The 144,179-nt window shown below is 41.9% G+C and overlaps 1 protein-coding gene across 8 annotated transcripts; it reads right to left on the reverse strand.

The window, feature by feature from the left end:
* Positions 1-29,242: 29,242 nt before the first annotated feature.
* Positions 29,243-114,571, reverse strand: KIT (KIT proto-oncogene, receptor tyrosine kinase). Of its 8 annotated transcripts, none has more exons than XM_060091013.1 (21): positions 114,505-114,571; positions 76,292-76,561; positions 72,558-72,839; positions 71,118-71,254; positions 64,738-64,906; positions 60,213-60,402; positions 57,701-57,816; positions 44,803-44,917; positions 42,982-43,163; positions 41,682-41,788; positions 41,461-41,587; positions 41,079-41,183; positions 40,684-40,794; positions 39,102-39,252; positions 36,623-36,711; positions 35,968-36,095; positions 34,772-34,894; positions 31,163-31,274; positions 30,948-31,047; positions 30,493-30,598; positions 29,243-29,371 (listed from the first exon to the last, which is right to left on the reverse strand). In XM_060091013.1, the coding sequence occupies exons 1-21, from the start codon at positions 114,569-114,571 to the stop codon at positions 29,243-29,245; spliced, it is 2,916 nt and encodes a 971-aa protein (XP_059946996.1). The 8 variants fall into 8 exon arrangements, with proteins under 8 accessions (XP_059946996.1, XP_059946987.1, XP_059946967.1 ...); XM_060091004.1 differs by having other exon boundaries at positions 36,623-36,714; XM_060090984.1 differs by having other exon boundaries at positions 42,970-43,163.
* Between the last annotated feature and the right edge of the window lie 29,608 nt (positions 114,572-144,179).

Here is a 144,179-nt window from a genome sequence, read left to right on the forward strand (position 1 = left end):
CAAACGGTCTCTTTCATGTATCAGGTTTATGGCCTTTGGAGAGTTATTTAATGCCCAAAGCATTCTATCATCTTGAAGATGAAGATGATAATTTTAAAATAAATCAGTGTTGCTTGTGTGTATTAAGACAGAAGAATACATGTAAATAGCATGGTGTCTGGCACTAAGCGAGGGTCCATTAAAAGTTGGCTACTACTAATATCCTTCTTCTTGGTTTACAGAGAGTTTAAGTAATTTCCCAAGGTCACACAGCTAGTAAACACCGGAGCCAGGGTAAAAACCCAGAATCGTCAGACTCCAGAGTCCAGGCTCTAATCCAGGATGTTTCTCGTGAGCCTGAACAATGAGTAGAACTTTGGGATGAGTATATGAAAGTACTTCTCAAACTAGGAGTCAGAAAGAAAAAAGAAAAGGTGGTGTTGACATGGCACCAGCTTGGGAACAAATACTTGGAACTGAAATCTGCAAAACGGTGTGTCCTGCTTAGAGAAGAATGTGCTGAGGCTGATCCAGCTCAGGTGGGCCCACACCTGCTGGGCAAGCAGTCCGAAGTTTACACTGGGCCCAAGGCCAGCTGTGCGGGGCTTGGGCGGCCTCCAGGAACGCAGGACCAACTCTCTCTCTCCCTCCCTCCCTCCCTCCCTTTACCCAGGCTGCTGCTGCTAGGATCTACCTTAGTTCAAAACAGCTCCCTTCTTAAATACCAGGCTGGGCCTTTCCCTGCTACTCTGGCTGTAAAAAGAGCTGGAGGGATGCACCAGTGAAACAGCAGAGCCAGGCATCCATTCCGCAAACTTTAATTGCTCCAAAGGAGCGGTTATGGTGTGTCTGTGTGAAAGACCCTAATTATCTGTTAACCCAATAAAACAAATTTCAGAGGGCCCACAAAGACCTATTACCCAAATGTGTAATCTGTGATTACAAATCATCCACTGGGCAATCAATAGACATTTTAAGCCACTGTTTGAAAGTTATGCCCTTCCGTGGGAGAGGGTTTTCCTGAGGACTTTTATATTTGTTTTTAAACTGAAATATACATAAAAATTGATCATGGGTATAAGTTACCCATGGAACTCGCACATCAAGATGGAATATCTGAGCTCTGATGAGTTTATTGAAATAGATTATGACGTTGAGAACAGTCCCTGAATCATACTGAAAGCAATGGATTTGGGGCCTTGAAAGTTGAAACTGAGTCTGCACTAATAAAATTCTGGTTGTAATCCAAGAACTAGCTGCTTTCAGTGTGTCCCAGCCATGAAGCCAGAGCATGCAGTCCAGGCAAAATGATCCTGGCTCTTGGGCTAGTAATACCCCTGTGAGGTGGTTTCATTCACATATTCATTCATTAGCCCAACAAATTGCTCCCGCTGTATTGTGTATTGTGGTCCCACTCCATGCCAGACCCTACACCAGGTGAGGAGGGTTAGATGGACGAGGTCCTGCTCCCATGGAGCTTATATTTGGAAGTCGGAAAGAAATAAGTAAATGGATAAGATAATTTCAGAGAATGGTGGTGGCTATTAAGAAACTAAAAAGTTGATGGGACAGTGACTACCCAGTAGGAGGCTGGAGAGGGCCTAATTTAGATCGAATAGAAGACCTCTTTGAGAATGTGATTTTTTTTTTTTTTTTTTTTTTTTTTTTTGTGGTACGCGGGCCTCTCACTGTTGTGGCCTCTCCCGTTGCGGAGCCCAGGCTCCGGACTCACAGGCTCAGCAGCCATGGCCCACGGGCCCAGCCGCTCCACGACACGTGGGATCCTCCCGGACCGGGGCACGAACCCGTGTCCCCTGCATCGGCAGGCGGACTCTCAACCACTGCACCACCAGGGAAGCCCTGAGAATGTGATTTTTTTAGCTGAAGACTAAGTGATGAGAAGGACCCAGTAACATGAAGATCAGCTGCGAGCTTGCCATGTGTGAGGAACAGAGGCCAATGTGGCTGGAGCATAGTGAGCAAAGTGGTACCAGACAGTAGTGGAGGGGCAGGCAGGGACTAGCTCATCTGGGGATTTGTCATGGTAGGGAGTTTGTATTTCGTTCTTAATGCAGTGGGAAACTGTAGGAGTGTTCAGGTAAAGGGATGACATGAAAATATACATTTAAAAAGAACATTCTGGCTGCTGAGTGGATAATGGATTCTAGGAGAGCAAGAGTAGACAGGGAGACGGCTGAGACACGATTGCAATCAATCATTGTTTTGGCATCAGAGCCAACAAGACTTATTTTATATGGAAAATGAGGAAGGTGACAAATGGAGGCTAACTCCTGAGATTTTGATGTGAGCAATTGGGTGGGTGATGGAGGGAGTCACTGAAATAGGGGAAGATAGAGGAGGAGGAAGTTTCGGGGATGCAGCTTCAGGAATCAACAGTTCTGTTTTGGAAATGCATTGCAGTGTTGGTTGGACTTCTAAATGAACATGGCAAATTGCACTAAAGGACTTAGAGCCCAGACGAGAGGTCAAGGCTGGAGCTTTAGCATATTGAAAATTACTTAAGAAAACTGAGACTTAGGAAGGTTAAGGGACTTACCTAAGGCCATGTGGCTCATAAGTGTCACCTGTAAAGGCCCCTAGAATGTGGTCTCCTTCTGCCCCATCAGCCACATCCACGACTCCCTGGCCTGTGCTGTCAAACCTCTGGCCACACGGACTTTCACTCCATTTCTCAGAGGTATACAGCTCTTTCCTGCCTTGGAGCCTTATACACAATCTATCTTCTGCCTGGATGTTCTTCTAGTTTTCCATCTACATTTACCACAATGTCACTTCTCAGGAAAGCTTTTTCTGACCCCCTGAGATAGATCATGTATTCCTAAAACATGCATGCATGGTTCCTTTTATGTGTTACATGTCATAATCAAATTTGAATATATATAATTATTTGATTAATTTCTGCTCATGTACTACAATACAGGCTTCATGAATGGTCTCTTACTACTGTATACCTAGAAACCTGGGTAATCAAGAAATATAAGTTGAAATTGATCATTGATAAATAATGGTAATCAATAAATATGTGTGAAAAAATAAATAATTTAAAAAGTTAATTGATGACTAGATAGATGGATGGTTTTATTATCTGGATAATGTTGGAGGAGTTACTTAGCTTATCTTCATCTTCTACCAGATGTATAAAATTAAAATGAGAAGCAACAAGGAGCTACTGTATAGCACAGGGAACTATACTCAATATCTGGTAATAACCTATAATAGAAAAGAATCTGAAGAAGAATATATATATATATATATATATACACATATACATACATATACATATATATGTATATATATGTGTATATATATATATAACTGAATCATTTTGCTGTACACCTGAAACTAGAAAACATGGTAAAAAAAAATTAAGATGAAAACATCTTCTTTAACCTTTTGGGGATATTAAAAGGCTAAAGATAAAGTGCTTTGGTAGTTTAAAAATAAGAGCTATATAAATACAGGGTATTTTTAAATCCAGAGGAAATACCAAGACATCAATTACTTAATAGCCACTCTACATTACCAAACATTTTCTCAGAGTTGCAAACAAATCCATTTCTACAGATTCCCATTTCCCTTGCCTCTACTCCTTTGTTCATTCACTTAGGAAGGAGAAATACTTTTAGAAAATGTACCAACTAAGAGTGGCCAGGAACGTCCCAAGTAATCCTCTAATAACTGCAGAATTAATCTCCAGCCAGAGGTTAGAAAAGCTGACTGCATTTTTCTCTCCTGTTACTTTTTTCATTGATGTCCAAATGACCTGGGACCCAATAAAGTTTTCATAGGGTATCCGTAGGCCATGAGAAATAAAGTGCCATTTATTTAGTAAATGAAATGAATAGAAATAAAGAGCCAGTTGGAACCAGTCCAGCTACCCTGCCGGAAAGACCATGTGTAGCGGGAGAGGTCCTGAGAGTATGTGGAGAGTGAGAGAACGGCCCGGCCATCCCAGCATCTCATCAGAACCCAACCTTCCTGCTGTCCCTACCAAGTTACCAGAAATGTGAGAGAACAAAGTCTGGTGATTTCAGTCATCAACACCCCAGGACTACGGGCACAACTGACACTATATGTGAAACAAAAAGACTGCCAAGTCAGCCCCCAGAATCATGAGAAGTTAAAAATTATTGTTGCTTTTACCCTCCAATTTGTGTAGTGATTTGTTAAGCATCAATAAATAGCAGAAATAGACATTGCTACTGGCAATGCATGCTCCATAACAAAAGCCTGAAATATGCGGCTTTGAAACCAAATGGCAGGTAGGTACCAGAAGAGCCTTGAGAATACTTTTAGAAAAGGCTGGATGGACACTAAGAACAATTTTTACTGGAGCATAGAGAAAAGGTGACCTGTGTTAAGCAGTTGCAGAAAGTTTGGCAAAACTCTCACCCCCGTCACAGGGAAGACAGAAAGGGTATGTAATTAGTTAGTAGTTGGTCAAGGAAATTTCCAGGCAGAATGTTAAAAAAAGTGTCAACTTGTTTTCATCAAGCTGCTAATGGTAACATAAGAAGAGAGGGTTTGGGGCTTCCCTGGTGGCGCAGTGGTTGAGAATCTGCCTGCTAATGCAGGGGACACGGGTTCAAGCCTTGGTATGGAAAGATCCCACATGCCACGGAGCAACTAGGCCCGTGAGCCACAACTACTGAGCCTGCGCATCTGGAGCCTGTGCTCTGCAACAAGAGGTCGCCATAGTGAGAGGCGCCTGCACACCGCAATGAAGAGTGGCCCCCGCTTGCCACAACTAGAGAAAGCCCTCGCACAGAAACGAAGACGCAACACAGCAAAAATAAATAAATTAAATTAATAAACTCCTACCCCGAACATCTTCTTAAAAAAAAAAAAAAGGAAAAAAAAAGAAGAGAGGGTTTAAAGAAGGAACTGTGCAGTTTTCAAGCAGAATTTAGAGGAAATACAGAGATCCAAAAATAGTTTTTCCAATCTGAAAAAGGTTCTGAGAAATTAAGAAATGTTCTCAAGGAAAGATCAAATCCAAGGCACTGACTCAGATCAAACGTGGGGTAAGACTTTTTTGTTAAGACTCTGAGGAAGATATAAGGTGGTCCCTCATAGATCCTCCCAGCTGGGGAAAAAAAGACCTATTCTTCAAGCACTGGGAAACAAAGGCAGGTTTTTGAGTGTGTAAATGGTGAGAAGAAAGAGATGTTTCATAGCAATTCCTCTGGCAGTGGAATGTAGGATGGAAAATCCTGAGAAATGAGGAGACCAAATAAGAAATAACCACCTTGGTGCTGGAGGTTCCTTCTCAAAAACAGTTGCATGCTGTTTATAACTATAAAAGAACATAGAAGATTCAGCACCTATTGTAGTGTCTAACACATAGTAGACATGCAAGAGATATTTATCAAATTGATGAATATATGAATTATTCAAAAATATTACACAATATTAACTGTGAAGGATAAATGGGGCTAGATTAACGCTCACAAAGACCCAGCTTCAAATCAGCTCATTGGATTAAGGTGATCCAACCCTAATCTAACTGCCTGCAGGAGCAAAAACAAACCTTCAAAATTTATAAAGCAAAATCTGACACAACTAAAAGAGGAAACGGAAAGATTCACAAAGACAGTGGGAGACTTTAACACATCTTCCTAGTTATTGATAAAATAAGCAGACAGAAATATTAATACAGATATAAAAGATTTGAACAACACTAATAAAATTGACCTAATTTATAAATATAACAGATATAAATATATAAGTGGATAATGCATCTAAGTTGACCCTTTGTATATATATACATACTCATATAAGCATACATATATGTACACTATACCCAATCATAGAATAAATGTATTTTTTAAATGCACATGGAATATTTATTTAATGTATCCAAATATTGAGCGACAAAACAAAGTTCAAAAATTTCAAAGGATTGAAATCATATAAAGTATGCTCTCTGACGACAGAAGAATTAAGCTAGAGATCAATAACAAAAATATCCCCAAATGTTTGGAAATTAAGTGACTTGATTAGAAAAAGAAGAGCAAATTAAAACTCAAGAAAGTAGAAGAAAGGTAATAATAAAGACAAGAGCAGAAATTAATGAAAGAAAAACAATATATAATATGAAAGATTAAAAGTTGAATCTTCAAAAAGACTAAAAACTTTATAAACTTCTTGATAACTGATTAAGAAAACAAGAGATGATGCTCAAACAACCAATATCAAGAATGAAAAAGTGATTGTCACTTACATCTTACAGACACTGAAAATATAATAAAAGGATATTATGATCAATTTTTTGCCAATAAATTAAAAAATTTAGATAAATGACAAATAACTAGAAAAACAAAACCTACCCAAACTGATTCTGGAATAAATAGAAAAATCTAAACAATCCTGTGTCTGTTAAAGTCATTGACTCTGAAGTAAAAATCTTCCAGATGGCTTCACCAGTGAATACTTCCAAATATTTAAGATATTTAAGTAAGAAACAACATCAATCTTATATAAAATCTTCCTGAGAATAGAAAAAAAAGGGAGCATTTCCCAACTTGTTTTATTAGACCAACAAAACTTTGATAGTAAATCCTAATAAGCACATTGCAATGCAGGTCAGAGTGTTTCATAAACATAGATACAAAATCCCAAGACGATTATTAGCAAATTGAATATAAGAAAGAAAATACATCAGGACAAAGCTAGGTTCATTCCAAGAATGCAAAGTTGATTTAATATTTGATAATCAATAGATGCAATTTACTACATTAATAGAACAAAGGAGGAAATAATATAAATTATCTGAATAGAAGCAGAAAAAGCATTTCACGAAATTGAACACTAATACAAAATAAAAACCTCTTGCAAACTACAAATAGAAGTACACTTCCTTAATTCAGTGAAGGGTAGCTACAAAAATCCTACAGAAACTGTACCTTGAAATCAAGAGCAAGATAAGAATGCCCGCTTTATTACTTCAATTCAACATTATATTGAAGGTCCTAGCCAATATCATATAATAAATGCAATAATGTAATAAAAAGGAATAAAAGGTAAAAGAATTGAAAGACAAGAAATAAAACTGTCAGTTTTTACAGATGATGTGATTTGTATCCGTACCCAAGAAATCTTCATATAAATTATAAATCAGTTAGTTTAGTAAGATTGCTAAATATAATTATTTATATTCTTATATACCAGTCATAGTTAGCAAATAAATTTTTTTTCAAATATCATTTACAAAAGCATCAAAACAATCAAATACCTAGGACTAAATATAATAAAACTGTTGAAGATCTACATTCTAAAAATTATAAAATGTTCCTGAGAGAACTTTAAGAAATCCTAAATAAATTGAAGCATATGCCAACTTTCATGAACCAGAAGATCAATTTTATAAAGATGTAAATCTCCTCCAACTGATCTACAAGTTTAATGCAAGGCCAATCTAAATTCCCATAGGTCATTTCCTTAAAAATTGATAAGCCAATTCTAAATTTTATATGAAAATACAAAAGGTCAAGAATAGCCCCTTGGGGCTTCCCTGGTGGTGCAGTGGTTGAGAGTCCGCCTGCCGATGCAGGGGACGTGGGTTCGTGCCCCGGTCCAGGATGATCCCACATGCCACGGAGCGGTTGGGCCCGTGAGCCACGGCTGCTGAGCCTGCGTGTCCGGAGCCTGTGCTCCGCAACGGGAGAGGCCACAACGGTGAGAAGCCCGCCTACCGAAAAAAAAAAAAAAAAAAAAAAGAATAGCCCCTTGAAAAATTGGGAAGAAGATCAAATTTAGAAAACTTAGATTATCAGACATCCAGACTTACTCTGGTAATAGACTATGTAATGTTTGCACAAGGATATACAAATAAACTGAAGGAACATAATTGAGAGCACAGAAGTAGATCTATACATATATGGATAATTTATTGACAATAAAAGTGGCAAAGTAGAGCAGAGGGGAAGGCATTCTCTTTTCAGTAAAAGGAGGCAAGTCGATGAAATATCCATACAGAAGAAAATCCTGCTTGACTCTTACACCACATACAAAAATCAATTCCAGGTGGATTCTAGTTTTAATGTAAAAGGTAAAGCTTCCAGAAGATAAAATATGAAAATATTGTCATGGTCTTGAAAGAAGAAACTATTTCTTAAACAGAACACCAAGAGTAATAACCATAAAGGAAAAAATGACTATATTAGACTACATTGAATCTCTGATTCATCAAAAGATATCATTAAGGGAGTGAGTGAAGAGGCCAGCCACCGAATAGAAGAAATTTGCAATATAGAAAACCAACAAACAACTTAGTCCAGACTATGCATAGACCTCCTACCAATCAATAAGAAAATCTCAGAATAAACGGTAGAACAATACACAAAAGACTTAGGAACCTTACAAAAGTCGATGACCAAATGGCCAACAGGCCTAAGGAAAGGTCCTCAGTAGGGAAGATGTATATTGAATCCACAACGAGATTGTTTTTTTTTGTTTGTTTTTTTTTTTGCGGTATGTGGGCCTCTCACTGTTGTGGCCTCCCCCGTTGCGGAGCACAGGCTCCGGACGCGCAGGCTCAGCGGCCATGGCTCACGGGCCCAGCCGCTCCGCGGCATATGGGATCCTCCCAGACCGGGGCACGAACCCGTATCCCCTGCATCGGCAGGCGGACTCTCAACCACTTGCGCCACCAGGGAGGCCCGAGATTGTGTTATTAATGCACCAGATTGGCCAAGTCTTTAAACTATAGTCAGTAAATTCTAAGTGTTAGGTGAGGTGTGGGGCAATGGGAACTCTCACACACTGCTGGTGTGAGTGAAAATTAATATAACCTCTTTGCAAAAATGTTTGGCAATGTCTACTAAAGCTGAATGTATTCAAAGACTATGATGCAGAAATTGCACTCCTGGGAATGTGCCCAACAGAGGTACATGCTTAGTTTCAACAAACTATATGTTCAAACCTGTTCATGGCAGTACTATTCTTAATAGCCCCAAACCACCAACTCAATTTGTCAATCAATTGTAAAATAGATGTACTGTGTTGTATTTTAAAATGGAATATTATACAGCAATGTGGATGGACTTAAGAGAATATCATACTAAGTGAAGTAAGCCTGACAGAGAAAGACAAATATCATATGATATCCCTTATATGTGGAATCTAAAATAATGATACAAATGAACTTATTTACAAAGCAGAAATAGAGTCATAGATGTAGAAAACAAATTTGTGGTTACCAGGGGGGAAAGGGAGGGAAGAGGGATAAATTGGGAGATTGGGATTGTATATGTCAATATATACTACTATATATAAAATAGATAACTAATAAGGACCTACTGTATAGCACAGGGAACTCTTCTCTGTAATGTCCTATATGGGAAAAGAATCTAAAAAAGAGTGGATATATGTATATGTATAACTGACTCACTTTGCTGTATAGGAGAAACTAACACAACATCATAAATCAGTTCTACTTCAATAAAAATTAAACAAAAAGTAAAATGGAATATTTTACAGCAGTGAAAATGAATGAACTACAACTATATCAATAATGTGGATGAATCTTACAAACATAATGTTGAGCCAAACAAGACAAATGGATCAAAACATATATATGACTCCCTTTGTAAACATACAAAAATAGGCAAAACTAATCTATGATATGTGAAGTCAGGTTAGCAATTACCTTTTGGGAAGGGGGAGAGAGGAAGGAGTGACTGAAAGGAGACCCAGGATGGGGTTTGGGATGCTGCTAATGTTCTACTGTGATCTAGGTGGTGACTATACGGGTGCAATCACTTTGTGATCTCCAACTGAGCAGTCCATCGATTATTTGTGCACTTTTGTGTATGTATATTATGCTTCAACAAAAATGTTGCTTAAAAAGTTGCTTTGCCAGCACGGGACAGATGGCTCTCCTCTGCCTTCAGATGTGCGTCTTGAGACAAGCATGACATCACTCAGTAGCAATCCAGCCTGGAATGCGACCACGAATCTAAACTTGGGGAAATGTCACTCAGACCCCAAATGAGGAACAACCTACTAAAAAGGGGGAGGGGCTTCCCTGGTGGCGCGGTGGTTGAGCGTCTGCCTGCAGATGCAGGGGATGCGGGTTCGTGTCCCGGTCTGGGAGGATCCCACATGCCGCGGAGCGGATGGGCCCTTGAACCATGGACGCTGGGCCTGTGTGTCCGGAGCCTGTGCTCCGCAACGGGAGAGGCCACAGCAGTGAGAGGCCCGCGTACCACAAAGAAAGAAAAAAAAAAAAGGTGGTGGGGGGGAGGAAGGATCATATTATTAAAAAATATCAGTGTCATGCAAGACAAAGAAGGCTGTGGAAATGTTCCAGATCAAAGGAGACCAAGGAGACACAATGGCTAAATGCAACCCCTGATCCTACACAAAAGGAGTCCAATTATGAAAGGTATGAGGTCAACTGAGAGAGAGAGAGAAAGAGAGAGAGAAGAGCCAACAGATGGCAAATGGGGCAAATATTAACAACAGGTAAATCCAGGTCAAGGATATTAATTGTGTTTTATATACCATTCTTTTTTACTATATACTATTCTCTCTCTTTTTTTTTTTTTTGGCTGCACCACGTGGCATGCGGGATCTTAGTTCCCCGAACAGGGATCAAAACCATGACCCCTACAGTGGAAGTGCCGGGTCCTAACCACTGGACTGCCAGGGAATTCCCTATATGCTATTCTTATTCTTGCATATTTTCTCCAAATTCAAAGTCGTTTGCAAATAAAAAGCTTTCAAAATACATTGGCTTATTGGACAACTTCACTGAACTGATGCTAGTTGACGTGGTTTCTGAGTTTACAAGTATTATGAATAAATCAACGACTGAACATCCTGCACAGCCCATTCTATTCCATTCTATGTTACTGAGAAGTACGCCAATCCCAGCCATACAGCTAAAGTTAATGAAAAAATTGTCCCCAGTAACCCTGTCAGACTCCTGCCAGGAGAATTAGCAACAATTTGCGAGTCATTTTTAATATCCCTTAAGTCTGAGAAAATGTAATGTCTGGGACACTTGAGGAGCTTTTCACACCATTTATTGATTCAATTATTGAGCAGCTGCTATGTATGTGCCAAGACCAGTTTTAGGCACCAAGTGTAGTGCTGAAAAGTAGAGAGAATATATGCTACCTGAAGTCCAAAGGGGAACCTAAGAAGGTAACAATATAAGAACAATAAACTGCAACCAGTATTTAATTTACAAATGCTTATTGACTGAATTCCAGCACAATGCAAAAGGTTCCAAATGACAATTAAATACAAAGACAGTAGTGTTCTAAAAGTTTTGTTTCCCTGACTCTTATGGGTCCAGAATTACCGTGCTAAGGAAGCATGTGTGTTGTCATTGTTGCTTTCCACCAGTATGTTCAGAACTATCCCATCACCATAGCTTCCCATACCAAAGAGAACAGAAAGAAAAGGAGCAAGCATTTATTGAGCAACTATTACGGACCAGGTAGTTAAAACAGTATCCCGTGTTGTGAGATAAATGGTGTTCCCACCAAAAGATATGTTGAATTACTAACCCCTGAACTGTGGATGTGATTTTATTTGGAAAATAGGATCGTTGCAGACATAATCAAGCTAAGGTAAAGTCATACTGGATTAGGGTGGCCTCAACCCAGTGACTGGTGTTTTTTTTTTTTTTTTTTTTTTTCCTGGATCTATACCCAGGAGTGGAATTGCTGGGTTATATGGTAGTTCAATTATTTATTTATTTATTTATTTATTTATTATTTTTTCTATTTTATTATTATTATTTTTTACTAAACATCTTTATTGGAGTATAATTGCTTTACAATGGTGTGTTCGTTTCTGCTTTATAACAAAGTGAATCAGTTATACATATACATATGTTCCCATATCTCTTCCCTCTTGCATCTCCCTCCCTCCCACTTTCCTTTTCCCACCCCTCTAGGTGGTCACCAAGCACCGAGCTGATCTCCCTGTGCTATGCGGCTGCTTCCCACTAGCTATCTATTTTACGTTTGGTAGCGTATATATGTCCATGTCACTCTCTCACTTTGTCCTAGCTTACCCTTCCCCCTCTCCATATCCTCAAGTCCATTCTCTAGTAGGTCTGTGTGACTGGTGTTTTTATAGGAGAAAAGAGGGGGAGATTGAACAGAGACACAGAGACATACAGAAAGGGGAGAAGAGAATGCCATTTGATGTCAGAGGCAGAGATCAGAGTGACGCAGCTGCAGGCCAAAGAATGCCAAGGCTTGCTGGCAACCACTAGAAGCTAGGAAGAGGCAAGGGAGAATTCTTCCTTAACGCCTTCAGAGGGAGCCTGGCCTTGCCTACACCTTAATTTTTACCTTCAAACCTCTAGAACTGTGAGAGGATAATTTCTGTTATTTTAAGCCACCCGTTTGGTGGTACTTTGCTAATGCAGCCCTAGGAAACGAATACAACCCTGCTTTATAATTGAGGACACTGGAGCTCAAACATCTTATGCAAGTTGCTCAGGATCATACAACTAGTAATTAGAAGAAACAAAAGTCCAAGCAAGGCTGTCTGGCTCCCAAGTCCATCCTGTCAATTGCTATCTCCAACCTTTCCTACTCTCCTGAATCATACGTGTAATATAATCATACCTGTAATGTCTACTTTATATTGTCATTTGCATGATGATAGGCATCTCTTCCATGCCGTGCTCTGGGACAATGTCTTGGAGAAGACTAGTCTTTTCCTGCCTTCAGACTTGGACTGAAACTTATGCCACAGGCCCTCTTGGTTCTCCAGCCAGCCAAGTGTAGATCTTGGCACTTCTCAGCCTCCATAATCATGTGACTCAATTCTAGAATAGAATAGAATAGATAGACATCCTACATCCTATTGGTTCTGTTTCTCTGGAGAACCCTAACATACCCACATACCCACCATTTGAATCAAGCTTCGGTGACCTCAGGGACTCTCTCTGGAAGGCAGCCAAAGCGGCGTTTGCTGCTGTCCAGTGGAAGTGTCCAGTGAAAGGGATGGTAGCACAAACACTAGCAACGTCAGTGTCCAGCTGCTGTCCCTTGCTCTTGTCACTTTTCCACACATGTCCCTGACAATCCTGTGGGCTACCTAAGTTCCTTTCCATAAATTCCTTTTCTGATAAAATCGTCCAATCCGTCTCTGTTACTTACTGTTACGTACAAAGGGACTTGTAAATGTGTCTGATAAAACCCGGTCGTTTCCTGCTTATCCAGTTTCATCACATATCACCTCTCCACTAGGCCCCTCCACGCCATCCCTCTGGGTCTTTTTCTCCAAACTCTTCCCACCTTGAGTCTTTGGTGCTCGCCTTTCCCCGGGTGTACGTGGAGGCTCCTTCGTGTTATTAAAGATTCAGCTCAATGGATCCCTTTCAAGGAGAACTTTCCTGATTGTACGAGTTAAAGCGAACACGTCCCCACCAAGATGCGTTTACTAATTACTCTATTTTAGTTTCTATGTTGCACTTGTCACGACCTACAGGTTTGTTAGTCCTGCTTTTACTTGTTCATGTCTGCCTCACCCATTCGAGTTTATCCCAGCAGAGCAGGGACCCCCTCTCCCTTCTGTCCTGTCAGTGCTGCTTCCTTAGAGCCTGGAACGGTGTTTGGCTCACGATCAACGTGCAGAAATCATTTGCAGAATAGAGTAAAGGGGGGCCCCTCAAGGGAGGTGCCCAGGCCAGACTTCTCGGAGGGAAGGGGTCACTCTTCGTGCTTGAGCATTAATTTCTGAGTGCAGTAAACTCGTGAATTTTGTCTTTCTGTGGAGCCAGGCTTTGTCCCCCTCAGGGTGTCAGCAGGGGTGGTTCTGTCCATGTCGATTGCTGCCGTTTCAACCCTGAAAACTGCTAGAGTGTTTGACAGTAAAACGTTAGCAGGCCAAAAGCTGTGATCACCCCAAGCTACAAATGTCATCAAGAGAGCCCTGGCTGTGTTGGCCAGAAAGGGCACCCAGGGGTACTTTTCCCTGAGAAGCAACAATGACAACAGCAAAAAAGATTTATTTCTTTGCTCTGGTCTCTCTTCATTCTATTCTGATGCCGCTTGCTAGAGGAAGAGGGATGGACGAAGAGCAGAGGAGGGTCTGGTTTTCCATGCTTTGGAGAATGTTTATAGGGCCAGCTGGGCTGGGATGGGTAGGGGCAGGAAGACCAGGGATACAGGGAGAGGGGTGGTGGGGAGAAAGGGAGGATGAAAAGAGCAGATATCAGAGGGCTGAAGGGAGTTGAAGAGAAGGAGAGGAGGCAGCAGAGAGAAAAATAAGACAGAGGGAAAGAAAAGAGGATGGAGCAAGGGAAAAAGAGAAGGAAGGGAGGTGAAGGAGGAAAGAAAAGGAAAGGGAGGGCTGGGGAAGGGAAGGCAAATTCAGGGAACTGTGGATCCTGGGCCAGGTATTTTTGTGTTTTTTTTGTTTTGTTTTGTTTTGTTTGCAGTATGCGGGCCCCTCATTGCTGTGGCCTCTCCCGTTGCGGAGCACAGGCTCCAGGCGTGCAGGCTCAGTGGCCATGGCTCACGGGCCCAGCCGCTCCGCAGTATGTGGGATCTTCCTGGACCTGGGCACGAACCCGCGTCCCCTGCATCGGCAGGTGGACTCTCAACCACTGAGCCACCAGGGAAGCCCATGTTTGTTTGTTTGTTTTTGAATGCTGCTAAGAGCAAGTTCCCTCTGGGAGTTACTGAAAGGAACTCCTGTGTTTTTAATCTGGATCCCATCTTCCCCTCCTTTCTCTAATCTACCAACTCCTGTTCAGTACCCACGGTCATTGGCACTGACCCACTGACTGCGTGCCAAACATTGATTTGAGGACCTCGTGTTGACATTTAATCCTCATAGCAACTCTGTGAGGTGAAGTCAGTACTATGAGCCCCATTTTTTTTTCAGATGAGAAAACTGAGACACAGGGGGGTTATGTAACTTGCCAAAAGTCTCATGTCTGATGAACTGAAGGAGCTGGGATTCAATTCTAAGCAAATCCACCCTCTCAAACACCCCCTCATTCAGTACATATTTACTGAGGAGCTACTATATTCCACGCACCATAATTCCCCTTCCAATTCCCCAGGCAAAGCTAACTGAGCCCTTCTCTGTGCTCCCAAGGCACTGTGTGTACCCTGATCCCTGGTAATGGGTTGCACACGTGTGATCCATCTCCTCCAGGAGCCCAGACGTTTCTTGAAGGCACCATCCATGCTTTGTTTATCTCTGTATGCCTGGCACCCAGTCCTGAGCCTCCTACGGGGGAGGTCCTCAGAAAATGTTTGTTGGATAATTGGGATTCCATGATTGATTAATTAATATCACCTACTGTGACTTTGAAGCTAGTGACCCGGTTCTAGAATGGCAGGCTTCACTTGGCTAGTAGGGAAACGCCAAAGCAGCAGCTAAGGCAGCCAAGAGAGAAAGTGGACAGTTGCCTGTCTGAGTCCGGATTCATCTACTTCAAACCTGCGCAGCCCAAGGCAAGACTGGGGATGAGGGTGAGGCAAGCAAGGGAGAGTGATCAGATTGCCAAAGCCAGGCTAGGAGGCACTTTGCCAAAACTTATGTTTCCCAGGAAGCTGTGCACATCCCAGAGGGTTCAGTCCTGACATTGTGTGTCTGGGTTCTGAAGCCATGGCTGGGGCTGCACCTGTTATTTGCTCACATCTAAGAGAGGGCCTGGGTGGGACAATGCACAAGAGAAAAGTCATGGCCTGTTCTTAGCAGATTCTGCTGCATTCACAGAATCACAGACCCCAGAGATCAACCAAGCCAGTGGTTTTTACTTTTTTCTTGCTTTGGGTAGCAGACATCTTTCTTCTAACCAGATACACGGACCAGATAAACGTCAGGTAGTTCTGGTTAAACCAAGGGTGGGAACTCAAAGTCCCACCCACTCCCATCCTCCTGTTTACTGAGTATTTTGGAAATCGCTGATACATTGTGACCATCTCATTTCAAAGATGGTGAGTCCAAACCCCCCCGCCCCACCCCCCCAGAGTTTAAATGATCCAGCAGAAGGCACCTGGGCGCCGAGCAGCCTTTGGTGGGTTTGGGATTCAACAGATCTGAAGAAGTTTCCTCCATTATGTCCTGCTTCTTTTGTAATCAATACAAGTCCACTAAAAACAATGATGGGGATGGTGCCGTGTACTAGCAAGCACGTTGTTGGCAGGGCATGCTCTGGAGCCCACAGCTGATGTGCTGCTGCTTGTTGGGACCAGCCGACAGATGGGTTAGACAAATAGTGAAGCCCTGAGTTATATTCTGTGCACTTGCAAAACACTTGAAAGGTCAAAAAACTCTTTTTCAGATGTGGCAGTATAATTCGTTAGAAGGTTAGTTTGTGTGACAGGCAGAAGCTGCTGGAAGAAAATATCCCCTCCATTTTGGAGCCTTCATTTTTTAAAGCCTAGGTTCATAGAAGGCATTATGCTAGGTTTTCCCTGAAAAGGTGGGGAGGCAAGCGGGGACCTGCCAGGGAGGCTGGGGACGTATGTGGGGACACTGTCGACGTACGTGGGGAGACTGTCTGAGACCCACAGGGTGGAGGAAATAGAAAGCCAGGCCCTCCAGGTGTCTAGACCCTCAGCCAAGGCTGCTCCAGGAAGACCATGAATTGAGTACTGTCCTGCCGACACTTAACCTGGATTATCTCATTTAATTCTACAAACAGCCAGTGAGCTAGGAGCTGTTCCTATTTCTATTTAATAACTGAGGCAACCAAGGCTCAGAGAAATTACATGACTCACCTGAAGTCTTAAAGCTAATAAATGGCAGAGCTGGGATTAACATTCAGATCTTCTCAACTCCAAACGCCAAACATTAATCACAATAATGTTCTTTTTACAATTTCCTTAATCTAAGGTGGAAGCTGATGGAATATCCCAAAGTATAATTCAGCAATGGTACAATATAGTCTCGTCCATGCACATAACATTCTTATGTTCATGGATAGAACTTGCATTTCGTAGGGGAGGAGAGATGAACTGATTATTCTTTAGACAATTGTGCATAAGCATTGTTTCCATCAACTAGGATTTTGATGGATTCAGAATGTCGGGGAGTTGGAGGTTATATGGCCTGAAAGTACCTGGCATGCAGTTGTTTGCATTGTCGGTTAAGAGCGGGCTAAAGCTTTACTAATCAGCCCAAACGGGTAAGGATTGACATTCTTGGGGGTAGAGGACTTGCAATCATGGGAGAACAGTTCAGAGAGAAAGTGATAGCCCATTGTTGTCTGAGCAGTGAATATCTAATGTAACCCTGGTGTGGTCTGGCTTTATTTTAATCATAGGCAAATGAACTGTAGATGCATATGTGTAATTGGAAAATAACTCCTTCTCTTCCAATTTCCTTTAGACATCTGAGAAAAGCTAATAATCTTCCTTTTAAAATTCACTGAATAAAAATCAATCCAGACACACTAATATACCTTCTACTTTCTCAGCCTTTTTGACTTACTAAAGGATATTATACTTTCAGATTTAATTAACCTTTAATGAGCACATGCACCTTACCTGGCACTGCTCTAGGCTTTCACATGTGGATCATCTTTATCTAATAAACGGACTAAAATCTATTATCACATACTTCCCCCGACTCTGCTTTTAACCCAAACAAACAAATGCATTCCAACCTCTACATTTGTTAGAAGTGGGCCCCAAATATAAGGTCTTAAACTTCCAGTAGCTAGTGTGATGTTTCTTACCTGAAAGTGCCAGGCTTTTGGTATGTCCATGCAATGCGAAATTATAAGTTTCATTTACATGTAGTGATCTGGAGTGATAATCACGGTACAGTGGAAATTAAAAATGTAAGTTGCAGAATATATAAAAATCCCATTACTTTAAAGAACAAGAGATGTATATATACAGAGAGAGAGAGATGATAGAGGTAGAGATATATTTGTATGAAATAGAAAGTTATGAAGGAACCATATCAAAGTTTACATTGATTACCTAAGAGAGAGTAACAGTTAATTTGAAAACAACAGCCTTTGTGCTACAGAAGACTGGAAAACTTGCAGACAAGGAAGGTGTACTTCCTCCAGTATCTTTCTGTTGAGTCAAAAAAGGAGTCTCTGTTTAATGGCTGGGAAATGCTCCCCAAGTGCCCTTGGACAGGAAATCTTCCAGCAAGAGGAGACATCATCGGCCAGTCAACCACACAGAGTTTGGACGGGATTTTTAAGCTGCTAAACTGCAGGAAACTTTCAGAGGATTCCCAAATGTGGTCTGTGATGGACTAGAGAGTCTGGGGGGTTGCTGTGGGAAAGGGAGGGTAAGAGCCTGCCAAGCGGGCCCCTGGGACCCCATTGCCACTGAACGTTTTGCTTACTGGAATTTCCATTTAACTGGTGATTCAGCAGCGACCCCAGCGAAAGAAATTGTAAATTTCTGATTCCATTGAGAAGGACTTTGGAGTCAAACAAAATTTGCTTACACTCCCTGAGTCTTAGTTTCCTCACTTGTGTAATGCAGATGAAGTCCTACCTCCTAGGGCTGTTGTGAGGGTGAAATAATGCAAGTTAAGTGCTTAGTGCTTCATAAATGGTTATGTGAAAGGAAAAAGGCTCACCTGAGTGGTAAATAGAGGCATGAGCAGGGCAAGTGACGGGCTTGGAATACCTTCCATGGTACGATTATCTTCAACTTTTCCTGTCACCTTTAGGCACTATTCATTTCAGAGACCTGGGTTATCCTGGACCTGTGGTTGTCACACACACATGCTGTGTGCACCTGGGGACTTCCGCCTTCACTGTCTGTTTAAAAAAGCCATCTCGTTTTGCAAGGTCAGATATCTAAGTCCTGGTCATCCTGGGAGGAGGGAAGGGCAATAGAGACCTACAAAGTCCAGTAAGTAAGGATCATGGTGGAGAAGACCCCTTCTTGTATGTGATGCCAGGAAAAAATGTGAAGCTTTTACTGAATGAGGCTAACCCAGGTAGTCTGACTTGATTATAATAGGACAATAGATGCAGTGTGACACAGTGTTTCAGAACCTAAACTCTGAAGCTAGACTCCCTGGATTCAAATCCTGCTTTGGCAATTTACTAGCTAATGACCTTGGTCAAGCTACTTGATCTCTCTATGCCTTCGTTTCGTTTCCCCATCTATAAAATATTACACATGGTCGTTGAGAGGATCAGATTAGTTAATGTACGTAAAGCACTTAGAACATAACTAGAGCTATATAAGGGTGCTGTATGGGTTAGCACATATACTGCATTCCCCATACCAATGTCTAGGCAGACATAACTAATCAACAGCAGCATTCTTTTTCACTCAACCTGTTTGAGGTCCCTGTATCCTTCTCAACCGTTGCTCCAAGTAGTTGTTGATTGATAAGCTCACCAAATGAAAACTGTTTTCACATCCTAGTCAACTGGAATATTTGGATGTAAGCAGTGGAGAAAGTCAGTTTACCCATACCAGTTTTCTAGACCACACACTCCCCAAGGATAAAGCATACCCTGATTAGTGGTAAATGATGCCGTTTAAGGGCTGTTTGGCCCTTAGGCCCAGCAGCCTGTTGTGTCAACACAAGTGTTTTCAGCTGCCCTAGAATACATTCTGAGACAAGCAACCACGACAAGAGTGCTTGCCTGTCCTCATTCTTCATTACCTATAGAACAAGAGCAGCTGCTAAGCCACAGACCACAAAGAAAAAGGTCAGTCTCATAAAATACACCAGGGTCCTGCTGATGTGCCTGAAAAAGTGTGCACACTTCAAAGCCAACCACGGATGGACAGAGACATCTAGGCGAGCCACTTGAGAACATTTATTTCAATTAGGAGCCTTTACCTTGAGGACCCAGCCTTTGTGAGGTTAAACCCCTCCTTGAACCCACATCATAAAAGCTGCATTTAACCAACAAAAGTGGAATCAACAGTGAAGGAGACATATGGGCGACAGCTTGTTAATTTATAAGCAACAATAACAACTGTTGAAGCAAAGGCAAGGTGGTATTTTCACCTACACTCTCACTGATCTGCAATTCTTGACTTGCCCTCTTTCTCTAATGCCTCTCTCTGCACTTCAGACCCCAGCCCCTTCTGCAAACACAACATTTTGTTTTTCTCACAAGGCTCGAATGAACAAGACTGTTCTTTGAAATATAAAGGCAAAAATGTTCTTGAAGGATATGAGGAAGGTCCCATGGTACAAAAGGGAGGGGGCAGATCATGAACCTGGGAAATCAACAGATGATTCTGGAGCCTCACATTAACTTTGACTTCAACCACCATTCTCACCAACATTTAGAGGAGTTGGTAATAGGAAGCAAAATTGTTGATTTGTTTTCTCTACATTTTCTTGTATTTTTGAAGGTGAACTGAAATGGCTAAGACATCATCCAAAGCCCAGAGAAGGACAATAAGGAGCTTGCCTATATACCAACTAGTTTATAGTGATTAGAATTCAGAGATCAAACAAACTAGAGTTTGCCTCTCAACTCCACTGCTCATGGCTGTGAGGTTTAGGGTGAGACAGTGAGCCTCTCAGAGGCAGTTTTCTCACCTTGAGACAGAGATAAATCATACCTACCTCCTAGTGTTATTCTGAAGCTTAAATAAGATAAAATATGTAAAACATCTGTTGGAGGACAGGGAGAACAAAAAATGCCCATCGAACTGAGAAATTACCTTGAGATCAAAAAGTGAGGCAGGCAGCTCCATTTAATCAACAGATCAGTTTATCATAGGGTAACTTACGGGGTGGATTGGGCGGACAATGATCTAGAAGTATGTACAGCTGCACTCCACACTGCCGAGGGGCCACTGGGATACTTTTATAGATAACCTAGGGTATGGGGGTACGTGCTTGGAAACAGAGAGTGCATTCCTAAGTCGAGATTTATGAGTGGGTAACTAGTCTCATGGGCGCCGGAATACATCAACAAAGGATTTCATCATGGTTTAGAGACTACCAGAGCATACAGGCCACCTGGTTGTAATGATTATTAAATGATATCTATTAACTACAAAGCCCTTAACAATGAAGAAGTGACTTACCACACTGCATAGTCCTGGGTAGCGACAGTGGAAGAACAGGAGGAACTGTGTAGGCCCAAGATGGCATCAGTAATGCTAACAGTCATACAACATCCCATGTAGGTCCAGGTAAAGAGTAGGCGTTCAACAATTGGTAGCCATCATCATTATCTTCATCACCATTGTCATCATCATCACTGATAATATCCAAACAAGGCAACCTATCAACTGTCACTGTTATTTATATGACCAAAACATCTAATCTAGAAAGATCCCAGAGACATAAATGACTGCGTGCATGTGCTGTGCCAAAAATGTGCTGTCATCTTACAAGGCAAGAGTTATTGAAAATTAATTCATTTAAATTATTTGAATACTCATTAACTGCAAACAAGCATGAGGTAAATTTTTGGGATAATGTTCTAAAACTGTATCATGGGGATGGTTGCACAGCTCTATAAATTTAATAAAATCACTGAATCATACACTTACAATGAGTGGATTTCATGGTATGTTAATTATACCTCAATAAAGGTGCTAAAAAATTGTCTCCCTAGGCAGGCGCTGAAGGGGGATTCAGATAACAGGAAGAACAGAAATTACCTTGCATGCAGCATAGAAAGACAAAAAGGAGGAAAATATGAAAGATTAAGAGACATGGAGGACAGAGTGAGGGGCTCTAAGATGCAATGAATTGGAATCCTAGACGGAGAACTGAAACAGGATGGGCAGAGGCAATTTTAAAAGGGCTAAGGATTTCCCAGCATCAGTGAAAAACACCAATCCATAGATTCAGAGTCCAAAGAATCTTGAATAAGATAAATAGAAAGAAATTCGAGCTTAGACATATAATAGTGAAACCAAAGACAGAATGTTAGAAGCAATAAAGAAAAAAAGATAACTATTTTCAAAAGAACAATATACTGATCTCTGGCTTCTCAACAACAACAATGGAAACCAGAAGAAAGCATGGAAATAAGCATGCTGAAAAGTTGCCAATCTTGAGTTTTATATCCAGTGAATATATCTTTCAAGAATGACGGTGAAGTAATTTAGACAGCAAAAACAAGATTTCCCACCTACAGACCTTCACTAAAATAAAGTTCCTCCTCTGTTTTTTACAATCACTGAAACTCTTCATTTCTTCCACATGCTGGACCTTGAATATTCCCAAAATCTAGACAAGGGTTATTAGATTTAGCAAACAAAATACAGGACACCCAGTTAAATTTGAATTTCAGATAAACAACAAATACATCTTTAGCATCTATGTGTCGCCAATATTGTATGGGACATTTAACTGGGTGTCCTCTCTTTTATCTGGCAACCCTAGTCTATTCAAGGGGAGAAATGTTAGAGACAGAATTGGAATCGTCTGTTTGTAGGTGATGGCCACATCCCAGGGATGAGATGAAACAGACTACGGCTTGATGGCAGATGTCAGATGAAAAGACATGAAGGGCCAGACTCTGTGCAACTCTGACCTTTGAAGGGGTGATGGAGGAAAACAGAGAGGAGGAGAACCAGTGAGGGCAGGCCAGGGGGCAAGTTCCAAGGAGAAGCATAAAACTTCATTCACTCAACAAGTATTGAGTGTCTGCTACAGACCAGGTACTGTTCTAGGCACTGTTCTAAATAATCAAATAATTGAAAAGAGTGCTCTGAAATCGGCACAATGAAACGTAGTGTGATCATTTAAGGGTTACGGGTAAGTCTCTCCTTAGGCTAACTCCAATTGACAAGTACAGGCTTCCTGGAGAAAACTCATTTCCTTAGCTTTCAGAGAGCCAGTTTCAGTGCTCTAGTGAGGATCAGGTCACCTGCCACAGTACAGAGAATTTTTGAGACACTTCTTTTATGGATTGAATAGTGTCCCACCAATTCATACTGAAGTCATAACGGTAACCTCCAGTACCTCAGAATTGACCTTATTGGAAGTAAGACCTTTGCAGACATAATTAGTTAAGATGAGGTCATACTAGAGTAGGGTGGGCCCTTAATCCAACATGACCGCTGTCCTCATAAAAAGAGGGAATTTGGACACAGACACACACACAGTGGGAGAACACCATGTAAAGAAGGCAGAAATCTACAAGCCAAGGAACACCAAAGATTGCCAGCAAACCACTAGAAGCTAGGAGAGAGGCAAGGAACAGATTCTCTCACAACCCTCAGAGGGAACCAAACCTGCCAACACCCTGACCTTGGACTTCTAGCCTCTAGAACCGTGAGACAACAAAGGTCTGTTGTTTCAGCCTCCCAGTTTGTGGTACCTCATTACGGCAGCTCTAGCAGACTAATGCACTTCCCTTTACAAATGTTCACTTGAAGGCTGCCCAGCTGGTACTAGCCAGGCTGGTCCCAAGACCCCCTCCTGGGAGCAGGGAGGGGTTTCCTCATGGAGAGAGGTTGGCCCGGCCGATCACTCCCAAGGTCAAGCCTGCAGTGGAGGTCTCCTGTCTTTTTCTTTTTTTTTTTTGTATTGCTGACCTTCATTTTTTACCTATAGTGATCTTTTAAGAGAATAAATCAAAAAAAAACTTTACAGCAAATACTTTACATAAATATAAACATGCATGTCTACTTCATAATTAAGCAAAATAAACTTTCAGGCACAAGATTTGAATAATCATAAAGAATGAGACAATGAACCCAAGACAAAAATAACAGGAGCAAGAAAAAGACATTTCATAAGGCTTCCGTTGGTCTTGTCATCCAACCTACTGGTTAAGGCCTGAGCTTCATGAATCCTACCTTCCTCGCCAAATGGAAATATTCAATTTGGCTGTACCTAATGTACATCCACATAACAGACGGTTACTCTCTCAAAATAATGTAATAAATACATCACACGTACACACATCCTACTTCACCAGCCTCTCAAATAGGGAACTAATAAGGATTTTGGAATTTTCAAGTTTTCCTACCACTGAAGCACATACATGTTAATACCACACATAGAAAAAAAAAAGGTTCTGCTACAGAAATGAGTGGCATCATGAGAAATCTCTAGTTTGTTAAGTTTCCCCAAATCACGTCTTTACTGTGGCTTGCTTGCCACGGCTCCTCAGGTGCTTCGAACTTAAGTCCTCACACCTCACCGGACGAACCACAGTGTGGCAGACGTTACACAGAACAAAGAAAAGGCCATTTTAACCATTTGGTTAGACTTCAAAACCACGAAAATCAGCATGGACAGCTTCCAGCTGTCTCCAAACACCTGGAATGTTTCCTCTACGTCTGCCCTCTGTGCTCCACTGGCTGTTTCTCTCTGCCCCCAGGGGCCTCCTGGCAGCCCCCACACCTCTCTCCACGCTGCATGAAGAAGAGAACAGAACTTCTGCCACTTTCCCTTCTCTAGCCTTCCCCGGCCACCCAAACCCTCCTTTTCTCTACTTCTCTTCTCCTTGTTCCCACAAAGCAGCTCTGCATGCCTCAGTGAGGCTGCCCAAAAGAACTTTCCTAGTTCCCTTCTCTCTCCTCCCCCAAGCCTCACCCCTAGTGTGAAATGAAACTGCATTCCAAGGTCCCACCCACTCTGGGTAAATGTTGTATGTTTCCTGTCTTTTCTGAACCCATTTCCTCCCAGATGGCTCTCCCTTACTCCACGCTGATGGAATGTTTAATTATTCATTCAATAAGTATTAATTAATCACTCATGAACCACTGTGCTAGAAGCCTCAGCAGCATCTGAGAGGTAACACCTGTGCCTCAAGAAATCCAAAACGTAGTGATCATTTAAGGGTGACGGGTAAGTCTCTCCTTAGGCTAACTCCAATTGACAAGTACAGGCTTCCTGGAGAAAGGTGAGACTTCTAAGGCATCTCCATGGGAAAGACTGCTGTGTTACATGAGTGATGTCTGCACGGACATGGATAGGGAGATGCCAGCCTGGGAAGACCAGGTGCTTGCCACCACGGAGGTGCAGACTTCACATACCACTAAGCGAACTTGGGCAAGTCTTTACCTCCTGCAAACTCTTGAGCAATTTAACCTCTGGAGTGTCTAATTTTAACAAGTGAATGATAACCAGAGAAACTAGTGACCCACCACATATAGGTATTTTATGCTAATTAATTTTAACACTGACTATAGTACCGGCGGGGAGGAGATAACACAAACACCAAAATAATTACAGTACCAGGCAGAATAGATTGTTAAGAGCAATAAAAATGATGGGTACCAAATGTCATGGGGATTCAAAGGCAACTTCCAATTGAGTTTATTTCCCTGGTCTTGAAGGGTGGGGGGGCTTGTTGGGAGAGAAGAGACAACATAAAGTCAGAATGGATGGAAGCAGAAGAGTGGGGCCTATTTATGAGTCGAGGGTAACATGAGAGAAGCGTGGAGAGAAGGTTGGAGCAAGAATAGAGAGCCTTGAATTCCTGGCTAAAAAGTTGGGATTTTAATAAAACACAGAAATCTCTGTAGCAAAGTCAATTTTCACCAGCCAACTGGTATGGTACTGTTTGCATTTTAGAGAAAGACAACAGCTAGAAGCACTTTTTTTCTTTCTTTTTTTTTTTTTTTTTTTTTTTTTTTTTGCGGTACGCGGGCCTCTCACTGTTGTGGCCTCTCCCGTTGCGGAGCACAGGCTACGGACGCGCAGGCTCAGCGGCCATGGCTCACGGGCCCAGCCGCTCCGCGGCATGTGGGATCTTCCCGGACCGGGGCACGAACCCGTGTCCCCTGCATCGGCAGGTGGACTCTCAACCACTGAGCCACCAGGGAAGCCCTAGAAGCACATTTTTGACCGTAGAGTTCTATGCGGGGTAGCCACTGGGTTACGTTGGTACGGGAGCATCTTCTTCCTTCCCAACGGCCTAATCAGCCATGACAAAGGTCACCATTTTTTAATGCTATTTATGTAATAGGCATATGAACAAGGTGGTCTGACAGCTTCATTTTAGTACATTGAGGCAGTTACCACGGTTTTGGAAAATGAGATTTCAGGAGTTCATCTGCCCAATGTCACAGAGCAGGTAAGGGGTCGAGACAAGGCTGGCACCTTTGAACCCAGTGACAGACTGGAGACCAAGCATCTACTTTGTGATTAAAAGCTGGGCCATTGAAGGTAACAGCTACACTAATAATATAAGGGCCAGGGACTGCTTCTAACTCTTGATTGCACACACATGAAAAAGTCTAAATGACAGTGAAACCATTCATAAAGGATTTCTTTGTTTTGTGGTCAGTTAGCATTCATTCCTGTCTGTAATAATATAATGGAAAATGCTTGACTGAAATGTGGGTGTTTTTCATTGGTTGTTGATGTTTCTGGCCACATCATTCCCTCCTGATTTTAAAAGGCTTCCTCTTCATTACAGTTCACCTTTCACCCCTTTTCCCTCTCCTTCCAGGAGTTACTTCTGCAGGTGTAGATGCCATGTCAAAAAAGAAAATAAAACTGATGGTGTTTTGTGCGCTTAACTCATTTTTAATAGGATTTTGTGGTTTGGGGTGATTCTTTGTTTTAAGCTGGAATAACACTCAGGCTCTATGCAGGTTCCAATGGTCTGGACAGTCCCTGCTGATCACAAAGGTTGCTCCAGCCACAGGACATTACCGAATTCAAAGGCACAAGTCACCTCCCTCCAAGCAAGTGACAGAACTTCACTTTTTTCCAGAAGCAAGTGAGAATAAAGATTAAAGGGTGGAGCATGAACATCTCAGAAGGGATATTAAAAATCCAAGCCAACAAGAATACAAACCACGTTCTTGGGATTCCTCATGTCAACCTTGTGAATTACTTTACTGTTCATATTAATTTTTAGACAACCTCTTTTAGGAAGAAACATGCCAGTTATATTAGACTGAACCACATAAAATTGCTGCTAACCAGGATGGTCATTTCACATGAATAAACCTAATAATCATCATAGCAATGTGCAGTAATCTCAATGTGTTCTATATTTATTTCTCAACTTAAATGGAGACCTTGGGTTGTAGAGATAAAATGAGAAAATACAGCACATACAAATTCTTAACAGATGTCTGTTGAATCTTTAAGTATATAAATCCTAGCAATCTGGTAGCCTCGCATGTATCTTATGCATACTAGGTACAAACCATTCTAATGTCAGGGTGAATGCACTTTAACACTTTCAAGTTTAATTTCCCTGAGTCTGAAATAATTAAAAATTCCACTTGATTTATATATTTACACTTTTATTAGAATTCTTCAGAACTGTGAATAATTGGACAACATATCAGAGAAAAAACATATAGAACATCAACATCCTTTAAACTTGCACCGCTTACATATTTACACATAAAGTTACTTACTGTATATATAAAAAATATTTTCAAGGACTCATGGGCTTGGGAATATTCAAAAGACATTATTGCTACATTTCAATATTTACCAAAAAAAGCCACAAAATAATTTCAAACATTAAGCCACTGCCAAAGAAACATGGGATGTAAAAAAAAAAAAAAAATTATAAAAATATAAACTTTCAAGAATATCCAAGACAAAACTCTCAGTGAAGTGCCCCTGAAGTACCTAGACATCTACAATTAACAACTATTTTTCTTACTATAACCAAAGTCAATAGAAACACAAAGGAAATTTTCAAAGTATGGCAAACAGTGACAACTTCTTACGTGACAACAAAACGCCCCAACATGTTACCTTTGGAAAGGTGCGAGAGCATAGAACTCCAGTGCAAATGGTTACTTCCAGATAAATGGCCACAGTTCTCTAAATGAAAGCTAAGGGACCTAGGAGGAGAAAACCGTGAGGGCAGCATACCTGAATCTCATGAGACAACACACAAACCTTGCCATGTACCCATGGATCTCTTATAGTTGGGCAGGGAACAAAAAAGGTAAACTCTAACAGTAATACCCAGGCTACAGCCTAAAGTGTAAAATTTAAATATGTTTCAGTGGGAAAGTAGCATTAATAAGGTCTAAGGAACAGGCAGGGTATCTTGAGTATAAATAACAGAGTGCCTTAAGTGCAGGTGGATTGCAAATAAACAGGGACTTAAGCACTCCACTTCCTATATGCCTCTACCTAAGCTTTTGGTAAGCTTCTCTACACAGCTGGGTGGAGTGAAATAAGAGCTGTGCTGAAGAAAGTCAAGTGACTTCTTGGGTACTGAAGGACCCTCTTGGGCTCAGGGCAAGACTACTCCCAAAATATCTGTCTACAAGCATACACACGTGTGCACACATACACACTTATATAGATACTGGCCCAGTGTCTAGGACATGTCTGCGGTGGATGCTGAATCTACAGTTTATTTCCGGCTACAGAAGACTCCAACTGAGACAGTACTCTTTTGTCACTTCTGCCGGAGTCATGCAGTAAATCGGTCACTTTTTCAAATGGCATCGAATCCACTGAACACAACGCCATTCTGAAGCTGGTCAGCTTGTTCTGGACTATCTCTAGAGCAAGTTCATCGGCTACAAAGGAGATCTCTGTTAAGATTGTGCTTGGCAATTATGTATTTTCTTTAAAAAAGAAAAAAAAAAAAAAGCACTGTTTCCTTCAAACTTGTCTGGCTCTTCAGCTATTCCTACACACAGCAGACTCAAGCCAGAATCGTATCCAGAAACTACACCTTGTGGGTTTCCCCCATCAAATATGTGAATCTGTACAATTTACAGATGAGTATATACAAAATGCAGGCTGGGGAGGCCTTCTCTCCAATTCAGCTCCCTAATTGTGAACTCTATTTAGAAAACAGGTCAGGAGCACAAAGGCTCACACCCAGCTGTCTTTATTCATGCCTGGAAAGCATTTTTCCACGGCCTACGTCTCACTCCCAGCATGAAATACTAGATTTCTTGAGCCCAGATACTCATAGGCTTCTGCCCTTTGAATAACATTCTATTTTCCACATCAAGGGATGAGCTTTCGGCTTCTAATCTTGCTGTATCATCATAGCATTACGGATGATTATGAGGAATGAAGGTGACTACTGCCATGTATTCTAATAAACTATCAACTATACTTTTCAGGCAGAAATTGGAGAAGCCCTGGGAAGGACTCAGGGTGTCTATAGCCCATCCCACCCACCCTTTCTCCAAGTCTGAAGTTATTCCGTTAATGGGGGCTAGTTTGCAATTGGGAACATATGCAGCTCAATGGTAGCTGATGACAGAAATCATCGGCCACTAAAGTGTGCTCATAAAGACAGGAGTACAGTGGGGTGTCCATTACCCTGGAGTAGGATTCGAGTCGAAGGAAAACAAAATAACCATTATGAAAACCAAAAGAATGGGGGCCGTTCTTGTCGGGGAGTCCCCCCCCACCCCCAGATGCGCATTCTGCTTCAGACGTCTTCGTGGACAAGCAGAGGCTGCGTGGAGGATGTGCTGCTGCCCACCGAGTTGATCCGCACGGAACGGTCCACCGAGGGGGTCTCCCGATGGGGGCTGCAGTTCGCTAAGTTGGAATAAATCTGAGGAAAACAAGTCCGCAGTTAATACGCCAGTCCCCATAATGAGCACAGCAACAAAGGGGCACATCTGCAGCCTCAGAATCACAACTTACAAAGACTCCTAAAGCCAGGAGGTTTACAAGACCTTACAGCCAAGAACCAAATCATACTGACCAAAGACAAGCTTTGTTCTATCCCTCATTTTCCCCAAGGTCTGATTACCTAAGAAGGGATGGTGCGAAATGTGCTTTTCTGCTGGGACACATCTGGGAAAGAGAATGATGTAACTTTTATAAAAGGTGTATAAATCTCTACAGCCAACTCCAATCCAAAGGCTGGTGTCAGTCACTAAGAAATCGGTGGTCCTTCCAGGGGTTTTCCATTGAGAACCAGGCTCTTGGGTGTGAAACGCTGTTTAATTCAAAATGTGCTTTGACACCCGGAAGAGCAAGCTTCAACCCAAAAGTATCAGTGATATATGCTGAAGAAAAGACAGTTCCAAACTCACAAACCAGAAAAAAAGCAGGTTAAAAAAAATCTGAGTCAAAGTAAGGATCACTCATTCTTCCTTAAGAGCCAAAGAAATGATGGATTTGAGTTTTGACTTCCCCCCTCCTCAAATCACTGGAAGGGATCTCCCAACTTCAAACAACTTTTCATTCTCTATGGCTTGTGGCCATACAGCTATCTGCCACATTCTGGTTATGCTTTCTTGAGCAGAGGGTTTATTTTACTGCAGCAACAAGCTGTCTTTTCTCTGATTTTATTCTAGTGCACATCACCCCAACCCTCCAAAGTCTGAATAGCCTGACACGTGAGGCAGACCGCATGCCGACCCCATGACCAGCACTTGGGGTGGAAGAGGAAATGTGGCAAATCCTTATGGAAACATCCACGTCCACACTTCTGAGTGCCAAGCCCTCTACTCTTTCATCTCCTCGTCTCATAGCCCTTGGCCCAGAATGGGGATTTGGGCAAAAAGAAACTGTTTCCACTGCTTTACTTTCCTACCCAAAGCCCAGTTTACAGACTAAGCCAAGGAGAGAAGGGGTGGGTAGCTTAGTCCTTACCCCCAGAGCCTGAGAAGGACACGCTTGGAACCAAGAGAACGGAGGTCCTTTGCCTGGCTAGAGTGTACTCACGTGATTGGTGCTCTCTGAAATCTGCTTCTCAATCAGCTGCACAATCTGCTTAAATGTTGGCCTTTTCAGGGGATCAGCATCCCAGCAAGTCTTCATGATGTCATACCTGCAAAATGAGGGCCACTTATCACTCCTCAATGCCCTTAACTGGTCCTCAGGTGCAGGCCATGCAGCAATTTCAAAAATAATTCCAGGGCTACGCAACTGGACATAGTGAATGACATGGGCATAAAATAAAACTGTGTCTATGAGATGCTGCCAAAACTTTCTGTATATTTGGTGACAAGAATTATGAAAATCAGCTACAGAAATGCCATTTGACCAGGATGTCATAAAAAAGGAACCAAGCGACATTTCAAACTGTGCTAGTGAAAACCCTCAACATCTGAGCTTGTCTTTAAAAAGGAAAATAAAAGGGGAAACATTATCTGAAGGAAGAATGCCCGGGCCCTTACATTTCTGCAGGTGCGTGCTCAGGGCTGAGCATTCGGAAACCTTCCTTGATCATCTTGTAGAATTTAGAATCGACTGGCATTCCAGGGTAGGGGCTGCTTCCTGAGGCACAAACAGTTTGCAAATCAGTGTAACAATAAGCAAGCAGGACGCTGACAACACCTTAAAGAAGATGCTCTGAGTCTGATCAAGGAGGCTTTGGCAAGGCTCGTTTTACCTAAAGAGAACAGCTCCCACAGAAAAATCCCATAGGACCAGACATCACTTTCAAACGTGTACACACAGTTGAAAATGCTCTCTGGTGCCATCCACTTCACAGGTAGCCGAGCCTGCAATGGAAGCATAACAGAGTCAACAATGGTAATTATGAAGCTCAAAAAAAAAAAAAAAAAAAAACGGAACAGAACATATTCCTATAAATGTTGCTTCTGCTGAGAGGTGGAGGTGAGAACTTGACGGGCATCTCACGAAGGCCTTCCACCCACATAACCTCAGATGACCCCGACTGCCTCTGAAATAGGTGGATCACAAGTACAGCTGACCCTTGAACAACGAGGGTTTGAACTGCATGGGTCCACTTACACATGAATATTTTTCAATAATAAATGCTACACGGTCTGTGGTGAGTCGAATCCAAGGATGCAGAGGAACCGTGGATATGGAGGGCTGGCTCTAATTTATACTGAGATTTGCCCCTGCATTGTTCAACTGTATACTATCCCCATTTTCAAGATGGGGACATTGAGTCTGTACAGTGTGGTGGATAGGAGCACAGATGTCAGACACAGATACATGGGTTCTAACCCTGGCTCCACCACTGGCCTTGTGTAACACAGAGGTTAGTTACCACTGAACATTATTTACCTTTTTCCCTTAATGGAAACATGGCCTCCCACGGTAGGGACTGCATGGCCCAGCTCCTTCCCAGCTGCGTGCAGCCATGTGGCTCAGTTTTGGCCACTAAGGTATATAAGTGTTGTGTGACAGCTTTAGGAAAACTTCCTTAAAATGAAGCTGGCATGTGCCCTGTGGCCTTTTCCTTCTTGTCTCTTCCTCCATTATCCTGCCTTCTGGATGTGTTGGCTGGCTCTCTCATGGCCATATCATGGACCATGAAGATAAGGGCTACACCAAGGATGGTAAAAAAAAAAAAAAAAAAAAAAGAAAGAAAAAAGAAAGGTGGAGGAATTCACTCCCCTAGTGCATCATGGAACCTCCATAGTAGCAGACCCGGCCTGCTACTCCTATACTTGTTTTACTTTTTTTGGGGTGTTCTGTCATATGCAACCCAAACTATCCCTTACTAATACAGTGGGAAAGTCACTTATGCATCTATAATTAAGCCTCAGGATATTCTTCTGTAAAGCAAAAATAATACTTCAAATTCCATGAGTTGTCTTGTGGGTTAAATGAGATAATATGGGTACCAGTGCTTAGCCGGGTCCTGCTGACTCACTAGTGTGTGAAAACTTGCCCTGTACAAGCAAGCACGTGATATAGAGAGTAGCGGATATGCTGACTATGACTATTCCAAGGTGGTGAGTGGCAGATTCGGGGTTGAAATTCAATGGCTGGACTTCACATCCTGAACTCCTCCCACTAACCTCGAGCCAAACTTTCTGTGACTATTCCTCTTAGAGACATTTCTGGATTCCTGGATCTTAATTTACCATAAAAAACTAAATCAATCCTTCGCTTAATCCATTTAGGATTGAAAACTGGGAAGACAATTTTTTCTGGTCTTAAAGTTACTTTAGTCAGTAGGAAAAAAAAGGCTTTCCAGTATCCCCTCCCAGATTTTGCACTAAAGCTCTTATAGAGGCCCTTAACCTGAGATTTACAAGGTGTCTGGAATTCAGGGGCTTGTGAACTTGGAAGGGAAAAATTATATTCTTGTGTTCACTAACTAAAGTTGAGCATTTCCTTAAATTATGAATGCAGGCAATAAAGCACCAGGTCTTAGCAGTGCCTGTGACTTTGTCACCAACAGTAACATAGATACCTTCATATTACAGTTTTATATTCATCACTTAGAAATTACAGTAGTTGTTAGACCCACAGTTAGAACATGTTGTTCTGTGTAACAAAGAAGCACGTGTAATGAATATCACAGAGGTACTTTTTAATATTTTAATAACTTCATTTCCATTTAATGGCTTTTCTCAGTATCCTATGTATTTTATGCATTTAAAACAGTGTTCTGACAAGGGATCCACAGGTGTCCCCAGACTATGATAGGGGCCACAGCACAAAAATGACCAAGAACGCGCGTGAAGAACTTTCAGAGAAACGGACACAACGAGGAGGTCTCAAATGACTATGATGTAAATTTGGGGCCAATAACATGTTGTGTGAGTTTCCCTGCTTTTAATTTTGTCCCATTAGGTCTCCTTACCCAGTAGCCTGGTGAAGAGTGATATCTGTGACTGGTTAGTTGAACTGGCTTAGCTGGAGTCCACAATCTGAAGCCTGCTGGGGCCTAACCACCTGACCCATCCTTGTTAATTCCAACTAAGGTCACTAGCCAAGAACGGGCTATTAAGAAGCTGCAGCATAACCACTGTCACGATTATTTAGATTCTAAATAAGACATCTAGCCAGAATAATAAGTGCCTCATATAAGTATTAGCCACAGAGTGCCTGGCACTATTCTAAACACTCTACTATGTATATTAACTCATTTAATCCTCACAACAACTTTATGAGGCAGGTGACAGTATTATTACCAAAAGGAGAAAAATCAAGGTTCAGAGGTGCTGGGGTGATCCTTGCCAAATATTACACAGTCACTAAATGATAGAACCAGGTTCGAACTCAGCAAGACTGGGTCCAGAACCCAGTAGCCTTTTGTCAATACTCAAAGGCCTGGATAGAGAGCCACCTTTCATTCTTCCTTCCAACAGTGTACCAGGACGGAGAGGACTTGGTGTTATTAACACTCCTAGCCTTAGTGAGTTACTAGAAACGCATGCGATCATCAGGAAGTAAATCCAGGAACATTTCTGCAAAGAAACAAGTCTAGTACAGCCCACCCACAGAGATGCCATAGTGATGGAGAAGGAAATATTACATCATCATAAGGCACACAAGAGCTACCTCCAGGAATAGCTCTGGACTATAGGTATGGGCCTGGGAAAATAGATGTAGAAGAATATATGTTCAAGACTATTGGCTTCCCATACTAATGGAATATTCCTCTAGAAATCATAGGCTCTGGTTTCAGCCTCTACTGGCCTGTGTCATCTCAGACAAATATCGCTAAAATACACTGTTTTTAGTTTCTCCAACTTTTAAAATGTGAAGACTTGCATTCTAATGCCAAGGGTTTGTCCTGATGATACAATGAAAATTGGCAATGAAAGCACTTTGAAATAAAATCACTATGTTCCGTAAGCCAATTATTCCTTATGAATGTCTTTAATAAGCTCTTGATTATAAGATTCAACATTCTATATACCTAACTCTGAACATTATCTTAGACTTAAGATTATCTTTTTCACATAGCGTGTCAATCTCAAGATAAAATTCTCCTGCTGTGACCTTCAGGTCCACATTTGTTTCACTTGAACAAAATCAAGTTCATTGCTATTCTCAGGCTATAATGAAAATTAAGGCTATTTCTGTTTCCTTCACATGCTCCATAATTACACAATTTGAATTAGGAATTCTATTATCGGAATTTTTCTAAAGTACACTTAATTTGACTGCTAAAATGCATGGTACCGCAAAGGTAGGATGTGCATTATGAAAATCATAAAAAGTAATACTTAAGAAAACTTGAAACAAAAATCCTTCACTGGACTGTCAAGAGAGAGTGGGTACTCACGTTTCCTTTGACCACATAATTAGAATCACTCTTGATGTCTCTGGCTAGACCAAAATCACAAATCTTTGTGATTCGACCATGAGTAAGGAGGATATTTCTGGCTGCCAGGTCTCTATGAATACACTATTAGGAGAGTGGGAGACAAAAGAAAACCATTTACATTTATTTTAAACTTTTAAAAGAGTGAAAGCTATGTTTAATACTAGAATGCTGCTTATGTCATACAGTGCCAATACTTTTGCTTTACGTTTAAACTATTCAGTGCACCAAAAATAAATATCTAGATTACACTCTGAATGATGTTCAAATTTGTGTTTCACATTGTTAGGACCTTAATTACTATAATCACTTTCAAAACCAACTTGAATAAGTGCTTCTTTTTTTCCTTAGGACTACTTTCATTCATAGGAAAATACATTATAAATAGTCTCATCATTTTTTTAAACGGAAAACTCATTTTACATGCTTCTCTTTGAATGTTCTTTTAAATAAGAGTTTCTAAAATGTCTACAACTTCAATTTGATACCTCTTAAGGACAAAGGGAAGAGGCTCTTTATTTCAGCCATCCTATATCCTCTTTTAGTTTGGTAATCGTTTGGAAATGTCACCAATGATAACTTAAGGGTAGGTTCTGTAACCTCGTTCTATTCTGCTTGTGCCATTTCCTAAGGAATTCCTCTCACCCTTCCAGAGACCATGTTCCTTGTTTTGGTTCCATCATTCTCTTCCCACCCCCAACCTTCTGATCAAATGTTTAGTGCTCTCTCTTGATTCCTTACTCCCCTGCACTTTGTAAACCATACATGCAATATTTGAGGTCTAACTTCAAAAAGACCCAAGTATATGCTTCACCGAGCACAGCAACTACATGAGGTACCACCTCCTTTGGCTGATAAAATAATTATCTGTTTTCTAAGAGCAGTTCCTATATCCTAAAAGCCAAGTTTTAAATGAATTCATTGCATATAAAAATATATTCGTAGAAAGCTCCTTTAGACAGGCTTGCACTTTAAAGCTTATAAATGAGAACATGAATTCCGAAGAGACAGCTGTTAGAACATGAAGAAACTGTATTTCCTCTGCTTCTGGTTACCACATTTCAAACGACACTCTGCCTTCTAACTATGGCTCTAAAATGCCCCTTGGGGGCCATGGGGGCAAGGAGAGGACTCTTCTGAGAATCACCCTCACTTACATTCTTCGAGGCGAGGAATGCCATGCCCTTTGCCACCTGGTAAGAAAAGCTCAGCAAGTCCTCCAGGTCTAGGGCCAACTCATCATCTTCCATGATGGCAGGAGTCACGTCTCTTTCTATGTATGAACCTGTTAGGAGGAGAAGGGATTTTTCTAGCAATTAAAACCTTCAAGGTAAGGACAGTAAAAGACAGTGACAACAATACCTCCAAGGGCTGGTAATCAAGGAACTGATGTGAACTTGCAGGCAAATCACCTCCCCAATGTTAAGGACAGGTAGGTACTGAATCACAAAGCTAATATTCCCAATCCTGGGCTAAGTTACAGAATCTTCAGGGAAGAAGAACAGCAGATGAATACAAAAGGCTCATATTTTTATATGCAAAATATGTATTTGATATATTTTGATATGCATGTTATCATATATGCAGTAAAATGCTCAGATACAATAACACACGCTCTGACCCCAAATATCCACTTGCAACCCTTAACTGCCATTGATCACTGGCATTGTCACTGGATCGTACGGCAATGGATCCTAGGCCACTGGATCCTATCCTAAAGAACTGGTCACTACAGGAATGGTGTTAGATTCCACAGTGGTATGAGAAACCCTCTGTCAATTAAGTTGTTTTTATTGCTTGATAGGTACCCACCTATTCTCGAAGATCTCCTTTTGTCTGCCTTGGTTGGTACAACATAAGAAACTCCGGGTTTCATGTCCATGTACTCATTAGTACTATCACTGCTGGGAGAGATGAAACATCCATCAAATCATGAGTAAATAAAATGGGAAATGGGGGAGCACACAAGGGCCAGTCTCTATCTCCCCATCCCTTTTTGAACATAAGAGGCTGCTTTTATTTAAAGAAAGCATTGCCGGGCCTCCCTGGTGGTGCAGTGGTTAAGAGTCCGCCTGCCGATGCAGGGGATACGGGTTCGTGCCCCGGTCTGGGAGGATCCCATATGCCGCGGAGCGGCTGGGCCCGTGAGCCATGGCCGCTGGGCCTGCGCATCCGGAGCCTGTGCTCCGCAACGGGAGAGGCCACAACAGTGAGAGGCCCGCATACCGCAAAAAGAACAAAAAAAAAAAAAAAAAAAAAAGAAAGCATTGCCAAGTTTCAATAAGGAAAATCTTGTTCAGTAAGGTATGAGTTTTTAATATTCAACATTCGGGTCCAATCCCCAGGAATTAGATGGCCTTTTTTTGTGTTCAATTGTAGATAGAACTCAGGTCAGAAATTTCCCATCTCTTGACACCAGGGATTTAATGAGAAGCAGAGAACCAAAACCATTATCCCACATTACTTCAAACTCTCTAAATTAGCCTCAAGAGAGACAAGATGAAAGAGACAAAGAACCAGAGCTTCTGAGATGTGTTATTAGTGGAGGAAGACAGACAGAGATCCCTAACATATAGCAACTGATGGAAGAAGGTTTAAAAAAACCAAGTTTGGTTCAGATAAACACCAATAATTTGGATGATTTTCTGAACCATCTGGACCTCTTGAATCTGCAACATTTGGCTGGAGAGCCTTCAAGATTTCTAGTACTTCCTGCTTCTGATTAGCATAGAAACACCATGACAACAATCTCCTTCAGAGTGTGCTGGTGGTTCCAATCCCATATGGGATCCCAAAGCACAAAAACACTACACAGGACTGAACAATTTAGGCCATTACTTCAGAAAGTTAAAAAATATATAAGGGGCCAAGGTTTTAGAAATAAGGCAAAGTGGCTCATTTATTCATATAAAGAGGATGGACAAAGTGAGAGAGTGTCATGGACATATATACACTACCAATGTAAAATAGACAGCTAGTGGGAAGCAGCCGCATAGCACAGGGAGATCAGCTCGGTGCTTTGTGACCACCTAGAGGGGTGGGATAGGGAGGGTGGGAGGGAGGGAGACGCAAGAGGGAAGAGATATGGGAACATATGTATATGTATAACTGATTCACTTTGTTATAAAGCAGAAACGAACACACCATTGTAAAGCAATTATACTCCAATAAAGATGTAAAAAAAAAAAAAGAGGATGTGCACTAGAGAAACTAACAAAAGATGGTTTGGTTTATACTGTATTTTACTTCCACTTGTCACTACTCAAAGTTTACAGGATTGAAAAAAAAATTTAAAAGCTTCACCTAGGATTTAAAACTTTAGCCAGAGGTATAGAAAAACACTTTAGGAGGTAACCGCCTATCAACAATATTTACCAAGGTCTCCTTGAGGGCCTGGGGTTAAGTTTAGGAGACAAGTCTTGCCTTCTCAAAATGTAGGGGATATAGTAAATAAAAAGGAAAGAGGAAACCCACCACACAACTGCAGAAATATAAAGTATAAGGGATTAGGCATGATTACTATGATTTCTGTTGGGCAGGGTAAATCTAGGAAATCTTAAATGGCAGATCTTAACAACACTTGGAAAGAAAAGGCAAGACATGGCACAGAATTCTATTCTGGTTGTAAACTACACCAATTCTCCTTAAAGGAACTTGAAGCCTTTGACACATCACTCAAATTCAGAATGGTATCAAGGATGAAAGAGATGAAAATGGGGCACAATTTTTAAAAATGTGCTGGAGTAGTTGTGCCTTTGAGAGCATGAGTTAAGAAAAGAAAGGGTAAGGTATACAGAAATAATTCAGAGGTAGATGGTGAGAAACTTATGGGCAGAGAGCTGTTTGGAGCTCTTTGCCATTCTGTTAAAGGTTTTAAAGGAATTCACTGTGACAATTTGGCAGCCTTTCCCACTTTCCCTATAAACAGTGTCTCACTGTAAAGATGCATACAGTACCTGGCTCAACAGTATAAAGAGAATGACACACAAGAACAGAACGATGGTAAGAGAAATAGGTACAGAATTCATTCAGTTGAATAGAACTGAAGCTTAGAAAAACACTAAAGATGCATTTTTAAGAATCAACAAAAATTTAAGTTCAACACTATTTCAATCTTTAAAAACACCATTTGAACTTTCTAAACCATTAATCACATTTAAATGATTTAATAATTCTGATTTTGTACCTCAAAGTACCTCAGGTTCACTTTTTTAAAGAATCAGCCTTGATTGTAAACCCTCATGACTCCATGAACTGCCTGCCAACAGCTATTTATGTAAATCAGTCTTACCAGGAAGACTCCTTTGAATGGAGAAGGTTTTTATAAAGCGCCACTTCTGCGTGATCTTCCTGCTTTGAGCAAATAAATGAATCACGCTTTCTTCTCAAAAAATTCAGAAGATCACCGTAGCAACAATATTCTGTAATGACCAGGGTGGGCCCTACGAGCATTTAAGAAAAGGTTAGAAAAAGGTGAGATATACAGACCATCCAGCCTCCCATAAAAATGCCCAAGGGTGATCATGGCCATTCACACTCAGGTTCAAGGCTAAGCCTACTTAGTACAAGTACAATCCTATCTATTAACATTGCTTAGCAAAAAGCAGCAGAGTAACCTTTTTACCTGAATTTCTAAGTGATTAGGGGCCATGCATGACTGCTGGTTTTAGACAGGAGTTATAGCTTTCACCGTTATATTATTATCAAGCTTCCTATATGAATCCTTTGATTCACTTCTGTTTACAATGGGGGCTTCACGCCTCTTGGTAATGTTATTATGGAAATGATGATGAGCACAAAAAACAACTGTGGCATAATAGGAAAACCAACCACCAGCTGAGACTGGGAGGTGGGGGAAACCCTGAAATGACGGGGCATCACCTGTGTTCCAGGGCCTATCTGTCGAACTTTTTTTTTTTTTTGGTGTTGTGAACGCCTAAAAAACTGTAGCTCTGAAGTTAACAGGCAACTAATTAACTCAGGCAGGAATCTCTCAGGAACAATTCGTGATGTGGTGAAGCAACATTTATGGGGGTTGTTTTAAGAAATTATATAAACCTGTCAACTTGACAGTGGATCTCTCCAGACCTTGAGGAATGGCTCATTTTACACATCTTTGTTGCTTCTGACCAAAATGCCTTCTGGCAACATCACAGAAAGGCTTGATGAGAGGACTAATGACTGCTTCCGAATTGGAAATTTCTTTTTTATAGAAGTGAAGTGTTTGCTCATTTGGTGTATATTTGAGGGCTGGAAGGCTTAGAGGCCTATTTTTAATGATGGTATGTACATGAACATTAACCCTTTAGTGGCTAAATGTCATCCAGCAAAATATAAAAGCTCACAAGGTAAAAGAAAAGCTTTCTGGAGATGAGACATTCTCGAGATATTCAAGAGGTCAATGTCGGTGAGACATACACGACTGTAACTAGGGTATGTCCTGGGCTGTCCTGCCCCATGATGATAAAACCTGAAATATACATTCTTTTTTTTTTGCGGTACGCAGGCCTCTCACTGTTGTGGCCTCTCCTGTTGCGGAGCACAGGCTCCGGACGCGCAGGCTCAGTGGCCATGGCTCACAGACCCAGCCGCTCTGTGGCATGTGGGATCTTCCCGGACCGGGGCACGAACCCGTGTCCCCTGCATCGGCAGGCGGACTCTCACCCAGTGCGCCACCAGGGAAGCCCTGAAATATACATTCTTAAGTACAATAGCTTGGGTGGTGGGGTGCAGGAATCCAGCAAGAGGTTAGCCGCCTGGGTCAAAATATTGCAAGGAGCTTATATAATCAAGCATTGTCAAAAACCATATCAAAATCTCCCATCTTTTGATAATTTGACCCATAACAAGAGTCAGGTTGGCCATGGCCTTACCTCCAATGGTGCATGCTCCAAGAAGATTCACAATATTCACATGATTACCGAGGTAGCTTAAGACTTTGAGTTCAGACATTAGGGCTTCTCGTTCCGTTAAATGGGCACTTGCTAAAGTTAAGAAACATCTTATTTTAGCAAAAAACAAATCTGGGGGGGAGCTTGGGATGAACTGGGAGATTGGGATTAACACATATACACTAATATGTATAAAATAGATAACTAATGAGAACCTGCTGTATAGCACAGGGAACTCTACTTCTCTTCACTATATGGTAGAAACTAACACAACATTGTAAAACAACTATATCCCCCCCCCCAAAAAAAACAAAGCCAAAAAAAGACAAATCTGGGACACTGATGGTGAGCATGCACAGTAGCCTGCAGGAACTTACGTTTGAGCATTTTCACAGCAACAGTCATGGCCGCATCTGACTTAATTAGGCCGTATGCAGTGGCCTCAACAACTTTCCCGAAGGCGCCGGCACCCAAGGTTTTCCCTATAGAAAGGAAGACAAGGAAGTAAGTGGCAATGGTGTGGTGGGACTGAAGGACTATTTGTGTCATTTCAAAACCAATAAAGGATTTCGGACAAATTTGTCTAAATACACTTCCTTAAAGTGTGCTTGATGCCAAATCTATGAAAGGTGGTGAAATCTCACAAAAAACACTTATTGTTTCAGGTGGAATAAAACAAAGGAAGCTACTGGGGTTCCCTAAAGTCACTGTTATGTGTACACAAAAAGGTTACGTGGAAAGCCCCTGTTGCATACTGACCAAAACTCAGCCTGTTTCTGGGAAACTCCCATTTGTGATCGTAAGGAAGTTGCGTTGGGTCTATGTAAACATAATTGTTTCCATTTATCTCCTCAACAACCTTCCACTGTACTTCATACATGGGTTTCTGGTGGAGGGAGAAAAGGAAAGAGGCATCATCTTTTAATGGTTAATGGTTCAGCCATTACAGCGTTCAAGGCAGAGAACAAATAAATGGTTACCTGCAAATATTTGTATGTGAGAATCATCACGATGATACACATCATACCAGCTGCGATCACAAAACCAATCAGCAAAGGCGTGAACAGGGTATGGGCATGGATTTGTTCTAAAATGAAGGAGGAACGTGGAATCACAACCTGTTAGTGGGGTCAGATCTTCACCACGACCACCTTGCCCCCAACTCGCCCACCTCCCACCTTACTGCCCATCATGGCAGAAGTCAAACCAGTTGCATCTGAGCTCCTTGCCTTGTTTATTATCTTATTCTTGTTATTCAAAGGAATCTTTTAACATAACAGCTTTAAACCAGATGACTGTGGAAAAGAAGTTGTGATTTCCATAGCACAAGCATAATGTTACACTGTTTGTCAGTGAAAAGCGACACCTCAGTGAACTTTGCACTTCAAATTCCTGCCTTGAACTTTAAGGTGTTTCCTTTATGGATATTTTATAGTTTCTTCTTTATGTTTTCCTGATTTTCCAAATTTTCTACACTGAACACTGAGTTTTTTTCACAACCGAGAAAAACACTTCTAAAGTGTTCTTTTCACTGCACTACCTGAAAAAAAACCTATGATGAAGAACAATGTAAGATTCTTCCCCTCGTTACTCAAAAACTGAACAAACACCACCTTCTGGCACTCGTCTTTGCCAACTCAAGAAACAAAAACCGAGCCCTAAGAATGTAGGTGTCTAGTTCCTTTGTCTTCTGACTTCATACCAATTCATCAATTCATCCACATGGATCATTCAACTTATGTTAGGAGAGCTGGTCACTCATGAATCAAATTTTAAAGATGGTAAAGAAATAGCTCACTAACATGATTTCATAAAAGGTAATGTTAACTTTCTGATATGGTGTCTGGCAATCTGTTAAAAATAACTGATTTTAAATCACAACTTAAATAATTTTTAATTGAATTTAAATATTTAAATTGCCCTGATTCTGTTTCTGTTTGGATATAAAGTAAGTCTAGTTCTCCTATTTTCTTTCTCTACCCCTTTCTAATGGAAACCATTGGAAATACACAATTAATTTTATATAGATACATATGCACACACATACATACGTGCACACACGCATAAAATACATATAGTACATGGTTACTGCACACATTTTATTAACAAAGTAACACAGAATGAAACAGTAAGTTTGATGACAATCAAATGTGCAATGTGACTATTACCAGAAATGACATGGCCAGTGATGGAATGGACTTAAAATCATGATTGACATGGCAGGCAGAGCCTAAACATCCCCTTAAATTGGATTAAAAAGAAATATACCTTTGCTGTTACCTTTAAATGCAAAGTTAAAATATGCAGAACTCTTGCCCACATCGTTGTAAGCCCTGCACTCCACCGTGCCATTGTGCTTAAAGGCACTGTCATCAATGGAGCTGTAAACCACTAGTTTTCCAAACGGTGACACAGATGAGTTTTGGATCTGCACATCCACTGGCCCAACGGGGACAGAACATCTAGCAGGAAAAAAAACAGCAGTGCAGACTTACTCTAGGAAAAAGAATCAATCGATCAAACACATTGGATGTGGCATACTTTTAAAACTAAGTCAGAGGTTTGTAATCAGACATTTCCTTTTACAACTGAAGAGTGTGATGACGGATGAGCACGTCTGTGGTACCATGAGCAAGAAAAGCGCTTGGAAAAGAAGAGGTTTCAGAGTGAGAAGTGGGTTTGAAATCTGGGCCCAAACACCTATTCTGTTGACTTCCGACTGACTAGTACTTAAACCCTCCAAGACTCATTTCCTACAGCTGTAAACTTGGGGTGGTAATACCCATCTTGGAGGGTTATCGAAAGGATCAGAGATGAATTCAATAAGACGGTTGGTTCATATCCTGGCACACAGTAGCCTTTTATAAATAAATGGTGAAAGAACGTATGAAGGATTGAAAAGGAAGAGCGTGGAGGAGGAAAGCAGTAAAGTCTATGAGGATGAAGACAGGGCCAGCCGCCAAACACCAGAAGTGAGGACCCTACAGCTCGAGGTACGATCATGCCGCTGGGCTGGACTCCAGGTGGCAAAGACTCAGATGACCCTATTTTAAATTATCCCCCCCATATGCCTGGCAATTTTCTATTCCCTTACCTTGCTCTTTACTTTCCCCCTTAGCACTTAACACCTGCATGTGGTAGTTATTTATTTCATCTTCTGCCCATCTCTGTCCATTAGAATATAAACTCACAAATGGGACTCAGGTGTTTTGTTCACTAGACCCATGTCTGGCCTACAGGGGGAACTCCATAAATATTTGCTCAACAGATGTCTAAAACTACTGTGTTTGCTTCCCCTGTGGGGTCTTGAACCCCCTATTACTCCCCAAAGAAAACACTCCACTAAAACTCAGCTGAGAACAACAATCCTATATAACCTCTTCCAACTTGGTGTTGATAAAAAAGGTCTATTCTGTGAAAAATGAAATTTCTATTATTATCCTTACTATTTAAATGATTGTGACGTTACACTGGCCTGAGTGTAAAATAGCATTTGATGGATAAAAACAGCAATGCTGACCCCATTTTCATCTTCAGGTAATGTGAAAGGACAATTTAAGGTTTAAGTGTGGATTGTGAGGGAGAGGAAGTACAATGCCAGAGGTGCTCTGCTCAGGGCCTGGGCACCTCAATCAAGGAGAAAACCTTTTTAAAACACATAGCCCCAAACGCCGCATGTATGTGGTAATTGTGCAATCATTACTTTTTGGTAACTTGGCAATTAACTTCCGAGGTAATTTTTTTCATGATAACTACAGCCACATTTCCCACACATATTACCTCCTGTGTATAGATTGGAAATCGAATTACTCTGTCCTGGAAAATTGCTTTATCTACCTGCAGGGTGGAAATTGCATGATAAATCCAAGAAGATAACCATCAAAATAGAGAAGTCATTCAGTAATCATGTTTCAGCAAACAAAATTCATGTCTACCAAGAAAAATATAGCAATTATGTCCTTTAAAAAGCCCCATGGATAGAAAAAAAAATAATCAAAACAAAGTTTGGTTTTTTTAAAATCTGAAAACATATTTGAAATTCAAGTGAATTGCAGTCCTTTCCTCATGCATGTTAAGTAGTACCCAAAATAATCATCTCACCTCTGCTCGGTTCCTGGACAAAAATACCAATCGATGGTGGGCTCTGGGAATCCTGCTGCTACACACTGCAGCATGCCATTCATGAGCCTGTCACGAGTCAGGATTTCTGGCTTTGCTGCAGGGAGAGAGAAGTGGCCTTATGTCAGACTGCTGGAAAACCTCACCAAGGCTCACTCCACTCTTTCTGAATCCTCAAAAACTTTCTCGAGGCCGAAGCGGACCCCCAGGAGCATGTTGTTCAAAGGGGAGAATCTGAACCAGTGAGTGGAAGGCACAGGGAAGGCAGATGTGAGGGTCTGACCAAGAAAGGCTTTCCCAGTTAGAGCTGCCCAGCCCCCGTGTGGACTGTCCATCCTGCGGATGCCAGGGTCTCTGAGATCTCCCTGTCCCGGGGATGGCTGAGGTTGCAAGACCACTGGGCAGGGTTTCTGTTTCCAGTGAGGGGGAACCTGAAAGATGGCATCTAATCAGGATTCTAGGATTCCCAACTACCTTAAAGGTGGAAATCCAGTTTAAAGGTTTCCTGCCATCAGGATTTCAAATGATTGAAACTTTCATAGGAATTTCAAGTTATTGCAGGAACTAGAACAGAAGAAATTAGGAGGAGTTATAGGAAAAGAGAAGTATCCCCCCCTCAGAAATTTCCCCTTTTTTTGGGTGGGGGTGTGGAAGGGGGTGGTGCAGATAAGGAGGTGAATCACCCTTTTACAGAGAAGCCAAAACATAAGAGTAAAACCCAGTACGGGCTTTTAACTCCAAACTTTTATTTCAAATACAAAACAGGAACAGAAAATGAGAAGAGGAAACCAGTTCAAGAGTTTAATTTATACATATGTCTAAACCTGAGTATAATCACTGAAAAAGTAAACTGTATCAGCAGGAATGCTCTAATTTGACATTTCTGTGTAACTATAATAATCAACTGATGTTCAATCAAGGGTGCCCTAAAGCACTAAAATTCTTGAGATTATTTCTAAAGTGAATGGAAGATGAATTTACATACAGTTGTTCTACTGGTAATATATCTGAAGGATTCTAACCCTTTGAGAATGAGTAAGCTCCACTGTAAGCACCTGATGGCAGGGATGGTGATGTGCTCATCCTGCATCCCTGGTACAGCATCGCACGTACCGACGCCAAGCATGAGCACAGAGCTACAGGCGGCCGCGTGCGGCAGACCTGTACCCCAGCTCCGACACTTAGAGGTTCTCTGCCTTCCACCAAGTCTCCTCGGGTGTCCAGTGGGAATAACAAGAGTACCCATTTCATAGGGATGCTGTGACAACTAAATGAGATGGCGCACACAAAGAACCAAGAATGATTCACAGAGACGAAACAATAAATGTATTAATTACTAATTTATTAGTTATTCATTTATTCAGTTATTCTTTTCTATTCAGAGTACCCACCCTCCTTGGTTAATCAAGTTTGCTACCAATTAGGTTAACTGTTTGCCACTCTAAATATTCTCTTCAATATCTAAAAACTGCTTCAAGATAGCATGATAACGTGTGTGTTTTAACCCGATGCATTGGGAATTTGACATTGATTATGTTACAACTGATAGGAAAAATATACGTGGTCAGAGGAAAAGACTGACAGATCAGAAGCTTATTTCCTTGAAGGAAGGAAGTAGCTGATAAATGACATCTTTGTAGAACAACCTCTCAGCACCTCACCTCCTTGCAGGCAAATGGCTTGGCAGGGATCAGAGTGTCTGCATGCATGGCACACCCACCTGTCATTCAACCTGGCCCTGCTGATGCACAGGCCATTTGGCTAATATACACAAAAGAGCAACACTCCAAAAGCAGTCTCAAGGTAGGGGCATCCTTGAGAGTTTGGATCCAATGCCAGCTTTCACAAATAGAGCAAGAAGACAAGCCATCGTCTTACGAAAGCATCCATCTGGCAAGTTTCATTTAATTATCATGGGCAACTGTGTGATCAGGCTGAAAAGTAGGACGTAACACAGAAAGCAGTGGAACTTTAGGAGAATGCTATTTGCTGAAGACTGAAAGCACCATACGGCAGGTCTCTCTGGACTCAATTCAAGTGTCATCTTCTTTTCCAAGCCATTCTCAACCCTCCAAAGCCAATTTGGTTAGTTTCGCCTCCCTACTCCTGAAGCCCTTTAGAGCACCTGACGCGCTTATACAATATCCTGGTGTGCCTCCTCCTCCGTCACACTGTATGTTCTCAAGGGCAAAGACCATGTCTCACTGACTGTACCTCTGACTCCTAGCAGAGTCTGACCTATGGCAGACATACAGTAAGAGCTGTTGAATGATTAAGTCCCCCCAGAGGAACAAGTCCCTCATATTCCAAAGGAATTCAATTAGAGTCACAAAAAGGGACCTGGAAGAACAGCCTAATGGTGATTTTCCTGTGTAGGGGCAGGATTTACACTATTTTTGCAATAGTGGGCCATGACATAAGAAATCCACACATATACCTGGCTATGTGATTTATTTTTGCATACTGAGATTAATGATGAGAGGGGAAGGTCTACACGTAGATAGTAAAGATAACTGGATAGGACTCAAATGGGAATCAAGTTCATAAGACAGATCTCCTCATACCAACCTTCCTTTTGTCATTCATTCTTCCTAACGCTACATGACAGATTTTTAGTGGAATTAAATATTACTCAGTATGGGGGAAAGGGCTGAAAGGATGCCTGATGATGTTCACAGTCGTTATCTCTGAGTAGCAGGGTTATGGATAGTTTCTAGTTCATTCTTTTGACTTAGTTTCTAATTTTTTTTTTTTTTTACAGTAAACACATAGCTAATAACAAACCTATAAGACATTTTTTAACTAAAAAAAATTGGGGGCTTCCCTGGTGGCGCAGTGGTTGAGAGTCCACCTGCCGATGCAGGGGACCGGGTTCGTGCCCCGGTCCGGGAAGATCCCACATGCCGCGGAGCGGCTGGGCCCGTGAGCCATGGCCGCTGAGCCTGCGTGTCCGGAGCCTGTGCTCTGCAATGGGAGAGGCCACAACAGTGAGAGGCCCGCGTACCGCAAAAAAAAAAAAAAAAAAAATTGGAACAGCTGAAAATTACATAATCAATTGCATTTAGCTTTGGTTGCAAGTGCTCTAAGATCCAAGCCTTCTAGCATGACACCTGGTAGCAGTTATACAACGGCCAGGGCTGGCAAAAGGTACGCTCTGGCTGACCTACTTGTTCCTATGTGCTGGTTAATTAGGCAGATTTTTAAGCTACTATCCAAACCTAACCTAAGGCTAATAGAGCAGCTTTTGTCCTGTTAGACCTTAGGCTGGCAAACCAAGCTCAGAGGGCTCCTCAAACTTCAGTGTGCATTTGAAGCATGAGGAGATGAGGCTAAAATGCACATTCCTGGGCCCCATCTCCAGAGATTTAATAAGTTGAGTATCTGACCCAGCAAAGGGCTTTTTTTAGAGAATCTTCAAGGGACCCTATCAGGGCCGGGACTAGAGTGAGGCAAGAAGAGCACCTAAGGCGAGGAATTTAAGAAGCTTCTCACCCTCTAGGTCTTGCAAATACAGGTTGGCACCCTGAGTGAGCACCTCCTTAAATTTGGCAACCTAGGCATCTCTCCTGCCTCATCCTAATTCCAGCCCTGTCCCTAATGTTGGTGACCAGAGACCTCATTGTGAAAAGGCTAAATTACACGAGTACAGTTTGGGCTGTACGTGGCAAGTTGCACTACAAAAAATGTTTAATGCATAAAGAATGAGCTAGGTATAATTCTGATTCCTAAAAATGAAAATCTGGGCTCATCTGCATTTTGTAAGTGCCTCAACGCACCGTCTAAGGCATTAAATATACATTTTGCTTTTAAAGACACATAACTCCCTGCAATTCTCCAGGTTAAATCTGAGCAGTGTTTTCTTAGATATTCTGCAATCAGCAGTATACCAAATGACACATTCCTTAATTCCTCCCAAGTTGGAGGTTTAGATAAGCCTAAGAGGTGTATAAGCTATGTATTTCCTGTGGAGATAAAAATTAGCCTTGCCTCCTTTCAAAGCATTGTGGACCTCAGTCATCTGGCGTCTCCGACAACACTGATCAGCTCGTAGGCAAATTTCAGAGTGCTTAAAACTCTTCTGAGAATTTATTGCTCATGCAATTAAAAATCCCAACCATGTGCTGACTTACCCCACAGATATGTGATCTTACAAAATATTCCTTTTCACCAACATCATGTCCATACGGAAGGCAAGAACAAATCGAATTTTAAAGAACACAGCACAGACAACAAGAGCTGGGGGGTGGGTGGAGGAGGTGCACAGGTAACTGGTGGGAAAGCACTGAGTATAGTTCTTGGCTCCACTTAACTACCTCCACCAACTCCTGCTACAAATGTGCATCTGCCCACACTCTCTAATCAGCAAAGAACACAGACTTAAGTGTCCATACAACAAAAGACAAAATGAAGAGGGATCTTACGGGTGGGTATGTTTTTACAATTGTGGGTCCCATGATATTTAATGGCAATACAGCAATGCTTTGTAGCAATTTGTCACGATCATGGTTTGGGTCTGAGTCAAATCTACGTTCCTGTCATAATATCGTTATAATAAAGGAATATAAATCAACTCAAATAGAAGTATTAAAAAGCTCAGGTTAACTTTTACTTATAAAAGGAATATCATACTTTTTTAATACTTAAAAAAAAAAATCCCCAGAACAGACATTTCGAAAATACATTTTGGATACAAACAATTATACATAAAATGGATAAACAACAAGGTCCTATAAGGGAACTATATTCAATATCCTGTAATAAACCATAATGGAAAAGAATATGAAAAAGAATATATGTACTATTTGTGTATGTACAATTCAATCACTTTGCTGTACACCAGAAACACAACATTGTAAATCAACTATACTTCAAAAAAAAAAAAATTAAAGAAAATACATTTTGTTTTATACATTCTTAAAGATATCCAGCAACTGGCATATGGGTACTTTAATAGAAATTTGTTTAACAAATGAAACAAAACTTCAACTATGGTGTCCTACATCCAGTTCTGTTTAGCAGAGTGTCTATCATTTAAAAAAAAAATCATTCTCCTACTGAAGTGATGTCCTAAATGAAAGGTATGCAATTTTTTAATGTAAAAGGTGAAACAGCAAATATTTTACATTTTAGAGGCCATAGGTCTCTCACAAATACTCGATTCTGCCACAAACATAGCCATAGACATGTAAGCAAATGTGCAAGGCTGTGTTCCAATAAGATTTTATTCACGCACACTTAAATTTGACTTTTATTTTCACATCTCACAAATCTTCTGGTGTTTTTTTTTTCCAACCATTCCTACCACCCACCCGCCACCCCAAAGAAAGAAAGAAATTCTCAGCTTATGGGCCATTCAAAAACAGGATGCTTGTCAAATCTGGCCAGAGGGCTATAGTTTGCCAATCCTTATTCTAAACAGCCATCAAAAAAGATCTCCCTATCCTGAAACTTAGCTTTAAAAAAAATGATGAAACAACTTGGAGAAAGCCTTCCTCAGCCAGAATCACTGTGCCCAATTTACAGGAGCACCATCACTGGGTGACCTAGACAGGGAGGGGGGATGTGTAATATATCACAATGCAACCCTCCCTACTGCCAAGGAGTGCAGGCATGTGATAAAGTGCTACTTTTCTACTCTGTATGAGTAGTGAACTCAATTTGCCACATAATTCAGAAGTGGAAGAGAAGGGTTACTGAAACAATGCCCATGGAAAGATTATGTACCTATTCTTGGATTAATTTAAATTTCTACTACATTATAGATGATGCTGTATACATTTGTAACTGAAGGGGGCTAATTTGATGTAAGAACACATGTGGCTCAATTGGGAAGGAAATTTCCATAGAGCAGAAGTTCCACTAATATGAAAGGGGCTACTCATGTTATTTTCACAGAAGTATATCCCAAGTCCAGGGTCAATTCTAGCTGAAGCTTACATGGTTCCAAACCTAAACCTCTTCTCCTGCTTTTCCACCATAAACATGAAATAATGGCCAGACCACACCAACAAAGGGCCTAACGATCTAGATGGGTTTCCCTGTCCTCCAATTGGTTCAGCGATTAAACAGATCTCCAAATTACCAACAGACCCCACCAAACCACCTTTCTAATGAGACATGAAAGAAAAATGATACCAACACATTTCCTAAATTTTTTTCAAAATATAAGAGAATCAAACTCTAAAGTAGTTTGCCATGATATTCCTTTTTTCTTCTAATTTAAATGTCTATAGCAATTCTTGCATCCAGAGATCCTCTTCATAAGGAGAAGGAGATATTAAAGTGCCACATCAGAAACAACACTCATGGGCTTCCCTGGTGGCTCAGTGGTTGAGAGTCCGCCTGCCAATGCAGGGGACACGGGTTCGTGCCCCGGTCCGGGAAGATCCCACATGCCACGGAGCGGCTGAGCCCGTGAGCCATGGCCACTGGGCCTGCGCGTCCGGAGCCTGTGCTCCGCAACGGGAGAAGCCACAACAGTGAGAGGCCCACGTACCGCAAAACAAACAAAAAAAAACCAACACTCATAACTCCCAAGCAATTTAAGAACAAAAACTCATTTCAAGTTCAGGAAAAGAAAATAAAAACAGACTTCAGATACTGTCAAGTCTCAAATTACCTATAAAAAAAATAATGTAGAAAGATAAGAAACTATTTTTATATAGATTAACTACCCATACTAAGAAGATCTGAAAATTATTCCTTAATTTGGAACTGTCCTGCAAGCCATCACAGTGTTTCTTCTGTGACATATGTTCGAGACATAGGAGCATGAAAGATGACAGATGATAACCTTATCAACTTCCAGGCACTTAGCTGAGGTCGCTCATTTGAGATTAAACAAGATAATTATAAACTTTAAATAATCATTTGGTTGGTTTCTTTAAAAACCCAGTCACATCATTTCAGAGTCCCACCCTCACACACCACAATGTCTCAAAATGGTATCAAATACGGGTTAAAGAAATTATCAAATAGCCATGCAATGAGATTACCAAAGTAATACTGTAGAAGAAATATTATGGCATGGAAGATTGCTTACAGTGCATTCACTGCTCAGCACCAAAGCACACAAGGTTAGTTAGCAAAAGAACCTCATTCTTGTTCCACCCACACACACACACAAAAAAGTTTTAAAAATGGTCTGTAAAGATATATATAAGAGATATATTAGCACTGGTAATCCATAACATGTAAATAAACTTCAAAAGGTACAATTAAAACTTGTTTGATTCTTATTTTTGCCTATTTGTGTTTTCAAGTTATCCTATCCTTCACATAACATTTTTATAATAAGAAAAAATTGTTTAAAGCTAAAAACACATGTATACAAATGTTTGCACAAACCAGGCTACATTCTGGTTACTGTGGTAGCCTTACAGCAAACTCTCAAAAGCAAGTAAATAAATCAGAGAAAGGAGGTCTATTTAGCACTAGCTTTATTTAACGTTGAAGAATTCCAGTAATTTAGTATAGGAGTAGGTCTAATAGAATCCACCTAGTAGGAAAAAAGAAAAGAAAAAACAGAAAAACACTAAACAGCAAAGCTTCTCAAGTAAAACTCGATAAGTGTATTAGCAGTAAGTCTTAAAATTGTAGCCTCTACCGCAAGTATGGTTTGGACACCCGAATGTTTGGAAGGCCCTATCATCTTTAAAAAATGGAAATAGAAAGGCTAATAGGTTAAGAGGTAGGAAAACATTTCCACTTTCCCAAAAGGCAAAGTCCTAGTAACTTTGTTCTCTTGACTCATGAGGATCTGGAAAGGTGCCCCAAACCCCCAAACTGCCACAGCCACCCCGGGTATTATTTTACCCTGGATAAAGTCACTGAAACTTCCAGCCAGGTGGATGACCCAGATGGCTGGCTGGCTGGCTGGCAGACTGTCCAAAGCCATCTAGCTACACGGCTGTCCTGTTAGGTCTACCCTCACCTACGGCAAATGGTGGGCTGCGCATGTGCTTTATTTGCACAGTGTTGCACTTAGGGTGGCTTCTCCCTGGAAGAAGGATAGTTTAGCTATCCATAACTGGATTTAACTATGACCCAAAATAAAAAATACATAAAAAGCAGCTCAGATTCTGTAGATGTGGTCAAAGGGAAACACTCCCATGAAGAAGCCTCATTCTAGATGATTTATTACTTTGACTGATTTGGGTATATTGTATGATCTATAAATAATCGCTTACACCAGACAGGATGTTAATTATATGATGCCGTGGTTTAGAAATAATATATTATTTAGCATTTCCTTAAATTGTTTCAACCCCCTGTTAACACTCTGCCATAAATGGAGGGAAATCGGTGATTTTGAGAATTAATTTGGTGTAGAGTTCAGCCGTTGTTTGGATATCCAATCGAGCTTAACATTACCGGTGTTCCGTGTAATCCCAAAGATGAAAGGCAAGCGCTTTCATTCTCTAGACCTTACTTGTCCTCATGGCCTTCCTGTACCACCACCTGAGTACCACCATGCTCTCACTCAGCTGATAGGTCTGTCATTGAAGGATAGACCTTTGAGATTGGAGAGGGATCTATTTATGGCTCCCAGATATCATTTGCTACAAATTTTAAATTCATAATACTGATCTGGAAATGCTACCAGATAACATTTTATAATGCTTGCTATTAGTGTCATTTTAAGTTACTGGCCAATCAAAACCATAATGAGATATCTCCTCACACCTGTCGGTATGACTATTATTGAAAAGACAAGAAAACAAGTGTTGGTGACAATGTGGAGAAAGAGAACTCATATCCTGTTGGTGGGAACATAAATTGGTATAACCATTATGGAAAACAGTATGGACGTTTCTCGAGAAATTAAAAATAGAACTACCATGTGATCCATCAATCCTACTTCTGGGTATAAATTCAAAGGAAACAAAACTATTATCTCGAAGGATTATCAGTACTCCCACGTTCACCGCAGTAATATTCACAACAGCCGAGGTATGGAAACAACCTAAATTTCTTTCAGTGGATGAATGAGTAAAGAAAATGTGGTGTGTTTGTGTGTGAGAGAGAGAGACGGGGGGCCAAGTGGATAACCAGGGTTAAAATATGTGTTTGGCCTCTTATTTGTCCTGGATCTGATAAAAACCTTTACTGTATGCCATTTATTGTAACCAAAGAGACCATAAGTTTCTAATCCATTATCACAGGCTACCTACAGAATCTTGGTGATGTCACTTTTTCTAAACATTTGCAGGAATTTTGCAAAGAGTAGTGCCTATTAAGAAAGCACTTTTGGGTAGTTTTATAGTTCTTAGAACTCTATTTTCCTCCCAATTTTGTCTGAAAGGGAAACAAATGGCCATTTTCACCTAAGATATCAAACTTCTTTTTAGAACTAAGAATCTGATTTCTGTATACACCTTCAATAAGCAATTCAAGAGTAATTGTAGTAATGAAAGTTCAATGCAAAGAATCACTGATTTTTTTGTTTCACTTTTTGGCCATTATAAACCACCTTTAATATCAGTGAGCCTACTTACCAGACCCATGTAAATCATGGCTTGTTAGAGAAGTTAAAAACAGTATTAAAACATTTTCAAGTTTAACGTGTATACATATATTTTTCTCTTAAAGGCTCCACATAAGTGATTAGAACACACACACACACACACACACACACACACACACACGCACAATATCCTCAAATCTACATGTGGAATTTTCAAAACAAATGGATTCTTCAACCACCAAACATTTAACTATTCAAAATCAAGGATCTTCCTGAGCATTTCTCATAGCTGAATCTATTAAGCAATTATGCATCCCTGTCACTGAGTGAAAGTAGCCTGAATTCCTACACTAATAGCATGCATTTATTATTCTGATTTTTATTCATTCTAGTTCTTGCAGAGCACAATTCCCCTCACCCTTGGGGCTAAGCTTATTTACAGAATAAAATATGCAGTAGATCTACATATGTATTTGGCTCAGCTAAAATGGTATGTCAAAATAGACACAACTGGTCCAAGTTTAAATTTTAAAACTATTTTTAGCTTTTGATTTTAAATTTAACATTAAAAAAAATCTTGCCCCATGATACATCAATTAGAATTTTTTTTCAATCCAAAAAATAAAGTTAACAAAGAAATTAGCTAACTATATCTGTGAAGAGCAATTGGGACATACTTCATAAGAAACAGATAAAAGATTCACACAAAAATGCTACCTCTGTCAAAGCATTTGGAGATCAAAAAATCCAGCATGTTAGGTTAAGTGAAATAAATGCCTTTATAGTCAGCTTAGTGTTTGTAATAAACTGACATCAATGAAGAGACTCCCTGAAGAGCTTAACCTACGAGGGCAGACACTACACACCCTCACCCGTGTGCCCAGTGCCATGAAGCAGGAGCTCAGTACGTGCTGGGAGGTATTTGCGACCCAGGCCCCAGAGTATACAATAGAAAAGGCCTCCTGCACTAACAGGGAATCCAAGAAGGGATAATTTGGGACAGTTCAGGCCATTTCCTCTCTAGTTTCAAACAGGCGTGAATTCACCAGCAGAGGTCATTAACACCGATCCTATCGGATGGCAAATTAGGCTGGTAAGTAAAAAGGTAGCAACTTTGTCACCCTGAGAAAAGCAAGGGTGACTTCAGAGATGTCTTTCTAAGGTCAATGACTCATGACTGACTGGCAGACCACACACACTGGCAAATGGAAGCAGGAAAAAGGGGGAAAGAGACAGATCTTAATGCACCCTGGACCTTGAAGCCAGGGAAAGAGAAATGCAAACGACACAATTTTATAAAGTTCCCAACTACTATGCTTCTGAAAGTGAGGCCTGTCGAGTAGGCCATGTCCATGATCTACTGGTACTGGGGACCTAAGCATAGAAACCAAGACTAAGCAATTTGACTTAATTGTATCCGTTGAAATCTAATAATAAAAAAATCCATTCTTGGATTTTATATATCTTTGCTCTTTTCCATCTCACTTCTCTAGTGACTGGTTCTTTCTGTATTTTATAATAAGTATTGATCTAATACAATAAGAAGTATTGTATTTTATAAGAAGTTAAAAATACAAAAGGTCCTTTACCACAGACAGTTTGAGAAGCACTGCACTAGAACACCCTAAATAAAGTTTTGTATGGACAGTATGGATATGACGCTTGCAAGGATATTGATTTACCTACAATCATCTCTTCAATTACTTGAATAGTAAGCAGGTAGTTTTGCCCATGTGTAATACACTAAACTCTTCTGATTAACAACTGAATTAATCTAGAGATATTTGAATTGCAGGCCAATGAGATACCACATAATCAAAATTGTCCCCAGGAACTGAGATGTTAATTAACATGTTTCCCTTGGAAAAGGAGAGTTCTGTGGTCATACAAATGTGAGATATATGCTCATTCCCATGCCTCCTCCTGGGCAGGCAAAATACACGTTAGCATATGAAGGATGCTGAGAAGGTCTGTAGTTAAGAACAATGTTTATGCAGATGTGATGCTCTTTTATCTAAATACATGTTAACACCTTGTTCAGGAAACACGATTTTGGAAATGCTGGAATTGACAAAAGACTCCAGATTAGCAATCAAAAACCTGTCTTGAGGGTCACTTGCTAGCTGCTTCCTGTCTTCATTTGTAAAGGGATCACGCTCGCCACCCCACCACGCTAGTGAGTGGCAGCATCAGTGAAGTAATGATGGAAAATCACTCTATGCAGCAAGTAATAAGCTCCTGGAGGACAGGGAATTGGCTCCCATCGTGCAGCCCAACACACACAAACTGTTACTAAGCTGTTCTCTAGGGAATGTGCCAGGTTGTCTCCTCACGCCCCACCCCCCCACCCCCCGCCATGCCCCGGATGGCTAATTCCGATGGTCATTTTGTGGGCCGGTCCCTTGGGATTCCGTGTCTTTGGAGGCCTCCTGCCTCTGGTCCCCTGGCTGGTGTGGTGTGGCAGGCACCTGCCACCCTTCCTGGGAAATGCAGGGGGCCCCAGAGCAGAGCAGGCCTTACATTTGGCAAAAGTCCCAGCTGGTGAGCACAGCCCCAGGCATCAGCCTCTGTGCAGAGAAGCTGCCCCAAGACACTGTGGGATGTGAGCCACACAGGGCTCAGGTGTTCAGGTTCCCACGTCCACTGCCATCCTCCCACCCTAAACCACCTGTTCCCTTCTCCCACAGCCTCCACGCGATACACAGTGGGGACCCACTGAGCTGAGCGATACTGCATTCATCTCACACAAAGAATACCCCAACATGGGCTTCCCTGGTGGCGCAGTGGTTGAGAGTCTGCCTGCCGATGCAGGGGATATGGGTTCGTTCCCTGGTCCGGGAAGAACCCACAAGCCGCGGAGAGGCTGGGCCCGTGAGCCATGGCCGCTGGGCCTGCGCGTCCGGAGCCTGTGCTCCGCAACGGGAGAGGCCACAGCAGTGAGAGGCCCACGTACCGCAAAAAAAAAAAAAAAAGAATACCCCAACCCCGAAAGAGAAAGTGTTGTAACGAGAAATTGTTTGTCAGGGCTTGATAGCACTTCTTTCCCACCTAATACCATAATCTAGCTCCTATTCAACCTCCGGCTCCCCATTTCAACAATCAGTAAGAATACATTCTCCCTCAAACTGTTTGCTATTTTTAACTTCTATGGCTCCTCTGTTGACTTCAAAGGCAGCACCCAGCATCTGAGTGCCAGCTACAAGGTCATGTGGTCAGTGAAATGTAGGACAAGGAAGTGGTTTTTGTACACAGTCTTCCAACCACCAAACCACGAGGTCTTTGTTAAGGTCAAATTATCATGAAACGTTATTGACCCAGTACACAGTGAACTCAGTGCAGCAGCTGTTACAAACACTAGCCACAACTTAAAAGAATAAAAAAATAAAAAGATAAGGAGCCATTCGTTCTACTCACTGTTCACGTAAACATTAAATGTCATGGAAGAATTCGCATCAGAATTGGACACGAGAAATGTGTAAGTGCCTCCTTCGGTCCCTTTTAATCTGGTTAGATGAAGTTCACTTACATATCTACAAAGAAAGGACAACCCATCAGTCACCTGTGGACGGCCGGCCTCGGAGCGTGTGGCTTTATCAGTTTCTACCTGGAAATACATGCTTATTTTGGAAAAATATGCCCCACTTAATTCAGTATTAACAAGATCCACATTAACAAACAAGAACACACATATGTATTTCATTTGGGACAGATGCCTGGCGTGTGAGAATACAGAGTGGGGAAAGGCTCTCTCGGCATTAAGGCAACCTCACAGACATGGCAGCCTCTTCCTCTTCCTGAGCTGTCCCCACGGCCGCATCCTTCTCTGCCCTGTTCAGCCTCCCTCTCATCAGTGTCCTGAACTCGCCCGCCCTGCTTTAACAGCACCTGCCTGGCAAAACGCCAGGCTGGCAGGCATCTCCATGTAGGTGGCTCCATGCAGATGCTTCAGGGTCACACGGCAAGGTCAATACCGCTGCCCTCACCTTCCTTCTTGTGACACCACCGTCTCCTGGCTTTCCTCCTACCCACCCCACCCCCGCCGCTGCTTCTTTCCAGTGTCCTCTGCAGCATGTGCTATTCGACCTTCTGTTTCACCCCAAGGACATCATAGATGGCTGTGATAACTGAGCACGCAGTACCACCATCGGGGGCATTACTGACACGGGCTCCAGCATGGACGGAGCGCCCTGGGCACCCCTTGACCCCCACAACCGACTCGACACGCGGTGGCTGGTTCAGTCTCTCCTCTCACACTGCACGTGCTCCCTGGGCAATCCACGCTCCCCTGAACTTCTTACTGTCTGCTCACAAATCCTGACCTCTAGTCCAGACCTCCCTGTCCTATGCCTTCTTCCTCTACAGACCTATGCTCACATCCCACGCCCCCCAGTCCAGAATGCCCCTGGGACTGGACTGTGGCTCACCCACACCCTTTCTTCTGTCCTTTCCCCTCCCTACCCTGTTCCCCCCAACTCTCCGCCAGGTCTCTCTCTCCTTTAATGAAGACCCTGCCTGTGAATCCCTCCCGCAGGCGCTGCATCCAGGGAAGGTGACCTACGATACATTCTACCTGAACTCCAGATCCCACAGTCAACCTCAAATTCAACAAACCCCAAGCTGAGCTCATTGCCTTTGCCCCCTCCCTCTCGAATAGTACTGCCTCTTACCATCCAACCTGGCTGCCACAACCAGACTCCTGAGAGCATCCTCAGCTCCTGCCTCTTTCCTAGCCCTTCGATCACCTTTAAGGAGGAAGCCTGGACACCTCCCAATCCATGCTCTTCCCTCCAACCCTTAGACCGAGGCCCAGGACAGCATCCTTTCTTATCCACACTCTTACAACAGCCAAGAGCTCCTGACTAGGATGAAATACTAACTCTATCTAGGCACCTACCTCTTACCAGCCGTGGGCTCTTGATCAAATTAACCCATCTAGGTCTCAGATTCCTCTTCTATAGAAAGAAGGGAAGTAAGAGTGCCTCCTCATCGGATTTGTGAGGACCAAAATTATTGAGTTAATGTACATGAGGGACTTTGAACAGCACATGGCAGGAAAAAAGCACACACAGCTTACATGAAGTGTCACTATTGCTACTGTTTTTATTGTAAGTGTTTTGAGGATCAAATGAGAGGTCTGGGGCTTCCCTGGTGGCTCAGTGGTTAAGAATCTGCCTGCCGATGCAGGGGACACGGGTTCGAGCCCTGGTCCAGGAAGATCCCACATGCCACAGAGCAACTAAGCCCGTGCACCACAACTACTGAGCCTGCGCTCTACAGCCCGCGAGCCACAACTACAGAGCCCATGTGACACAACTACTGAAGCCCATACGCCTAGAGCCCGTGCTCCTCAACAAGAGAAGCCACGACAATGAGAAGCCCATGCACCGCAACAAAAAGTAGCCCTGGCTCAACGCACCTAGAGAAAGCCCGCATGCAGCAACGAAGACCCAACACAGCCATAAATAAATAAGTAAGTAAGTAAGTAAAAATTAAAAAAAAGAGAGAGAGAGAGAGAGATGTCTGATGTAAAAGAAACTTAGGTTCCCCGCCTGGCCCAAAGATACTTAATGATTTTTAGTTTTCTTACAGTTTTAAAAAAATGATTAAAGGCAATAACATTTCTCTTTCTCTGAAGAGAATTATTTAATGTGTCCTAGTATATGCTAGTCACTGCTATGAACTATCCTCAGAACTCTAGGAGAGAACTATCCTCCAATTTACAAACAAGAAAACTGACGCATGGACTTTTCTGTGTGCTCTAAACACACAGCAAAATGAAATGATGACGACTCAGGAAGCAGCCCCAAACTTCCTTCTGTATCAGCTGTCCTCTCATACACTGACGGGTCACAGAAATAGGATCCGGTAAGCCAAGGGGACGGGGTGGGGGGAATGTGTAATTCCCCAAACAAGGCCCTTTTCTTACCTGATGTTACTTTCATTCTCAGACTTGGGGTAATCTTCCCACTTGTCAGTGGAAGTTCTGTTCATATATATCCACTGTCGGTGTTCAGGTTTGGGATATGCCTCATACTCGACAACCAGATCCACATTCTCGCCATCGTTTACAAATACTGTTGTATTCATCATAGGGAAGATGTTAATGAATCCTTTATCTAATCACAGCAGAATGAGACAGAAAGAAACTGTTATCCCCAAAATGTTATCTTGACAAATAACAAAACTTTATCTTTGGATTATAAAGATATTGACTGATTTCCAGTATTAATTGGCAATGACAAGTAAGAATTTTTTTTTTTTTTTTTTTTTTTGCGGTACGCGGGCCTCTCACTGTTGTGGCCTCTCCCGTTGCGGAGCACAGGCTCCGGACGCGCAGGCTCAGCGGCCATGGCTCATGGGCCCAGCCGTGCCGCGGCATGTGGGATCCTCCCGGACCGGGGCACGAGCCCGTGTCCCCTGCATTGGCAGGCAGACTCTCAACCACTGCGCCACCAGGGAAGCCCACAAGTAAGAATTTTGACTAGCCATTTTACACTTTATTTTGCTCTTGGAGAATCATAGTCATAAAGTGAGAAAGGACACATGTTGGAAATGTTTATTCTCTTATCTCTGTCTCTTAAGCAAGTCTGTTAAAGATCTATCACCATCTTATAAGTCTTCTAGAACTACCAGTCCTGATGTTTATTAGGCTAAAAAGTATTTGGACTAAATAGTTAGCCCATACCCAGATCCAAGATAATTGTATATGTGATAAGAAGATGTCATAAATCAAGAAGGGGAAGAGAGCCCCAATATTTAATAAAAATGTTGCAAGAATGTCATTTAGTATTTAGAGAAAAATAAACTTAGGTCTTCTTACCATATCATATATCACAAATGAATCTAAGACAGCATTTTAATAATTAAACCATATTTTTAACTACACAACGGAATTTACTTCTATCAAACTTTGTGGAGGGAGGGCAAGGGGAGTTTTCTAGGCTTTTTAGAAGCAACCAAAGAAATAAAAATCATAAAAGACAAATCTAAATACATAAACATTTTCAAAAAATATCTATATATAGGAAAATTAATTAAGGTAATAGGAAAAAGAGGACATAAAAATATAGAAGGAAAAATAAACCACTAATTTAAATAAGGCATTCCTTTTCACATATTAAAAGTAGCAAAACTTCAATAAAGCTGTTAAAAAATAATGTATATCCACTCTGGAAAAATAGCAAAACTAATCTGAAATAAACTCAATAATTTTGCAAGTGTAATTAAAGTAGCACTTTGTAAATGGGCACAACTCTTTTGGAAAGCATTTAGCAATATAGATTTTTAAAAATTATCTATTTTTCAATTTAATCCAGAGAACTCTTCTTAGTGAGGTAGATGGCTACGTGCAAAAAGAAGTGTTATTTACACTAGTCATAATAATTTAAAAAATGAGAAAATAGAGAACTGGCTAAGTAAATAAAGCAGCCCTTAGATTATTATATAATAATAACAATACAAGGAAGAGCTTGAAAAAGACCATCATAAAATAATTGCCAATATCATATTTATAGCCTCCATTTATGGAATGCTTACTATTAGAACTGCCTTAAGTTCTTTAGCATACACTTTATTTAATAATTATGACAAACATTTAACTTATAACAATACTGAAAGAGAACGCTTGTAACCGCTAATTACAGATGAAAAAGAAATCAAGTCCTGGAAAGCCATATAGCTGGCTACCCAAAGCAGAGCCTATATGTGAATACAGGTCTGTAAGAACCCAAGGCTGGTCTCTTTACTGTTGCACAGCCTAGAGTCTCCACATACTTTAAGTGAGAAAGAGAGAGAACATAAAATTGTATGCATAATTAAAATCCTGTTGCATATAAAAATATAACCATATACCAAATCCTAAAAAAGGTTGTATCAAGTTTGTGGAATTATGGAAGAGTTTTAATCTTCCATTTATTTTTCAAAATTTGAAAGTTAATTATAACGTTTTATATTGTCATTTAACCAAACAGTGCCATTGTCTTTGGCACTGTTTGGTTAAATATATTGATAGCCCCCATGAGGGTGACATTAGAGTATTTGACTCTCCTTTAGTTTCCTACAGATTCAGAATTAAAAAATGGAGTCAAACTGTCCTTTGTATCAATGGGAAAGATATTTTTCAGGTGAAAATCAAAAATCATCCAAATGAAATTAAAACGCCACTTTGTTCTAATACCCGAATCATAAATGGTACACCCCTGCCATTCTTTAAGCTAATTTAGATTAATTTTGCGGAAATAAATGTTTTGTCTGAACGTCACATTAAATTTTCAGGTACTCAAGGTCATAAATTCAAAGATATCACACAATGCAAAATATTCAAACACCACAGACAACAATATTTCCACTGATTTCTCTCCCTATCATCACGTACAAAATACTAAAATTCTCCTGAGTTTTCTATAGTCCAGTTTGCTCAATATAGTTTTATGTCCTATAATAGGACACAGCTTCAAATTCATGAAGTGTAAGAATTATTAGACTCAAAGAACCCCACCTGGGTTGTTACAGAGGATGATTTAAGAAATTGATGAGACATTAACATTTAATCAAGTGCAAACACTGTGCCGGGCACATCTGCAAAATATATGGCCTTTCTCCCTCCACAGCCTTGGGAGTTAGAGGCTATGTTTCTTGGAAGAGAAAATGCAGGCAGAGTTAAAGTGGGGTGCATTTGAAAGTTAAGTGGCAGAGCTCCAACTCAAAACCAGGTTGGGGCCACCCGGAAGCCTTGTGTTTTGCGCTACTCCACACTGTGTCCAAATCCTACTCCCGGCCCCTAAAGAAATTAGTTTTCTCTTTGTCTCTTACTGTTCATCCCATCCCGACCCACTCCTGAAATAGTACAAAGCCAGATTCAGGTTTCACGGCCTCAAGTCTTTCCAGTTATACAGCTATATTCTTGGAAATTGATGAATGGATTTAAAAAATCTGATTACATACAACAATAAGCTCCAAACATCCTTACTAATTGCTTTCTGGAGCTGAAGCTGATATATCAACATGCTCCCTAATCAACTTAGCAAATTAGCACTTATGGAGTTTAATATTTTAAAAGCATAGCCTTTTATTCAAATTAATAAATGGTTCACAATCACGTTTAGGGACAGAGTAGTACCCTTCCTCTGGGCTGGCTCTGTAATTGCAAGTAAAGTGTCTTTTTCACGTTCAGTCTGGTGAGATACTTTCCGTTACAACATGGGCAGAGACGCCAAAATCATATGAGATTATTGTGGGATAAATCGCAGACCTCTAACTGTTACATAAATTATTGAAGAAATATGGGGGAAAGGAGAGAAATGAAAATAAATATCACATCATTTTATTATTGCTCATGATGAATTTCACCACCCTACAAGTACTTAAAGTCAAGCGCTGAGAATATGGTTGCATTAAAAAGACAAGAAAATAGATTAAATGCAAACAGTACTCAAAAGACAAGAAAAGTGTAAACAAAGTAATTTTAAAATTATTATTGGGCTTCTCCGGTGGCGCGTTGGTTGAGAGTCCGCCTGCCGATGCAGGGGACACAGGTTCGTGCACCGGTCCGGGAAGATCCCACATGCCGCGGAGCGGCTAGGCCCGTGAGCCATGGCCGCTGGGCCTGCGTGTCCGGAGCCTGTGCTCCGCAACGGGAGAGGCCACAACAGTGAGAGGCCCGCGTACCACAAAAAAAAAAAAAAAAAAAAAATTATTATTATTTTCAGTAATTCAAAATACCACACTCTGATCTCATTAAGTAGATGCTTGGGAAATAAATATTCAGTAAGATCTAAAGCACGGAAGATTAAACCAGTTGTGTATGCCAGATAATGATGGGGTTAGGGCACAGATTACCATGTTTCAGTTTATGCTCTGTAGAATCAATGACCCATGCCTGGTGGGCTGCCTTCCTGAAGGTTTATGCTACAGCCTATAAGGCTGGAGGACAGGGTGAGGTCAGGGGTGTACTGAGGAGGAGAAGCCAATTCAGTCCTTCCTGCTACAAACGGTGACTAGAGCCCATGAATCATAAAACGATAAACCAAAAGGCTGCGGAACCTCACCAAAAGATTCAGAGAAATACATGAAGCTCTAAGCATATGCCTTCCTCCACAGAGAAGTCTCCATCCATTTCCAAACTCAAGTCATTCAGCAAGGACTAGAGTTTCTGGAAAGGCTCAATCTACATTGTATTTGTTGAGGTAGAGGAGGTAAGCAGAGAATGACATGTTCAAATAGCTTCACAGTTACAACTTTCCACCTGCCTCTATTAAACTGGTAGAATTTGCTTTTGTGCTCTAGTTGGAAGAGGCTACAAAGATCATTTTCTTTCATATATTCATCCATTCATTCAGTAATAATAAAAACCCTAAGAATCTGTTCAACATTCCATTAACGTAAAAAGGAAACTATCTAGTAATTTCTTCATTCACTATGCCAGTAATTTATTCATTCCCAGAGATATTTACCTACTACTTCTAAGGTTGTTGTGACATTTGCTGATCCAAAAGTATTATTGGCATAACACATGAACACACCAGAATCATTAACTCTTGCTGAGCTGATAGTCAATCTTTCCTGACGAAGAAAATTGAAGTCACCCTGATGCCAGCTATTCCTCTTCACCTGTTCTTTAGTCTGCTGGTTTCAGAAGGGAAGGGAAAAAAATCAAAGATTACCATAAAATTTATATTCAGGATCTTTCCTAGATAAATTAAAAATAGCAGCAATTAACTTCTCCGTATTAGCATTCATTATCACTACTTAAGTAAGTATAATAAAACACCATGACAAGTCTGTCATTGGAACACTTCATATTACAGGATTATATTGAAAGATAGTCATTACTAATGATTGTAAAAACATGAAAATTCATTTCTTAATAACCACAGCATACGTAATTCCAAATTCTCTGCAGTGCTAAATATTTTTTAACAGTTCCAAAATTTAAAAGTTCTTATATAAGAAATAATACAGGATACTGATATTTTACAAGTCAGCATATTTATATCCTATCAATATTTTCTGTTGTATATATTTTTTCTATTCTACATCCCATTGATTGAAAGAAAACACATCACTAGTAACAATCGTTCTATTTTATTAACATTTATATTATTTTCATGAATAAAAATAGACTTACAGTGTCTAAGACTAACTCGAAAATTCATCCTATAGTTCTTATCCAGCAGAATTTTGGCAAGTATTAAAGGGAGTTCCAAAGTATATAAGACATATAAGACAAAATCCCAAATTATTTACACATGAGCTGAAGAGAAAAGGTTGTGCATTTACTCTTGTGATATCACCACGCCACTGTTAATATTTATCTGCAGATAAGACATGGAGACATTTCTTGTATGGAAAACGTCATGGGGAAACAACCATAATATAAACTATAACCACTCTCTGAAAAGATTAAAAGGAATAGCATACAGCTTTCTACATCTTCCAAATTTTCTGTAACATGAACACATTCCTATTACAATGGGGGAAGGGAAGCAACTAAAAAAGAAAATAAACAGGAGCTGATATTGACATGGAACAAGATCAAGGGTGATTCCCTGGCCAGGCTATGGTGAACCTATTAGCATTAGACCATTCTTACAGTACTGTAAATCTGAACAGTCCTTCTGGAAAGCAACTTGGAAGCATGTTCAGACCACTGAGCAACTCCAGCAAATTTATCTCAAGGAAACAAGAAAACAAAAAACAAGGAAACAAAAGCTCCAAGATATTTACTGTGGTGAAAAATTGGAGATGACCTAAATGTATACCAGGTATCAAAATTATGAATACGTGAAAATAAGAAAAATGCTTCTTTTATGTAAAAAGCATAAAATGAGTGTACCTTAAGACAGCAACCATGTGTTAATACATATGCATGAGGGGAGAGAGAAAATAAACATGAAAAAAAATGTAGGCAATATAGCATTTATAAGGACTAACCACTTGAGACTACTGAGCACTTGAAATGTAGTAGGTCCAAATTGAGTTGTGTTGTAAATATAAAATATGTCCCAGATTTTAAAGACTTAATATGAAAAAAGTAGTGTAAAATATCCCATCAATAATTTTTATGTTATGAATTTGGTAAAGTAGCAGGATACAAAATTAATGCATAGAAATCTCTAGCATTCCTATACACTAATGATGAAAAAATCTGAAAGTGAAATTAAGAAAACACTCCCATTTACCACTGCAACAAAAAGAATAAAATATCTAGGAATAAACCTACCTAAGGAGACAAAAGACCTGTATGCAGAAAATTGTAAGACAATGATGAAAGAAATTAAAGATGATACAAATAGATGGAGAGATATACCATGTTCTTGGATTGGAAGAATCAACATTGTGAAAATGACTCTACTACCCAAAGTAATCTACAGATTCAATGCAATCCCTATCAAACTACCACTGGCATTTTTCACAGAACTAGAACAAAAAATTTCAAAATTTGTATGGAAACACAAAAGACCCCGAATAGCCAAAGCAATCTTGAGAAAGAAAAATGGAGCTGGAGGAATCAGGCTCCCTGACTTCAGACTATATACTACAAAGCTACAGTAATCAAGACAGTATGGTACTGGCACAAAAACAGAGATACAGATCAATGGAACAGGATAGAAAGCCCAGAGATAAACCCATGCACATATGGTCACTTTATCTTTGATAAAGGAGGGAAGAATATACAGTGGAGAAAAGAGAGCCTCTTCAATAAGTGATGCTGGGAAAACTGGACAGGTACATGTAAAAGTATGAGATTAGAGCACTCCCTAACACCATACACAAAAATAAGCTCAAAATGGATTAAAGACCTAAATGTAAGGCCAGGCACTATCAGACTCTTAGAGGAAAACATAGGCAGAACACTCTATGACATAAATCACAGCAAGATCCTTTTTGACCCACCTCCTAGAGTCATGGAAATAGAAACAAAAATAAACAAATGGGACCTAATGAAACTTAAAAGCTTTTGCACAGCAAAGGAAACCATAAACAAGACCAAAAGACAACCCTCAGAATGGGAGAAAATATTTGCAAATGAAGCAACTGACAAAGGATTAATCTCAAAAATTTACAAACAGCTCATGCAGCTCAATATCAAAATAACAAACAACCCAATCCAAAAATGGGCAGAAGACCTAAATAGACATTTCTCCAAAGAAGATATATACAGATTGCCAACAAACACATGAAAGAATGCTCAACATCATAGATCATTAGAGAAATGCAAATCAAAACTACAGTGAGATATCATCTCACACCGGTCAGAATGGCCATCATCAAAAGTTCTACAAACAATAAATGCTGGAGAGGGTGCGAAGAAAAGGGAACCCTCTTGCACTGTTGGTGGGAATGTAAATTGATGCAGCCACTACGGAGAACAGTATGGAGGTTCCTTAAAAAACTAAAAATAGAACTACCATATGACCCAGCAATCCCACTACTGGGCATATATACCCTGAGAAAACCATAATTCAAAAAGAGTCATGTACCACAATGTTCGTTGCAGCTCTATTTACAATAGCCAGGACATGGAAGCAACCTAAGTGTCCATCGACAGATGAATGGATAAAGAAGATGTGGCACATATATACAATGGAATATTACTCAGCCATAAAAAGAAACGAAACTGAGTTATTTGTAGTGAGGTGGATGGACCTAGAGTCTGTCATACAGAGTGAAGTTAAGTCAGAAAGAGAAAAACAAATACCATATGCTAACACATATATATGGAATCTAAGAAAAAAAACATGGTCATGAAGAACCTAGGGGCAAGACGGGAATAAAGATGCAGACCTACTAGAGAATGGACTTGAGGATACAGGGAGGGGGAAGGGTAAGCTGGGACAAAGTGAGAGAGTGGCATGGACATGTATACACTACCAAATGTAAAACAGATAGCTAGTGGGAAGCAGCCGCATAGCACAGGGAGATCAGCTCGGTGCTTTGTGACCACGTAGAGGGATGGGATAGGGAGGGTGGGAGGGAGGAAGACACAAGAGGGAAGAGATATGGGGACATATGTATATGTATAACTGATTCACTTTGTTATAAAGCAGAAACTAACACACCATTGTAAAGCAATTATACTCCAATATAGATGTTAAAAAAATTTTTTAATGTTAATTATATGATAAAATATTTTTGATATATTGGGTTAAATAAAATACATTAAAATCAATTTTACTTTTTTTTTTACTCTGTCATGTGCCTACTAGAAAATTTTAAATTACATAGGAGGCTCACATTATATTTCTACTGCACAGCGCTGCTAATGTACAGTGTTAGAATTATAGCTATTTCTTTTTTTCTCATGTTATTATATTTTTGGAAATTTTTTCACTAAGATAAGCATACATAAAAGCTGACTGCCAAAGTTGAATGTTTTGGAATTAAAAAGAAGAGAAACCTGCTTGGTTAACTAACTGTGAGATCTTGGCCAAGTCAAGGATGCCACTATGGTCTCAGCTTTTCTTTCTAAAAGGCAATGAGAGAATAATCTTTAAAGGCCTTTCCGGTTTGGAGCACTATGTCGATTTGAAGATAATCCCTTCTAAGAGGTTCTTCTAATAATTGGCAGAAAGCTGACATTTTCCTGCCTAAGAGTAATTGTTAAGAAGAGACAAAGGGGAAGTGACATTTTTCTCTGGCCTCTTCCAGTCCATCATACAGACTTCTCCTCAGCAAAGGCAGAGTGACAATGGACAGGTCACAGACTATATTCTAGATTCCCGGTATCTTCCTTCTAGTTCCTGCAAGAGCCCAGGAGTCCCTGTTTAGGGAGCTAAACAGGACAATGAATACATTGGTGCTAGAAGGAATAGTTTGTTAATACTTGATACAACATCAACACCCAAACCCGAAGGCCATAATTTAGGATACTGTCAAAGATCATAATAAAAGCAAGCAAAAATATGAGGGTTTAGAAGCCTTAGAAAAGCTAACCAAGATTCACAGTGTTGAATAAACTCCAAGACTCTCTTACGTTTTAAAACAAACAGCTGCAAAAATACTACAAGAGTTGTTTTACCCTAAATTTCATTGTGAGTTAAACTTATTCTAAATGATCCAGATCAAATACTATGGATTTTTAAAGAATTTGATAGTGCTATTAACAGTGCTAGGTATTCCAAATTAAGCCAATATCAATAAAAGATTCATGGATGAACCCTGGCATACAGCCATGAGCCCCATCTGCCAGTCACACATTACATATTGTTTGCACGTGATTTGCTTTTCCTTAACCCTTGGAGGTGCTCACTGCGATTTCCCCAGAGAGTTCCCAACACTGCAGGCTTATCTACCAGCGCCAGTGGATTAATTGGGAATGGCATGCAGGACTCCTGGGAAAAAGTGGTTCAGAACACAACTGCCTGGGGCAATTTAATTCTCATCTCAAAAAGGCTAATTTCAAGTTATTGTAGAGGCTCAGTTACACACACCGTAAATTGTTCTCTCATCTGAAATCAAGGATCATAGAAAGGCAATTAATATGGGACTGTGTTCTATAAGGTTAGTCAAAAATTCATATGTAAGCTATTGGTTTTATGATAGGACTTGTTTCTCTGACCCACTGGTTCCATTCTCCCGTTAATGGCAGGCTTCACTTAGCAAGGTATCATCCATCACAGGTCTACATGAACGCCATTATAATGGTTTGCATTTTGCTAATCACCATAGTTACTTGTTTAGCAAAGGATTCTCTAAACAGGCATGAAACTGCCAATGTTGGATACAGAGCATGAGGTGGAAGAAGAGGAAGAGGAGGATGAAAAGACAGTATTTCCTTTCTTCCAATGTAATATGCATGTGTGTACTAAAGAAAAACTACCACGATAGCAAATTAACTAGTTGGCCAAGATCATTCAAACAAAAATTATTAAAAACTCAATGGGAATCTTAAGGTAAAATATTAGGGAAACTGGACATTTTAAAGACCTTGTTATTAATATGAGTATTAGAGAGGGAGAAAATTCAAATATAACTGGCTAAAATTTATTTAATTTTAAGATATGCCTAACACGGTATCTGACATACAGTAGACATTCAATATGCATTTGTTAAATGAATGATAACCTAAACGTGTCCAAATGTTTCAGATTGATGACAACCATTTTATTAATAGCGACTAAAACAAATAGAAAACCATTAGCAACCTGATCTCGGGTAAGCAGCCTCAAAGGAGGAAATCAGATCCATACAAAAAGAAATCTCTCAAATGGATAGCTCTCTCTGTGGCAGAGGGAAGGGCTTCTTGGCTAACATCTGAGACCATTGATTTATGTTTTAAATATGGAAGGAAAAAAACTGGCAACTTTCCCCAATATTTTAAATAATCTGGCCTGAATAGTTGCCATAGTAGCTTTAAAAATCAAGGTAGTTACTCACTGAACCATTAATTTTTCCCCCCACGGAAGTCATTCAAAGAAACAGCATGGAGTAATAACAAGTCTGAAGTTTTCTCTACGACTTTCTCAAAATAAATGTACAAAATGACATTTCTCTGTTACTCATAATGAATGTACACATCTACATATGGTGCAATGGAAGGGGTAAATACACATCTGTACACACTCCAGACAGTTCCACCTCTGACAGACACACCAGCTGAGCTATCCCCAGGACAATTAACAGACTTTTCTAGAATATGTAAAAGAATGTATATATGTATGTATAACTGAATCACTTTGCTGTACAGCAGAAATTAACACCACATTGTAAATCAACTCTACTTCAAGAAAATAAATTTTTAAAAAAATAGACTCTTTTAAAGAAAAACCTTCAACTCTCCCGCACAGAGAGAATGATACCTTGAGGCCAATGGAGAAAACAATCCACTCACCTGGCTGTTTTCCCTTATCCACATTGAGTCCACAGAGCTAGACACGTCTTTTATCAAGCACATCACTGCAAATTCTTCCCCTTCCCTGAGAAGATAGCTGGCTTTGGAGACAGACACAACAGGCACAGTTCTGATGGCTGGAATAAAACGAAACGTGGCCCTCAAATAACTGGCTGTAGTATAGCATAACGTTTTAACTTACCATTTTTCCTCAGCTGTGCCCAGCTCACTTTGTGGTCTTTTAAATAAGATATAAAGTATGGTACTAACCGATCTGTATTACTTGTATATTTGAAGACATCAGCAATTAAATCGGACATCCCTCAAGTAACTTCATTAACACCGAGTGAAAAAGATAGACTGTCTACTTTGAGATTATAATAATCCTGAGCAATGCTATTTTGAAACAGGTAGAAGCCCTGGCATAGTGAAGCTGCCTTCATCTTTATTTGACTTGCTGGTTTCATGAGAATGTGACCACCAACTAATTATATTCTTTTAACCAAACGGGCATCTTTCCCATGTGATGTAAAAATAACGTCTTATTTCTTAAAATCACAGGTTTTCAATAATCAAACTTTCCTTAATTCCAAAGAGCATCTTTTTTCAAAAGCCTTAATAAAAATTACTCAATAGCTAAATGCCAACTGGCATTGAGTTAGATGATCTCTGAAATACAAAAATCTGGGTATCTTCCAGCTATCAAAATATTCTACATAATGCCACATTAATAACAAGGTCCAAAGTCAGCTGGTACTTTCCTCCTCAGATTGTGAATAGTTTGAGAAAGTATTAAAATTAAATAGCTGAGGGCTTCCCTGGTGGCACAGTGATTGAGAGTCTGCCTGGCGATGCAGGGGACGCAGGTTCGTGCCCCAGTCCGGGAAGATCCCACATGCCGCGGAGCGGCTGGGCCCTTGAGCCATGGCCGCTGAGCCTGCGCGTCCGGAGCCTGTGCTCCGCAATGGGAGAGGCCACAACAGTGAGAGGCCCGCGTACCGAAAGAAAAAAAAAAATTAAATAGCTGAGGAGGAAGTCAATTTATAGATCAATAGTAAATCAAGGAATGAAAAATCTGTATGCTAATCTTTTCAGTGTAACTAAGGCTTCCCAATGAGTTTCTATTGGAAGGAACAGTTTGTGCAGTTATGAAACTTTGGGATGTCCTGATGTCAGTAGGTTTAAAGACTGTCCCCAGGACCATCTGAATGCCCATCCCTGGTAGACACACCCAGCTGGAGGTGGTCATGGACCCAACACACGGGATGGAGACTGTGAAATAAGGTATTCACAAGCAGCCGGCATTATTTTCAGGCTGGGGGAAATGATCCAAGAAGCTACCTGAGTGACATACTAAGTTGGACCAGTGAGAAGAGAGAAGTCTTCTTTTAGATCAAAGGATGCTCCAACTCCCAGAAGAAAGCAAACAAGGGCCCGTACCTGCCCTCACTTTCAGGGTGAATTTCTTCGACAGCACGGACTTGCCCTTCTGGTTCGCCGAGCAGTGTAGACAGAGCCGATGATACTCACGCTTCACGTTTCTGATAGTGATGCCGGCCTTGGGGTCAGCGACAAATGTCAAGTCCTTGGGAAGAGGTTTCCCCTCGCACCCCGTGAGGGAGTAATTGGTCACCTCTGGGTCTGTCAGAGGACAGCGGACCAGTGTGTCGTTGCCTTCCTTCCCGTACAAGGGAAGCTCAACCAGGAAAAGCTTCTCAGGATCTACAGCATATCAACAACCAGTAGTTTGAATGGCTGGTCACAGACACTGAAAACATTTTATAAAAATCTAAAACATTGCCGCGCATAACAACAATCCCTAATGGCCCAAATGGCTGCTGACTTTATTCTTTGCAAACAAAAGTAGAATTTATCCGAATCATACTAATAAGGAAGAGTTAGCACTTAGTAAACACTTCCCATGTGTCAGGCACTAAGCCTGGACCATTACATACTTCTCACTCTCATTTAATCCTCAATACACCCCTATGGGACAGGCGCTATCATTATCACCATTTTATCGATAAACTGAAGTCTCAAAAACAGTAACTCTCCTTAAGTGACACAGCCCAGAAATGGCAAGACGGAACTCAAAGCCAGGTCTGACTGATACCACAATTTGAACTCTTAAAGCTCTGGGAATATTTTATTGTAATAATTACTTTTTTTCTACAGCAGGTAACACTCCAAAGAAACTGGGCCAAGAATAAGCCAGCCCGATGGTATCTAATAGGGTGGGAAAAAGTGGAATTATACCTTGTTCAGGACTTTCCCACCTACTGTCCAATCTGGAATTTGTTTTGATCTTATCTAATTGACACAACTTCTACTTTTGCATGAGCCTTTATCACTTTTTTGAAAAGTGTCCAAATATACTTCCATGTTGTACCAGTTTCCGAATTAATCGTATGTTTTTTTAAAAATCTATTTAACAAGTAAGAAGATCTATTTAGTTCAGAAAGGTGAAATAATTTCCCTCTGGTGATACAATAACTTGCCTCATTTGACCCCAAGTGTGCTTGACTTCAAAGTCAAATATGTACACTACACCTCCAAGACTAAGGGAGAGGCATGGGAAAGAGTCTATGAATTAAAAGAAGAACATAGAGGTTTAGAGGGAGGCAAAATGACCACGATCTAGGAGCCATGTGAGGGTATTCAATGAGAGGAAAGGGAAAAAAATAAGAATTGTTTAAAAAGGGGACTAGCCCATGTTATCAGTACTCAAGATGTGCTAAGAAGAAAGGAATATGGGAACCCCATGGGTCAGCCTGAAGCTTGGATGATAATCAGTAGTAACAGTGCAGAGTACATCAATGTGGAGAATGAGCTGGAGGGGTCCAGTTGTTTTTCCTTATAAAGTGAGAGAATTACCAGCATCTCCATTGTTTATAACAACACGTGTTTCAGAAAGTTCCTAAGAACAACCAGGTGAACACCCTGAGCACAGGGACTTTCCACACAATTCTTTCTTCATTAAGATAAATTTCAATCAGCTTATAAGTAACAATAGAGTACAATTAAGACTGAAAATGAACAAAACTGAATCATCATAAAATTGTCATTTAGTGTTTTCATTCCTACAAAACCCTAACCCCTCTGCGTGGGCCTCTTTCCAGAGTTCCCAGTCTCCAGGATCCTCCAGATTCTGAATAGAATCTAGAAAACTATCAGGAGGCCACACAGTATAAATAACACGTGGGCCTCTCTCTATTCATATTCCTTGAAAGATATGTATAAATAGAACTTCTAGAAATCAAATAAATTGATACGCAAACGGGGAGCTTATGAGTTTCAGAAATGCTATGGCAAATACTTGATTGTCCAAACCAGGATACTTGTGACTGAAAGGGGTACTCTTAATAATTATGCCAGGACACCAGGCATGGACTGGGAAAGCCTCCGGTCGACTGGGACCTCATATAAGCAAATACAAACCTCACTCTGTATACACAATATGCTGCCGCCTCTACTGTGTAAAGATAACACAGATACAGGGTTGGGCCAACAGATTACATTTAAAATGTTTTTTAATTGTCCTTTCCATCTGTAAATCGGATGTTCCACAAAAATCAATGACACAATTGAAAAATACTTATCATATAATTTTGACCAATTTTCAAAGAGTTTTCCAAAACAAATTATGCACCTCCCAGCCTTACTAAGTTATTCTGCAAACAAATTATCTCATAATGCCTGAAATATGGTTCGAGGCTATAGCTGGTTAATTTTCCATCTATTCTTTCTAAGTCACTTGAGTCATAGTTCCTACAGCAATGCCCCAATTTCCTTCATTGCTGTTTAAGACAAATTACTTAAGCATCCAAACATCTTAAATTGGTAATAATTAAGTATAGTTCTAAGTTATTGGGGATGACTTCCCCCATCAAGAAAATCTGTGAGCTCTGTGAGACTGATTTGGCTAATGCAGCAGTTTCCCTATTTATTCAGCTGTCTACCCATCCTATTAATAAGCAGAATGATACTTCATTACCACCTGGAAATTACAGAGTACCTTCTTGAATGTAAAAGAACAGAACATGGTTGCCTCAACAATTATGGAACCATACCCGGAGGCTAGCTGTGGCTTTTCAACGCGTCTTTCTTTGCAGCGACCCACCCAGGAAAGAGTAAAAGATAAACTAAGGAGAGGCAGCGTCAGTTTCACGGCAACCTTCTGTACAGAGAACATGAGAGTCGATTTTACTAACCCTTGACAGAACTAGAATTTGCACAATTTTGTCTCCCTGATAACAATTACATAAGGAAGACAGGGCAGGCGATCTTATCCAAGTGTTGCCATAAGGAACTGTGACTCTAGGGGTGGCTCAGATCCACAATCTAGGATAAGTTTATTCGGTCCTCTTCCACAATACCATGCATGAGGTTGCAAGGATGACCCCAGGCCAGGTACAAACCCAGGACTAGAACTGAAACTATTTCTCCTCCTATAATGTGGGTATGTGTCTTAAGCTTTAAGTGCTTCAGTTTTTACATCAGCAAAAAGAGACTCCTCTGTTATCCCTGCCCCTAGCCCCCTAGGAAATCTCCTCCTGACAAGGATATTAAAAGCACAAACACAGATGAATCACTGCATTCATCACATGAGATGAGGTACAGAAATCCAACCATCACATTTTCCTTTTGTTTCTAAGAGGTCACAATTTTTTAAATGAATGAACTGACTTCTATTAAGAACCTAGGAAGGACAGGGGGTGCTTAGCCAACTGAGTTATTTTTCTGGAATTTACTCCCTAAAAGTGGGTCAATTCATTTGAAGCTTTGGTCTGTTTAGGCCTTTAGAGGCCTTTAGTTCCCTGAAATGTTTTTACTAAGTGGGAGTATCTGGAATCTCAAGGCATTAAAATGCCACGTTCCCAAAGGGCCTAATTTATTCTCAGGGTTTACTCACATCACCAGGACAAATGGGCTAAACCATATTGTAATCTCATTAGGAAGAGTATCACAGCCTTGCAGACCTTCAGCTGGAGCCATACCCAAAGCCACTATGTATCAAAAGACGGGGGAAACTAACAATAAAAATTTTTGACTTATGCTTCCTAGACCCAGCCAGTAATATATTATCCATGACTCAGCCATCTATATGTCATCCCTAATTAAGGACAGGATATAAAGTTGTCTAAGTATAGCATCAAAGAAAGCTGAGCATTTACCTCTAACAAACACATAAATGGAACCGCTCAAGCCGCCTTCATTGGTGCACGTGTAATTGCCTGTATTTGTGGCCTCTGCTTTCTTGGTGATCCATTCTGGGTATGTTTTCTCTCTCAACTGACCGAGAGTCTCAAACGTCCACTTGACAAATCCTGGGTCGGTGCATAACAGCCTAATCTCATCGCCGACACTGACAATTAACTCTGATTTTGCTGGCTGGATGGATGGTGGAGACAGTTCCCCTGGACTCACAGATGGTTGAGAAGAGCCTGCCAAGAAAAATGAAAATCGTGTTGAATGTGATCTTTTTCTTAGGCGAAATAAGGATTTCTTCCAATATTGATTTCCATCTTCTGTGTACTCGACAATAAAAATAGGACAAAGCTGCCCAGCTATTTACGGGCAGAGAGTGCTTTTTAAAGTTTCTCAAGTTCATCTAGAAAATTAAGTTATTTTCTGCAACCCTCAGTTAATCCTGAGGGTCACCCTTGGTATGCAAGCCAAGACTTGCTGGATGCCATGGCCTTCTCTGGGTTAAACACACAGCGGGGTCAAGTTTCCACTCTGAACATGGGCCATTGCAATGATACTGACATGCTGACACCCAGTCTAGAAACAACAAAAACAAAATCTTACACTATTAAAAAAAAAACTACTGGGCTGTCACTCTAAGCAAAACGTACATGATCATGATTAACTTGGCTTTTTCTTAAAACTTTGTGAATTCAGTTATTTCTATGCAATTCTCCTTATATGGTGATGGTCATCAAAAAAGGACTATCTATAAGTTTCAAATAATAAGGCAGAAAATGAAAATCTTATTTTAATGATCAGATCATGAGATTTCCTGGCCTACGTTGGGTTGCAGCCTTATCAACCTAATGCCTAGAGAGGTTTCCTACATAGGAAACTAGTTTAAAGATATAAACTATAGACTCTGAATATGAAACTTGAACCTTAGAAAATTCACAGCAGCCAATTCATTCATTCATTTGTGTACGCATGCATCTGTAGCATGAAGGCAAGTATCTGTTCATTACTTGTGATCTACAAAAGCACTGTTAGGTGCTGGGAGAAAATCCACATAAATAGGACACACAGTCCTTACACTCCAGAGCTTAAAGTACACAGTGTTCAATGTCAGAATAATGAAACAAAGATACAAGGTTTAGCTTTAGGCTAAAGAAAAAGAAGTGGGCTGGATTTTCACAATATCAGAAGAGGAGAAAGAAAAGACAGACATGTACCAGAGATATATGCCACGGAGACACTCATGCACAGTGAGATGCCAGGGGTCAACTGGATTCACGGAAACCAGTGAAAAGCTCTGGTCCTCAGGTAGGCAGAAGCCACAGAACCCACAGCAAGGATCTGAGACAAAAAGAGGAAGATCTGAGACTGCCAGAGGAAGAGCACATTAGTGGCTAGAGTGCCATGAAAAATACAAAAGGTTGACTCACATATGACCTGGGTGAGATGGGCTGGGGCACCAGGATAACAGAGCCCCCCTGGGGGGTTTTCAGCTACTTCTGCAGGATCATGGGGGGAATGGTTCATGTGCCTGGGATTTGTGCCCCCTGCACACATACAAGGTCAGAGACAGAACTGACGTGGGTTAATGAAGAGCAAAAGCCATCCAAGCCAGGTAGAGGAAGGGGTGGCAGCAGGAGTAGGCCATACCAGGAGCCTCTCCACAAGTTCAGGACAGAGATGGAGATAGAAAGGGAGGGTCAGGGCTTCCCTGGTGGTGCAGTGGTTGAGAGTCCGCCTGCCGATGCAGGGGATGAGGGTTCGTGCCCCGGTCCGGGAAGACCCCACATGCCGCGGAGCGGCTGGGCCCGTGAGCCATGGCTGCTGAGCCTGCGCGTCCGGAGCCTGTGCTCCACAACGGGAGGCCACAACAGTGAGAGGCCCGCGTACCGCAAAAAAAAAAAAGAAAAAAGAAAAGAAGAAGAAAGCGAGGGTCAGAAAGGGACAGGGAAGGGAGAAGCAAGAGACCTGCTCCCAGGTGCTACCTGGGCGGTAGATGGACTTCTCACCTGACAACCAGAAATTCCGATGGTGGAAGAAGAGTAATACCTGTGAAGTTAAAAGACAGGAACAAATAATCCAAGGAAAGGGTTTGTAGACAAAAGAGGAACACAATGAGTACCGATCTTACCAGCTAAGAGGGGGTAGGAAAGAGTCAAAAGAGATTTTTGAAAATGAGACCACTGGAAAGGAAGGGGAGAGGCTAAAGAGTCAAGGCAGGCAACACACAAAACGTTTCAAAGAGAAGGTGGGTGGGTCCCAGGGCAGATGCTGAGCAAGATCAAAGGGAATGAACCAAGCCTCCCCGGACTTGGTTAGAAAGACACCACAGAAAATCCAATTTCAGTTGAGTGGGAATTTCTGCTGGCTTCAAGGTTAAAGGCTGCAAGTGTAGACCTCTTCTTAGAGAGCTGTGGCAGGAGAAACCACAGAAGAAATAGGTCTGTAGTCAAACAAGGTTAAAAGTTAAAAAAAAAAAAAAATAGGAGGCCTGCTGGCATTTGAAGATAGAAGAAACAGAATCCATGGAAAGAGACAAACCAAAGGTGCTCTAAAGAAGGGATGAAGTTGCCCCCTGAAGGTGTGTATAAATGACCAGTCTCAGTTTCACTTTGTTACTTAGACAAATATTTCATCTGGGCACCTTCCAACCATGGCATCAACTGTGGCTCCATGATGTTATGCAAAGTACACCCCCAGATCAGAAGATGCTCAGCAACCTTGATTCACAGAAGATTAACAGTAAGTTCAATCATAATCATCAAATGTTACTGAGCACCCAATATCAAAAAAACAAAAAACCCAATCCAAAACTGGGCAGAAGACCTAAATAGACATTTCTCCAAAGAAGATATACAGATTGCCAACAAACACATGAAAGAATGCTCAACATCACTAATCATGAGAGAAATGTAAATCAAAACTACAATGAGGTATCACTTCACACCAGTCAGAATGGCCATCATCAAAAAATCTAGAAACAATACATGCTGGAGAGGGTGTGGAGAAAAAGGAGCCCTCCTGCACTGTTGGTGGGAATGTAAATGGATACAGCCACTATGGAGAACAGTATGGACGTTCCTTAAAAAACTAAAAATAGAACTACCATACCACCCAGCAATCCCACTACTGGGCATATACCCTGAGAAAACCATAACTCAAAAAAAGTCATGTACCACAATGTTCATTGCAGCTCTATTTACAATAGCCAGGACATGGAAGCAACCTCAGTGTCCATTGACAGATGAATGGATAAAGAAGATGTGGCACATATATACAATGGAATATTACTCAGCCATGAAAAGAAATGAAATTGAGTTATTTGTAGCGAGATGGACGGACCTAGAGTCTGTCATACAGAGTGAAGTTAAGTCAGAAAGAAAAAAACAAATACTGTATGCTAACGCATATATATGGAATCAAAAAAAAAAAAAGGTTCTGAAGAACCTAGGGGCAGGACAGGAGTAAAGACACAGACGTAGAGAATGGACTTGAGGACACGGGGAGGGGAAAGGGTAAGCTGGGATGAAGTGAGAGAGTGGCATGGACTTATATACACTACCCAATGTAAAATAGATAGCTAGTGGGAAGCAGCCGCATAGCACAGGGAGATCAGCTCGGTGCTTTGTGACCACTTAGAGGGCTGGGATAGGGAGAGTGGGAGGGAGACGCAAGAGGGAGGAGATATGGGGATATATGTACACGTTTATCTGATTCACTTTGTTATACAGCAGAAACTAACACATTGTAAAGCAATTATACTCCAATGAAGATGTTAAAAAAAAAATGTTACTGAGCACCAACAGTATGAGAAGTGCTATGGACGAGACTGTGTGTGCCCACTAGACTGAGCATCTAAATGGAGGAGCCAGAATGTGGGAATGAAGTGGATAGGATTATTTTTAAAGTCATACAGTGCATTAAATAATGAAAATGGGCACAGCGGTAAATGGAGACGCTATTATTTCAATTATTTATCCCCTTTAAAAAAGGAATACTTCCGGGAATTCCCTGGCAGTCCAGTGGTTAAGACTTGGTGCTTTCCCTGCTGTGGGCCTGGGTTCAATCCCTGATCGGGGAACTAAGATTCCACAAGCCACGTGGCACGGCCAAAAAAATAAAAAAGGAGTACTTCCTAGTCCATATGAGCGACGTTGACAGTAAACTGAATCCAAAAGTTCTCAAGAATTTATATTGCAATATATTTCAATCAATTCAATCTTCTCATGAGTGGGTCTTAAGGGCATATGCAGATACTACAACCTGGTTGAATAAATACTGTTGACTTCTGGAGACCTGCCACCCCAACGTAGGCAAGGTTTAGCTGTGTGACCTAAGGCAGGCCACTAGGGCTTTCTGTGCCCAAGTTTCCACATCTGGAAAATGATGATAGAAATACCCTCATTTCACAGAGTTCTAATGCAAATCAAATGCGATAAATACACGCAAGGAGCTTAACACAGCACTGCAGTTTGTAATAAATGGTAGCTATTACAGTGAAGCAGTAAAGCATCCTAGGTAAGAGCTTGACTCATTTTTTTTTGAGGTTTCTAAATTTTTTTAAAATTTATTTTATTGCAGTATAGTTGATTTACAATGTTGTGTTAATTTCTGCTATAAGCAAAGTGATTCAGGTATACACATATTCTTTCTCATATTCTTTTCCATTATGGTTTATCACAGGACGTTGAAATTATAGTTCCCTGTGTTATATGGTAGGACCTTGTTGTTTATCCATCCTATATATAATAGGTTGCATCTGCTAATCCCAAACTCCCACTCCATCCCTTGCCCTTGGCAATCACAAGTCTGTTCTCTATGTCTGTGAGTCAGTTTCTGTTTCGTAGATGAGTTCATTTGTGTCATACTTTAGATTCCACATATAAGTGATATCATATGGTATTTGTCTTTCTCGTTCTCACTTACTTCAGTTTGTATGATAATCTCTAGAGATAAGACTGTACAGATTTGCATCCTGGCTCTCTCTGCCACTTACTAAGTGTGTGATCCTTAGGCAAGTTACCAGTCATCTCTGCCTCGGTTTCCTCATCTTGAAAGTAGGGGTAGTAACAGCACCTGTTCATAAAGCTGTTATGTAAAGCACAGAACTGTGCTCAGGCACATAGAAAAACACCTAATAAATACGAGACACAATTATTCTAAAAACAGAATCTCTTATCTTCCCTCCAATCAGTCCTGACTTACTTCCTATGGATGTGAATGGGTCCAAACAGATTTCTGCCTGACTTTGCCCTCCTTGGCAGTAAAATCATAGCAATCTTTCCCCAGCCTCTGCCACACATCCTTGTATGCCTTTCCACTCCTGCTGTCCTGCCCCAGACTAGCCATTTACAATGTCATGGAGAGAACAACATCCTCTCCTGAAAGATCTCCATGCCTCCAGCCGCCACTCACCCCACCCCCAAATCATCCAACATCATAACCCTGAGACCCATCAGCCTAAAACACCACTTTTTCAACAACCCCACTCCCAGCCTCAAAACCCCTAACAGAGGCGGCAGCAGCTAACACTGACATCATGAGCGGCTTACAAAGCATTTTCAAGGGATTAATTTCTAGCTGTTTCCTCTGGACCCAACCTGCCTCTCCAGTCAGACAGACCCTTAAGCTAAGGATGCTGCAAACACTCTTCAGTCCTTGCTATGCCCATCTCTCTGCCCATGTCCCCAGGACACAGCTACTCCACCAATTCACCTCTTTGTCATACGGAAAGCCCAGTCTTCATGGCTGTTGTTCCCTAACCACTCCAGGTCGTGATCACCTGTCCCCACTAAATCCCTCTAACATGTTCAGCCCCATCACCCATTTGGCTTCTACTGTTGTACCATAGTGGTCTACATCTATATCTTACCTCCTCTACCTACTGCAAGGTCTTAGGGCCCTCAGGGTAAGGATCCTAAATTGTACTTTTTTCCCTAGCATAGTCATAAAAAAGAGTCCCTTCAATCTCTGAACATATAAAAGATTGGAGGAAGGACAGGTTCCAAAACACCCAGCTCCTGTAACAGATGTTAACAGTCTTCCAACCTATCCCCCAAAGAGCACAACTGTCTATTCTGCTGCTCCACTGAGAAAAGGGAGCGGCTTAATTCATCCATTAAAACTACTATGGATACCTCCAAATTTGATATCATTAGTTTGCACTTTACTTCTAGAGTTTTAAAAAATAAAGTTTTTAAACCCAGAAACACTCAGGGTTTTATTTTCAAAATAAATGATAAGTTCAACCCTCAAACTCATACTATAAAATGAAAATAGAGCTTATATCAGAGTGGGACTGTGGATATCATTCTCTTGTCTCCAAACTATAATGCTCTCACAAGAAAAAAAAAAAAAACTAGAGATTCCTGTTAAAAGGTATATATGTGCGTGTGTATGTATATATACAAACACACAGACATATATACACACATACTTTTATTATATTTAAAAATCAATACCGGGGGCTTCCCTGGTGGCACAGTGGTTGGGAGTCCACCAGCCAATGCGGGGGGCATGGGTTCGTGCCCTGGTCCGGGAGGATTCTGCGTGCCGCGGAGCGTCTGGGCCCATGGGCCATGGCCGCTGGGCCTGAGCGTCTGGGGCCTGTGCTCCGCGGCAGGAGAGGCCGCGGCAGTGGGGGGCCCGTGTACCGCAAAAAAAAAAAAAAAAAATCAATACCAATAATTTATTCCAACTGACCTCTGAAATTGCTCTGGAATCACACATTTTGAAATATATCTGGTACATAGCAAGTTCTCAACAAACGTTTGTTGAAATGGGTATTTTATCTATATCAGGACCCTTTGCATTTGAACATATACTTCCCTAATTATGTTTGGCTAATAAAAATATCAAGAGTTGCTTTCTGTTTCCTGAACACATGTTAATTAATGAGCCCCCCAAAAAATGATAGATGGCAAAATCCACCATTCTGGGCACCAAGTACTATAATGAATGATGGGCCTGGGCTAGGAACTCCAGGACCTATTCAGCAAATACTTATCCCAGGTACCTTGCTAAGTGCTGGACCTAGGAAACAGTCCTTGCTCTCAAGAAGCACAAATAAGGGAGGAAAAGGGCACTTATGAACAGTCAATAATGCAAGATTTTAACAATAGTTCAAGATAAATACCAAAATACCCTCTGTAACCTCCTTCTAGTGTAAAATTCAACCATACCCAAAAGAATTGAAATCAGGATGCAAACAGATACTTGCACACCAACGTTCATAGCTGCATTATTCATAATAGCCAGAAGGTGGAAAAACCCAGTTGTCCATCAACAGATGAATGGATAAACAAAATGTGGTATATACATAAAACAAAATATTATTCAGCCATAAAAAGGAATGAAATTCTGACATATGCTACAACATGGATGAACTTTGAAAACATTATGCTAAGTGAAATAAGCCAGACACAAAAGGATAAATATTGTATGATTCCACTTACATGAGGTATCAAGAATAGGCAAATTCAGAGACAAAAAGTAGAATAGAGGCTACCAAGGGCTAGGAAGAGGGAGGAATGGAGGGTTATTGTTTAATGGGTTTCTGTTTGGGATGATTAAAAAAAAGTCCTGGAAATGGATATGGTGATGGTTGCACAACATTGTGAATGTACTTTAATGGCACTGAATTAGACACTTTTAAATGATACGCTTTATATTATGTATATTTTACCACAATTTTTTTAAAAACTAAAGTTTTTAAAAAATCAGTAATTCTTCAAGGCCCAGGAGAAGCCTCAAATTTTCTCAGCTACCTTGACTCTTTCTTATCTGACAACTCTGACCTCTAGTAGTAGCCTCTGTGGGCCCCCCAAGTTTATCTTAAATCGCAGCGTTAACAAATTAATCACTGTTATTATTTTTATTTGTTCCACACAGCTGTGTTTGAGGGCTTGAACACCAGCTCTCTTTCTTCCCAGCTCTCTACTACCTTATACAGAGTAGCCATTCAGAGCAGAAGCCTCTTTTAGCGCTCTGGGCTGAATAAGCTAGAAATTTTAAACCACACTGACTACTGCCCAAGAGACTTGAACGCTCAAGGCTACTAGAGTTCTTCTCCTGTACATCTTTGCTTTTCTCCTCACACCATCTGAGTCCTTTGGTTTTATTCTCAAACCTGTTTATGGAAGTGGGACTTGATATTATATTATATATAAGTACATGTTATGAAAATTGATGCAATATATGAGTGTGTGTGAGTGTGTGTGTGTGTTTGGGGAAAGCTGTTGATTCTCTGATAACTAAGCAACACTCTATAAGGTGGCTCAACTGAAAAAACCCTACAGGTACTTCAGGTTAAATGTGGGTGAAACATGAGAAGATTGGGGGAGGGTCTCCACTTCACAAACACGGGGGGATTCTGCATTCTGACTCTCTCACAGGCACTACGTTTAAAGAAACTGAAATTAGAAACTGCAGGCCTTATATTGTGGGTGTGGTGTATGGGGAAGACAGGAGCTCAGACTGCCTGAGAACTCCCATCAGTCAACCCAAACTCAAAGTCAACCAAAACTCAAAGAAAAAGTTCTGTTTCTCCATCAAAAAGAACAAAGCCACCCATCTTTCTTTTCTTAAGTGAAATAAACCATTCAAGGTAGACCTGTATTTTTTGTGATCTGTGGCTTAAAAGACTCGAGTCCAGAGTGGGCTTCTACAGTACAAGCTTCTTAATGACCTGTGTAAGTCGAGGTGACTGGCTTGAGCACAGGGTGCTCCCCAATCACCTTCAGTAGTGGTTGGACCATGTCAACTGTTAGTCAATCTGGAGTCTCAACTCTCCTCCTAAGGTCTTTCTTTATACCCTTCACAAATGTCTAAAGCTGCAAAGACTGAATTTATAGCTGGGGTTAAAAGTAAGGAAGTCATTTCAAAACCTTCTCCTCTTTGGACACAAATATAAGGAACAAGACAAAATAATGGCAGGGAAGAAAACCCACACAGAGAGGCCTATTCTAGTTTTGGGGAAGTAGAGCTGTGAATAAGGCAAAGCTCAAAGCTCCATTGCAGTTCAGCTCCTCTCTGGTTCACATACTGTTCAACCACAATTCGTAATAAAAGGGCTAATGATTTGTATATCCTACTGTTTCTGACACACTTCTATATTCCCATAGGAGTAAACTGGATAAAAATCAAGATGGAAGGATCATAGTAATTGCCCACAACACACATAAGGCTTTAAAAACAAGTAGATGATACTGGAAATAGAATAAAGCTGTGGTGGGGGGGTATGAGCTCAGTGAAAACCACACAAGTCCTTAAAAATGCTCTTGCCCAGCGACAGGGAGAGTGTGAATCCACTCTGGATCCCCACGCAAATTGGAGGAAGCCACGCCATGGAGGATCCAGCATGGCCCCCATTCCACTGTGGTGAGGCCACGCCACCAGAACCATTAAGAAATCATTCATGTCAACATGCATCTATTGCATAATTATTACCATGTTAGTGAACTAGATGCTGATGGGGAACTCAGCCTTGTGTAGGAGACAAATCTAATACAAATGAAACAAAAATACTGAGAGGTCACAAACAGGTCCCAAGACTCAAAGGAAGCAGCTATCATTCTGCCCAAAAGGACCATGAAAAGCTCCAGGGGGAGGGGCCATGAGAGCTGAGCCAGGAAGTCTTTGTCTGTGTGTTTACATGTGCCCGTGTTTGTATGTGTATTCGAGGAAAAGCTCATCCTATGAGGACCCCATCCCACTCCCCCCACCCCGCAAACTGTGAGCTCTCAGAATCCAAAGCAAGGTCTGTAGCCATCACTAGCCTCAAAGCCTCACAGGGCATCAGGAATACAGCATGTGCTCACTAAGTGCACAGCGAAGGAATGACTACATATAGGAAATGCAGAGGTGCAGGATATGGGAAGACAATCTGAGACATCATCTTACAGAGCAGTGCTTTCCTTATCTAGGGTGTTTGCTAACAGTCTTCTTTTTTTTTTTTTTTCTTTTTTTGCGGTACGCGGGCCTCTCACTGTTGTGGCCTCTCCCATTGCGGAACACAGGCTCCGGATGCGTAGGCTCAGCAGCCATGGCTCACGGGCCCAGCCGCTCTGCACAGCATGTGGGATCTTCCTGGACCAGGGCACGAACCCACATCCCCTGCTTCGGCAGGGGGACTCTCAACCATTGCGCCACCAGGGAAGCCCGCTAACAGTCTTCTTGAAGGTCAATTTCACTCAGTGACAAATAACAGTAAACATCCTTTTATATTATAATACACAGCATAAAATAGAAAGAAAAAAATCAAACGCATTTTTTTCAGGGGGAAGACATGAGCTTTCAAAGAAATTGAACTGCCTCACGACTTCATACTCACAAACACACCACCCAAATCCCGACCACCTCCAACCTTTAAAAGCACCTCCACGGACAAGTTTGAGAACAGTCCTAAATGGATCACTTGAATTCCAATTCACAATTGAACACTGTCCAAAGGATTTTCTGGGTAACAGAAAAGTTGAGATATATCTTTAATCTTATAACATAGAGATTTAAAGTAATCAACTGAGCAGAACTCACTGCTAAAATCTACTCAGGTTTAGACATGAGATAAACAATAGGTAATTGACACAGTCTCCTCACCATCCTTTGAGTCTCTCACTGTAATACCCCCCTAAGTTCGGGGCCTGAAAAAAACAATTCCTTGGTACAATGCAAATTTGTATTTAGCTTTTAAAAATAAAATTTCTCTCTGCATGCCAGGTCTTGGTACTACATTAGGTCCAGGATATTTAGTGATTATACAAAATCTGTTTCCATATTCGAGACAGCTTAGGGTTTCAAGCAATGGCAATAGACCATTATAAAATGATAAGCCATTTGAAAGTCAGTTTAAAATCACAAAATATCAATAACAAAGACATCCCGCAGCACAGTCTTTTTTTAAAAAAGCAGCTCCTTAAGCATAGTTCAATGTTGGTGTAAAGATTATGAACTAATTGACAGAAGGGAACCGAAAGACAGAGAAAGAAAAACTGGAGCATTAGTCATTAGTGACAAAGAGAGAGGGCTCAGTAACAAAGCCAGCACTTCAGAAACGTGTCTTCATGGATGCAATGGTAATTGAGCTCCTACCATTTGGCCTGGGTGGGGCCTGGGGCCTGGGAGGACCAGGAATACAGAGCAGGGCATGACAGCCCAGTGGGGAAGCTGAACTCACACACATAGTGACGATATAACGAAGCAAGGGCAGACAAAAAGAGCAACGGAGAGTGTGGGCAAGAAGAGGGGCAAGGGACTTCCCTGGTGGTGCAGTGGTTAAGAATCCCCCCGCCGATGCAGGGGACATGGGTTGGAGCCCTGGTCCGGGAAGATCCCACATGCCATGGAGCAACTAAGCCCGTGAGCCAAAACTACTGAGCTTGCGCTCTAGAGCCCACGAGCCCCAACTACTTAGCCCTTGTGCCATAACTACTGAAGCCCACGTGCCTAGAGCCCATGCTCTGCAACAAGAGAAACCACCGCAATGAGAAGCCCGCGCACCGCAACAAAGAGTAGCCCCTGCTCACCTCAATTAGAGAAAGCCTGTGTGCAGCAACGAAGACCCAACGCAGCCAAAAATAAATAAATTAAAAAGAAAAAAAAAAGAGGGGTCAGAAAGGATTCCTAGAGCTCAGATTAAAAAATGTGTGTGACCTGGCCAGACTGCAGGCGCAGATGGTCTATCGAGTGGGGGAACCACAGGAGCAAATGTCACAGAACTAGCAAGACTCATGCTTAGAAGTCAGGTGTCACTCAAAATCCCTGCAGCATCAAGGTGTGAGGCCAGAGACCCAGTAGGGTCTTTGTCATGGTAAGGAGGTGAGCCTGCCCAGATGGGGAGCTATTGGTGTGTGTCTTGGGGGGACCCCTCTGGGAGCAGTGAAGGACAGTACTGACAGAACAGGACTAGAGACAAGGACAGTGAGGAGACTAGGTCCAGACAGGAGCTGATGAGAACATAAGCCAGAGGTATGGGACGGACAGGAGAGGTGGGTGTTTACCGGGTGAGTACGGGGCCTCCGCATGGGTGGATCTAGGCAGTAAGGAAGCAAGAGGAAGGAAAGAAGACACCCCTGTTTTTGGCTTACACCTGCGAGAGGATGGGATGCCAACAGACTGCAGGGGGAAAAAACTGATGTAGAGGCATTTGGATCAGCAGGTGGCAGCTGGAAGGTTCTGCAAATTGATGGGGGTGGGGACAGCAGGGGAGGTCAGGGCCACAGACATAGTCACCAGCACACAGGGGGTGGTATCCCGGGATGCCCATAAAATCACCCAGGGAGGGAGTGGAGAGTGCAAAGAACAGAGGGGCCGAGAAGGAAATGACAAGGCCCACGGTGGCTACAGTAGGGTGGAGATGGTGATGACTCGACTGGTAAGAGAGAACCAGGAAATTCCAGGCTAGAGGGTGCGGAGGGACTTCTAGAAGGATGCTAGGATCTTGGAGGACATGGCAGCGGGGGGGGGGCAACAGAAATGGACAGAGAACCAGCCCTAAAGTCTTCAGCACAAAGGATTGGTCCCTGGCAGTAGGGAGGAGGGATGGAGAGTCATGGAACTTATATCACTCATTTGCAACCCTGGTTGCACACCAGAACCCCATCCTGCCAGAATCTCTGACAGTACTGCAGGCCTGGGATGTGGGGGAAGAGGAGCCTTGACTGCACGTCAAGGAGAGGAGGGGGAGGAAGTGGGGGGGGGGGAAAAGGAGGACGGAGGACTCCTGAAGTCAGTGAGCAGGAAGGCAATGGCTGATGGGGAAATGGAAGACATGGAAGCTGCCAGAGGTCTCGCATGAAAAGGTGGGGGGGATGAGTATCCAAGGGGGCAGGCAGCCAGGGAGAACAGCAAAGGAAGGAAGGAAGGAATGGGATTCAGGGACACAGAGGAGTGACTAGCAGAGAAGACCACGACACAGACTGGCTGGGCTGGAGAGGCCTAGGCGGCTACTGCCTGACCTCAAGGGGTGATGAATGTGGCCATGAGGTGACTGAGGTGGGGTAAAAACACTATTTTTAAGCCCCTCTTTCTTTGAACACGCTCTTCTCAGAAAAACATCTGTGGCACAAAGGAGCCGTGCTACCACATGTGGGTCCCACATTCTCATGGACGTCTGAGCAAGAGTGATTCACCAGGCTCCCTGCTGCTAGAAAGGGATGTCCCAGAGCAAACAGGGGTGCCCCTCTCTGGAGAGGTAGGGTTGGGCCACATCACCCCAACTCCCACCCCACACTGGCTCACCTTTCTGCAGGCTTTCAGCCGGGGTGGGTTCACCTGTGGTTTGGGCCCTTCCAGCCTCTGCTCCTGAGAGCGGTTTCCTCCTGGGGGCCGAGTCAGCTCCTCTATTTTCTGCCTTAACCACATGGACAAACCCAGCACTAATAAATCACCTGTGTTGATCACACCTTTCCTGTAACATGTGTATTTTCTGCTTTTCTGGCTGTTACCATGATCCCTGGGCCAATCACGCAGGCCTCGTTCTCTGCTATTAAAGCATGTCCCCACGCAGATCCCTCAACGATGGCCAACTGGGAGCTTCCTTGTACTTGAACCCTCAACTCCTTCTTTTCCATCAATTCACTGTTCACAAGCATGCCATCTGGGGGCAAGAGAAGCTGCCCTCAGGCTGCTTTTGCTGTTTGAAAAGCATACCCAAGATCAAGGAGATGTTAGATGTTTTGCATTCTTCTAAAGAAACTTACTAAGAGGACTCAGCAGCAAGGACTCAGGCTTCCAATAAATGCCTTCTAAAGGTACGACATCTGTCAAAGCTTCTCTCAGGTTGGAGGCACGTGCAAAATTACTGTTTGGTGTCTGCTAAGATATTTAATATTTGTACGTTTTAGATAAAATGTGTAACTATGTATTTTTGCTCTGAAGCAGTTAGTGAAGGAAAAATGTAATGGTGGGGACATAGAGAAATTCTGGATTCTAAATTGTGGCCAAGTCCCTTAGGTTCGAGGCGTCTGTTTCCTCTTCTGAAAAACTAAAAAGAGGCCATCAAAAGTCCTAAGATTCTAGGATCTGTAATCAAGTAGTTAGGCCATAGTAGGGTCAAAATAAAGAAACCCTTTATTTAAAAAAAAACAAAACTGGCTGGACATAAAAAGTACTCAACCATTTATGGCAATAATGAATAGCAGTGATTCTCTTATGATATAAATAATATAACTAATCACCTGCTTCGTTTTTAAACCACTGTTTGAACACAGAATTAAATAAGGGCCTAAACATGGAACTTGATTCCTGGCTCTTACATCTTATAAAGTGAACAGTAAGTGTGGAGATGCATGTATCACCCATTCAACAATGAAAGGAGGATCCTTCTCAGCTTATTGTATTGCAAAACTTCTTCTAGACACGCATACATCCCCAGCAACAAAGGCTTACATAGGGTTACTTAATATATTTCCTACTCAGTCACCCTAAGAAAAATACAACCCGATGTTTGAAGGAGCAGGACTTCCCCCCGTTTTTTTTTTTTTTTGAGGTACGCAGGCCTCTCACTGTTGTGGCCTCTCCCGTTGCGGAGCACAGGCTCCAGACGCGCAGGCTCAGCGGCCGTGGCTCACGGGCCCAGCCGCTCCGCGGCATGTGGGATCTTCCCGGACCAGGGCACGAACCCGTGTCCCCTGCATCGGCAGGCGGACTCTCAACCACTGCGCCACCAGGGAAGCCCCAGGACTTCCCCTTTTGATCTCAAAGATACGCATGGCCATTATGAAGTGGGTCTTTGGGGAGTCAGATGAGGTCTGGATTTGACAAGCATAATGTATGAGGATCCATCCCTGCAGCAGAAAAGAGGAACATCCTAATTTCCAGTGGGTTTTCCCTGATAGCTCAGTGCAGCTCCTGTTGTAAATACGTAGATTTCCACGTTTTGAATTCTGTAAAGCACTTAATGAAATAAGCAGCAGATAAGAAGCAGGACTCAAATCCAATACACAACAGAACAAGACCCTTACCATCTGTGAAGCTGGGGTGGAGAAGCTCCTGACTGCTTTCAACATTAATTTCCTTAACTTGAAGAACAATAAAGAGCCAAGTGAGGGCTTCCCTGGTGGCGCAGTGGTTGAGAGTCCGCCTGCCGATGCAGGGGACACGGGTTCGTGCCCCGGTCCGGGAAGATCCCACATGCCGCGGAGCAGCTGGGCCCGTGAGCCATGGCCGCTGAGCCTGTGCGTCCGGAGCCTGTGCTCCGCAACGGGAGAGGCCACAACAGTTAGAGGCCCACGTACCGAGGGAAAAAAAAAAAAAAAAGAGCCAAGTGAAAAAGAACACGGCAAGAAGAGCATGTAAGGTCGGCCACGCTAGTCAAAGGCCAGCTTCACCCCAGACCTACCAAGTACCAAGGAAAACAGACGTGTGCGCGTCTCACCTCCAAGCAGACCTCCTGGCTGCACGCTCTACAGAGGGCAACAGCTAGACCCTTGAAAGGACCTGCAGAAGGACCTGTCAGGTGTAAACTGCCTTCATCTTAGCGCTGTCCTGGACATGTGTGGTGGAGTGTGGGCCTGTGATCACTATGCCATTTCCTCCAACCAAGAAATTGACAATTCCTCAACATGCCAATTCCCAGGCTCAGGAGGGGAAGTGAGTTTGTGTTAGCAGCAAATGAAAACTTTAAGAAATAAAAATATGTGACACCCATAAGCTCCGGTTCTAATTCTATAGCATTTCATTCTAATGACATCAAGTGTAATATCAATAAGCAAGAGATTGTCTGGTCAATATTTTTACACTCATGAACATAAATATATGCCAACTGGGGCATTTAAAAAGATTTTTTGGTGGTAAAATATACATAACATAAAATCATGTTAAACATTTTTAATTATACAAATTTTGAGTGGCAATAAATACATTCACAATGTAGTGCAACCATCACTACTATCCATCCCCAGAGCTTTTTCATCATCCCAAAGTGAAACTCTGTACCTATTCAAGAATAACTCCCCATTCCACCATCACCTCCTCACCTCAGCCCCTGGTGACCATCATTCTACTTTCTGTCTCAATAATCTGACCGCTCTAGGGACCACGTGTAAGTGGGACCATACAATACTTACCTTTTTGTGTCTCGCTTATTTAACTCAGCCTAACGTCTCCAAAGTTCATCTGTGTTGTTAGCATGGGTCAGAATTTCCTTTTTTAAGGCTGAATAGTATTCCACTGTATGTAAATATCATATTTTAGTTTATCCATTTATCCTGACATTTGAAGTGTTTTCCTGAGGCAGTTTTTAAACTCTGTCTTCAAATGTGACCTACATTTTTGAAAGGCCTCTTTGCTCTTCTAGTTCTGAAAGATGCTTGGAATAATACTTGGCTTAAATAGATATTTAAGCTAATTTTCACCATAATGGGTAAATCAATACATTTTACTAGTGATTATATACTAAATTCTGCTTTTAATAGACCTGTCAGTTAAGGGAAACTGTACCTTCCCCTCCATCCCATACATGGAACAGAGAGAATGTTTTTTCCTTCTGTTCCACTTTCAAAATGTCGTTCTATAGCCACTGGGCTGGTTTAAAACAAAGGAAGTAAAAACAAAAGTATTAATTTAAAAAAAAAAAAGCAATTTTATCTGAAGCAGTTGACAGAGAAAAGGTTACCAGCACTGGTAACTGTCTTGAAAAGAGACGTGAATTAGCAGGGGCCAAACAGTTCAGCTGCAGCCCTGGATAACAAGCTGGGGCAAGTCCCTGGTCTCCCACTTTTTCACGAAACAGGTAGAAACATACAGGGAGCCCCCTGTTATTTGCCTGTGTTACCCTGCCATAGAAGAGGTTCTGTCTGTTAAGTGCTGGAGAGAGCCAATTTCCAGAAAGGGAGTTGGATGGGTTTTAGCGTCTGAATTAAATTTAAAGGACTGGGACTAGGGCTGAGGGCGAAAGTGAGCTGAGTGTCCCTCTTTGGAGCCAGGCCCCAGCCTAGAGGCCAGGGGGAAGACCACACAGGTGGGGGGCAGAAGAAGGAACTCAGCCTGGGTGGCCTCAGTGTTCTCATCAAACCCAAGGCTGAGGCTCAAATGGGTTTTCAGGGGAGCATGTTAGCAATTTACTCTTAAATGGATCAGAAAAGCCAATATGTATATTACATGGACAAAGTAAATGTGGCGAAATGTTAATTGCAGAGTCTAAGTGAAGGGTATCCTGAAGTTCTTTGTAGTCATCTTGCAACTTCTGTACCTTTATTCAGCAATATTTTAAAGTCTAGAAGCAAGCTCAGAGACTGGAGATTGATGGTGCTTTTCTGAGCTTGGATGAGCACAGGAAGCAACAGGAATACAATGGAAAAGGTGTACGTTTTGCAGATTCCAAACTGAGCGATGTGAAACTTTGGGGAAGTTACCTGACCTCTCCAAGCCTCAGAGTTTTGTTTTGTTTTGTTTTGTTTTTGCGGTACGCGGGCCTCTCACTGTTGTGGCCTCTCCGGTTGCGGAACACAGGCTCCGGACGCGCAGGCTCAGCGGCCATGGCTCACGGGCCTAGCCACTCCGTGGCATGTGGGATCTTCCCAGACCGGGGCACGAACCCGTGTCCCCTGCATCGGCAGGCGGACTCTCAACCACTGCGCCACCAGGGAAGCTCAAGCCTCAGAGTTTTGACATCTATAAATTGGGGGTGAGATACATCAGGATTCATACATTATCTCCAAATCCTATACCTACCTTATGTTCAATAAATGGTTGCAAGTGAGAAACAGTGTTTATGATGTTTGTTCCAAAACTTACTGTGTTTATTATGTTTCACTAAATCTAACAGGAGTTTACACTGGGTATAGAGAGTATGCCGAGGGGCTTCCGGGGCTTCCCTGGTGGCACAGTGGTTAAGAATCCGCCTGCCGATGCAGGGGACACGGGTTCAAGCCCCGCTCCGGGAAGATCCCACATGCCACGGAGCAACTAAGCCCGTGCACCACAACTACTGAGCCTGCGCTCTGGAGCCCGCGAGCCACACTACTGAGCCCACGTGCCACAACTACTGAAGCCTGCGCACCTAGAGCCGGTGCTCCGCAACAAGAGAAGCCACCGCAATGAGAAACCCACACACCGCAACGAAGAGCAGCCTCCGCTCGCCACAACTAGAGAAAGCCCGCGTGCAGCAACGAAGACCCAACGCGGCCAAAAATAAATACATGAAAAAAAAAAAATTGGAAGAGAGTATGCTGAGCCCCAAATGTAAAACAAAAACAATCAATTAACTGGCAAATAGCAGATTATCAGTTTCTCTATCAAAAGCAAGATTCCCGCAAGCCACTCTAGATCTTAAATCTCCATCTTTAAAAAGAACTTGAGCCCTTGCTCTCAGTACGTGTACTTTTGTAAATTACACCCATGTGTGCCAGTACCAGCCCTTCCATGAGTTATCAAGGTAAGACTTACTTAGTTTCTGACTGGAGGTAAAATGCCCCCCACCGTGAAGCTGTTGCCTCTGGGAGTAACTCCCATGCTGTCACCTTCTAGAATAGGAATAAAAACCCCTGGCTTTACCCAGGTCAAGACAAATTGACCAAAATGAGGCAAAGGAGCACATCTCTATTCTTCCACCAAATAGACCTGAAAGTGGGTGGGGAGAAAGAAGCTGCCCCCAAACCATCTTCTAGGAGCAGAGCGGGCAGCTCTTCCAGGAAGCCCTGAGGGGACTGGGGACAACAGTCATTTCCCTGGAAACTTCGCAGGTGCCACCTTTACCACTCAGGCTGCTGGCTTCTGGCCTGGGTATTATGAACATCTCCAAGGTCAGAGGATTTCCCTCCTTTCCCAATATCCCTGGAAGCATAATACTCAAGAACTTCTTCTGGGTGGTCCACATGCCAGACCCCAAATTAGAACCAAATCATGAGATTCTGCTGCCACTGTGCAAGGGACTCACCTTTCCAGCAGAAGGATTAGATGATGGTGACAAATACGCTCTTGTAAATAGAATTCATTAGGTGACACCTCCATCAAAATTGCATACATTCACCAGCCGCATGCCCTAGGGATAAAAATGGGACTGCCCCTCCCCCCACATTCATTCATTCAGCTAAAAATGTTTCTTGAATGCTTGCCATGGGCTGGACCCCTGGGCAGCAGGGAAACAAGGCAGGGTCTCTCGTGGAATTTATATGAATTTATATTTAGCTCCACGGGTAAGCTGTAAACCAATCATTACACAATTTTATAATTACAATGTGCAGAGTGTGGAGAAGTGCACTGTACACAAGGGGCGCTGACCTGACCTACCCTGGGGGGTCAGAAAGGACTGCAAAGGAAACATGCGAGCTGGGGTCTGAGGTGCACTAAGAGACCAGGGAGAAACACAGTGCCCCTGGCAGTGGGCAGAGGGGCAGGGTGGCTCCTGCAGCTCCAAGGAACAAGGACATCTTTAAGGAGTGAAGAAAGCACGGACAGCAAAGGATGAGGCAGGTAATCTGCAAAATGGAGATCAAGAGGAGGCACTGGAGGCGTGGGATGGGATCTACAAGGACAGACTTTATTCCAGGAACACTGGGAAGTCTCTGAAAGGTTATAATCAGAGAGGGACACGATCTCATTTATTCCTTTAAAATATCACCCCTCCCCCTGGTACATGCATGTTTTCTGAAGGCCCCTTGCAGCCTCTGCGGGGCACTGTCCCACAGTGCTGCAATTGTCTGCCTTCCTGTCTGGACCAACTGAAACTCCTATCTATCTTTTTAGTGCCACAGAAAGAGAACTGAGAATTGCACCCTCGCCTGACATTCAAGAGGTCACACGGGGCCTCCCTGGTGGCGCAGTGGTTGAGAGTCCGCCTGCCGATGCAGGGGACACGGGTTCGTGCCCCAGTCTGCGAGGATCCCACGTGCCGCGGAGCGGCTGGGCCCGTGAGCCATGGCCACTGAGCCTTCACGTCCGGAGCCTGTGTTCCGCAACGGGAGAGGCCACAACAGTGAGAGGCCCATGTACCGCAAAAAAAAAAAGAGGTCACACGAACTTTAGTACTTTTTTTTAACGTTCACTGCCCAACGCTGTGACAAAACCCAATCATTTTTGCATTGAAGACTGGTGGTTCTCAAACTTTAGTCTGTACCAGGATCACCTGGACAGCTTGGTAAAGGGGACCGCTGGGCCCTCGCCCCCTGGTCTGGAGGGGAAGGGAGAGTCTGCATTCCTGACAAGCCCCAGGTGATCCTGCTGCTTTCGGGTCCAGGACCACACATAGAGGACCAGTTATCCCCTCCCCCGCAAGGCAGGCAGCTATCAGGAGAAACCCATGGCAGTAATGCAGAAAAAAAAAATTTTTTTTTTACCAGAATCTGTATCTTGGAATTCAAAGCAAACCTCAAAACAGATTTTCTTGAGTGAGCAAATCTGCCTGGCTTTTACACCTAGAAATCGGCCTCACACTGGGTCCCCCTGACAAGCTTTGGCAGCCACTTGGGCACAGATTTTTCGAATCCCCAAGCTTGAGAAGTGGGAAATGTTGCAGAATTCACCAGTCACAGCTACAGGACTCTGGAATAGTGACACTGGGTGGCAAATACAACTTCTGTAGCACATCAGACCTCAATCTGGTGCATGACATCCGAGGGCCCTGAGCCCATGTCCACAGCCCATGCTAACCCAGTGATGGCCTCTGGGCTCTCATCTGCAGTGGGTGAGAAACAGAGAAAAGAGCACAGGCTTCTCCTTGGACTGTATGTGGTCCTGCAGCAGCCCTATCAAATGCCAGGCATTTCTTGGTGAGTAGTCAGATACTATTCACCAATTTTCTAAATTGCTGATCAGATAATTGCTGCAATCGTAAATTCTGCAGCCATTCTACATTTGAATACACAAAATAAAAAATAATTAGACCAAAACAATCACATTGGTCTAAAAGCACACTAATGGACAAAATTCGTTTATTCAAATTTGTTGCGACATTCATCAAAACACTTGGCTGGTCAATTTGCTTAATGAGTGTTGACTTTTCCCTTAATTTTTCTTGGGTGACATTCACTTCAAGCGATACATTAAGCCTGCTACCCGTCTGCAAAGAATTCTTAATGACCAGCCCCATTTTGAAATGATTTCTTCTCAATCTCTGTAGAAAACCAGAGGGAATGTCTGAAAATGATCTTACTCTATTTTCCAGAATAATAAAAAAAAAAGTTTCCAATATACCCATTGAGAAAGTTTTATTTCTTCCTTCTATGGCTTTAGAACAATGGCTATCCCTAAATACAGGAGAAATAAAGGGCCAATTCTAAAACTGTCACCTTTTAGTATGTAACTTAAATCAATGGCCAACTGGAGGAAACTCAAGTTGGAGGAAGGAAATTTAGTATTTTTGGAAATCTAAATTAATATTATGTCAAGTCCTGGCAGAATTTTTTTTTTCAAATGACTATAATTAGAGATATGCAAATTCTTCACTGGGGGAAAAAAAGGCTGAAAGAAAAATGCACCTAATTAAGTAATGATTTTATCTTTATTAGATGGTATTAAAAGTGTAAATGTGGTTTAATCCTTTTAAAACTATAAAATAGCATTATCTCCTTCAGAACTCAAGGAATATCAAACCAAACAAACAATGGCAAAAGTGTGTCACTCTTTACAACTTTTCCTCAGATATGGGCTTCCTGGTACTCAGATGATTTCAACTATTACATTTTGTCATAAACAATAAGCTTAGAGTGGGATGAATTGGGAGATTGGGATTGACATATATATGATAATATGTATAAAATAGGTAACTAATAAGAACCTGCTGTATAAAAAATTAATGAAATTCAAAAACAAAACAAAACAGTAAGCTTAGAATATGGCTTAGGTAGCCCATAAAGTGGCCAGTTTTCAGATAGTTAAAACTATTAAGTTTTCTCTCTACTTTCTTATATTTTGGAAGAAAATTATTTTTAAAGGCAGGTACTACTGATTTAATGTTTCAAGACTTTGCTACTTTCGTCCTGACTTGGTAGACCCAAAGGTCTACAAATTTTATGTTAAAATGTCCATATAGATTCTGGCAAGATGGTGGTGGAAGCATAATTACTGAATATCCCCAACTCACCCTAACCATAAAAACAGACAAATAGAGCAGAACCAAAAACCCTATGGATAGCATCTACAACAAAACCAGGTGATAAGGTATCCCCTACCCACAAAACCAGGTGATAAGGTATATCCCCCTCCTATGTATGAAGAAGGTGGGGACAAACTACCAACAGCTTCAAGAACTGCCGTTAGGTTCGCACTGCAATGGCTCAGAGGGCCATTCTGGGGACACCCACAGAAGCTGGCAGAGAACTCTGCAGGTTCCAACTTCCCTAGGAAGTACAGAGGGGATTGTGACCCATGTATTTCTAATGGGCTGGAATGTTCTGGGGTGGGAGAGGTCTGATCCCTATGAACTAACAAACTAGGTCAAAGCCCCACACTGAGGAGAAACTGCTAAGGATGAATCTAAGATGAGTTAAATAGGCAAAGGAAAGGAAAGGTTCAGATAAGTAGGGGCTGAGAACAGAGACCAAAAAAAGGTAAGATCTTAGGTGTAGAAAAGTAAAGACCATTTTTTTCACCACTTTGTGAAACAATGTTAAGTGGGTACTCTAGAACTGTGAAGCTAGAAAAGCTATAATGGCTCTACTAAGAGTATACGAAAACTCATAGCGAACAACAGAAAAGAAGAGCAGTTGAATTCCAAATATGTTATTTAAAGAAAAAGTAAGGAACAGAATGACGTCTCTAGTATAGAAAATAGAATCATGCCAGAAAGACACAAAACAAATGAAAACTATAAACTAATATTTCAAAAATGAGCTAAAAGAAATTAAACAAAAAGAAGCTATAAAGAATAGCCTAAATCAGAATTTTTAAAACTCAGAAATGAGCTGATTGAATATACATATGTAATTGAATCACTTTGCTGTACACCAGAAACTAACACAACCTTGTAAATCAACTATACTTCAATTAAAAAAAAAAAGAAAGAAATGAACTGGAGAAAAGGAAGATTTGAAAATGGAGGTAAAGAACTAAGAAATGAAAGAAAAAAATCATTTCAGAAATAAAGGTAAATAAAAAAAACACAAGAGGAAATAAAATGAATAATGTCTCAAAAGAAGGAGAAGATGGAAAGGAGAAAAATTTTTTAATTCAAATGAATTATGAGACATTAAAAGGATTTGAGAGAAAATGATCAATATAAAAAGACAGGCAAAGAAGAGCTAACATACACACACTGGGAGTTCCAAAAGCCAAGAAGAAGAATAGAACAAACAGCAAAAGCTACACTACAAGAAAGTTTGAAATTACAGTCAGCCCTCTGTGTCTGCAGGTTCCACAACCACAATACAGAGAGCCGGCTGTACTGTGCCATTTTATATAAGGAACTTGAGCATCCAGGATTTTGGTAGCCATGGAGGTCCTGGAACCAACCCCTTGCAGATATGGGAGGATACTGTACTTACTAAAGTAGCACAGTATGTCCCTGAAAAAATCAACCCAGAGCATCTAACACTATAGAACTACTGGACTTCAAAGAATAAAGGCAAAAAACAGGCCTTAGGGTATCTAGGCAAACATACCAAGTTAAATATGAGGGAAAGAAAATCAGATTGCCAGCAGACTTTGACAACACTTTATGGCAAAAGACAATATAGTAAAATATTAAAGATCCTTGAGCAAAGAAAAGATGAGCCAAGTAAGTATAAAAGTAAGTATAAAAGCGAAGGCTACAGACAAGCTGTTGTGAACATAATTCAGGAAACACTTCCCATGAATGCTTCCTGAGGTATCTGTTAGAGGATGAGCTTCAGAAAACCAAAATGTCAGAAAAGACAGAACATAAGAACTAGTGGCAAGCATTAAAACTATATTTACTTGTGCAACTAAGATTAAATGGTGGTAACAAAGGAGACAACAGAGTATGTGATTGCTGTATATTCTGATAAAGTAGTTTTGGTGCAGTTATCAGAAAAATTAGGGGAGGGAGAGTATCTGCAAAGTAGAATATGCTTGCTGATTGCCTTAGAGTAAAAGGATATTACTTCAAATCCCAAGTAGGGGAGAAAAGGGAGAGGGAAGGACAGGCTACTAGCTAATTTAAATTGTTACTCACGGAAGGAAACCAATAGAAAATAGAGCCCCAAAAAGAGCGAACCAAGGGTATCATATAAAGGTATAAGTATAAAGGCAACCATTAGAACAGAAAACACAAATCTTTTTAAGTACCCAACGGTATATCCAAAAAAGGGAAAGAAAATAGAATAATAGAGGAACACACCATCTATTAAGTCATCTTACTAAAAAAGAAATCAAACCTGAGTATGATCACACCTCTAAATGACCAATTTACAGGAAATTCAGGGAACAGAGAACATGTTAAACAGCACCACAGGAATGCAGGCAGCAGCATTCGGACTGTGGATAACTGCACAGGACTAATCCTCAGTTTTCTTCAACAAACATTGGGGAATAGAACCTATAAGAAATGACTTAAAAAGCCATATCAACAAACTGCCATATATGGCTCTTGCTTAGAGTCTATCAAATATTTGTATATTCCTATATGTCTTTATATTTATTTTCAATAAGGGAAATGTGAATCTTGGTTACTCAATGACACTGTGGAATTTTATTGCTTTGGAAGGCTGGGACATTGGCATCATCATTATGTTTAGGGAAGGGAACCTTTCTATTTTAGAGCTACATACTGAAAATGTTCACAGATGCAATTCTATGATGCTAATGTTTCAAAATAATGGGAGGGTGGAGGGAATTCCCTGGTGGTACAGTGGTTAGGACATTGGCCTTCACTGCTGTGGACCCGGGTTCGTTCCGTGGTCGGGGAACTAAGATCCCACAAGCCACGTGGGGCGGCCAAAAAAAATGGGAGGATGAAGTGGGTAGAGGTAAAGCAGAAAGACTGGTGTTGATCCAACTGCTGAAGCTGGATGATAGGTATATGAGGGTTCGTTCACTATTCTCCGTGTGTGAGATGGTCCCATGATAAATATATATATACTTACATTTCTATGTATTTTAAAGTTACTTTTTTTTTTTTTTTTTTTTTTGCGTTACACGGGCCTCTCACTGTTGTGGCCTCTCCCGTTGCAGAGCACAGGCTCCGGACGCGCAGGCTCAGCGGCCATGGCTCACGGGCCCAGCCGCTCCGCGGCATGTGGGATTTTCCCGGACCGGGGCACGAACCTGTGTCCCCTGCATCAGCAGGCAGACTCTCAACCACTGCGCCACCAGGGAAGCCCAAAGTTACATATTTTTTAAAGTTAACGTGAGATTCAAGTCCTCCATCTTGAAATAAAATGGCTAATAGGTTTTCAAATAACCCAGCCTAGAAGTCATAGGACACCCCCCTTTTTCTTTAAATTCTTTCCTAGTCAACTGATAGCAAACTTAAACAGGGTCTATTTAAATTTAGGCCCTGAAATTCTCACCCAAAACAATAGGTGCTAACCAAGGATGATGACACCAGATAAAAATAATTCTCCGGCTTAGAAATACTATAGTCTTTCGTCAAATCTAAACCAAGTGCTTTAAGGCAACTGATTTCATAATTACTTAAGCATCCACACTTGTATACCTAAAGCTGTTGGTTTCATCGAAATTGTTAACTGACATGGTACCAAGCACCTGAGTATCTACCTTAATGCCTTCAATCGCAGCTGTGGTCAGTGGATGCCTTCCTGCCCATAACTCAAGAGGGTACCACTTTCTGTCCCTGGACAGTGTTTATCTTGGATTCCTTCCTGAGGATCAACACTAACAATACTAAAGGCAGCACGAGCCCTACTCCATGCCCAAGACTTGACAGAGAAGGAACTTTCCAGTCCTGGGCACCAACAGTGTCAATTCTCATCTGGGGGAGTCCCTGATTTGAAGCTGGAGGGCTTATCACTGCATGGAACTCTGAAAGGCCACCCTAAGGCTAAAATGCAAAGTCAGATGAAGTCACCCTGTCACCTCACCCAGGCTGGCTGCAGCAACACGGGAGTTGGCACACCATGCCCAGTATAACAGACGGTGGCTAAATGGCGCTCTGTCAGACTCAAAAGTGCCATTAGTTAAATACAGGTATTATTAAAAACTGAAGGTGGTCAGATTTCGACAAGAAAAAGATGAAAGAATTTAAAAAGGAGGTGCAGGGGCTTCCCTGGTGGCGCAGTGGTTGAGAGTCCGCCTGCCGATGCAGGGGACACGGGTTCGTGCCCCGGTCCGGGAAGATCCCACATGCCGCGGAGCGGCTGGGCCCGTGAGCCATGGCCGCTGAGCCTGCATATCCGGAGCCTGTGCTCCGCAACGGGAGAGGCCACAACAGTGAGAGGCCCGTGTACAGGAAAGAAAAAATAAATAAATAAAGGAGGTGCAGAGCCTCCAGTCCTTGGAGCCGTACTGGAGAGCATTCAGCCTGGACCCCTGAAGCATCCTCTCTCAGCTGTGAAAAAGCATTCTGGTCCATTCTGGGAAAAATGGTTCCAAAGCCACAGACGGACGATGCACTTGGCACATTCAAGGCTCCACAAAGTCCTGAAAGTGAAGACACCTATCTGTGTTCGCCCGGCATTGCAGACATTTCTGCCACCCCCTTCGGTACATCCTTCATCAGTACATCCTCATACCTGCTGGAGAGGCTGAAGTTACAAAGACTGGAGCCGTGACCAGCTGGAAGACTGGCGTGTGATGCTCAGCCCTTCCAAGGGCACTGACGGGGCAGACGGGACTCAAGTGACAAACATCTCACAAAGCTCCTCCTGAGTCGGCCCCAACCCAGGCCCTTCCCCAACCCACCCCTACCTAACTTCATTTTTGCCGCCTCTGGTCCCTCCTTCCCTGTGAACCCCGTCCCCACCCTCTGAGAAACCTTGCCTTTCCCTGCTTCCTTCCTTAATTGACCATAATAAGAAACTGAAATAAATCTAAATGAAGGCGTTTTCTCTGAGAGACTCTAGACTTTTTCTTCCTTCTGGGCTCTTTGTGGACCTGGACTCATGAAAGAAAAAGAATTCACTAGAACATAAGCCCCAAGAGGACAAGGATTTTTGCCTGGTGTGTTTACAGCTATACCACTCGCCCCCCTACTGCGTCAGTAATTATTTGTGAACAAATCTATAAATCCCTGGTACGTGTAGGGTCCGTTTAAAAGATACTGAAGGGACTAACAGAATGAAACTGTAAATCTTAAGCACTACAGCTTTATGCCCAGAGTTGCTGTTCCAAGTTTTCCGAATGGAGAGACAAGCCATCTGCACCTGCCTTGGATTTGTCCTCACCTAATGGCATGCTGCTCACTACCTGAGCTCTTTCGGCATCCTGGCCAGCTTCTTCTTAGAAGGCAGTCATTCTGAAACGAAGGTGATCATTTAAAATACTATCCCTTGAAAAGACTGGAATGGAAATTAGGCTACACATTCAGATCTCCTAAAAAATTCATAAACCCTTCTACATATGCTAGTTTATTTTAAAAAGCTGGAAAGGGGGGTTCTTTTTCATGAAAGTGATACATTTTGCTTGAGCTAGAAACTTGTCTACTATTTCCCTGTAGTAAATATACTGACTATACTAAAATAGGAGAAAAACCTTTAAACATCCCAATTAACTGTTTTCAAGTGGTGATTCTAAAGACATATTTTTGGAGTAAGAATCCTGGTTTGACTTAACAATGACGAAAAGCCGAAAGACCAGTCCGTGCAGTTTTAACAGACCATTCCTTGAAATGAAAATCTTCCATCAGCCGTTAAAAAAGAAATCTACATTGTGAAAATTAGGTTGGAAATGCATTTTAACATTTATAAACTTAAAAACTTATCACTTTATAACGGACCCATAGTCTTTCCAAGTAGTATAATTTTCAATTTTTTAAATAGTTTTGGTTTTTTTAAGCATGCACTAGCCAAGGAGAATAACAGCCAAATGCCACACAAAATCGCTAGTAAATGTTTTCCTCAGAAGCCACATCTACATTAGATCCCTTTCTATAAATACTTCCTTCCACTAAAAAGAGACACCAAATAATTTCCAAGGTTCTTTGTGACAACGCCACCTTTGTTCTAACCCTGCAAAGCAATTCCTCTGCTAACGAGTCTGCATAGGCCATCACATTTAAATTACTGGCAGCCCTGATTGTTTTCAAGAATTTTATAACACCTTTTGAAATAACGTGAGTCACCTGGGATAAACCCAAATGAAGTGGGATGTTTTGCCTCACTGAAGAACTTAGAGACACAAGGAAAAAAGTAAGGATTTCTCCTCTTTTCATTTTCCCTATTATTTTTTAATCCATTAGGTCAAGAACAAGGCATTCCCTGGAAAGTACCATCACTCACACTTTTTCCTTAAGTGATAGATTTCTGCCCGCCACAAACAGGCACCTCCTCCCCAAGGCTCACTGCTTTGGGAAGGGCAGTGACCAGCACCCCTCATTACCTTTTAATTACCTTCTAAATTCAGGGCTAGGGAACCTACAGCAGAATCCCAAGATGGCCTAAGCCAGTCAGGACTCTTATCAGGCTTGGGGGTTTCATTTGTTGCCAGGTTGCCTGGTTGGTTGGTTGAATAAGTGAATTTATGCAGACGGTTACATTCCTGACTTATCTTTTTTTTGAGGGCCTTTCACTGCGGCGGCCTCTCCCATTGCAGAGCACAGGCTCCAGACGCGCAGGCCCAGCGGCCATGGCTCACGGGCCCAGCCACTCCGCGGGCATGTGGGATCTTCCCGGACCTGGACACAAACCCACATCCCCTGCATCGGCAGGTGGACCCTCAACCACTGCGCCACCAGGGAAGCCCCCTGACTTATAATTTTAATAAATATTTAAAATTTGTTAAGAAGCAGAGACTCAAAGACCATCTCTTGCTACTATCAGATGTTGAGCCTACAAAATCTGTGATCTTGGCTGGGGGGGAGTGGGGGTGGGGAGTAGGAGGTATGGGAGGGTAATTAGCCCTGGACTTAAAAGCAACTCAAAGTACACATCCGTGGACCTACTCTGGATTTGTACTGTGCATACAATATATGTAATATCATGCAAAAGTGAGACCTATTTAAAAAAAAAGTGAGACCTATACTCTTCCGTTTCTTAAAGTTATTTCTCTGACCAGATTACACATACAAAAATCTCATCACATATGGTACCGCAGGAGACACTGCAGTTACTGAAGAAAAATCCAGGTGCCCTAAAAATTATCCTATCTCATCTTCTGCTCGTCTCCACAGAGATTTTTTTCTATGGGAGTCTTTCAGCTAACTGTAAACCTCTACTTCTGCTGTTCACACCTTGACCAATTCCTGCCCCATTCTTCAAGATTTAACTCAGGTCCCAGATCTTCCTTGGAATCAGCCATTCTACTCAAGAAATGATGCTCATTCCTCCAACCCAATGCAAATGAATATGTGTCCTGGCTTCTGGACCAGCTCTAGTATTTAAATCTTATTACAAATCTTACTATGTTAGCATCTACACCAAGCATTTATGTTTCCACAGATCCCAGGCTCCTTGAAGGCAGGGATCACATCTCAGAAATCATCATGCATGTTGACATGACAAGTGAAATGATGTAATCAACCAGAGACTGCCCACTTGCAATTTCATTTCTACCACCTTCCCCTGCTGGACCACTGGCTGATCTAACGTGCCACTGAGCCATGACCACGAAATGACCAAAGGGAAGGGACAGGTGGGAAGGGAAGTGAGGGTGCTGGGTAAACCACAGACTGAACAGTCCATCCCTGAGTAATCAAGGGAAAAGGACTTCCTTCACCCTTACAGACCTGTCAGCCTACACGCAGCATGGCTGGCTGTGTCTCGGAATCAACAGTCAGTCGGGTGATCACAGAGCACAATCATTCTTAGGTTAGGGCTAATTATGGTCGATTATAGATTTCTCTAGACCTCGAACTTCCTTGTTTTTCTTATTTTGGCACTCAGCTTAAGCTATCGTGCACTGCACAATTCATCCTGTGGTTAGATCCACTGTCCCTAACTCCAATAGATCGATCAATAACCCCTTTTTAGGTGTGAGTTCTTTATTGGCTATTTTCAATATAACCAAAAACTGTGAGGATCGTGTTAGAGTCTACCCAGAATTTATAAGAAACAGTCCACCCCACAGCCGAGGCAGTGAAGAGAGAAAAACAGCTGGTTATTTTATTTAGAAAGATTTCAGCTGGGCCCTTAAAGGGTCATCAAGCCAACTGAGGTGGGCAGGACCTAGCCATTTCAGAATGACAATTACTTTTGGCTTTTCTCATACCTATAGCTAAGGCCCTATAACTCTGGTAACACAATAAAGTCTTTTCCAACCCTTCCAATCAAAGAATTTTCCCTAAAAAAAAAAAAAAAACCTCAATTTTTTTCTGGGGCAATTGCAACTATTCTCATTTTGTCCCATTCTTCACTCACATACTACAAATATTTGAAGACTGTCATTCACTAAACCTTCCTTTACCTTATCTTCTCCAGGCTTCAAAATTCCAATTCTTTAAGTTGCCTTCAAAGGGCCTATTACCCAAAGCTTTAATCAACTCTACGACCTCTTCTGTGCCTAAAACATCCATTTTGTTCTCTGAGAAAACCAATAAACATATTTTTAAAATAGTCTAATGCAGAGACTAATGAAGAATTATCTTCCTGCCATCGATTTCTTTTCATGAAAATTTACTTTTCGTGACACGATGGGTACACAACACACAATTCTTTATAATCCCCAAATCCTACTGTAATATTATAGAGCCATGGTCTGTGACCTTTGGGGTTTAGTTTTTTACATGGACCTGACCCTAAGAAGATTTTCATTTATATCTATCATCGTGTCTATGAAGTTAAGTGTCAAGTCAATGCAGCCTGTAAATAATCAATAAACAAACATAGCAGAGTCCAGCATCATATGCCCTCTTTCAAACGGGCTCCTCTTCTTGGCTTTATTTCTGTGAACTCCATAGCACCCCCAGATCTCCGTTACCACACCCACAATAGTTTCTGTTCCCCTTCCCCACAATCTCGTCAGTGCCTGGCACATCCAAGATGCCTGTAAATTTGCCAAGCAAAGTAACTAAGTCTGCCACCTTTATCTTCCTCATGTCTTTTAAGTGTTCCCCCTTCTTTCCAGAGCATGCACCCCAACACGCAAGCACTCACTCCTTCATCCAGAGACCACCTAACCATCTAAAGAGTATGACCGATGGTCCCTCTGCCCAGCTTCCCATCAACACATAGCTCTCAGCCATGGGCCTAACCATCCTAACAGAGGCCCCTCAGAAACTCTCCCCTAGATATCTGTACACCCATGTTCATAACAGCATTCGTCACAATAGCCAAAAGGGGCAAGCAACACAAGTGCTCATAGATGGATGAATGGAGAAAAAAATGTGGTCAGTACATACATATACATAGACATACACTGCCTTCCTTAAAAAGGAAGGAAATTCTGACATGCGCTGTAACACAGATAAACCTTGAGGACAGTATGCTAAATGAAATAAGCCAGTCACAAAACAAATACTGAATGAGGTCCCTAGAGTGTCAAACTCATACAGACAGAAAGTAGAATAATGGTTGTCAGGGGCTCAGGGAGTGTTTCATGAGTAGAGGGTTTTGGTTTTGCAAGATGTAAGTGTGCTGGATACGGGTTACACAACAACGTGCATGTAATTAACACCACTGAACTGTACAACAAAAAAATGGTTAAGATGGTAAATTTTATGTTACGTGCATTTTACTAAAATTTAAACACACACACACCCCTCCCTTAGTTTTGGCTGCCCACAGCAAGGGGATGTCCAAGTTTTTGGAGCAGGTTGGGGAGTGTGCTTAACAGGACAGAATAGCAGAGCAAACAGCCCTGGACTAGCAAGCAAAGCTGGGAGGGCCACTACTGGGTCAAGTCCGCCGTAACCTTGACTTCAAAGTTTTTTTCAGAATCTGGACCAAACTCAACACTAAATACACCCTCCCCCTCCAGTGCTCCTTGAGGCTAATCAGAGGCCACCTTTGCAGCCTCTTCACCTCCAATTCTCTACCCCGAGTCCTAACACCAACTGAAAGATTTGAAAATCTTCAAATAAGATCTTAATTTCTTGCTCCCTGTTTCAGAAGCTTTTTCCAACACAAGCCTCCACTACAGACACTCTACCCTCTTTTAAAGTTTAGAAATTAATGTCAAATATTATCTCCAACATGGACTGATCCCTGATCTCTATCACATGCCCACCAAGACGGAAACTCCTCTCCTGGGAAATATTGCCTGGGCACTTTGCACTTCTTACGACACCAATTCTCTCTTTGAATTGTTGGCTCTGCTCTTACTCTGTTCCTACCCCACCCCCAGAGCCCACACGTATAGTCCCTACAAGGCCCAAGGCATAGGGATTGATCATCCTTTGTTAAACTGAATCTGAAATGTTGACTCAGCATTCACTAGTTCAAAGCTCTGTACAAGTGCTGGAGAACAGGAGAGAACTTAAACCAGTATTGCCTGAGCACTGCTGTGTGTCCAGCCCAGGGCAACGGACAAGCTCAGCTTGGTCCCTCACAGCTAGGGAAGGGCCTCATATAGTCACGGAAAAGCTCCTCCCTTCTCAAGGTGCTTTCAATGCCACTTTACAAGGCAATAGGGTTCATGGACCCTCTGTGAACTACACTTACTTATTCATTGAGAAATTGGGCCATTTACAGAACTTTCCCCTCCTAAACTTTTATCCAGAAAGCTATATTCCCTTTGGTGGAAAGCAGCCTGTAAATAAGGTTAAACAAAGAACCAGGGAGAGAAGTATGCAGTAATACTATCTGCGAACCTTTTAAAAAAAACTAGACATTGAATGGATAAGCTTCATCTTAATACTAAAAGAAACCCTTCTATACAATCTGGTTTAAAACCATTTCCAAATTTCTTTCCTAAGAGACAAATACTGAAAAAGAAACATAAAATCAGCCTGATGGTGGAGTCCCCGTGCCTTCCCTGTAAGGGACGCTATGCAAAGTGTGTTTCGTGCATGATCTAATTTACTCCTTTCAGTAGGCCTATGCCATCATCCCCATTTTACAGATGAGGAATTGAAGCTTAAGCAGAGGTGAAGGGTCTCGTCCCAGGTCACAGAGCTGGCAAGAGGCCAAGCTGGACAAACTTGTCAACTTCAGAGCCCAAATTCTTAACTCTGATGCCTCATGCCCTGAATAACAATTTAGCTTAAACTTTAAAGTTTGCAAAAGCCTTAAAAACCTAACTGTCAGAAAGGTATGCAGTAGAAAATAGCTAACCAACGCATTTCGTAACCAAAATGTAAGCATTAAGGCTAAAGCATAAGATGAATGGAAAAATTAGAAGGTATGAATGTTTTCACTAGAGAAATCTTCTGGGGGATGTATGTATACATATAGCTGGTTCACTTTGTTATACAGCAGAAACTAATACAACATTGTAAAGCAATTACACTCCAATAAAGATGTTAAAAAAAAATCTTCTGGGTTTTTCTCCCCCCCTGGGGGAAAAAATAGTCCAAGATCTGTTCACTCTTTAATACTAGTGATTCCCAACTGTTTTGTCAAAAGCTATGTAAAACTCAAGACAAAAATTAAAGTTTATTTCCTTTTAAAAGCTGTCAAGTTAGTACCTATTGGTATCTGCGTGCAAGGATTATAAAGAGAAATAGTCAGATTCTACATACTCATGGAATTTCTTCATTTGTTAGGTGCCTATGCCATCCCAGACCCTGTGCCAAGTATCTTTACAAGAATCTGTTTCTAATCTTTAGAGTAATCATATTAGAGAAGGCATTATTCCCATTTTAGGGACAGCAATAATTCCTAATTTACAGATAATAAATATGTACAGAGCTTAACATGTGTTGAGCTTGTACCATGAGCGTGCCAGGCAGTACCATTCTAAAAACTTTATATGTAGCCACACATTTACTGGTACAGAGAGGTTAAGTAATTTCCCCAAAGTCACACTGCTAAAACTAGGATGAAAGAGTGAAGCTCAGCAAGGGTAAGCAATTTGTTCCAAGGTCACAAAGCTGTCAGTCACGGAGCCAGCAGACTAATACAAGGCTGTTTTCATTCCTTAGGCCTGTGCTCCTTCCACTAGGTACCTGAGTGGTCCCACCTGTGCTCACCGGGACCCAAGGCTAAATGCCTAAAAGCCCAACTGGCAGTATAGAGTGGTACTGTCTAGAGCAATGGAAAGAGTAGAGGTCCCATCTAAAGATGGGGAGTTTTCGATTCTTCGAGAGAATAAAGAAACCTACATCTTGATATAAATTCTCCATATTTTAAATACTGCCCCAATGTTTTCTAAAAAAAGCATCATGTGGGCCAAACGAAACACATCCAAGCAAGGGCTATGAGTTTGCAGTTAAGAGTCTGAAGTCAAACGATGGGCTGTCTCGGGTCCAAAATGTCAGAGACTAGAGCTGCCAGGCTAGGCTTCCTCACAAGTCCTCTCTGCTTTCAAGACAAAGATTTACACTGGATTCGGCCTAGATTCAAACTTTTACCTCTGGTGACTCCCTTGTAGGCCCTCTTCACTCTGGATGTGCAGCCACAAAAATATCCAAGTTACAGAGACTGCAGGTGAAATTTTGCATGCTTAGGATTTCTTCAAATGTCCTTCAAGTCCCCTTTTTAAAAAAGTTACCATATGTGAATGAAGCAACATTAAGCACTTCCTTAGCCTATCAGCTGTTAAACTAAATTCATTCTGGAGAAAATGCCGCTGCAGCCTTGACCGCTGCCTTTGAGGGGTCCCTGCACTATAGTCCAGCTTCAAGAATTCCCGCTCAGGACACCGCGGCTCATTTCCTGGTGTCCTTCTTTAATCAGCTCGGGGAGACTTGAGGAAATGAGTCAAAATCCTCAGGGCAACTTCTAAGGGCCGTCAACAACAGCAGCAAAATCTATCACAACAACATCTGTACGTAAACGTGCTCCAAGGGAAGCCCACAAAATAACTTGGCACATTGCTGATGAGCATTTGTTTTGGAAAAAGAAAGGCTTTGAGTGCTGAGATGCCATTATATCTCACTGTGCTCGTCCAGGGTAAACAGCCAATGATGTTACCCATCCCTGGGGTTTTTCTCTCTCCCAAGTACCCCACAAGTATATAATGCTAAGACCACTTTTAGTTTTTTGCAGTGGGGATGGAAAAATTTTTCAACTAACTTGCACCATCATTTTAGAGACAGTGCATCTTCATTTTGGAGAGACTCTACCTGGAATAGGACAGCTAACACCTAAAGCCCTCATACCCAGCGTCAAATGCCTACATACCCCTCAGGGAAGCTATCATTGAATGACTCCCCCTTCAATGAATACTCCCCTCAAATTGAGAACACTAACTCAGACATTGTATGACAGGAAATCTAGGTCTTTTTCACCAACACTGGGAAAGTAATGATCTTGGCCATCCTATATTCCCAGAACCTCCAACAATGTCTGGCATATGATATAGAAGAGTTTCAAATAAATCTCACTTTACAACTGATTCTGAGAAATCATGTGATTGGATATACAGCTGGGCATATGGGGCCAACCTCAGGCTTCACCCCTGATTATTCTGGGAACTGGCTTATCCTCAGCCAGTTTCTCCAGCTTTAATGGGAGGGATGGTAACAAGACTACCTCCAGGGCTTGTTGACAGGACTGGAAATTGCAGGCAAAGGCACCAGCACTGGGTCTGGCACTAACGTAAAATTGGAGGCACCCTAGAAAACATGCTGCAATAGCACAGCATGAATGGTTTATAAAGTCTGAAGAAAAAAATGTGTGGATGGGTGGGAAACACCAGAAAGGGGATAAATGAATTATCTGGGTTCCCTTTTATAAGACCATCGTGTTATTTCCAGCACGATAGTAATTCAGAATGTTATGTGTCCAGCTGCTGGGGGTGACTCTAGCCTCACACCTGCAGGAACGAGGGGAGGGTATGATTCACTATTCACTGCAGGTTCATCCTGCTGGGCACAGGAGTTGTAAACACTGGGGCGGGGCGGACGTGGTGATGATGGAGGGTCCTGCAGAGTTGGCACCTCCTAGGCCTCAAAGGGAAACTGTAGGGGAGCATGTGTGGACTGGAGAGAACACACATCTCCCTGCTTTAACCAGAGGCAGACCAGTAGGACACCACCAAGCGGTCGCTGTGACCAGGAGGCAGTGGAATTTCAAGGAGGCAGGAAGGATTCAGGGAAAGAGCTCAGAAGAAGTGTAGAGTCTATGCTCATAACACTGGAAGAGGAGAATTTGGGACCCAAAGGATCCTTCATGGTGCAGACCCCTTGCTGCCCTGTTGAGGACCCCGGGCTCCCACAAATTTAAGGGACTGGCACAACGGCACACAGCCAACAGAAGCTGAGAAAAGGAGAACCAGAAAGGCAGCACAAGCCTTTGTCACTACACCACACTGCCCCCCAGGAGCCAGACCTTAAAATCCCCTTTGCCAAAAAAATCTGTTGGATGGAGCCGGCTAATTATGAGGAATAAGGGAGCAATTGACTCATTTAATTTAAAAAATGGGAAACAGTATGTGTGGTCTACCTTTCTTGTGTGCCCGTCAGGTCCAGTGTACACCCCTTCACTGAAATTAAAATGTCAAGGCCAAAAGATGGAAAGGACCAAAGGTCTAATTTGAAACTTAGGCAGTCAAATCCGCCACGGGAATCCGGACACTCATTCAAGATCCCTCCTACCTCTCTTCCCCCACAGGAAAGCCCTCACAATGCCTTATAAGACCGGGAAGGGGAAGGCTGCATCTTAAGACTTTATGGGAAAACTGATCAGCAGTAGATTATCAATAGTCCCACAATAGTTCACAGCGATGCTTCCTTTGGAGCCCTTGAATTCCACTTCAGACTCACTTTCTATCCTTACATCATCAAGTTAGCCTTAAAGGTTAAAAAAAAAAAAAAAAAAAGACCTGGGAAAAAGCAGGGCTTCAGGGGTTAGCCGGGCGACCTGCACTTGCTTGCGCACCAGCGACGCCCAGAACAAAAAGAGAAGGGACAGGAATCTGAGGGCTTCCAGGAGCCTGTAAATCCTCCTCCACCTGAAGACCCAAGTTCCCGCGCAGATATAACCGATTTTCATAACAGCTTTAAGATGTAAGTAAGATTTGCAGAAAGTTCCACTCCATCTCCCACCCCTCACCTCAGGCAGCCCTCCAGTAGAGATATCATATGGGAGCGGGTGTTGCGAATCTCAAAATTCCCAAAGAAAACAGGGACCTGCGATTACAGGTCGCAGACACAGTGTAGAGGGGCTTGCAGAGCCCTGCCACCCTGGCCGGGTACTCCGGCCGTGCGTGGGTGGCTGCTGGGGTCAGGAACCTCACTGTCCCGGCGCACCGTCCCCGCCTCCCCCGGGAGCAGGCAGCAAACGCAGCCCTCAGCCGCTCCGAGGCGCGTTGCAGGAAAGAAACGGCACCCGGCAGAAAGGGGCGAGCCTCGGGCACGGAATCTACAAAAGCAAAAAGTCTGCAACCTAGCGGCTGCTTTCCACACGCCCTACCCAAGTTGTCTCTGGAGCCGCACCTCCAGGTTCGAGGCCACAGAGCCGCACGCGGCACGCTCCCCGTGCAAAAGGCATAACCCAAGGACCCGGGGACAACGCAGTCTTCGACTCGGGTCCAGGATGGCGCCTGGAGCAGAAGAGGCAGAGGGTCCGTCCCCTGCTCTGGGGCACAAAGAGCGCCGCGGTTTGGAAAGCTGACGCCGCAGAGCAAAGAAAAGGCTCTCCTCCAATTTCGCCCTCCGCGCGGCTGAGAACCTGCGGGCCGGTCCTCCGGTGCGCCGGTCACACACGCACAACTTTTAACAAAAGGAAGCAGCGGTCGCGCCTCGCCCGGCGGAGATTAAAGCGCTGGATGCGAACCCCCTCGCCGCCCGCCTCTGCGCCCGCTCACCCTCCGCACAAAAGCATCCCCAAACTCGCACGCAACCCGCTGCCCTCAGCCTCACCTCGCTCAGCCTAAGCCCCCCTCGCCGCCCCCATTCCCGGAAGACCCCCAGCTCAGCGCGCCCACCACCAGCGACAGGGCGCTCCCTGCGCAGGTGAGCAGGGCAGGGCGCAGGAGAGTACCAGGGCCGCCCCGAATCTTCCCGGAGGCTGAAATGCCCCGGCACCAGAGGGCCGGCAACCACCTCTCCCGACACACCCCAACGTGTTCGGACCCTAGTGGGGCACAGGGTACGCCGGGGGACGCGGTCCGGGTGCCCGCAGCGCCCTCCCACCTGTCTGGACGCGGAGCAGGAGCACCAGGACGAAGAGGAAATCCCAGGCGCCGCGAGCGCCTCTCATCGCGGTGGCTGCGCTGAGAGCGGAGCTCCGTTCCCCGTTCCTGCTCTCGCCCAAGTGCAATGAGCGCGGCAAAGCCGGGCCCCCAGAGCTGCGAGCGCCGAGCAGCTGCCCCTCCTCCCAGCGCCCTCCCACTGCGTGCCGGCCACGCCCCTTCTCCGCGCCCCTCCTCGCCTCCCCTCCCTCCCTCCCCCACTCCAGGGTCTTGCTCCCTGGCTGTGGCGTCTGACCTCTGAGTCTTCGACGAGCTTATCCCAGGGGACCGAGCCCGCGGGTAGGGAGCGAGCACACCGGCCCTCGCCGCCCGCTCCTGACCCCAGAGCCCCTTCATCTCCCCACCTCTTCTCTCCTGTGATATGATAGGGCTGCCAGAGGCGGTTCCCGGACGAGAGTGGCGCTGCCCCCGCGCTTTGTGAAGCTGGGCACCACGCGCACATCAGGGGACCGGCCGCCACCTGGCAGGTGCTCCCCAGACAATACAGGTCCGCCTCCGCCCCTCGAGCACGCTCCCGAGGGAGGAGGCTGGACGCCGCTAGTGGTGGAAGGTGGTGCGGGAGACAGGAACGGGGTGGGGGGGCGATGGGATTGGGCCCCGACCTTCTTCTCTATTCCTGTTATTCGAGGGGGATCAAGCGTGGCGCCAGGCGCCGCGGTAAAAAGCTGAGCCCAGGCGTAGGTAATTATTAATGCTCTGTTTCTCCACCTGCTCCTCAACCTGTAAGATCACAGTTGGCTTCTATTGGTCGGCGTGGCCTCTGCCCAACAAGCCCCTGCTGAGACCTTTCTGGAGACTGGGGCTTTGGGGTGGGAAGGGGCCTTGAGAAGTTTTCTCTGGGAGCCCGAGTTTTTAAATCCATTTGCGCCAAAGTCTAGAAGCCCTCCGGGCGCCTTTTTTTTTTTTTTTTTTTTTTCCTGTGGGGTTTCTCTGCCTCTCTATCAGACGACAGTTACAGGGGTGGGGATTCTTGTGTTCTTCTTAGCTGCCCTAGCCTGTACCAAGGCAAAACAATAGTAAAATGAACCTCTTAAGCCAAGTTTCACGGCCTAGGAAGTGCTTTACCCAAGGAAACAACAGTATCTGTAGAGGGTTTTATAGTTCCTCCTTAGGCTGAACGCTATTTCATGCTCACAGTAACAGCTCTGTGAGGTCGTGGAACAGATATGTATATTATTTCAATTCTAAAAGTAGCCCAATATCACACAGCTAAAAGAGGGGAGACCCAGTCATTATAAGACTGACCCCAGGTATGATGAGCTTTCTCTGTGCATTCTAATAAATCAGTAAACACCTCTCCAGAAAGCTTCAGAATGGAAAAGAAATGGGAAATGCCCATAAGAAAAAGCTATGGAATAATTTAGATACACCTAGACTCTTCTCTAAAGTAGCAGCCAAAATTTATAATTAACCAATTCTCTGCCACCCCCTTTATTTAATATTGAAAGCTCACCTGTTCGATGTTGATAGGACCTAAATTGGTTTAAGAAAAGTTACTTTTAAAGCTAATCACTTGGACTTCCCTGGTGGCTCAGTGGTTAAGAATCCGCCTGCCAATTCAGGGGAGGTAGGGGTTCGAGCCCTGGCCTGGGAAAATCCCACATGCTGCGGAGCAACTAAGCCCATGCGCCACAACTACTGAGCCTGCGCTCTAGAGCCCACTAACCACAACTACTGAAGCACGCGCGCCTTAGAGCCCCTGCTCTGCAACAAGAGAAGCCACCGCAATGAGAAGCCTGCGCACCACAAGAAGAGTAGCCCCCGCTTGCTGCAACTAGAAAGCCCGCGCACAGCCATGAAGACCCAACGCAGCCAAAAATAAATAAATAAAATAATTTTTTTAAAAAAGCTAATCACTTAAAAATTATCACTACTTCATCAATATGTATGATCGCCTCTCTTTAAATGTTTTTATTTATTCATTCAATAAGCATCTAAGTGTCTACTGTGAACAAGGACGGGCTAGGCACTGGGAGGACCATTGTTCATAGACAGGTGTGGGTCCTGCTGCAATCCTTACAGTCAAGTGTGGGAACCCACACCCTCATGTCCTAGCAAATGGTTCAAGGCACACAGCTGTGGGAGAACTGAAATTCAAAGGGCTCTGTGCTCAGGGCCATCAGACCACATCTTCTTCTTAAAATGGCAGAGATAAAAGCTACCACTCAAAGCAATCATAAGTTTCTAGGATCTTGATTCATTTCTAAAATCATTTGTAGTGGGGAAAAAAATCACTATGTGTTAAAAATATCAACATTTTGCCTGAAAGAGAAAATTTACAATTTTCTTCTTCAATCAACTGATACTGGAGAGGATAACAAGTCTTCAGAAGAGTGGCTGAAAAGAGACCCTATTGCAATTTAATTCTAGGCAGGAAAAGTCTATCAGAAAAAAATAAATAAAAAACAATAGGGAATTATACAATGCTGGACTATCATTCATGTTCACCATTCAAAAACACCTATGAGCACCTAGATAAGCATACGCTACAAAAATCAGTGAGACGGAGTCTCTACCTAGAGGGATTCTTGTTCCAGGAGGAAAAACAGATACCCAAATAAGAAACTAAAATATCTGTTAACAGGGCTCGTATTCAGCCTGTACACACCCAGGCTGGCCATATCGGTTGGTAGAATATTGAAATCTTTCTGTACTGATTGGAAAAAAACCTACCTCCCTAAACACCTTAGTACCCTCTTACTCCGACTCCTCCCTTGAGATACCCCAAATCTCCCCAGATCCAGCAATTAAAGGTTTAAGGCCAGGCACAACAGAGAGCTTCCAGTCCTTGTGCCTTTAGGGTTATTAGCTATTTTTAATAGTACCCCCTGCCAGCTATGTACTAAAAGGAGGCATATAGAAGGTGCTATGAGTGAACTTCCAGGGGAATAAACTATACTTTAGATCATGTCCAGTAGAAACATTTACAATAATGGAAATGTTTTATATCTCAGGTGGGATTTGTGGGACCAGTTCTGTACTCTGTTTTGTGATTAGCCCTGGACCCTTTCATGGATTATACTTTATGTATTTTTATTGTTTGCGTAATTGTATTAATGAGAACTCTTGATTGCAACTTGTAGAAGTTGCAAACGAGTTTATGCAAACAAAGAAACCTAAAATGTATTAGCCCAGATAACTGGAAAGTCAAGGGGTGATAATGTCCCAGACTTTCCTAGATCTAAGAGCTCAAAGTCATCAGACTTGAAGGTGGGGTGTGTGCATGTGAACACACATGCATTCTTTTTCATCTCCATCCTTCAGCAATACTTTCCTGTATTGCTTCCCTGACCTCATATGCAGCTCTAGACTTACAGCTCATTAGTACCAATGCAAGCAGAGCTTTTCTGCCCTCAGGAACATCTCCTGCAGAAGTACTGATTTGGCTTAAGTCACATGCCCATCTAGAACCAGTCACTGAAGCCAAACAGATGGAACATGAGGATGGGCCAGGCCTGGGTCACATTCCCATCCCTGGAGCTAGGGTTGGGGGCCCACTTCATCCACATCACGAGGGAATGGGGAGGACTGTGTTCTCAAAGAAAAACCGAGGTCCTCTCAACAGAAGAAGGAGGAATGATGCTACACAAAGAGAACCAAAAATGTTCAGTGTAATCTCACACAGCCCAAATCTGTAATTTGAAGATTTTTTCTATTTCTGATTGTAAAAGTAAAAGATGCTTATGGTAGAAAATTTAGAAAATACCAAAAATTATAATGAACAAAACAAAACAAAAATCACCCAAGGTATAATTACTGAAGAGTTCATTTTGATATGTTTCTTTTTTTTTTTTTTTTTCCACAGAGCCAAGCAAAGAAATTCTTTCTTTCTTTCTTTCTTTCTTTGGCTATGTTGGGTCTTCGTTGCTGCTCACAGGCCCTTTCTAGTTGCGGCGAGTGAGGGCCACTCTTCATTGCGGTGCACAGAAGCATGGGTTCTAGGCACTCGGGCCTCAGCAGCTGTGGCACGTGGGCTCAGTAGCCGTGGCTCAAGGGCTCCAGAACGCAGTTCCAATAGTTGTGGCACACGGGTGCATCATGTGGGAGCCTCCCGGACCAGGGCTCAAACCCCTGTCCCTGCATTGGCAGGCAGACTCCCAACCACTGCGCCACCAGGGAAGTCCCTGGTGTGTTTCTTTCAAACCTTTTTTCTCTGCCTATTCTAAGGGGTTTTTTTTTTTCATTATATGATTTGATTTTACAATATTTGCTAATTTTCTTTCTAGCTTTTTCACTAATCATAACACAAGCGTTGTCCCAGATCATTAAAAATTCTTTGGAAACATACCATATAATGGTAATATAATGTTCAGTCAATCCTATTTATATACCATAATTCTGGATGTTTAATCATTTCTCTATTTTTTTCCAGTTTTCTTCATCATAAATTACTTGGTGATGAAGATCTTGGTGAATAAAACTTCCCTGCCTCCTATTAATTATTTAGGATAGATTCCTAGAGGTGGAATTGCTACATCGAGGGAATAATCCTTTTCAAGTTTGCTCCTTAATAGACCTTGTTTTCCCAGTAACGATTTGAAAGTCTTTTGTCCATCAAATGGGAGAAATGAGTATATGATCCTTACTAGTGGACCCTGTACTAATGATAACCCTCACAGTTTGTGAGGATGAAAAAAGATAATGTATGTTCTTAGTTCAAGCTTTCACTCAGTATTGACTGAACACCTTCTATGTGCCAGATGTGCTCTATTTGGTGCTGGGAACGCAGAGATAGACAAGACAGAGATGCTGTCCTCATGGGATGTGCAGAGGAAGAAGAGAGACACATAAGGGGGTCAAAGATGAAATGGTTACAGGTGCTCTAACAGAGCTCTGCACAGGGTGATGTTTGAACACAGAAGAGCACCTCGATCATGTTGTACAGTGGCCTCATGAAGCTCCCCCAAAAAGATGGCAGATTCTGAGGCATCCAGAGGAGAGCAAGGCAAAACAGGGAGAGGTAGGAAGCACGCACGCTAAGGGCTGGAGGCAAGAACCAGCGTGAGGCATATGAACCACAAGTAGTGCAGCAGGGCCTCACAGGGAGGGAAGAGTTGAGACGGAGATAAACAAGAGCTATTCATGCCAGGAATCATGAGCTTCATCCTCTGATGAAGGGTCAAGCTATGAAGAGTCACTAAAGGACTTTACTCTGGGGCCAGATGTGATAAGGTTAACATTTTGAAAAGATAGTGGGAAGACTCAGTGAAGGATGTATGGAAAGGGCCCAAGACTTGAGACAATAGGAGCTTAATGTGGTGATCCACAGGAGGAGTGGTAAACTGGATTAAGTTTGTGGAGGTGAGAATGGTGAGAGGGGGTGAAAAAGAGAGATGCTGAGCAGACCTGTAGGCCTTGATCCCCAACAGTACTGTGGAAGGTGAGTGGAAAGAGGGACCGATTTCTGATGTCAGCTCCAACATGCTTCCTTTCAGCAAGACACAGAAGCAGGTTTTTACTTTTTTTTTTTTTTTTTTTTTTTTTTTTGCGCTACGTGGGCCTCTCACTGTTGTGGCCTCTCCCGTTGCGGAGCACAGGCTCCGGACGCGCAGGCCCAGCGGCCATGGCTCACGGGCCCAGCTGCTCCGCGGCATGTGGGATCCTCCTGGACCGGGGCACGAACCCATGTCCCCTGCATCGGCAGGCAGACTCTTAACCACTGCGCCACCAGGGAAGCCCCAGAAGCACGTTTTTTAATGGAAAGTGAAGGATGTGGGCCTGGTGGGTCTGAGGTGCTCGTGGGTATCATGCAAGCTAGACACCCAGGCCTGGAGCTCAGCACAGGCCAGGCCATAGGGAGGTGGCTGCAGCCAAGGGTTTGGATGAGGTCACCCCAGATGGAGTGTCCCCCTTGAGGAAAACAGAGGCTGATGTCAACACCTAGGGAAACACCCACATTTAAGGGACAAGCAGAAAAAGAGGATCCCACAAAGGATCCTGATAAGCAAGGGTCAGAAAGGCAAACACAGAGAGGGCTGTGGCACAAGAAGTTTTCAGGAGAGTGGGAGTGTTCAGGTGTTGCCTATCTCTTAGGGAAGTCAAATAAGATAAAGACAGAAAAGCATCATTTGGTTTGTAATCATAATAAGAACTGGCAACGCCTAGCCAGTTCCAAATTATTTACATAAACTAGCCCATTTCATCCTCACAATAAATACCAGGTAGGTACTCTTGGTCTCCCCTACTTTATAGCTGAGGAAACTGAAGCTCAAGGAAGTTAAGTAACTTGCACTAAACTTACACCAGGATTCAAACCCTTGGAGGCTGACTCCATAGCTCCTGTACTTAATTCCTGTGATAACTCACCTCCCTAGTTAACCTAGAGGTCATTGGTGACTAAATCTATACTCTCACACTCAGATACACACCCAGACACACAGACAGACTGAGTTTGTGACGCCAGAATTCAGGCTGCAGTGGGTTGAGCAATACATTAGAGGTGAAGAGATGGATCCAAGATTTATTGCTTGGTACGTTTTCAGGAAATTGAATGGTATAAAAAAGGAGGGGGTGGGCCAAGGGATCAAAGGAAGATTGGGAAGCCTTGAGCCGTTTGTAGGCTGAGGTGAAAACACCAGAAGAGGGAGATTTGGAAGATCCAGCTGGTGGGGGAGGATGATTGAGAAGGGGAGATGAAAACAGAATCTAGGGAATTCCCTGGAGGTCCAGTGGTCAGGACTCAGTGCTTTCACTGTCTTCCGGGTTAGATCCCTGGTTGGGAACTAAGATCCCGAAACCGGGCTGCGTGGCAAAAACAAAAAAACAAAACAAAAAAAACAGAATCTGAAGTCAAGATGGAGGAATTAACATCAGAAAACAGAAGGGAGGAGTCCGGTGAGAAATGGAAAAAGTTGCAGGGGGGTGGGAGGTGTCAATTTTAAAATCCTAGAGTCATTTATATGTAAATATAAATACATACATATTCATATATTTTAGTACTTACAATTGCTCCTCCTGGGGCACTGTACAAAAATGAATAAACAGAAAACAACTCAATAGGGCCTCTTATCTAAATCCATGCTACTTCCCAGAATTAGGAGTATTTCTAAACTTCAGAGTCACATTTGTGTTCCATAAATCCCCACAGCACTTTGTTCAGGCATCTCTTAAAGTCATATATCTTTCATTGCCTTTTATTAGAATTATTCGTAACCTTGTCACAGCTTCTCTCCACTAAATAATACATTCTTTGAGGAAACTGTGCTGTAATTCAACTGTGGATCTCACTGAAGGGCTTGCCCAAAACGAAGACATGATTCACACAGTAGTCACCGAATGTCTGCAAGATGGAATTATGGATGAACTACGTAACTGGGTGCCTTTTCCTATAATTTTTATTTTACCAGGGCTTATTCAGCGTCCATGAAATCCAGCTTCTTTTTCTGGAATTATTATTGTCATAAATTTGTATAATCCAAATCTGTCTTAATCTCATACTGAGTGCCATGATCTTTTCACCTTTTGACGTTTTCCTTAGGATCTGATAAAGAAGTCACATTGCAGGAGTAAGGAAGGAAGAAAAACTTGCTTTACGATTAAAAGTATTAAATGGTCAAGAAAATACTGGGAGGAAAAACGTATTTAACACACACAAAAAAGAGTACATGTAAATAAGGTCTCCTGATTGGTGAGGGAGGGAAGAAGCAGAATTGTTTACTTACAGTTCTTGAAATTTGCAACTAAATAATCTCAGATTAGGGACCCACCCCTCATTCTTTTTTTTAAAATTGAAGTATAGTTAATTTATAATATTGTGTTAGTTTCAAGTATACAGCAAAGTGATATATATTCTTTTTCAGATTCTTTTCCATTATATATTATTACAAGATATTGAGTATAGTTCCCTGTGCTACACAGTAAGTCCTTTGTTGTTTACCTATTTTATATATAGTAGTGTGTATGTGTTAATCCCAAACTCCCCTCATTCTTTTTTTTTTTTTTTTGTCCCTGCCACACAGCATGCGGGATCTTAGTTCCCAACCAGGGTTTGAACCCATGCCCCCAGCAGTGGAAGCGCAGAGTCTTAACCACTGGACCGCCAGGGAAGTCCCCTCATTCTTGATTGATAGGAACTATTTCCACAATTGAAGGGATAGTAATGCGAGCATGGCCCTTGTTACACCAGTGCTGTAGCAGAAACCATTTCCAGTGACAGAAGTAGCTCTGCTCATGGCTTGTCCTCAGGCCTTCAGTGGTTAAAGTGTCCGTGGAGATGGGGGTATATACAGGACAGGAAGGGGTAGGGACGAGCATGAGGAAGGGGTCTGAGACACTTTGGGGAGTGAAAGGGGACAACAGACATAAACCAAACCCTCCAGGATGAATGGTTATCCTGAGCATAAAGATTATACCAAGCTCTTGGCAGCCACTTCATTTCAATTAGGAATCAGATCTCTTCTACCCCTTGGGCCCTTTAAGACAGAAACGCCTTGGACATGTGTCTGCAGGGATTGAGTCCTTCAGCCCTCAGCTTGAAGGAGGTGTGAACCCAGAGAGAGGGAGAGAGAGAGAGAGAGGATGCAAGTTCAAAAGCACTTGCAAATTGTGATTGAAAAAGTCAATTAATTTTTTTAAATAACTTTATTTATTTTATTTATTTATTTTTGGCTGCATTGGGTCTTTGTTGCGATGTGCAGGCTTCTCATTGCAGTGGCTTCTCTTGTTGCAGAGCACAGGCTCTAGGCGCACAGGCTTCAGTAGTTGTGGCTCGTGGGCTCTAGAGCGCAGGCTCAGTAGCTGTGGTGCACGGGCTCAGTTGCTCCGCGGCATGTGGGTTCTTCCCGGACCAGGGCTCGAACCTGTGTCCCCTGCATTGGCATGCGGATTCTTAACCACTACACCACCAGGGAAGCCCCTAAAGTCAATTAATTTTCATTGACTTGCACATTAAAAAAAAATCAGTCCTGGCCAAAATCATCATCATCATCATCATCCTCATCCTCATACATAATAATTATTATTGTGTATTATAATTATTCATGCCATAATAACCAGAACTGCCCACCTTTCTACTATAAAATGCCTTTAAGACTTATTAATGGGTCATAACCATTTCAGGATATAATAATAATAGATAATGTTTATTGAGTAATTACGATGTTTCGTGTGCTGATTGAAGTGTTTGTCTGTATTAACACATTTCTTTTCCAAACAGCCCTTAGAGGTCAGTCTATCATTCACCCCATTTTACAGATGAGAGGAAGGCACCGATAGGTCAAGTGACTTAGTTACAGTCACCTGATTAGTAAGTGGTGGAGGTAAGCTTGAACCCAGGCAGCCAATGAGCAAATATCCATCCTGTGCTGCTTCCCTCTGCACACAGTGCATGTTTGTTTCACTTTGATAATAGGTTTTCAACTTCATCCTCAACTGTTCAGAACCAAAGGGTGGGGATTGTTTCTCACCATCTCTGTGTCTTCCACAGTGTCTTGTACTTGTTGAAAGTTCAAAACTTGCTTGCTGCAAACTATTTAAAAAATGTGCGTTAAATGGGGCAAGCAATTTGAACACTGACAGGTTGTTTGATGAGATTATTGTTATTTTAAGGTAATAGCATTGTGCTAATATTAAAAATAGAGTCCTGAGACTTCCCTGGTGGTCCAGTGGCTAAGACTCCGCTCTCCCAATGCAGGGGCGCCAGGGTTTGATCCCTGGTCAGGGAGCTAGATCCCACATGCATGCTGCAACTAAGAGTTCGCATGCTGCAACTAAGACCCAGTGCAGCCAAATAGATAAAAATTAAAAAAAAAGTTTTTTTTAAATAGAGTCCTTACTCAGCCATAAAAAAGAATGAAATATTGCCATCTGCAGCAACATGGATGGACCTAGAGAATATTATGCTTGGTGAAATAACTCAGAGAAAGACAAATATGATATGGCATCACTTATATTTGAAATCTAAAAAATAATACAAATAAATCTATATGCAAAACAGAAAAGGACTCACAGACATAGAAAACAAACTTATGGCTACCAAAGGGGAAAAGGAGGTGTGATAAATTAGGGATATGGGATTAACAGATACAAACTACTATACTTAAAATAGATAAGCAACAAGATTTATTGAATAGCACAGGGAATTATAACAAACATCTTGTAATAACATTTAATGGAATATAACTGCAAAAAAAAAAAAAAAAAAGAAACCCCAAATCACTATGCTGTACACAATATTGTAAATCAACTATACTTCAATAAATATTTTTTAAAATTGGGACTTCCCCTGCCAATGCAGGGGACACGGGTTTGAGTCCTGGTCTGGGAAGATCCCACATGCCACGGAGCAACTAAGCCCATGCGCCACAACCACTGATCCCACGTGCCACCCACACGCCTAGAGCCCGTGCTCCACAAAAAGAGAAGCCACCGCAATGAGAAGCCACTCAAGGCAACGAAGAGTAGCCCCCGCTCGCCACAACTAGAGAAAGCCTGTGCGCAGCTATGAAGACCCAACGCAGCCAAAAATAAATAAATAAGTAAATAAATGTATTAAAAATATATTTTTAAAAAATTGAGTCCTTATAGTTTAGATATATACTAAACTATTTATCATGAAATGTATGATGTCTGAGATTCCCTTCAAAATTACCCAGTGGGGACTGGGAGGTGGGGAGTGGATGGGAATACAGACAAAGCCAGATTGGCCAACTGGCTGATGATTGTTGTTGTTGTTGTTGTTTTTTCTTTTTCTGATGATTGTTGAAGCTGGGTAGTAGGGCCCCTGCGGCCCATTATACTATTGTAGATGTTTAACTTTCTCCACAATAAACAGGTTTTTTTTTAAAGTTGTTTGCAGTATTTAACCAAATGGGAAAAACCATGGGAATGGCTGAGGGCAGTGGGCAGCAAGATTAACGCCTCCACAGGCTCATCAGCAAGCTATTTTTTTTTAACATCTTTATTGGAGTATAATTGCTTTACAGTGGTGTGTTAGTTTCTGCTTATAACAAAGTGAATCAGTTATACATATACATATGTTCCCATATCTCTTCCCTCTTGTATCCCCCTCCCTCCCACCCTCCCTATCCCCCCCACCAGGTGGTCACAAAGCACTGAGCTGATCTCCGGCTGCTTCCCACTAGCTACCTATTTTACGTTTGGTAGTGTATATATGTCCATGCCACTCTCTCACTTTGTCCCAGCTTACCCTTCCCCCTCCCCGTATCCTCAAGTCCATGCTCTAGTAGGTCTGTGTCTTTATTCCCATCTTACTCCTAGGTACTTCATGACCTTTTTTTTTTCTTAGATTCCATATATATGTGTTAGTATACAGTATTTGTTTTTCTCTTTCTGACTTACTTCACTCTGTATGACAGACTCTAGGTCCATCCACCTCACTACAAATAACTCAATTTCGTTTCTTTTTATGGCTGAGTAATATTCCATTGTATATATGTGCCACATCTTTATCCATTCATCTGTTGATGGACACTTAGGTTGCTTCCATGTCCTGGCTATTGTAAATAGAGCTACAATGAACATTTTGGTACATGACTCTTTTTGAGTTATGGTTTTCTCAGGGTATAAGCCCAGTAGTGGGATTGCTGGGTTGTATGGTAGTTCTATTTGTGGATTTTTAAGGAACCTCCATACTGTTCTCCATAGTGGCTGTATCAATTTACATTCCCACCAACAGTGCAAGAGTGTTCCCTTTTCTCCACACCCTCTCCAGCATTTATTGTTTCTAGATTTTTTGATGATGGCCATTCTGACCGGTGTGAGATGATATCTCACTGTAGTTTTGATTTGCATTTCTCTAATGATTTATGATGTTGATCATTCTTTCATGTGTTTGTTGGCAATCTGTATACATATGGTCACCTTATCTTTGATAAAGGAGGGAAGAATATACAGTGGAGAAAAGACAGCCTCTTCAATAAATGGTGCTGGGAAAACTGGACAGCCACATGTAAAAGAATGAAATTAGAACATTCCCTAACACCATACACAAAAATAAACTCAAAATGGATTAAAGACCTAAATGTAAGACCAGACACTATCAAACTCTTAGAGGAAAACATAGGCAGAACATTCTATGACATAAATCACAGCAAGATCCTTTTTGACCCACCTCCTAGAGAAATGGAAATAAAAACAAAAATAAACAAATGGGACCAAATGAAACTTCAAAGCTTTTGCACAGCAAAGGAAACCATAAACAAGACCAAAAGACAACCCTCAGAATGGGAGAAAATATTTGCAAATGAGGCAACTGACAAAGGATTAATCTCCAAAATTTACAAGCAGCCCATGCAGCTCAATAACAAAAAAACAAACAACCCAATCCAAAAATGGGCAGAAGACCTAAATAGACATTTCTCCAAAGAAGATATACAGATTGCCAACAAACTCATCAGCAAGCTTGAGTCCAAGTCTCCTAGATGCTCTGGGCCCGGCATCTTTCTCCCTTAACCTGAGAGGTTTGCCCTTGACAGTCTCTGAGGTTCCATCCTGCTCCAAAATGTTGATGATTCTCTGATTTGGGGGCAATAACTGAAAGGAAAAAAACCCCACCAACTCTTTGTGCTGGTGGCCAGGAAGAGATGGTAAAACTGCTCATATTCTTTCAGCTTCTTCAAGCATTGCACCTCTGGCTTTCATTCCTGTCACTCCCTGCCTATGTGACTCTGGGCAAGTTATTTAACCTCGACACCTCAGTCTCCTCATCTGTAAAATGGGGTAAAAATAGGGCCAGAGCCACCTCTCACGGCTGTGAGTTAATATATGCAAAGTGCTAAAAGCAGTGCCTGGCATATAGTAAGCACCCAATAAATGAGAGATCTTTTTTACTATCTTAATTTTATAGCTATTAAAATGAACTGTGGTTCAGTGAGGAGAAGTGATTTAGCCGAAGTCTATCCATTGTAATTAACAATGGAGCAGACATTTAAAGGCAAGTTTTCTGACCATAAATCCAAGGCTGCTTCCACTCAAATTGCCCTCTGAGGGCATTGTTATGAAAAATAGCAATTATGAAAAATTATACTAGACAACAATCTAGGAGGGTCAGGTACTAGCCTAAGGCTCCAGTAGTCATCAGAAACCAAGTTAACATTTGTTGTTAACACAAAAACTTAGTCTGAGTTTCAGACTACGGGCTCTGGGTCTTGGAGCCAGCCAGCCTCTCTCCCAGACAGCCTGGAGCCCAGCACAGTGCAGTCGGAAAACGCTGGATGGCTGAAAGGTAAATTACATGAGGCAGCAAGAGCCAGCCCAGCACAGGGGAGGGGATGGGCCGTTCTTTTGTTTGCAAACTGAAAAGCTTCTTAACCATGCACACTGGGTCCCTTGGAAAGCACTGGGGCTCTGGTCAGGCTGACCTCAGGCGAGCAGTTTATTTTTCAAATGGTAACAAATGATGAGTAACTTTTCCAGCAGCTCTACCATCATCAGCCTTAATCTGTCATCTCAAGATTATTTTTTTAAATAATCCTTTTAGAGATGTTATGTGACAAAGAAATAAGGTTGATCTCTGTTTATCCACATAGAGTTTAAAGATATGCTGTTGAAGAAAAAGGGAAGTCACAGAGTAATATGTGCAAGATGACTCAAATCATGTTAACTATTAGGTGGAATCCTACGAAGGTACTGATAATTTGACCACTTTTGACCAACGGAAACAGCAATTTTGCATGGTTCCACCTAATATGGAACTACATTTCTGAAAGGCTATACATCAAACTGTTAACTGTTCATGTTAGGCAAGGAGGGTAGATTTGGAGAAGGGGGAAGGAAGTAGGGGAGTTCGCTTCTTTCTGTACTCTTTGAACTTTTATTCAAGTAAATTTATGTATTACTTTTATCATGTAAAAAATAAAAAATAAGTTGCTATTTGCCAAATTTAGCTGCATCAAATATTTTCTGGATGGAACTTAGGAATTACGAAATATTTATGTTTAGGGCTTCCCTGGTGGCGCAGTGGTTGAGAGTCTGCCTGCCGTTGCAGGGGACGCGGGTTCTTGCCCCGGTCCGGGAGGATCCCGCATGCCGCGGAGCGGCTGGGCCCGTGAGCCATGGCCGCTGAGCCTGCGCGTCCGGAGCCTGTGCTCCGCAACGGGAGAGGCCGCAGCAGTGAGAGGCCCGCGTACCGCAAAAAAAAAAAAAAAAAAATTATGTTTAATAAATATTAAATATTCCTATACTCAAATACTTTTGCATTTTGCATATCCCAGGGCTACACACTTCAGATGTCACCAACATTCAGGTTCCCCCTTGATTGAGGTTTTTTTGGTTTTTTTCTTTCTTTCTTTTTTTTTGCGGTACCCGGGCCTCTCACTGTTGTGGCTTCTCCCGTTGCGCAGCACAGGCTCCGGACGCGCAGGCTCAGCGGCCATGGCTCACGGGCCCAGCCACTCCGCGGCATGTGGGATCCTCCCGGACCGGGGCACGAACCCGTGTTCCCTGCATCGGCGGGCGGATTCTCAACCACTGCGCCACCAGGGAAGCCCGTTTTTTTTCTTTTTAAGTATAGTTGATTTACAATGTTGTGTTAGTTTCTGAATGGACCTAGAGATTATCATACTAAGTGAAGTAAGTCAGACAAAGTTTTTGCATTGTTTTTTTCTTTTTGGCTGCACCGTGAGGCTTGCGGGATCTTAGTTCCCCCGACCAGGGATTGAACCCGGGCTGGCAGTGAAAATGCGGTGTCTTAACCACTGGACCGCCAGGAAATTCCCCAGAGTTTTGTATTTTTATCATCAGTGTGACTTACTTACTTACTTGATTAATTTATTGATTTACTTATTTATTTATGAGGGAAGTGGGGATAATTTTCTTTTTATTTGTGTTTGAATAGAGGCAACTTGTCTAACCCTTGAAGACTGAGTTAGGGGCCCAACTATGTGTTTCAGTTGGATGACACACCTTCTGTGTCTTAGGACTTTTCACTCTGTGTTATGATGTATTATAATGACCCATTTACCTGTCTGTGTTATGATGTATTATAATGACCCATTTACCTGTCTGTGTCTCCCAGGACCCCCCTCCCCTGCTTCCCATACCACAGCAACTAGAAAACCACCACCATGTCCGCTCATTGAGATCTTAGCACACAATGTCCAGCATAATAGGGGCTCATCAACATTCAGTAAATGAATGAAAGCTTACATGCCAGGGGGGTGGCAACTCTTTTCATAAATTGTTCATTCTTATCCTAAAAAAAATACTCGCCATGTTTATAGCAATGGTAGAGCAGAGGTGTTAAGAATTACTCATGTAATGGTTCAAGGGCAAAGAGCTAAAAGCAAGTCAGAAACTTGTTCATGTTTTGTTCAAAGCCCACTAACATTTCAACATGTGTTAAATGTTCATAAGCAGCTATCTGGGTCAATGGGTTAAGTAATAGCGGTGGTGGAAGGTGAGAGGTGAAGAAATGCATGGAAATTACATTTGCAGATGGCTTGGCTCACCCGAGCACAACTTGTAGAATAGCGGGCAAGTGATTTAATCATATTATCATCTTCCCTTTTCTCCGCAGCAGGCTTGGTAATGTGACAACATTCTCTTTACTCAGGCATCTGTGGAGCCTGGTAAAATCTGAAAAAATCAGGAAGGATCCAAGGGTTGGGTCACCATCTTCTCCTTAGTGGCAGAAAAAAAAAAAAAAAAAAAAGAAAGAAATCACAATGTTTAACAAAACTGTCAGAAACTGATGATACGGTTTGTGGCTCATCCTTTCCTACTCCATGCATTTGACCATTTGTCTGCACCTTCTCATCAAGGCCAAGGAAAGAAACAAAGAGATTGCTCCTTAACGACAATACAAAATGATAATAACAGCTAATGTATTCTGAGCACTCACTATGTGCCGAGTATCGTAGTAAAATCATTAGTTAAGGGGAGGGAGGTGGTTTTGCCCATCAGGGGACACTGGCAATGCCTGGAGATATTTTTTGTTTTTGTTTTTGTTTTGTTTGTTTGTTTGCGGTACGTGGGCCTCTCACTGCTGTGGCCTCTCGCGTTGCGGAGCACAGGCTCCGGACGCACAGGCTCAGCGGTCATGGCTCACGGGCCCAGCCGCTCCACGGCATGTGGGATCTTCCTGGACCAGGGCACGAACCCGTGTCCCCTGCATCAGCAAGCGGACTCTCAACCACTGCGCCACCAGGGAAGCCCCCCGGAGATATTTTTAATGTTCACGTCTGGGGGAGAGGGGAGCACAGGGAGGATATTGGCATTTAGTGGAGGGAGGCCAGGGATGCTGCTAAACATTTGAAAGTGCACAGGACCACTGGCCCACAACAAAGAATTATCCAGCCCCAGATGTCAACAGTGCCAAGGTGGATTAACCCTGCTTTAGATGAATTTTCTCATTTAACACTCAAAACCACCCTAAGAGATTATTGTCTTCATTTTACAGATTTGGAAACTGAGGCATAGGACAGTTAGCTAACTTACTCTAGACCACACAGCTAGTAAGCAACAGAGCAGCTTTGCAACCCAAACCTGTTGGATTTTGGAGGCCCTAAACTTGGCCATGGTGTATTGGTGGGAAGGGAGCAGATAATCTTGGATTAGCAGTGGATTTTATGATTACATAACAGAGAATTGCATAGGGCCCTACTGTCCATCACTGGAACCCTGTAGGAACTTGGAGGCAGGTGACTTCACTTTGCTCAAAGTGTGAACTCGGTGAGTGTGCTTACTGTTCTTTGCCCTCTTTTCAACTAAAACGGTCTGAGATTGTATTGTTTTTATGAAGATAGTATGGATTTATAATTAGCAATAATTATATTTAATGAAAATACTCATAAAGCAGTTTGTGAATAGTTCTCCAAAATAATAAGAGTAATAGCAAAATAATGAAATATTAAGTTCGGCCTTTCCTCATTCTATGGAATTTTTCTTCAACCTTGCATCTCAGTGGGCAGAATATATCCCAAGTTATATGAAATTCAGGAAACAGTCTTATAGTCCTTATCAGCTGTCATTTTCCATATTTTACAAGAATTGAACTTTTAATTATGTTTCAGTGCAGTTCAATAGTACCAGACCCAGCAAGAAGATACTTCACATGGTTGTAATTGTATTTTATACATAAGGCCTTCCTTTTTCCTTCAAAATCCCCAAAGGCCTCTCATTGGCGGACTCTACTGAAAATCACCCACTTTCCATGAGGCTGAAACAGGTTCCATATTTAATGGACCAATGTAAAACATACTAGAAATATTAGTATGTGTTATGTTTTTTCTCCTTCTCAGTGGGTTATGCTTCTTTTGCATTCCTACTTCTTGTCATGATTAGATTTATTATTTATTGGCTTATTTCCACATTTGACTTGATAGTTTCTATCCCATATATCTTATCACACTCTCAGCTATCTGTAGCAGGAGAGAACAGGGATCTCGAGGATCATTCAGACCCCTAACCTGTATCTGAAACATTACCATCCCTGGTTCAATGCCCAGACTTTATACTCCAAAGTACTGCAAAATTGCTTAGAATCGGTGAAAAAGAAAAAGGGGAGGAAGAAGAAAAGACCCTAGGAAATTCATAAAGAGGAGGGGGAATTCCTTAAATAATTGTACTGTGGTTATTTCTTTTAGTTACACTACTTTTTAATGAAAGAGTATATTAGAATATGTAAATTGATATAGCCACTTTGGAAAACAGCATGGAGATTCCTCAAAAAACTAAAAATAGAACTACCATGTGATCCAGCAATCCCACGTCTGGGTATATATCCAGAAAAAGACAAAAACACTAATTTGAAAAGATACATGCACCCCAATGTTCATAGCAGCACTATATACAGTAGCCAAGATATGGAAGCAACCTAAGTGGCAATCAACAGAGGAATGGATAAAGAAGATATGGTGTATATATACCATGGAATACTAGCCATAAAAAAGAATGAAATTCTGTCATTTGCAGCAGCATGGATGGACCTAGAGAATATTATGCTTAGTGAAACAAGTCAGACAGAGAAAGACAAATACTGTATGATATCACATGTGGAATCTAAAAAATAAACAAATGAACATATATGCAAAACAAAAACAGACTCACAGACATAGAAAACAAACTAGTAGTTACCAAAAGGGAGAGGGAAGAAGGGAGGGACAAATTAGGGGTATGGGATTAAGAGATACAAGTTACTATGTATAAAATAGAAAAGCAGCAAGGATATACTGTATAGCACAGGGAATTATAAGCATTTTCGTGTAATAACTTTTAACGGAATATAATCTGTAAAAATACCGAATCACTATGTTGTACACCTGAAACTAATATAATATTGTAAATCAACTATACTTCAATTAAAAAAAAGTATATTAGAATAAAATAATATATATCCTTTATTTTAATAAAATAATTCAATTTCCAGGGAGGTCTCTTACTCTAATATTAAGCTAACATTAAACCACATCATTGAACAAAATCTAAATCAATAAATATTTTACCTTTTACATTTCAGGAAGAAAATAATAACAAATCTAAGTTAGAAACCTCAAAATAACTTTGTGTCTCCCCTGCCCCACCTCTCCAATCCATGCTGCACTCTGCAGGGAGAGTTATTTTTCTAAAATAAAAATATGCTAATTTCAATGTCTACCTCAAAAACCTTCAATGAGTATCACTCTTACCTAAAAAGAATGCTCCAATGTTTTAATATGACATTCAAAACCCTTCTCAATCTGGCTGTAATTTAGCCTTATTTCTTGCCAATTCTCATGCTTTTTTATTTCTCTCATCACCCAAGAAGCTTTAATTCCAGTCATAGCAGACCATGCAAGTTTCCTCAAACATATGTGCTATTGTCAGGCCCTTTGCCTAAATGCTCCTTGTCATTTCACCATCCAATTCATCCCATCCTTCCAGGCCCAACCTAAATGATACCCTCCTCCCATTCCCATAGCACGTTGTTCCTTTCTCAACAGTAGAATCCTTCAAAACATCTAATGGGTATTTTTGTCACTTGCATAGATATTTGTAATATATCCTAGCTTCTGGGCTCAAATTTTATCCATCTTTTATAACATAGAATTATGCCCATAACTGGGAACCAAGAAATGTTTGATTTTAATCAAGTGATCATAGGGAGTGTGCTTTTGGTGCTAATTTGCCTGGGGAAGCTGAGAATAGTATCTACACTGGCCACTCTTTGCATTTGGTGTTTTGAGGAAGGTGTTTAAGAGGAAGTAGTGTGAAAAACATGTCCTGAATAGGTCAATCCTTCCAATAACTGAGATCTGATTAAATCACAATCAGGTTTATATCAGTTCAGTAGTATTTCCCAAGTCCCTCAACCCCAATTATCCCACCTTCAGGCTGAAGATGCTTCTGAAAAAGCAAAAAAGAACTTTTCCCACTTTTGTTTTCCCAGAAAAGCCACTTCCTTTCAGTAATTCTAGTCATACAGCAATTATTATATCAGTACAAGGATTTTGGACTCAGTGCCATACAATTTTCATTATAATTTGCAAACCTGGCAGTTTAGCAATTGGTGGAACAGCACATAACCAGTGATACAAACATTTGGCCTAAATAAGGCCCACTTGGGTATACTGTACTTGGGAATTTGTAAACATGAAACTTCAGCTTTTTGGATCCTTTCTGAAGAAGCAGTCACCACAGTCTTTCAAGCTCCTACTCTCTTGCTTCTTCCTTAAAGAATCCCTAGGCCCTGAAAAAGGAACAGCAGAAGTTGCTTTCCTGACTCAAAATTTAAGGAGGACTGAACAGCTGCCGAGGTGCCAGTTAGACACAGGCCTGGTTAAAGGACCCACCCTTATGATGCTATCTAGAGACAAAGGATGTTAGTCTTGAGAATGACCTTGGGGCAAGAATCAACAGCTCCAAACTCTGCAGGCACCAAGCAGAAACATAAATGTATGAGTAGGCTGGTGGGTAGGAAATGTGGTTACGGTTGGAATATAAGAGCTCGTGGCCCTTTTCTTTTTCTTTAAAGATTTATTTATTATTTATTTATTTTATTTATTTTTGGCTGTGTTGAGTCCTAGTTGCAGCACGCAGGATCTTCTTTGAGGCATGCAGGATCTTTTGTTGTGCGCAGGCTTCTCTCTAGTTGTGGCGTCTGGGTTTTCTCTTCTCTATTTGTGGCGTGCAGGATCCAGAGCACGTGGGCTCTGTAGTTGTGGCACGCGAGCTTAGTTGCCCTGCGGCATGTGGAATCTTAGTTCCCTGACCAGGGATCGAACCCTCATCCCCTACATTGTAAAGTGGATTCTTTACCACTTGACCACTAGGGAAGTTCCTCACGGTCCTTTTAAAAGGAACAAACCTACCCTACCAGGCAACACTTGTTGGGTAAGAATGAGGGGCCCATTGTTGCCCAGAATTTCCGATTTTCCAAGAGAAACTGAAAATCTAGATCTGGGTGGGGGGAGGGGGTGATTTCCCTACTGGGAAATGAATTGATATGCATTTTCAAGCACCGTGTAGGTCCTAGAGAAATCAATCTGCAGGCTGGATGTGGCCTGAGGCCACCGGTTTGCAGTCCTCATCTTTGGGACCATTTAGCCCAACTCCTTTGTTTTATAGATGGATATGCTGCAGGGGAGATTGATTTCACACAGCTCGTTGGAAGCAAAAAAGAATTGATTTCACACAGCTCGTTGGAAGCAAAAAGAAGACTAGACCCCAAGCCCTCTAATTGCCAATCCCCTTATCATCATTCACCTTGGATTCAGCACTGGAATCTGAGACATTGGAATGTAAGGACCGAACTAGCCTGGAGGGCTCTTGCCTGGTTCAGAACATAGGCTCCAAGCTCGCTTGAATTTGATGGGTAACAGGATGATGGATCCATTTCAGGTCCCTCTACTATCTCTCAAATCCCCTGGAACTAGACTAGCGCTTTCTTAATATGGCAGATCAGCAGATACACCTGAGGAACATTACAAACTATAGATTTCCAGGTTCTAACCTAGAATTTAGCAATCTGAGGTTCCAGGCCCATGTATATTTTTAGTAAGCCCCATCAGTGATTCTCAACGATTCTAAAGCTCAGCTGCTCTAAGCTGGGGAACCAACATGGGCCATATCAGGAATTACAGATGAATCCCATTCCAAGGCTCTGGTCTTGAACATGGAGCATTGCTACTCTTCCGTTAATTTTTACCACGTTATACAAAGCTTCCAACTTCCTAGATTCTTGGGGTTTTTTTTTTTTTTTTTCACACTTTTAGAAAAGAAAAAAAAAAGGAGAAAGAAAACTAACCCTGTTGTGGTAAAACTTTTGGTTTTCAATAGTATTGCTGGATGCAGGATAGTTTTGTTCAAGAATGAACCTGAACAGCTGCAATGAACTACTTAATTAAATCACGAATGATAAATTCCTCATAAATCATACTTACACATTTTATAATTTTAATAGTTCTTACTTTTTTTTACTATAACCTGTAAATATTTAAGTAGATGCTATGAATTAGATTTCAAAATAGATGAGTAATTTTGGACTATGACATCCATTTTCATAGCATTACAGTTTATTTTAGGGGACCATTAGTAGCACTTGTAAAAATGTATCTAATTGCTAGACTAAATCAAACTCTGCAGTACTTAGATGTTTTTACCCTCATCAGTCCTATTTTTTCCCACAGTGACCAAAACAATAAGGGAATAGAGGCAAAAAATAAAATTCTAAAAGCAAAATGCTTATCATAAATTATCATTTTGAAATCAGCCCAGATTTGCTTAGGCCAATAACTCATTTCTAGATCTAGTAAATCCCTTTTCTTTTTTCTTTTGACTCTGATTGCAGACAGAGCCAAAGTATTTCCTGATCAAATGTAACTTGAACCTCTTTATATCAAGCTCAGCCAATTGCTTACATTGTATGGAGGCTTCACTTGTTTTCAAATGCCTAGATTAAAAACTCAGATTTCATCGGTGATGATGATGATATTGATGGTGATGGTGATGGTGATCCTCTGCTGCTGCTAACTCATCGTCTATCAATACAGTAAGCACTTTGACTTGTCCAGGCACTGGCTGCTTGCCAACTGTCAAGGCTTATGGCCCAGGCAAGATTTAAATAATGACTATTCTTGTTTCCTCCTTTCTTTGGGGACATGGTGTCCTTGAACAATGTTTATAAGCTGAGTTACCTTGCTCCTAAGAGGAAGAAATCCATCTAGCTTCTTGTACCATGCCCAGAATTTAACAACAAAGAAAATCTCAAGAATAGTAATAGATTTCTATTCCAGCCACTAACCTACTGCACCACTTGCAGAGCGCCTTGAATGAATCTCTGAAGGACCAATCAGACCTAACGCATCTCAATCTTGTACAAATATTCCGAGTTGATTCTTCATTCCTGATGGGTTTTCTGGTGAAATTCTGTATTTACCTAGTTTTAAAATCCCACACTTAGGTGAAATGTCTATTTAGGTCCACCTGTTTTTTAATTGCACTGTTTGTTTTTTTTGATATTGAGCTCCATGAGCTGTTTGTGTATTTTGGAGATTAATCCTTTGTCTGTTTTTTCATTTGTAAATATTTTCTCCCATTCTGAGGGTTGTCTTTTCGTCTTGTGTATGGTTTCCTTCACTGTGCAAAAGCTTTGAAGTTTAACTAGGTCCATCTGTTTATTTTTGTTTTTATTTCCATTACTCTAGGAGGTGGGTCAAAAGAGATCTTGCTGTGGTTTATGTCAAAGTGTGCTTTTCCTATGTTTTCCTCTAAGAGTTTTATGGTGTCCCATCTTACATTTAGGTCTCTAATCTATTTTGAGTTTATTTTTGTGTATGATGTTAGGGAGTGTTCTAATTTCATTCTTTTACATGTAGCTGTCCAGTTTTCCCAGCACCACTTACTGAAGAGACTCTTTTCTCCATTGTATGTTCTTGCCTCCTTTGTTGTAAATTAGGTGACCATATGTGCATGGGTTTATCTCTGGGCTTTCTATCCTGTACCATTGATCTATATTTCTGTTTTTGTGCCAGTACCATACTGTCTTGATTACTGTAGTTTTGTAGTATAGTTTAAAGTTGGGGAGCCTGATTCCTCCAGCTCTGTTTTTCTTTCTCAAGACTGCTTTGGCCATTTGGTGTCTTTTGTGTTTCCGTATGAATTGTAAACTTTTTTGTTCTAATTCTGTGAAGAATGCCATTGGTAGTTTGATAGGGATTGCACTGAATCTGTAGATTGCTTTGGGTAGTAGAGTCATTTTCACAATATTGACTTCTTCCAATCCAAGAACATGGTATATTTCTCCATCTGTTTATGTCATCTTTGATTTGTTTCATCAGCATTTTCTAGTTTTCGGAGTACAGGTCTTTCGCCTCCTTAGGTAGGTTTATTCCTAGGTATTTTATTCTTTTTGTTGCAATGGTAAATGGGATTGTTTCTTTAATTTATTTTCCTGATTTTTCATTATTAGTGTGGAGGAATGTCAGAGATTTCTGTGCATTAATTTTGTATCCTGCAACCTTACCAAATTCATTGATAAGTTCTAGTAGTTTTCTGGTGGCACCTTTAGGATTTTCTATGTATAGTATCATGTCATCTGCAAACAGTGACAGATTTACTTCTTCTTTTCCAATTTGTATTCCTTTTATTTCATTTTCTTCTCTGATTTCCATGGCTAGGACTTCCAAAACTATCTTGAATAAGAGTGGCGAGAATGGACATCCTTGTCTTGTTCCTGATCTTAGTGGAAATGCTTTCAGTTTTTCACCATTGAGTATAATGTTTGTTGTGGGTTTGTCATATATGGCCTTTATTATGTTGAGGTAGGTTCCCTCTTGCCCCTTTTCTGGAGAGTTTTTATCATAAATTGGTGTTGAATTTTGACATACAGATGGCCAAGAGGCACATGAAGAGATGCTCAACATCACTAATTAGTAGAGAAATGCAAATAAAAACTACAATGAGGTATCACCTTGCACTGGTCAGAATGGCCACTATCAAAAAATCTAGAAAAAATAAATGCTGGAAAGGGTGTGGTGGAAAAGGAGCCCTCTTGCACTGTTGGCGGGAATGTAAATTGATACAACCACTATGGAGAAAGTATAGAGGTTCCTTAAATAACTAAAACTATAACTACCATATGACCCAGCAATCCCACTACTGGGCATATACCCTTAGAAAACCATAATTCAAAAAGAGACATGTACCCCAATGTCATTGCAGCACTATTTACAATAGCCAGGACATGGAAGCAACCTAAATGTCCATTGACAGACAAATGCATAAAGAAGATATGGCACATATATACAATGGAATATTTCTCAGCCATAAAAAGAAACAAAACTGAGTTATTTGTAGTGAGGTGGATGGACCTAGAGTCTGTCATACAGAGTGAAGTAAGTCAGAAAGAGAAAAACAAATACCGTATGCTAACACATATATATGGAATCTGAAAAATAAAAAATGGTACTGATGAACCTAATGCCAGGGCAGGAATAAAGATGTAGACACAGAGAATGGACTTGAGGGCATGGGAGGTGGAGGGGAGGGGGAAGCTGGGGCAAAGTGACAGTAGAATTGTCATATATACTCTACCGAATGTAAAATAGATAGCTAGTGGGAAGCAGCAGCATAGCACAGGGAGATCAGCTCAGTGCTTTGTGATGACCTAGAGACATGGGATAGGGAGGCTCAAGAGGGAGGGGATATGGGGACAGATGTATGCATATGGCTGATTCCCTTTGTTGTACAACAGAAACTAACTCAGTATTGTGAAGCAATTATACTCCAATAAAGATGTATTAAAAAATCCCACACTTATTTTAAGGACAGTTGCAATAGGGTAGGATCCTTGGGTCAACACAAAGTGTTAGAAAAAGCAAATGGAGGGGACATGGGCCTCCAAAAGGGGCAGGTGCTCCCCAGCCTCAGCCCATTGTGCCATGTGACCAAGGTTCTGGTGTGGCTCAATCTTCTGGCTTTTCAAGAAAAGTTGGAGTTGGGATTTTTATATGATATCCCAATTTTTAAATAAAGGTAACTGATTTAAAACAATTTAAAATACTACCCAGGTTAAACAAGACACTTCTGTGGGGCCCTTCTAGTTGATATTCTGCCAGTTTGCAAACTCTATATTGTGAGAACCATTGCTCTGTGGGTTTACAGTCTTAGTGCTAAATCAGTTTTGAACTTTCACCCTGGATAGCTTTTATGTAACAGCAATATATATATATATATATATATATATATATATATAATGCCTACTATGTGCCATGCACTGTTCTATATACTGGAGATGCAGCAGTGAACAAAACAGGCAAAGTGATGCTTACATTCTAGCAAACATTCATATTCGTAAAATCCACAAAGGACAAGACAAGAAAACATGAGAAACAAGGGGATGAAAACATGAGAAACAAGGGGATGAAAACAATCTCAGTGAAATTTATAGCTAGATGATTTTAACAGACACTTCAGCATGTCATATACAGTTTAATAAAATTAAAAATTTAAAAGCAGACTACTTCATGGAAAATGCAGCCTTTTAATATATATATATATATATATATTTGGCTGAGCCGGGTCTTAGTTGTAGCATGTGGGATCTAGTTCCCTGACCAGTGATTGAAACCTGGGCCCCTGCATAGAGAGCGTGGAGTCTTAGCCACTGGACCACCAGGGAAGTCCTGAAAATGCAGCCTTCTAAAAAACCTCCTATCAGAATAAAGTATTTCTTGATAACAGATACTTGTTGAGTTCCTACTTTATGCCATTTGCCCGGCTAGACAGAAAGAATACAACGGTGAATAAGAAAAACCTGCTTTTAGCCCTCTACACTCAAGTGCATGAAGCAGAAAATAAACTAGAAAAAAAGAAAAATTAATAATAATAAATAATGCTAAATCATGATAAATACTATGTAAAGACTAAAACAGAGACGAATGACCAGAATGAGAAGCCTAGTTTAAATAGAATAGTCTGGAAATTTCTGCCTGAAGAAGTGACATTTAAGGTGAGGTCTAAGGGAGGAGAAGAGAGAGTCACTTGAAAGAAGGGAATAGGATGGAGGGAAGCTTTCTAAATAAAGGAAACAACATGTGCAAAGGTCCTGAGGCCTGAAAGATCTTACTTAAGGAAGTGAAGTCTAGTGGGGCTAGAAAATAGTGGGTTGAGCCTGCAAGGACAAGCAGGGCCATGTATTCACAGAAAGAATTTTGGGTTCACATGAAGTGCAAGGGAAATTAGTATAGACTTTTAGTCAGGGGAGTGACATAATTTGATTTAAACTTTTAGAAAATCACCTTGGCCATTGTGTGTGGGAAAAACACACAGGAGTCAGGCAAGCATTGATACAGGGAAATAAATTAGGAGGCCATTGTAAGTAATAGTCTCGGTTAGAGGTAACAGTAGACTGCCCTAGGAGAGCAGCATTGGCAGTAAAAAGCAGGGCATAGATTTCAGACACATTTTGATTGGGGGCTTTCCCTTCAAGTCCCATGACTCTCTCTGTTTGCTTTTCTTCTCGTTTTTTCTTTCTGGGAAATAAAAATCACAATATTTAAGGTCAACTCTGACTTCTGATATGAAAAGCCAGTACAGGAAATGGACAGTCCATTCCAGCCTAGTATTAATAACTCTGTGAACTGACTTTCACTGAGTTTAAGTCCACAAAGTTAAAAATCAGGGGCATGATCCTGTCTGCTAAGTATCTCCCTTAATGCCAAAAACTTGGATCACTAGGAGTTTTCAGATTCTGAAAGATACAGACAGCATGATTTCCCCTCTTATCAAAATATTTTGCATGTTTGTTTTATTGCGTACTTTGCTTTTTTTTTTAACTTGCTTAAAAAAAATTTGACACCATAGTTGCAGGAGAAACATTCCTGTGACTCTTAACTAAATAAAACTAATTAGTTAATCTTGGAGAAAGATTAAATGAGTCCAACAAACTGGCTCCGTGACTTGGGATTCCTGTGGCTTATTTTTATTATTCTGTGTGGTAGGAACCCAACAAGGTGGGCTTGAAAATCAAGCACATTTGAAAAGGAAAATCAAAGTAAATATCTGACCTTTTTGTTACAGAGAGAGGAGCAAGGAAAGGAGAGTGGAGGATGGGGCAGGAGCTCTCAGCCTGGAGCCTGGACCCTCTCTGCAAGGAGGTAAAGCCCCCCACTCTGTCTCCTAATTCAGTAGTGTAGTCCCAGTTTTATTCTGATCAGTCACATCTTCTGTAACCCTTTCCAGCATGGGTTTGGACTGGGGAGAAAGAAAATTGGAGAACATCAACATAAGAGAAAGTGGCAGATACATAAGCGTTGGGGTGTTTGAAGTTTCTCAAGTTTTAACATTCCAGGTAAAAAAGGAATTAAGAAAAAGACATAAAATGCATAAAAGGTTTAGTCTCTCTTACCAACCCTTAGGTTATCTTGAAGGGAGGTCCAGGATTCTCAAAGAACACCAATCCCTATAGCTGATCCCTGGAGTAATTTTTCCTAAGCCCCTTTTCTTCATCCAGTCCCAGCTCAAACTAAAGCTAGCATCACCCTCTTTGACAACCTGGTGACAGCTGTAAATGATTAAACACTTAAGCCAGGGAACTGGTGCTACTGGAGGTTTAATCTAGTAACAGAAGAGACAGAGTTTGTAGCCAACTTCAGAAATTCAGTCTGGATATCCAAGTGATTTAAACTTCTTGGGAAACCTGCAAGGTCTAAATCAAGGGCTTCTTCCCTTAATATTGCCTTTGTGGATACATTGTAGCCTAAGAATAATAATGGCAAACATACATGGTACCTACCATGCGTCAGGCAGTGTCCGAAGCGCTTTACTTTCATGATGTCATTTAATTCCCACAGTGACCCTCCAAGGTCATCCGGCCAGTTCGTGAGTGGCATGGAGTCTCACTTAGGCAGCCTGGCTCCCGGTGTGTGCTCCTGACACCCCTCTTCCCACTCTCTAAGCCCCAATCTCTGCCCTCCACCCCCGGCTTTAGTGACATGTGTCTTAAGTCACGATGGGTATTCTTGTAGGATTCTTCTGTTTCCTTTCCAGCTCACATGTTAAACTCTTGGGTTTGGGTTGAAAAGATAAAGTAGGAAAGGAGTTGTGAGAATATTATTAACCACAAAATCTAACATGTATGGGACCCATCAGATGTCAAGCACTGTGCTGAGAATTCTACACTGACTGTCTGTTTAATCCTTACGACAATTCTAAGATTAATACTATTACCCTCTAATTTAGAGACGAGGAAGCAGAGACACAGAGAGGTACAGTGACATCCCCAAATCACACATCAGGAAGAAGTAGAAATGAGATATGAAGTCAGACTTACCTGCCTGAGAGCACAAGCTCTGAGCCTCTGAGCCTGTGCACTATATAGCCTGTCAAGACCCTTATGGCCCGTTTTCTCTCTGGTCTTCCCTCAATAAGACAGAAAGGTTAGCTGCTATAGCGGATACCGGGGTACACTCCCCAGGTCCCTGCTGCGGAACTGGGGCACACATTCCTCCAGCTTCTGGAAGCACTGGCTGCTGATGTGTTCTCCTCCCGGGGTACCCTCTGTGGGAGAAAGCCCCCTAGGCCAATGTCGTGCCCCTCCCCAGGCAACCCTCGTATAATGACTACCTGCAGGGATATAGAAGCTCAGCCCCTCAGCCTAAACTGAGTCATCTCTGAGCTCCCCACTGGGTAGGTTGAGGCCTTTGTTGCATCGTCATCACAGCCCAACTTCCCCAGTTCTACGTCCCACACACCCCACAGGTGCTGATCCTGAGACCATCCACCAATAAACTTCCTGCATACAAATCTCAGTCTCAACGTCTGTTTTCCCAGGAATTCGACCTGTGACAGCTCCCAAGGGTCCAGTGCCTCCTCCCAGCCTCTAACCCTATAATGCCTATCTGTTGTGTGCTAGAGAAGAGGGAGACGATCCAACATTTACCATTCCCTACGCCACACGAGGCACAAGAGCGGACAGCCTATGTAGATGACCCCAATGAGCCCAAAAGGAATCAAGTAAAATAGTGTCACTTCCTTTTTACAGGTGGAGACAGCAAGGTTTAGAGTGAAGTGAGTTGTTTTGAGATTACCAATTTAATAAGGAGATAAATCAGATTTCTGGTTACCAAATTTTAGATAGTGCGGCAGGCTGAATCATGGCCTGCTCCAAAGATGTCTAATCCCTGGATCCTGTGAATATGCTACCTTCCAAGGCAAAAGGGACTTTGCAGATGTGATTACATTAAGGCTCTTGAGATGGGGCGAGATCCTGGATTATCCAGGTGGGCCCAATGTCATCACAGGGGTCCTTACAAGAGGGAGGCAGGAGGGTCAGAGTCCAAGAAGGAGATGTGAAGATAGAAGCAGAGATGGGACTAATCTAAAACTAGAAGTCAAGAAACACAGGTACGGGCTTCCCTGGTGGCGCAGTGGTTGAGAGTCCGCCTGCCGATGCAGGGGACACGGGGTTCGTGCCCCGGTCCGGGAAGATCCCACATGCCGTGGAGCGGCTGGGCCCGTGAGCCATGGCCACTAAGCCTGCACGTCCAGAGCCTGTGCTCTGCAACGGGAGAGGCCACAACAGTGAGAGGCCCGCGTACCGCAAAAAAAAAAAAAAAAAAAAAAAAAGAAACACAGGTAGCTTCTAGAAGCTGGAAAAGGCAAAGAAATGAGTTTTCCCCTAGAGCTTCCAGAAGGATGGCTGGTCTTCCCAGCCATTTTAGATTTCTGGCCTCCGGAACT

The sequence above is a fragment of the Mesoplodon densirostris genome, chromosome 1 (assembly GCF_025265405.1).
Source record: "Mesoplodon densirostris isolate mMesDen1 chromosome 1, mMesDen1 primary haplotype, whole genome shotgun sequence".
NCBI classification, from domain to species: Eukaryota; Metazoa; Chordata; class Mammalia; order Artiodactyla; family Ziphiidae; genus Mesoplodon; species Mesoplodon densirostris.

What these genes read in the sequence shown, in the direction of transcription:
- KIT (XM_060090958.1), bottom strand. Translation starts at nt 114,571, where the DNA reads ATGAGAGGCGCTCGCGGCGCCTGGGATTTCCTCTTCGTCCTGGTGCTC. An exon ending in TGCTGTGAAAATGCTCAAAC is followed by an intron (nt 40,795 to 41,078) that starts GTAAGTTCCTGC and finishes TCTTAACTTTAG; the next exon opens with CAAGTGCCCATTTAACGGAA. An exon ending in GAGCACGCACCTGCAGAAAT is followed by an intron (nt 30,599 to 30,947) that starts GTAAGGGCCCGG and finishes CTCATTTTGCAG; the next exon opens with GTATGACATCATGAAGACTT.